Source organism: Takifugu rubripes, chromosome 14, assembly GCF_901000725.2.
Source record: "Takifugu rubripes chromosome 14, fTakRub1.2, whole genome shotgun sequence".
NCBI lineage: Eukaryota > Metazoa > Chordata > Actinopteri > Tetraodontiformes > Tetraodontidae > Takifugu > Takifugu rubripes.
The window spans coordinates 4,151,280-4,293,180 of record NC_042298.1 but is presented as its reverse complement, the minus strand read 5'-3'; the positions used below and the strand labels follow the sequence as shown (position 1 = coordinate 4,293,180).

Genomic DNA, 141,901 nt, shown 5'->3' with positions numbered 1-141,901 from the left:
GGCCGATGGATGAGAGCAGCAGAGGAACCGCAGCATATCTCATTACACAGGCTGCTCCCACTGGCCAAGACGGCCGAAGGGAAAACGCAATCGGGACAAACTGTTTTTCTTTTCCTCTCGCACAGTCGGCCTTCTCTCTCTTGGCAACCAGCTAGGAGCGCTTGACTAGCAGTTGCTGTTGTTGACCCCAAGGATGAACGTTTTGACTGCGGTTTAAAGAGAATTCCTTTGATGCTTTTACTCTGAAAGTCCCGACTTTCCCTTCTGAGACAAAACCTCCAATTGTCCTCCCATTTTATCAGCGTTCTCCTGACCCGAGTTCTAATAAATCTCCGCTTTAAATGCGCAATTTCAGCTTCACAAAAACAAAAACACTCTGATTAACCCTAATCTGGGCAGCAAACCAGCCCTTTGATTTAACAGTCATGAAAGAAGCGATTTAGCTCTACGAGGGCGTCACGCCCGACGCTCCGTCCTGGATCAAACACAAGCGTCTAACGCACGAAACACACGCAGGCAGCATCGTTTCATGTAAACAAAAGGTTTATTGCAAAATGTGCATTTGTATCCAAACGTTTCCAGGACACTTGACAGCAACAAAACCTTTAGCATTACAAAAGAAATGAGCAGAAATCACACGTTTAGCATTAGCTTCTCCCTGTGAAATTTTTTTACACATGGTCCTGTTTGTATAGCTTCCGTTGCTGTGTGAAGTAAAAAAAAAAAAAAAAAGACTGAAAATAGGCAAAGTCTTTGGTAGCTGGACAACAACAACGGCATCAGAGGAGCTCCTCTCTACAGACAGGCACTGTTGTCATGCCATCGTTTCGTTTTGCTGGGTTTTCTTTTTTCCTTCAAGTCGGAAAAGGGAGCAACAAATGGACCAAATCATGGACGCTGCTGCAAAATTCAGGAGTGCACTTGCTTCCAGGAAATGTGCTGGCACCATCCCCGCGACATTTATGTACATCCTACGAGGAGAGTTGGGCAAACGGGGGCAGCGGAGGTGCCTGCCAACCCCCCCCCCCACTCACAACTCTTAAGTTTCTTAAGACTGCTGTACAAACCTTTAACTACACAACCGATTTCTGATCAGAATCACAAATATAAACAGGAGATATAGCAGGATTAGCATCCCCCATAAGCAGCAAGCCCCATCAGACAGTACAAGATTACATTTTGGATTATTGCGGTCGACCGCAGCGGCCCGCTAGCTCTAGGGCCCAGTCCTGTGTGGACCCCCACGGCTCTGACCTCGCCTCCCAGGATTATTCTCGTTATGGTTACAGATACACCAAAATAAGAGCAACACGATGTCGGCGTAGGAAAAGTCCTAGTGTGGTTTGAAAGTCCTTGGAACTTGGATCAAGACTCTGGACGGTTGTTCACCCGATGGGGTTCAACTCTGAGACATGGAGGACTGGCCCAGACGGGTGTCCGCACCTTCCCAACCAGTGCCTGCGGGCCCAGTCCGAGTTACGCCTCCGTGCGGTCCGACTCAGGAGCGGAGGGGGTTTCGGGTCACCCCACCGGCCTGACAGCAGACGCTCCTGGGTGCCTGGGTCGACCGTCTAGCTATTCTCTCGCGACCTTGTCTACGAGGAGACTACGACAGAGAGTTGGACGGCATCGCGGCACGGGCCTGACGCCGCACCGGTCAGAGCGTCTCAAGATCTAGTTTGTGCTTATCAGAGTCAACTGTTCTTTTGGGTCCCATCAATCATTTACAGACCCCAAGCTGGATCCTCCGTGGACTCGAAGGGTTCGCAGCAACGGCCGTGTTCCACTGTATTCAAATGGAGGTCTATTGTGGTTGAGAGGCAGTGGCTCTGCCCGCCCCAAGGCAGAGCCACTTACACAGCAGAGCCAGTGCTGATGCAGGTCTGCTGCTGCTGCTGCTGCTGTTCTGTGCTCCCCTGGCTGCTCTGATTGTCCAGCAGCACATCGGTTGGGATGCGGGACTGGAACTTCTCCAGCTGTTCAGGACTGGCCAGGTTCTTCAGAAGGTAGTTCTCCCTCTCCAGCTGGTTGTTCTTCTCCGCCAGCTCTTTGATCTGCTCCTTGAGGATCTCCACCTCCTCGCGCACGGCGTACATCAAGTGGTTCTTGACGAGATCCTGTCGCCAGAGAGAACATAAGTTTAAAACCGGGCCTGATCCGACTGGCTGGGCAGCTGATGCATGAGCTGAGAGAACAGGGACGTGTTTGCTAGCGTGTTAGCTCTCAGACACATCTGGTCCATTATGGACACAGACCTATTTTGCATTTTTGCAGCAACTGACACATTTATTCTCCGACCTCCTGCACTCCTCACTCTGACCCACATGAAGAAAGCCAGCTGAACATATGGGTCTTAGAGAACATGTGCAAAAAGGTAAATACAGTGATCAATGGAGATAAGTGCAAGAAAAATAACTAAAACTACTGTCAGCTGTTATCTTATGGTGTATTTTACATGGGGAGCTCTTTGGTGTGTGGTTTGAATGTGTTTGTTGTTATTTTTATTGTCATTTTGCTTACCATTGCCTGTTCAATCTTGTTGTCAATGGCCACCACGCTAGCACCAGAGGCGCTGCAGAAACAGGAAGGAAAGGTCATAAATCAAACAGTTCCACGCACAAATGCTGCCAACTTAATCCCTGCGACTAGCTAATCAAATGGCGCTTCCTGCATGGTGAAAGCAAAAGCTCTCAAAAGAGAAAGGAAAACTGCTGCATGGTCATCATCATCATCATCATCATCATCATCATCATGACGCCCTGACACAAGGCCAGAGGGCCGAATAAACACCTGCAGCACATACAAAACAACCACGTCCATTCTGAACCTGTATGTGTATGCGTGTGTGTGTGTGTGTGTGCGTGTGTGTGTGTGTGTGTGTGTGTGTGCGTGTGTGGACAATGGAGCAGCCCGCACGCACACCCAAACGTTCCGAAAGCTCGATCCACAACGGATGTTTACCTGTTGTCAAGTTTGACCGAAACCACGTCCCCTCCGAGGAGAGACGAGAAGAAAGAGATGGAGAAGTTATGCAACTGGTAGACGGCCACTTCCATGGGTGTTTTGGCGAACATCTCTGTGCTCATGTCGAACGTCAAGCTCGCTTGGATTAAAGTTCTCGCCACGTTTGCGACGGGTTGTTAACAGTTGAGGGTAAATCCGAATCGGTTCGGTCTCTCTGCGTCGATGCACTCGCTCCGGGAGCCGAGGTGCTGTGTCAGGGTCTGAAGACGGTCGGTGTCTGGAGCGACTGTCGGTCTGTTGCTATTTCTGCCACCAGCGCCTATTTAAATCAAGTGCTTCTGACGTCACATGACGCGTGCACGCACCCAACCAATGGGAAGCCGACCCATATTTTATGGTGCCTTCTTGGACAGTGGGAAATTACTGCGTTTGAACTGAACCCTGGACGCTTCTTCACGTGCCCTACATACGTAGATTTATGACAATTTACTACTTAAGTAGAAAGTTTTTACGTAAATGGACAGAGCACAGCAACTCATAAAAACAACATGCAGTACACGCTGTGCACGTACGGTTGTGCAAATGGCGTAATTGAACATTAGGTCAAGGTTAGAATTGGACTTGAATTTAAATGAATGGTGCATTAAAGGTATGGTATGGAGCTGATTTGATTTAAAGACGTGTATTAAACCGTCCAGTTAGGTTGCGCGGGGTTCCCTTTGGATGCACAAGATTTACAAACCAAAAGCACAATAATATTCACTGTCTAAACCACAACTTTACGAGCCACGTGAATGCAGCACAAGCTTCTGATCTTCTCCTTTGTTTGCTGTTTTGCACTTTGGGCTACAGACCAAAATATGCAGCCTGTCCGTTCAAAACAACGTAGGCCAGAATATTATATCTTTTAAAAAATGAAATGAAATGAAAACAATACTAAAAGATAGTAAAATAACGTATATTTGATTTGTAATTGAGCATCAGATGACTACTGGGATTTTAGGCATTTTGGTTCTCTAAAAATAGGATTTCAAGTTCCATGAGAAGATATTTAATCACCCGTAGCATGTTTCAGCGAACACAGTGTTATGACCCTGGCGTGTTTACTTAGGGAAAACTGCATATCGGAATGTTCTGTACATAGGTGCAGAGGCATAGGTACTTTTCCATCCCGTCTCCTGGTAAATTTCCCCTCATTCTGGCTCTGATCTCCAGCTCCCTCTAGCGGGTTAAATGTGTAAGACACTGCAATTATAATGGCCTTTATCGGCATATTGACCGTGGAAAATTCTGTGCACGTTTTCTACTCCATTCTATCTATCTATCTATCTATCTATCTATCTATCTATCTATCTATCTATCTATCTATCTATCTATCTATCTATCTATCTATCTATCTATCTATCTATCTATCTATCTATCTATCTATCTATCTAAACTAATTGATGAAGACTAAAGAGAACAATATGTGCTGCAGTGTTGTTTTCCCCCAGTTGTTTAGTTATTGGGCAATACAGCTTGTTCGTACACGGATGTCCTGGGATGATAAGACAACAATAAAGTCTGACAGTAAAGTCTTCGACTCCCCATCAAGCGTTCGTCAGATTAGCTCCTGACGGCTCATCGGGCCTCCGGAGCGACGGCCCAGCCTCTGTCGCCTCCTCGCCCGTGCGCAGGAGACAAACGATGTGTATTTTGGGCAACACTCTGGTTATGTAACCAATAATGAGATGGGAAAGATGACTTTTTTGGGCTTTGCGAGGCTGAGTAGAAAACCCACGATGGGCATTAATGCCTGTCGTTTCGGATTTCATGCTGCGACAGCGCAGCTGCCAGGCTTAATACCAGGTCCTGTTCTGGCAGCATGGGCCCGCTGAATTATCCCGGCCCGCTGCGCTGGGTCCATTTAGAAGGGGGAGCGTCACAGAGATTCCTCTTGGCTTCAGCTGAGATGTGCAGGATTAAAAACAGAAAAATCCACACCGTGGGGGGGGTCTTTTCCACCCTGCCTAAGTCAAATATAACTAATGAGTCCAACCCGGTGCTATGAGGACGGTACTGAAGGAAGCCCCGGACCTTCCTGCAGTACCGCCCACTTCCACTCGCACATAGTTTGAAAACGCCGCCTGCGAGCTCCATTCAAACCCGTTTCTGTGGAACGTTTCTGAGGATTTGTAACGATGTGTTTGGATAAAACCCACTGAGTCACCCCAAGGCCCAGCGATGCTCCGCATGTTCCATCAGATGACCCGCTGCAGGAGCCAGCCGCCTTACGTAACGGCGTGATTCACCAGCACGGCCGGCTGGAGGCCCACGGTGAGAAAACCATTCGCCATTTTCCTAAACGGTTGCCTGTTTCCTGCCACCCCCCACCCACGCCTCTAAAGTGCAAACTGCCTCCCATGCTTGAGTGAGAGGACATGCAAATCTGCCACCAGAGGCAACGCCAAGCAACGCAGAGACTAGCGCGTCCTGCCCCCCCCCCCCCCCCCCCCCCCTGCTGCGCCACCGGTGAGTCTCCTCAGCCATGAACACAGGCGAGCCGCGTGGTCGCTCCAATAAATCCATCAGGATTTAAATCTTCTGCCTGGTTTATGAATGGGGGGGGGGGGGTCATCATCAGCAGGGGGACAGAGACATCTCTCTCTGTCCACCGTCCACACATCAGCCGGGGAAAATGGCAGCGGGAATTCACAACAACAGGGTGGTTGCTGTTCGGGGATGGAGGAAAAGTCTAAAATCAGTCACCTCCCCCCCCCCCCACAACTTACCGCCGATCTGGCCTCTTGAACAGGCTCGGGGAGTAAGGGGGCAAGTAGTTCACGGCTCTCTCGGGGTAGCTGAAGTGGTGGTAGGGGCAGCCGAACCTGTGGGGCGGCTCACCCAGGAGAAAGGTGCACACCGTCCTGGGAGGAGCAGGAATGGTCCCGGCTGGGAGGACGTCGGCGGGACGCCTCTGAGACTGTCCCATCTCCGCTTCTAGATGAAGACGCTTGGAGGACCGGGGGCCCCTGTGACTGGTTCACGCCTCTTACGTTTCGTCTTCAACAAAGAGCCGATTCAGCTCTGCTGGCGGAGCTGGACGGAGGACCACGCTCAGACTGGTACTGGCCTGGCGCGTCTCCATGGAGACAGCCGCTCCAGAGTCACAATGGAAATGATGGCTCCCTGAAACGGTGCCAACTGCTTAGCAGCGGCATCTGTTTCAGACCGGTTCTCAGGGAGTACCTGGAGGGAACGGTCGACACGTTCGTCCCTGCTGCTCCACCATTTAGTGCTAATCTGTGCTGGAACCGTCGGCCAACTCCAGCTTTTCCCTACGGAGCTCGACATAAACGTCGCTGGTTAGGAAACTGAGCTCGACTCTCTTGTACATAAGAGGTCGGCGCAGAAGACAAAGGGAAGCATCACGATGCTTTTAAGTCTTGATGATGTATTTAAGTTAAAACAGACAAATCTATGAAAGTAGGCCTAGCTATGTATCATGTGCGCATCAGTTAAATTTTACCGATTTTAAAGTGCGAGCTAATTGCGCTCTGATGTTCTAGTAGCGTCTCTTGTCTTTGACACATTAGAGCTAGCGCACTCTTTGCTGCTGGCTAAGGTGTAGCGGCAATTCCAGTCCCAAACCTCGTATCAGGGTCACGTTTACAGGCTCTATTTGGATCTCGGGTGTTGCAGGTGATGCGTGTGGCCCTTTATCACAAGATGTTGAGGGATATTTGGCTAATTAGCGCAAAATCCCATGGACGACATTAAATGACGGGTTATAACAACGGATCATCTTCCCAGTTCTGTTCATTTTATGTCCTCCATTACAGTTACAACGTTCTTCAAGTCAGCCAGTAAAACCAGCAAAGAGGTCATACAAACACGTAATAAAACCGCGGCGTGTTAAGTTTATGACACGAGTTTAGACGTGAGCTACATTATGAAGCCAGGAATCTTTAAAGTCTGATATTAAACAGATTAAAAGCATTATTTGATTAATGTGTGCGTGTTTTTACTGTATCTTCATCTATTTGTTCTCCGTCGCCGTCTGTTGCAAATTAACAGGAGCTTCTTGTTTATGTTTCGCTCCACAAGTGGTGCCGCATAATTACATGCCCACAGAAAACTGCCTCCTCCTCCAACATGGCAGAAATGCTCACATTTTTTTGATGTTTGCGTGTAATCTCTGACCGACACGAAGAGAAACGCAAGCTTTTGCTGCTTCACAGTTTGAGGAAATTTACAATTTAACGCATCGGCAAATTGTTATTAGTGTGTGAAGCTGTTTTGTGTTTCGCTAGAAAGAAGGTTTAAATGAGGATTTCCATGGTGGCTAATTTCTTGCCCCACATCGGCAGCAGCAGCTGGTATAAATTATGAATAATTATGGTTTCACCTCCTTTGTCAATTAAAAAAAAAAGCTTTTCCAAAGGTGCTTGAATTAAAGCGCTTCGCTTCAAATACTAGCCTGGACCTGAATGGATCAAAGTAGAAAAAGTAAAAGAAACACTCCGTTAGCATTAGCATTAGCATCTGCTGGGACACTGCAGCGAAGGCTGGGATCCAGCTTCAGGCCAAAGTCTGCAGATTTCACTTGCGCAGCTAAATTTACAGTGAAAAATGCCAAAACGGTGCCGGGAGCAGAGAGTGCGTTATAGAAACAGCCCGACATGATGACCCCCCCCCCCACCAATAACCCGACAGAAAAAGGAAAGGCCGTGTTTTCCAGCCTGCAGCCTGGAGGATTGTTGCACTGAAAGCGTAAAAACACACCAACGATCAGGAATGCCAGGGATCAGGCTCCTCCGGTGCGACTCCAGTCAAGCAGGCTCACTAATGGCTGCATGGATGCTCTGCAAAAGGTCAAAGTTCACGGATCCAATTGGCCGTGCAGCATTAAATAGCAGTGAACTTTGTCATTAGACGTGTCGGAGCCCTTTGACTGGTTACGGGTCGCCTAGTTAGACCTGCGTGTGGAAGCCGGCGGGTCACTCATTAGCTGTTCTGTCTGGATCATGCCCCTCCCTCCTTCCCTCCCCATGGAAAAAAACAATTTAGCTTTCTGCATTTTAATGGGTCTTCAAGACGAACGTAAAAACAGCGCCCAAGCACAGACAAAGATCCTCAAATGTGACTTCGGAAGCCTCCAGTTCCCGCACAGAAGGTGACCCAGTTCAGCGGCGGGTCTCTGCTTGCATAGCTCAGCTGTTGCCGTTGCTGCGGTTGCTTGTGTTTACAGTATCTTCAGTCCGATCTGCATTGCTTTCACTGGCGGAACGCTGACATTATCCCATGAGTACATACTGCACTGAAATCCATCAAGACTGTCAGGATGCCAGCAACTGGAAATGTACCGTGAAGCTGGTGTGCAGCGTACCGTGTGGCAGCAGTGCACGCTTACGTGCACCAAAGGCCAAGGGGTTGTGGAGAAGAGACGCTGTGGAGAAGGTGTTTCTATAAATGTGGGAATGGACGAACTGGCCGGTGTGTTTGACGATGAAATCCTTCTGCCTCACACTCTCCCAGGACTCAAATCTCCCTTCATCTATTTCCATCTGTGTCTCACTGAGTTCACAGCTGTGTGACCTGAGTCAACAACAACTGGGACACCCCCCCCCCCCCTTCCACACACACACACACACACACACACACACACACACACACACACAGACGAGTCTCTGTCTGTCTCTCACACAAGCACAGACGTCTGCACTTGCGCATGTTTTCTTGTTTGCTCTTGCTTACGTGCCCCCCTCCCTTCTCTCCCCCATGCTCTTGGACGGCCACGCGCTCACAAACAAACCCCCACGCACACGCACGGCCTTGTCAGCACGGTGCAGATTTAACTGGATGACTGGTGTCCCGCTGACTGCCGCTGTTGGCGTCGTCCAAACACTGAGATGTTCCCACAGACTCCAGCAGGTTCCTCCGCTGAGCACTAAAGCTAATCCTCTGTCACCTGCGCGATGACGGCGGGACACTGACTACGTTCCCATGGTGTCATTGGCGGTCAGCGCTAGCGCGTCAAAGACGGATCCAAGTGTTTACGGGAAGCATTTTCTTCAGACGGAGACTTTACAGCGCGTGATGGTGTTATAATAAACAGTTACCAATATGAATATTTTAAACCTAAATTTAATGGGAGTAATGTCAGATCAGAAGGATAACATGCTAACATGCTACACAGGTTCTGGCATCAATGTGCAATCACTATTCAACCCAACTGCTGCTAAACAAGCTCAGCTTGTTAAGTGTCCAAGAAAGTTCAAAACTTTGATATTGTATGTGTATTTTTCTTTATGTCAGACCATGACCCAGGAATTCATGCTAACTCCCAGCAACAGGAATGCCCATTCAGCTATCTCACCAGAAATAAGAAAGTGTGCTAACAGTCCAATAATCTATGGATTTTTGGCTGTAATGCCTGACGCACACCTCCCCGACAGCACAGGGAGGAAAAGTACTGTCCTGCAGCCAAAATCCATATTCCATGTCTCTAAACCCGGACTAGCTTGTTTGGTTAGCTGCAGGAGGGTGGCCAGAAGCGGACTAATGAACTTTTTCATTGATTAAAGTGGAACCTTCTTCCGAGGAACGTGTCAGCCTTATTAATGTTAGAATGAAAATACATTCGTTTTACTGGGAAAGGGTCAGTGCACAGCTATGGGGTGGGTTGGTGCAAATATCTGAGGTGTATAGCTAACTCACAGCAACACTTTAACCTCCTCAGACCGCTATAAGTTAAAGTGCAGCAGGAGAGCAGCAGGTCTGAGCCGTGACCGTGGTTCCTCAGCCTGCAGTGGCGGAGGGGATCCCCTACCGTCAGAGGACAGGCGAAGACGGGACCAGATGTGCGGGCCTCTGTTCACCGAGTCTTAAACTGAAAAACCGTGCATTTTAATAGACTGCTTTAAGAAGCCTCGCAAAAAAAAGAACAATTAGAGAAACCACATTCTCCTAAAGCAGAGGAACTCCATACATGCAGATGTCGGCCACCCACGTGAGGAAAACACAGACGGTTCATCGTCATCGTCACTGCTAGACGGGCCTGTTAACGAGAGTGTTGCTGTGTTAATTATTCAGTGCCTCAAAAAGGAAAAAAGGTGAAGTAAGAAGGTATCGGTGAGAGGAGCCGGCCTCGGAAACGCTCGCTGTCGGGTTTACCAGTTACACAACAGTATCCAACTCTTGTTTTTGCTTTTGTCAGGTCAGCAATAATTAGGGAGGAACACAAATGCACTTTTTTCAGGATGTGACTCAGCCGCAGGAAAGATCAACATCAAACGCTCGCCTGAGATCCAGATAAACACGCTGATATCTAGCAGAGCCTCGCTCAGGGATTGTTGAGGAATGCACAGGAACCCCAGCCTATCCTGCCTTCAGAAGGCGATTGTGCGGAATCGAGAAGCCCCGATGAGACTCCAACGCTGCCAAAATCCGTTTGGAAGGTGTTGTGAGGTTACGGGTCACCTCAAGTACCAAATCCAGGCGAGCAAAAAGGGTAACAAGGTGAAGGAGCGGCAATTGTTGCCACCAGCGACAACGAATAATTGTTCATAAATGACGGCAGAGATATTTGAACCAGCCTGAGATCAGACGCCTGGAATCAGCATCGTTGGGGTCACGGATTCCCCAAACAGATCAGATCTTAATAAAACACACACGTCTCGGCGTATCGCACAGGCGGCGCCGAGCAGCAAATGTTCCCGTGACAAAACAAACGAGCCGATCTGTTCTAATGGGACCCAACTCGAAAACCTCCTCAGCTCATTAGGCGGGCCGCCGAGTAACGAATGCAAATGTCGCCGTTTAGCAGCCGCGTCGCGCCGCGTTCCCCGAGAAATCACACCGAGGATGTCGCCAATTTGCCAAAGCAAAAACTCTTTAGCGCAATCGCGGCGCGGCTGCGACGTGGGAACGCGTTTCAGCGGGAGCCCGACATTCGCCCACGCAAACAAATTAGCCGGCGCGGCGACGCGGACGTCACCCTGCGCACCAGTCACGCTCGTCTCCTTATTCTGGTGCCACAGCTCCTCGGAGGAGCAGGTAAACACGATCTCCACAGACGGCACACAAAAGCTCAGGTGAACAATAGCTCTGCCTCCGGCATGTACCCACGAGGTCCAAAGTTCACGCTAACGAACAAGAACGACCTGCTGCCAGCGCTCCCGCGTCACAGCAATTATGTGTGTGCAGCCGAGCGCGTCTGCCAGGTTCACGTGCACGGGCCGTAACACGTGCATGTGAAGAGATGCACGCAGGTATCAATTTAAGGCCGGCGGTGCGTGCAAACAGAGGCCAGCAGGGCGGCGGCGTCTGGACCTGCTGCGGCGCTACAGGGGAGCAAGTGAACAAAACAAAAAGTCGGAGAAATCAGAGAAACGAGTCCTGGGTCGGGTTTGGATGACGTAAGACTTCTAATCAGATCTGGCCCGAGGGCAGAGCTGCGTCAGGCCTCTGTTGTTCGACGGACGTTATCTCGCAGGTGACATGTAAATGACTGAGTTCAGGTGCTCGCTATCAGGATCCCCCCAGCCGGGGCTAACTGGGGCCCCGCGGTGCACAAAACACCCCTTCTTTTGGAAGCTCGCGCCATAAGTGCACGTGAAATAGGTGCATTTTTCCTTCTCTCTGGATGCTGGTTGTGGATTCACAGTTTAAACAAGCTGCAAGTTTAGCGATAAGAGAGGAGGGAGGGAGGGAGGGAGGGTCGGGGAGGGAGGGAGGGAGGGAGGGACGGGGAGATCTGCCAGCTTTGGTGAATCCAGGGAGCAGGTATGTGTGAGTCAGTGACAGCTGCAGCCCTTTCTCAATACGAGCCGCAGCTATTATTTAATCCATCACCGCCCCCGGTCGGAGCCGGTGAAAGTAAACAGCAATCATGGGAATCTCCTGAGCTCCTGGTCTGAGGGTGGACCTTTATCCTCTGTATTAGGCGTCGGATGGTAAATGAAAGTGATATCAGCCGTTTATGAGAAGCGATCACATCAGCTGGAGAAGTGAAAGAGAATTTGCCGTTTCCGCGCCCCTCCCACGCAGCACCTGACCTGCTTCACCCCCAATGAAGGGAAATGAGCGATTAAATCCTCAGGTTCTCCAGCTCTCGTGCTCGCCCAGCGTCTCCCTGCTGATCTGAGCACCTCTGACTGACGTAGGAGGAAACACGGCCGCTTTTTCAACAAAAGCTGACGAAAACACAAACTTCAGGAACTTCAAATTAGGGATTTTTGTTTTCTGCACTAGCTGACGCTCCTCGCCTGCCATCTGCTGCACACTCATTTGTTCTGCCGTCTGTGTCTCCTGGCTCTCATTTCCAGTCGCTCCCCAGTGTCTCGGCCCAGCAGCATTTCCCCGGGACGTCTCGTGTCTCTCAGACGTCTCGTACGCTTGTCTGTTTGGAACCCATGTCTGGAAGCTTAACTGTGAACTTTAGGCCTCTGAAACCATATCTGCAGCCTGTTTTTACAGCTAAAAATAGATACTTCCACATTCACTTCACATTCTTATTAGAGTTATGGAGGGAAATAGGGGGGAATTTCCTGGTTTTCTGGGGTGAAAACACAAACATTCACCCTATTATTGGCATCGTTATGCCATGTTTATAACTCCACCTATTGTAAAAAGGATGTTTGGAGTAGTAAATGCACAGAGATTTTTTTATTATTACATACAAAATGTTGGGCAATGGAACCGTGAGAATAAACCTGCTGAATTATGGTGCACGCACATCCTCAAAGGCCTGCAACAGAAACATCCCACGGTGTCGAATTCACCACTTTACCAAACTCCAGCAGTTACTCGCCCCGCCTGAAGACTGCGCCGCCAAACGCCACAACAGGAAAACGCCAAAAAAAAATGACGGAAGAGAGAGAAAGAGTGCAGGAGAAAGGGAGGAGAAGGTTTTCACAGCTGTTGTTAGGCAGCGTTTCCTCTGATAGCTGGTCTTGGCTGCACTCCCAGTTCTTTCCACTCAGTGACAGAAATCATGGCCGCCTTGTAACGCGAAGAGGACATTTGCGGTGCGTTCGTGTCAAATCAAAGACGCGGAAAGTAAATCTGACAGAGACAAAAAATGCTACATTACGAAGAAGAATTAGCCAATCTTCTATTTAAGTCTTTAAGGGACCGAAACTCATCCTCCATTTATGAAGGACAGAAACGATCATATCAACTACTGATTAATGTCTGTATAATAAGACGTTTTATACAAACTCAGACTTATGAACAAAGTTTAAATCCCATAGGTCTCCATGTCATGTATTTAAAGAATAATAACAGTGCTTATAATGAGTATTATTATAGTTTGGAACAATACAAGTTGCCAACCACACAAAATAAGTGACGCAACCATGGCGTCACCTCCACACACACAAGGAACGTCAGCAGAACATTTCAGGGTCAGATTAGAAGGAGTTCGCTGCTCTTGTTTGACCATTAAACTGAATCTGATTCTTTCTGTTTTGACAAATGAAACATGCAAATACAAGTCGGCAGAAAACAAGAGCCAAAAGGGGGGGGGGGGGGGGGGGGGTGTCGGAGCCCGGATCCAGAGAATTAACAACAGTTAGAATGTGAGGAAGTATCACGCTTGTGTTTTATATACAGTACTCGCTGGCTGTCATAAAATAACAGCAAGGGTGTAAACTTCCTACTGATATAAACCACAATAGTTCTCTCTCCCTCCAGACAGGCTGGGAAGTGGGCTCGCAGACAAACGAAGCCCGAGGAAAACCGCCAAATTTGCCCGGGCCGGCCAAGGAACAGCTCGCATAACAACACGAGCTGATAAATAAGCCGCGGCTCCAAAACAGAGGATGGCCGGTGTTTTCGCCAGCATTTCCACACGTTGTGTCTGTTGTGTAACCGCCGGTGAGAACAGGCGTCTGTCTTCGGGGCTTCGCACCATTACGGCACGTCTGCAGGTTATTTGTGGTTGGAGCGTCGACCACGACAGACCTTCATCAGCTAGACGGGATGTCAGGAACACATGGGTGCTGCTAGATAGCACGACAAATATAGAGCGTGACTGGATCCTGGGGCTTTGCACAAGCTGGACTTATCTTGTTGGTGATGTGCTGTATAACTCAGTAACGTTGTTTTTTACCGCTACCTTCTGCTTCACAAGTATTGCAGAACCTAGCTGAACCTTAAGGTTGCACGACACCTAATGCTAATGAGTGATTACACTAAACAAACCAGAGGGCGATGTTTTATGTAAACACTGAGACCAGAATAGGAACTTTTGGAGGACTCACAGCTAAAAATCTGCTGCACGGGAATACGCTGCTGATTGATTTTTGGATGGAAAGTGTCAAGATTGACTTCAATCATGACTCATCATCCTTGTTTTAAGTCAAAGGTCAAGATCAAGAGTTTGAGGAAAAGGGCGTGGTGCCAGAGAGATTCCTTTAATGACTTGCATTTCAAACGTATTTCAGCAAGTCTACATAGCTTGAAGCGGTAATGATAGCAAATTTAGACAGTAGGAATAAAAAAACTAGTTTCCAGCGAACTCAGTGAACCTGAAAAGCCCTGACAAGTCCTGACCCGGAGTGTTACCTCAGCTTTTTCCCTCCTCACTGGCCCTATTGTGAGACACCTGTACTCCTCATCATCACTACGTCTTTGTGTACATTAGAGGCCCCAGAACGAGCGGCCTCAGAAATTGGAGGGCAGCCTGCATGGGTGTGTGCACAGGGAGAGACAGGATGGGGTTCGTCACTGAAGGAAGGACTGAGAACGTCCCTGCCAGAGTCCTACACTTTCCTTTACCCAGCAGTTTGAAGCTCTTGGTCTTCTTCGTGATAACGACCATGTGGAGGGTTCTGGAAACAGCGTGACGTACGCATAAAGAGTGAACACAACATTTTCGTCACAACCCGCGCAGAAAACCCACAATGGGAGCAGGATTTTGGCGGTGGTTGCTGTGCAGCCACTCCTGCAGAGCACCGATGGATTAGCGAGGTACACTTGGATCAGCGGGTTAATGCAGGGTACAGACAGACGGACACGATGAGGCGCTGACTCATTCCATGACAAAAGGCCAAAACAGGAAATAGATCGTGACTGGCTGATCCAGGTGAAAACACGGTCATTGGAGACGCCCTGTTTGTCTTTTAACCACAATCACAGGATCAGCCTGGGACAGGACACCTCTGGCTTTGCTCCCTTTTGAGTGAACTTTGCCTCCTTCTCCTTCACTCCGCTGGCTAAACCCAGAAAACTACGTTCCAGACGCAGCGCAGCTTGGCTCACAGCCGTACATTCATTTTTCTCTCTTCCTTCTTTCAGGTTCTTCTCTGCCAGAGAGCAGGGTGGAAATAAGAGCTTGGCAGGAGTCGAGTCCTGCTTTCTGCCAGTGGAACCAAATTGCTCCCGGCGCAGCAAATCCCTCCTTTCTTCTGAAGTTTTAGCAGAAGAATGAACTCTTGTTTAAGGTCTGCGCTTCATTCTCACACACTCGCCACTTAAGAAAAACATGTAAATTTGGACCAGTAACGGTGACCTGGGTTTGATTATGGTTCATGAGGACTTGCCAAACGTCTGGTCTCTTTCTTTTTTTTTTATTTGGGCCTTGTATAACACAAACTAAGTCACAGAGGCGTTTTGTTTTTTTTTCTTTCATCCTGCATCACGCAAGAAACACATTGAGAAAAAAAAAGGGCATTGCTTAATGATACACCGATGCTGAAATTACCTCACGAAGGTGGAACCAGGTTGCACCACATGTTCTTAAATCATTTTGACAGTGGGAAGATTCCTGTTTGTTTGCAAAGGTCAGGTTCCACATCACGCTCTTAGACAGGAGGGATAGGTTGGGCTGAGGTGACGCGAATCACTTCTGAGGGTTTTAATTGTGGTTAACATGAAGACGCCGTCCTGCCGCTGCAACGTGAGCGCCAGACGTCCTTCGGTGGAACATTTGCTTTACAAAACCGATTGATGTTAAATTTTCACTCATTTCGACACACAGACTGACCCAAACTGTGTTCCCCTGAGCAAACAGGTGACAAATGTTAGGTAAAATAACACTTCTTTGATGGCACCTCCACACTGAAAAAAACAACCCATAAATTCTTTGCAGGAGAAACACACGAGGAAAGAATAACACAAACGAGAGAGTGTTGCTAGCTTAGCAGGACAGGCCGCAGGCTGAAATGTGGCTAAAGCTACGAGCTCAGGAACACTGTCGATTAAGATGCCCCCTTGAGGCCGTGCGCTTCTTTATTTATTTTGACCTGAGAAAAGATGAGCTGAGAGGATCCTCATCCTCATCCTCATCCTCGTCCATCAGCATTTAAACGTGCTTGTCTTGGTTTGGGTTCGCGTGTGTGGATGGTGTGAAAAGGTACCTGACCTGTGTAATTGCACCCCACTGGGGAATTGAGGCTAATGACAGGCCCACCCCAAGCACCCAACATCTGGCTGCTGGTGAAAAAAACAATGTCTCAGTCAGACGTTTCCGCGCGAGCTTAGTTGAGGCTTATTTTTAATGGACCCATTACATGACTTCTTAGATCTTTCTTTGTAAATCCACACACTCATAAGGAGAGTGTGGAGGTGTCCTACAGAATGGCCTCAGGGTGGAACTCCTCTTGCGGTGCGACACAAATCACCGGGCCAGGTTAGCACCCAAAATAAGTCTTAAGCAATCGGAAAAATTACCTTTAAACTATTCAACTCCAGATCTTATTGAATGAGTCAACACACCGGCTGCTTTCAAACGCAACATAATGATAGATTTCTAGTTTATTTCTCTTAGGTAATTACTATTCTTTTCAGTCAAAGCATAAAAATATCTCTGCAGAAACGCCAATGTGGGAACCTTCGTCTTCAGTTTCCCAGCAGACTCTGCTGAGGCTCTGCTTTTGTGGTGGTACCTACAGATTTGTAATCTCCTCCCCGGTACATACTGTACCTTCACCGCTGTCACTCAGGACAAAAGAGCTTAGCTGGATTCTGCCATGGTGACGTGTCTAATACTGGGTCACCTTTGAGAATTGCACCAGGTGCCTTCGTGATGCAGCACATGTGGGATTTTGTGTCTGGCAGAACACGTCAATCACTTTGGTTGACCCTCGTTGCCATAGAACAAGTGTATGGATGCAGGCGGCAAATGACACATCTGCTGTTAGGGTCTGGTGTTGGTGAATTAAGCTCCATCACAGCAGCTCCTGTTAAAATATCTCAATAAGATGAAGCATAACCAGTTTCAAGTTTCAAGTTAAAAACTGAAACTGAAACTCCGAAATAGATACTGTGACAGCCATCCGATGGGCATGCTGTGTTTATCATGTTGCCTGGCAACAGAACAGAGAAGCACAGAAGGATTACATCAGCCTTCAGTGAAAGGAGTGTCTGTGACTGTCAGAGCAAATACACATTGATCCCCCCTCTATACAAATGGATTTCAGGTGTGTGTTAATGTCTGTGTGTGTGTGTGTGCGTGTGTGTGTGTGTGTGGGTGTGTGATCAGATCACTCTTTCAGAAGATCACCTGTGGCGTTCCTGTAAAAACAAGTGTTGCTGTAAATAATAGTTCCAAGGAACATGTTGGTGGGCATGAGTCCAAACCAGGAAATGAGAACTATAATTGGACTTTAGTCGTCGCTATTCTTTAAAGGAACCTCTCAATTATTTTCTATTCTCAAGGAACCTTAGAGGGAACTCAGAATAACGCCTATAAAATACATGGCCTGTTGTGACTTTTACCTCTAACAAATTACTTCCTCACTCTATAGGAAAATAGCTGATTCCCAGATGTCCTGAGCCGATCTTTGTCCCGGAGCTTTACTGTCAACAACACATTATTTTTAGCTAAACCTGTCTAGGTTTTGTCCTTGCCCCTCTGTTTGTCTAGATCTCTAACTTATGTTCCTCAGGTGTTAAATTCGTAACCTTTGATCGACTGGCCGGAGATCCGGTGTTCCACCTCAACATCCTTCCCACTGACCTCTTTCCCCATAGCCCCTGTTTCTTGTTGACACTGGCCTACCAGTAAGTCCTGGAATGCTGTAACTCTCTTGAACCCAAACAGGGAGCCGCGGCTCACCTTCACTAGTCTTACAGAGGTTCTGTGGTCTTGCAGGGGTGTGAAATCTGAATTGCAACTATTGCGGCAGCGACTTTCAGTCTGAGGAAGTTGCATGTAAAGAGTCAAAGGTGATGGTGCTGTGACAGAGCTGCCTGGTTCTCTAGAGGCCCAAGATGCTGGCAGAAAAAAAAGGCTCGACTGTCGTCTTTGCCCTGTAAATAAGCCGCAGAATGACCTGGGTGAGGGTCACTTCCTGTTAGAAAGGAAAGGAGCCAACTAAGGTGGTTTAGTCATCCTGGTGGACATCTACCCTCCTGGACATCTAGTTGAGAGATATTGCAACTGGAAAGAACCCCTTTGGTGGGTGCTGATTCCTTAAATCCTAACCCACTGGGCATGTTTGGAATACCCACCTCGGTCATTCTGGGATGGATGGATGGATGGATGGATGGACGGACGGACGGACGGACGGACGGACGGACGGACGGACGGACGGACGGATGGATATGCCCTTTGAGCTATGTAGTCTGGCCCTATCTGTCTAGAACTCCCATGTTTTCCATGAGTCTATACAACAACAAGCCTTCATTGTTTTCAGTTCTGGATCCAGCCCACCACCTCTCCATTGCTGCACATTCCTCAGTTTCTCCAGTCTCATGCCAGCCAGCACAAGAGCCTGAACCCATGTAAGGAGTCATGTTCATGGACACACCTTGATTACAAAACCGCTCTGTTGCAGCAGAGGCTCTGCCATCAGTGATGCATATCATCTGTCATAGTTAGCAATTATCTCCTTTCACAGATCTCTCCTCAGTGAACCGCTCTCCAGACGGCACTTAGTGTTACACTTGTGACCTGCAAGCAAGCTAGCTCAACAAGCCAGTTTAGGGAGATATGCAAAATAATGATGACATTATGCAATGTTCAACTGTTCAAATATGGAACCAGTTTGCCAGAGGAATCCGTACTTCTGCCGTACTTTTGAACATGAATGTGAGAAATTGCTGTTGAATCCGATGTTTTAGTGATGTGTCGTAAATCTGTTACTGCTGTGCGTGCGTCAACGGGGGCGATCCTCATCTCAAAATTCTTGCTAACCATTCCAGAGCAGACATGGAGCTTTGACGCTTCTGAAAGGTGTAAAAATCAGCTCCGCCTTGTCTGCCTGTCACATCTGTTGTACAGAACATTCAGAACTAACGTAGCTGAGCTGTGTTTTGACTGAGCTGCAGCCCCGTGAAAGTGCTTGTATCAACACGACAGTCTGCTTCACCCTTTGTCTGAAGGTGTCGGGCGTCTGCCTCGGACCGTCTGATCGCCTGGGGCTGAAGGTGTGAGGCTGTTTTATTTATTCAGCGCATATTATTTCAGTTTGAAAAATCACAGGGTCTGTCCACCTGAGTCACGCTAGCCCCGCCTCCTGCGCCACACGAGAGTCAGGCGAAGCTCCCTGCACATTCCAGCGACTCTTGAAACATTTACATAACACGTTAGTTGGCCACTGTGTCACACAGTCAATCCAGGGGAAAAAAAGTCCTGGCATACCTCCACAGGTCACGCTGGAGATTTGATGTCTTAAAAAGCTGCAAATGTGAAGTGAACACGGCCCCGCCGGGTTGACCACCCAGGGGGAGCATAAACCCCCGGCCAGACTTTCATCAGAATCCAGGCACTCCCAAAGTAAGCTACTTAGAAACAGTTTGAATTTCTGTAAACCTCCACCTCGCTTCGAAAGGATTAAACCAGTGTGTACATGCGTGAATGAATGAGCGTGTTTGTGTTTCTGCCCTCATAAGTGTGGAAAAAACAGACCAGATCCGTGAACGCCACATGATCCAAGTCCCTCCCGAGACAAAACAGGTTCGGGGGACAGAGTGTTCTATTTGTCAGATAAACAGTGGAGCTGGACCAGGGTCCACACTGGCCACTGACACGGCAGAGCACACTGTCAAATATTTAAAAAAGAGAGATTTGATTCTATCCGTAATTTAATGACCCACACTATCGATCCAAATCAACATGTCTGAGGGTTTGACCTTGACAATAATAGTAACTAATAAAAGCATTACGTTTTATCACTTATACACAACATGACCCATTGTGAAAATTTACAACTTGTGACTGGATAAAAGTATTTAATTTTCCAGCAGCTGCGTCAGCTTTTGACAATGCTCAGCATGTCCAGGCCGAGGCAGCGTCCTGTCTGAGAGGAGTAAATGGTGCGACTTCGTTTGAGGACCGTTTGTACTCAGACGGTATTGATCCACGAGGAGGGAGATAAGGGCCGATTTTAACAGCTGTAGCACATAGCGCAGTTAAGGCGGGTTAAAGTTTAACTTCTGTGGCACGGTTAACCTGCACGCTGCAGCAGCCGGGCTCCTGGAGGAGGTGGAAGGAGTAGCGATAATCCAAGGGAACATTCCAGATAACATCCCAGTACAATGATACAACATGGAGTGTTATTGCTGCGTTTATTAAACTTTTATATAATAATGGGCAGCGTAGTCTAATAAAACTAGCCAAGCATTGAATGCAAGGCTTTGAGCATGTTGTGAAAGAAGGAACGACATTAAAATCCAACAAAACCTCAGAACATTAACAATCCAGACAGACAGACAGACAGACAGAAGCCCTTTTGCATTGTGCTAATATTAGCAGATACCCTTAAGTCACCTTTGCCTCAGGTGATACCCAGTCAGGTCGTATATGATTACAGCTTAAGCAGACGTTGAACACTGTCTGCTGGCTCACCTCCAGGACTTTAACTATGATCAAAACAGAACAACGTAAAGATTTTCATTTACACTGAGGTCATCTGACAGGTGGCTGCTTAACAAACCATCCAATTACCAGCGACCGTGTGGAAGAACATTCTCCCTGGCAGAGCCGGCACGACGTCGGCCGTCAAAGGTTATTTTCTCAGTTTTGACAGCAACAGGAAAAAAGTGTCAGGCTAATTTTAACCAGGTTTGAGCAACTGCAGCGCTGCATGACAATTCTCTTGGAACAAAGTGAAATGAAAGACTTTTTTGTTCCTTTGAGCTTTGATTGTTGTTTGAAGTTTGGGGATTTAGCGCCACAGGTATTCCTTATTTCTTATTTTCATTATAAATGTTTACAAAGGTGTTGCTGGTAAACAGTGCTAGAATAGTATGTAATATAAGGCTACGGGCAAGCCTTTTATGTTGTACGTAGAAACTGTGCAGCAGGAGGTTCGAGATATTCAACATTTCAGAGTTCATTTATGATGTAATGCCCTTTTTCAGAATACACCAACACTGATGACACACACAAACCACCTTGTCTGTCCAGCTTTAATGAGCTTGCCAAAGTGTTATGACACTCTTCTTGGAAGTTTAAGTGAACCTGGCTGTAACTACTTTAATCAGCCTTTTTAAAAGATGGCAAAACCTGCTGATCCAAAACTCCTCATTAGTCTACATCAACAATCTGGTTCATTTGAATCAATGACAATTTCTCCAGTCGGACAGCTAAAGAGTAACTTTAGAGCACGCCTCTGGGTTAATGAAAGACTCTTTTATGTTCAGTTGTCACTGATAGGAGGACACCAACATACCTGTGGAAGAAGAGCAGAATTGACAGCATGGTCTGGTCAATGTTGCTGTTGCAGATGCCCTCGTTGAGGAGGAAGCAGGGGTCCCTCACCACCGATTCCAGGGAGTCCTGCCTCATGATGTTGTTCAGCTTGTCCGTGTTCAGGTTCTGGTACATCAGCTGGTTGCGCAGCTGACGGAAGTGGTTGACGCTGGGGCTGGAGGGGCTTGCTGGAAGACCTTCTGTAGTGCCCAGGCCTTGGGTTGGGCTGGTGGACATGGCGTCAACACAGCCGTTGGCCAAGTCCAAGCAGCAGTTGCAACAGTCCAGGCCGATGGGCGAGAGGCAGTCATCGTCTGACATCTCGTCTGACAGGTGGAGGACGAGGAAAGACGTCCAGACGCTGAAGGAGGGGTGCTGAATGTGATGGATGTGTGAGAATGAATGGAGAATTGAATGACAAGGCAGGTATCAGGGTTTGTTTCTTAGCTGAGGGAGTCCTGTCGTCACGCAGGATGGTGGGATGCCAGTGTAAATTCCTCCCTGAGAAGTGCAGTCACACCAGGCCGCTCGGCCCGCTCCTGTCCCTGAGTTTCTCTGCCTCTGCCGCCTGTAGCCTTTTGTTCAGGGCCGACGCTGGTGCAGCAGCGCGTCGCTAATGTGGCAGCAGAGTGAACGCCCCACACACACACTGACACCGTTTCAGCAGGAGTGCGACTGAAAGCAAAACCCAGAAGCTGCTTTTGGTGCACTTTTTTTTCCCTTTGCTTGGTGTGTCTAGAGGTGGTGGGAGGGGGCTACAAAGCTGAGAGGGAAACAGGCAGGGTGTGGAAACTCCCCTGATTGGCCAAAAGCATAGCCGGTGCGCACAGTGGCCCCTCCCCTTTCATTTTCAGCGTAGCCATGCACATGTCAAGTGGAAGGGAAATGGAGGGAGGGAAGCCTGAGAGCATGCTCGAAACATGTGCAGTTGTACCAGACCCGCCCTGCTGCCGCTACGCTGACAGCACAGGGAGTGTCTGGTTGAGGGAGGCTGCGGGGACAACACAACTGATGACTTGTTCACTAATCTTTCACAGGAATTCAACTTGTGTGCCACTGAAACAGGATTGCATCTACCTTGTATTTAAATATTATCAATAATTTCCTTACCACTTCCCTGCTATTGATAGCATTTATAAGGTCTTTCTTTGGAACCATGCTTCACAATATATGTGTATTAAATGTGAAGGTAACCAACCTCACACTCTCCAAAACTTCAGCAAGGAAGACTTAATCATAGTGCAAACTGCGCTTGCAGCTGTATTTTTTCCAATCTTTGTATTGAGCCCCCCTAGTGGGCAACTGCGGTACTGACGCACCCATGTCTCTGTTCACCGTGCTTATCAGGGCCACACCTGGGGCCAATTACACATCAACATGTTTTTCTACAGTGAGATTACTTGAAGAAACATGGTTAGAACACACAGCCTTTGCATGAACCATAAACTAATAAGCTTTTTCCAGCGAGGACACTGTGCTAACCACCATCGTTCCAGCCTGCTGACTTTTAAAGCGGCTGAAGATTGTGCAATGTTCAAGTCTCATGCATATGGGTTGGTTAACAAAGATAAAGATCCAACTACAAGTTCATGAGCTACACTACAGAGACCAAAAGTCCAGATTAGCTTAAATAAAGACAGTTAAATGGAGGGTGGTTGATTATTTACCTTAAATAATTTTTGTACTTTCAGGATCTCCAAACTTGGGGGCCTATCTTGGAAAATTCACTGTCAAGTGAGAAGTGGCCTGTTAGGTTCCTGTCAGGTTTAGGTTAGTGGTTTGTGTTTTGCTGGGCTGGAAATCAAGATAAGTAGGTTGATTTAAAGCCTGCAATGATACTGTGCGCGAGAGAGGAATGTTTTTGCTAAGCTTGCAAATAAACGCCACCTTATCAGCCCTCCCTGTGGTCTTTTACAATTTTGTCAATTTCCATATCTGTTCCCAAGCAGCTTTGGATTAGGTAAGAGAATTCCGTGTTCTTGTCCTGCAGTGTTTCACAAGCCTCAGCACATACCGGGACGGTGTTATTCTGTCCATGCAGATGGTGGCAGGACGAATGCACCAATGACCTCCTGACCTTATTGACTAGCAAGTGTACTGCCTGCTGTCTACAGATGGCTGGCAAACAGGAACAGCACAACAGCATAATTATGAACAGCATCTCACAGATGCATTTACCTGTAATGTGTAGAAAATGGTGTACCGCTGAGTAGCAGCAGGGATCGAGACAGCAGAGAAAATGACTACCTGTGGCTTTATGGAGTGTGTAATATCGTTTGGCTGCCTGATGACGCGTGCAGCATGGCGGAGTCAGTCGAGGGCTGCCCTCTAGCGGGGAGATTTAAGCATTGTCTCTTATTGAAAACAAAACAAACCCATTGAAGAAGAACCTCAGCTGGGAGATTAATGCTGACATGAAACAATGACGCGAATAAAGACTGATAACAGGTTGCAACTTCCTCTTATTGGGGACAAAATTAAGCCAGATGCAGGTTCTAAAACAGAAGTTATAATGGGTTGTACTAAACATCAAGTGTGTGACCCACTTGGGGCACCTGGGAATAAGATTTCACAACTAAAAATATTATGGTATGTGTCCCACAGGTAGGACCTTTCACCCATTATAGTCATTATCATCCAAAGGGAGGATGGGAGGATTGTACAGAGGAATTTGCTTCTGAAACACCAAACTGTGAGCGCAGCACTTCAGCCTCGCCTCTGGTTATCACCACACGTCTCAGAGACCTGCGGATGAGAGGCCGGAGCTGGCAGGGATGCATAAAATCCGGGATCGCTGATGAGACTTCGGAGATTGTTACCGTTTGTCCTCCGAGGCACTAAAACACTCTGCAGCTCATTCTGCTTTTCTTTCTAGCGTGTGAAAGCCTTGGTGCTGATTTGGTTTCTTTGGCCGCTTGTTTTGCACAACCCCTTTTGTCTCCAGAAATGCAGCCTTGCGTCGAGCTGAACGACGTGAACAGAAGACATGAATTATTAATTTAGTGAGGGAGGGGGGAAAAGAGCTTTAAAGCTGTCAGAACTAGGTCAGAGAAACTGGGCTAGTGGAAAGCTTCAGCTATCAGTAACACGTTCCTAAAATCTGTCCAAATAAGGCTGATAAGATCTGTCAAGTCACGAGAAGCGTTGCCCTCGTGCGCAAATTGTGAACAAATAAGTGATAAGTACAAGAAATGATGACCCAGTCTCACAAAATTTAGATTGCTCTAATTTAATTTCAAAACAATAAACAAAATATTTAGTTTACTATATAGATGTAACACTGACACTACTAGTGACACATGTTTGGGATAATGTTTATTTAGTTTAATAAACTTGATTAAATTCAAGGTTTTTTTTTTTGCTATTTTTGACTGTTAAAAATCATTTTCATTGGCGTGACCCAGATTGTGGATAGCTGTGTTTCCGTGGTTACAGGAAGCAACAGGGCAACATGGTTGTGTGTGTTGGCATTAAGAAAGTTCAGAAGCCATTTCTGCTGAATGCAGGACTGGAACAAAGTCACTTTTGGTTCTTTCCCCACTTAACTGTACGACAAATGGAATTACTGAGGCCTGGCTGGTGGACGGGGCCCACTTCTGTCTGCCAAATACCAATGATGGCATCAGACCCGATTCTTCCTATAATTATCATCCTAAATAGGTTTTCATATTCCAAATAGAGCAGTGTTTGATGGGAAACTTTCCTTTTCCTTGTGCATCAGTTGGTTCCGTCAGATTTGTCACACAGAACTTTTCCAAAGGCAAACGTTGACCTTCAATCACTCACCTCCCAAACATGTTCTCACTGTGCAGCATGTATAAGACTCACCCCCCCCACACACACACACACACACCCACACAGGTTTGGACTCACAATGGGGACCTTTAAGAACTGCATTCCACAGACTCTGACTCTGCTTCTAGCAATCCTGACCAGAACCCAAACCCAGACTTAACCTGAAATTTAAAGCCAAGTCAGAACCCTTAATAGAACGTTGAAGTTGTGAGGATGACAAGATGACCTCAGTTCTCAGAACGTTCTCCCTTTGTAGAAAAAGCTTACGCCCTGGTCCTCATTATGTAGCCTGCACAAGAACACACACACACACACACACACACACACATAATTCTGCGTAGAATACTCAAAATTACAAATTTACTTTTCAGTTGGTCAATAGCGTGATGTGTGTCAACCAGACTGATGACTGATGTCTAGTTTCAGTCTATTATCAGCTTAACCGACAATAAAAGATAAAATCAGTTCGAATTATTTACATTTTCTGACGTCATAGTTTCTGACATCAGAGCACAAAATGACAGGTTTGCATTAAATCATTCAGTACTTTTGTATTTTAGAACCAAAGTGGGGACAGTTGTTACGTACAAAGGGTGGACAGCCGTCCTGCTGCGTGCACAGGTTGGGTCCTACTTCTCTAAAGGTTAAAAGACATCAGAAAGAGACTAAACTGGAAATGTACTAGTTCAGACTGACGCTTGGAAAATAGTGTAATTTTGATTATAGAATAGTTGATTTCATCATCCTAGAAGCAAAATTATATTATGAGCTGTTTCAAGGACAATGTTGTTATTTAATATCCATCAAATTTGCTCTACAAACACCACAGGAGTCCAAGAAATATCACATCCCTGACTGATTAAAGGACAAATGTTATTAATGATGCAGTTATTTCTTAAAGATATTTATGCACTTGACTGTGATCTGTAATAATCAGGTTTCAGTCAGGTCATTTTTAAGGTGACACCCTGAAAGTTTGTTTTTGGACAAATGTAAAGGACAGAGTGGACTGAAAATTATCAGCCCATCTGAACTTTGACTTGTTTGCATCAGTATTATCTTATCAACGGCTGTTAACCTATTTTTCCTGTCTTTATAAAGCTGTGAAATAGTTTAATTCTTAAAAAGTATCTGTTTTACAAAATGAATTACTTATTTTATTAAACATTATCGAGGAAAAGAATCATTCTTTTACAATATTTATTATGTTTAATTGGACACATTATATATTGGCGAGATGCGCACTGCTATTGAAAAATAGACTTTAAGTAGTATTTCTTTAGTAAATAAATGTATTTTATTTGAGTAGAGGGATTGATCATACACCGTGATACATGCTGTAGGTGTATATATTACTATATAAATGATACACAGAGGTTTAGGTAACATCGATGAAATGCAACCTGTTGCCACTAGAGGGCAGAAACACCACACAGACGCGCCAGCGAGCTCCTACATCAATATTTTTACTTCAATTGCTTGTGTTGATTTGATATGCAGCTTTTTCTGTGAGTGTAAACAGTTAAAACAGTTTAGGGTCACAGGAAAGAACATCATTTTCAACCATTTCTTCAGTTTGATGAGTCTTTGCCACCGACTGCATTTTTAATACGTTTTTAAAAATATTTAATTATATTTTCTTCAGTTACAATTAGGATTTTCCTCTTATTCAGAACCCAATGCCAACCGCAGTGCAATATTTCCTCACTTCTACGCTGTCGCTTGTTCATTTGATCCTCTGCCTCAGGCTGCCATTGGCTAATGCATCAAGGCCAAAAAGCCTCAAATCCTCCCATTGGGTAGGGGAGATATGGCACATAATCCTAACACTCTCTTACCCTCTGAGGATTATTTTCTTTTTTTCTGTCCAGTCATCTTTAAGAACTTTGTCCCCACTGGTTAGGAAAGTAAAGTCCCAATTCTTTGAGCCCATTTCTCATGACAAGAGGCGACTCGATGGCTGCGGAGGAGATTCAGGTTAGGAGTTGAGCCCAGGAAGTAATTACCGTTGTTGAATAACAGAAGCAAAACCTGTCAGGGTTCAGTCTAATGAACTGAATTCTTTTCCACACACTTAGTCCAGCTGACTTTACTTATGAGCTTTCCTGTATTTTTTCTTTAACATATCTCAGAGGGCTTCCTGGTTGAGGAAACCTTTATTGACACAGTGTGAGTGTTTGCTCTTTACATTGTTTTGGCTTTCCTTCTATCAGAATGTCAAAGCTTTTAAACATAAAGACTTAAAGTGTTGTTTGAGTTGAAGCATTTGACACCTACAAATATTTATCCTGTCTTCTTAATGCCAGGCAGGACACCCCATAAGAACCCTTCAAACCTGAGTTCGCACAGCTCTGAGTGTGACTGAAAATGACATTAGAGGTGTTGATTCATGTGACATTGCTTTAACTTGCTTCACACCACATATAGACGTAATAACCTGCAGCCTGCAGATTATGCACAAGCCCGTGTGCAGCGGGGCCACAGTGGAAAGAGCAATCAATTGAATATGGATTATCTTTAATGGAAGTAAAACGGATGAAGCAGCTGCAGCCAAAAGCATGCACCGAAAGATCTTTGTCATTCAGTAGTAACAATTGTTGGAGGGTTGTGATACGTCTGAGGTTGTCAGGACCACCCAAAAGGTCCTCATTTCTGAAGACGTCCTCACCATGCTAGTGAAATACGCGTTCTGGTCCTCAATACATAACATATACAAGCACACGGACACACACTCACTCCTGTTTTGATGCTGACCCAGGCACACTCACATCATATAAAGACAGTAAGAAAGACAATAACAGTAGTAAATGTTGGAACTGGGAGTCAGAGTGAATGTTATGAACAAACAGGGCAGATTTGAACGTGCGTGCTTGGCTGCTCAGCGTGCAGCGAATGAGAAGGAGCACTCTCGCTGATTGACCATCTGTCAGCAGTGAGGCCAGTGGTTTTAACCACGCACATCGGCACTGATTGATTCTCTCAGGCGTCCCCCCGCTGTCCTGATTGATCACACCTTATTATGCAGGTTCGGAGCAATACATGTGATTAAAGATAAATGTGTGTCGAGCGTAAAGCCGCCCATTGCAATGGGGCCACGTCTGCTGCGTTGTGACGGTTTAATTTGATACTGCTGAGGAATGAACGTTGGTCGGGTCGGCCTCTGAAGGCAGTCGGGGCCTTATATTTTATATATATTTGTCTTGTCAGAGAAGAAACCAGGAACCGTATTATTAGATCCTTGACCTTTCACAGGTCCCGGTAGAGAAACACCAATTCCAGATGAAACACAAAGAGGACACTGCCGGGTCTCTTCTTCAGCTTTTCCCAGGAACAGTCCACAGTTAGCCGAAGCAGCCACACCTATATATTATTGCAGTGAGTCTCCAGCACAAACCTCAAATCCAGACACAGCCTGAGTTCCTTATTGTTTATAGAAAGCAGGGAATTTACTGATGAGAAGAAAGCAAAGCAGGAGCCATGGTTAGGTCCCAGAAAAGCAAGGTTTGCAGTCACTGTGGGGACATTGAACAATTCTATGCCACTAACACTAGCAGCACATCCATGTACCCACAGTTCTGTGCATTTACTTAACTTCTTATTTTCACATTGTCTACAAGAGCAGATCCCTGAAGCCTCTAGCTCAAACAGCAGCAGCAGCAGTAGCATCTGCCAGTCGGGACCAGCGCTCCCAGTTAATTAAATCCCACCAATGAGAGGTCTTGAACGCAACACAAACACCAAAGCAATAGCCTCTGTTCATCTGCAGCATCTTCAGTTGGTCTTCACAATAAAACTGTCATGTTTTTAAAATCTCTCCCAGCCGTCGCTGTTTGACAGAAAAACTGTTTGACTTCTGTCTCTTTTCCATGCAAACATTCGGCCGTTTCTCCACTTTATATTTCTGTCACGTTTGTAAATATCATCTACTCTTTTAGCATTCTGGACTATTGCCTGCGTCTTTTTCTGGATTGGCTGTGATTGCTTTGGAAAAGAGCTGCTTTTCTGAACCCCGCACACCCGCCTTGTTGGTTATCTCATACATCCGACTGCCTCTAATTAAATCTCTGGTCACTTAGCTTCAGTCCTGTAATTTAGTAAGTGAATTTGGGGCGGATGTTTCTGTGCAGAGAGCTAGATTTAACACAAGATAAATAATTCTAATTGTCAGTTTTCTCTGCTTCCTGTTTTTTTTAGGGTGATATAGGTTAAAATGTCGAATATTTAAAGGGTTAAACATCCTCTGGCATGTACTGCATGACCTTACAGAGAGTTTAACAGCATGAACACCTCCTCCCCACCTCTCTGTGTGTGGCGTGAATTCTACCCTAACTAACTTTAGCATCAAAACACGCCGGTGTACGTTTCGACAACTGCCACCTCAGGAGGGGCTGCAGAGGTCGTGTTAGTGCAGTTATGCTGCACAGTGGCTGGCAGGTCAAAGGTCAAGGCAACTGTGATGGATTCCTAGGCCATGTCTGGGTGTTGCTTTGATCTACCGAAGGAGCCAATAAAATGTTGCTTCCTTGAAAAATGTATGAATTTATGAAGGTGGGTGCAGAAGCACCGTGCACGTCTAATGTGCAAGCTGTTAGATGCGAGCATGGGCGGGTGGGTTTTTATGGGTTTGTCTGAGTGCAAACAAGCGTTGTCGGGTCACCCAGCAGGACAGAGGAACTATTTAGAGGCTTGTGCCTTTGATGTCTGTCCAACATCACAGCGTGGTCTGTGTCTGCGGGCCAGCCAGGCTGTTTGCTAGCAAACATCCCCGTTCAGTTCCCTCACTTCCCTTTGTTTTCAATCTGCTTACGCAGAATTTCCACTTTTTCCACACATTCTGCCAACAACTCACGAAGCCTTAAGACCAGCACGCTGCGCCTCTCTTAGTCTGGAAGGGAAACAAGAGGTGAAGGTTGTTTTTGCTTCTTTGGTTTATTATTGTGGTTAATCTCTTGTCTTTGTAATGTGAGTTGGCGTTGACGTAGACAAATTTTTATAAAATCCCCTTTTTTTGATGTTTTACGTCATGGAAAAAAGTCGGAATGTGACGGAAAATGTCTTGGATTTAATTCTGCATATTTGCCTGAGCTACTGGAGTCCTGCCCCCAGCCTGGATGGATCTGTTTGATGCAGACACGCAAGCCTTGATGATTTTTCTCGTAGTTACTACTCCTACTTCCCAGAAAGCCTGAACATCTTGTGTGTGCTAATACTGCACATGGGACAGCACGTGGACACGATAAGGTCAAAAGACATTTGTTAAGGCCCAAAGAGGAAACAGAAACAGAGGAAGGATCTGACAGGAAGGATTAAACCATCATTTAGAGGTTTCCAGGCACTCCTTGGGCTTGCTTGTTTACCACTGCAGCGAAACAGCTTCATCACTGTAGAGATGTACTTCCATCTTCCCTCTTCTCTTTACAGCTCCCTTTGATCCTTTCCTGTCTTCCAGCCATGCCCCGGACCAGCTGATACCGCAGCCAGACAGGACCGCCACAGTTTGGGGGAATTGATTGGGAGCCAGTGTGAGACATCCTCCTCTGGAAGGCATCATTAACCACTCGGGGTTCTGCAGAGCCGGAGCTGCCAGGCAGCTGCACGCTCTCCGTTTTTTACCTGCAGCCCCAGAAACCAAACCGCTAACGAGCAGGGCTCCGACATAAACATCCCCGGCAGCAGCGGCCGCACGCATGTCACCCTTCCCCGTGTCCCCGGGTTTATTGATATCCTGTAAATCAGAGCGGACACGCAGAGCATTTTTCCCACCCGGGCGTCTGTTCTGATGCGCAGCATCCACAGCGCTGCTGTTCTCACAGTGACACGTGCATGAAATGAGATTTTTGCCAAAAAACAGAGGCTGTGCATCATTTCAAACAAGCCTGTGGTTTTTTTGTAGGGGAGATTGGGGGCTGTGAGAGAACAGGGGGGGGGGGTCAAAGAGACACATGCAGATAGATCTGCAGCACAATACTGCAAAGCATGCTTTTCTCTCAAGATTAGGCTGCAGGAACTGGCAGGTATTATGGTCTGTGTCACGTGGAGCTCAGTATGACTCTTCCTTTACTTCTTTTTTCGCGATGATTTCTTTCAACTCGTTTGTTTTCACTGTTTGGCCTTCGAGTTCAGCTCTTAAGATGAATTTGTTGCACTCATTTCAAAGGACTGGCGTCGTCGACGGCGATAATGAAATATCTGTTTTTTTACCGTGCACAATAGCTACGGGCCTTCGTGTTTGACAAGAGCATTCTGCTCCTGTCAGCACATGATGCGCTCTTCTTCTGCTTCATTCTCAGGCATTAAAAGCGGACACAAACAAACCTCGAACCACCTACTGGCCATCTGTGGTTTTGCAGACCATCAGTTGCAGATCAGTTTAAAAAAAACTCTCAACGCAATTTCCATTTGGCTCCGTATGCAGAATATCCTGAGCATGGCTCCTGTGTATAAATCATGCTCATATCTTTGTGGACAGAAACCTGAAAAGGACCTCCCCTTATCTAGAAACCCACATTTTGGTTGGAGTCAGACTTGAAGGTGTCTACTCCTTCTCAGATTGGCCTTTCTCCTGTCAGTGTCACCCAGTCCAGGGGTGAGAGCCAAAGCTCTACACCTCCCCGCCAAACATTTTCCATTTCAGGATGGCAGCGATGATGCTGTCTGGGGCCTCCTTTGTAGGCGAGGCTGCAGAATAATCGCAGAGCTCTGCAGGTTTCCTTATCAGCCGTGGCTCCTTGTAGGCAGGCAGGAGCAGCTTGACATGAGGACACCTCATCCCTGCAGCAGGGAAAAGTTTTATCTCACCCAAGACCTCTGACAGGAGCCTTCCTGATGGAGATGGAGACATCTCATTGTCACAAGAATTACAGTAAATGTGATGTGCCTCTTCCTGTCTTTGGAAGTAGCTTCATATTGCTCACACTTTAGCATTTCCTTTCTCGGCGATATCAACTGTTCCATTGATTCCTCAGCGGTAGACGCCTTTAGTTCTGCAGCTACTGGAAACAATCTTTAGAAACACAGAGTGGGTTTTCTGACCCGAGGCTTCAGCTAATGCCTGAAGCTGAACCTGCCTAACGACTGCTATCTTGGTATGCAATCGCACAAGTAGTTGCTAATGCTATAAATCTGTCTTGGTTTTTATAATAGAGCCACAAGCACGATGCGTAACACTTGACTTCTCACGACATCTTTAAAGTAGCGAGTCTGCATAATTAAAAAAACTATTCAAAACCTGTAACACAAGCCAAGACATCATGAAGACTAAAATTAAAGGGTGTAAATCAAAGTAAAAGCAACACAGCTGCAGCTATAGGACGGCTAGTTTGGGGCTATAATTATTGTTATTTTAGCATTTTAATGCTAGCCTTTATTGGCAGCATTAGTCTGATTGATTGCTGAAAAGGCTTTAATTTCCACATAAAATGACAATGAAGCATCAGAAGGATCTCCGAAGTGAAGCATCTCACCAATAAACAACCTATAAAGAGATGTTTTCCTTCTTCTAGCGCTGATTTGGTTGGAGGCTTTATGATTTGTGTCGGTTTTAGTTGATGAAGTAACCAGTAAGCCCAGCAAACAGGTTCATGTTCAAAATTCCTTCCTTTGAAATGTGGCAAACTGTGACAGCAGAGATTCTGCAAATGCCTCGTATAATTGATGCGCTAATGTGCATTCCCTCGAAGTCTCCTGTGTGCCTGCCACTGCTGCTTTAGCCTCCGGGTGTGGAGCGCGGCGCTACGTGGAAAGTTTTTTTCTTTTTATCTCTTGTTACTGCTTTGAAAAGTGGAGCGCACAATGCAAACATGCTAAGAACATCAAAGACGAAGAAGCGAACAAAGGGAAATATTAAACTTGCATTTGAATATTGCATTACAATGTTACATATGTTTATTGTTAAACACACGCGGTGGCTGTGCAGCGTCACAGAGTAAATCAGATTTTTTTCTAGTTTGGGTCCATTTGGATCATTCAAATTTGGGCCATTTTCAGCACAGAATTGTCATTAAATACCCCATACTGGTCCATCTGCATCCAGCCTCATTAATTATTACTTCCGCCAGCCTCATTTATCCCTCTGCAATTAACTATTAATAATTCTTAAAATGGAGAACAATATGTTTAAACCACCGGCTCACTGTCAAGGTTTTCTGCACCTTCTTTTACGGCCACATGAGCAACATTTCCTTCTCTATTTACATTTACAAATGGTTGATTGTAAATCAGAACCTGTTTTCAGTGGCTATCGACCCTCTAACTGGCAAGATGTGTGTGGGCAAACACAGAGAAGAAGAAGAAATGGCGACTGGCAACAAACGTGGGACAGAGACGGAGACAGAGACGGAGTAAAGCACAAGGACCAGGGCTCAGTCCCTCCTCTGGCACCAGGCGCTCCTCTGCTAAACGAGATCCTCACCTCCGAGGAGCTAATTAAGACTACAAGTTGCACAACAGAACCACTTTGCTGCTGTTTAGCATCTGTCACATTAGCATCTGAGAGCTTGAAGGTGCCGGTTCTGCGGGCAAATCCTCCTTCTTCAGCAAAGTTAGCTGAGGCCAGATTGATCTTCATCTCCAGGACAACTTGGCTCCCTCTGTTACACACAGACGCCATGAATTCTAGTGATAAGTAGATTTAAGGTGCTGCTCCGGCACACTTGGCTTCATCTGCATCGTCTCTGATAGACTTGGCGAGTGTGTGACTTTATTTCTCCATCATGTCTAGAACATAAACTCCAGCCTCCATCTTTCATCAACTCTGTGGAGCTCTGTGGGCCACCGTAGATTTGGCACGTCACGTGGTCCAAACAACCTCCGGAGAAACTCAAGAGACACGCAGAGACAGAGGAAAAGAAGGAATTAAGAGCATCTTTGTGCTGTGCGGATGCAGCTGTGCTGGTATTTGTTCTTGCATTTGTTTGATGTGCAGGACCACAGAGAGTTGCCTCCCGCTCTGGAAATGTGCCGTCCTGGCTGAGAAACGCTTCATCTCCTCTCTGGGGTGTTCACACATTTTTCTCTTCCTACACTATCTTCACGATTCTGCACGCTTGCCACCGCATCACCATTATCAGATAGAGCCGGAGACCGTGCACGCAGACTGACTGTAGATAACACTGGCAGCTGCCGGGTACGGTCCGGCCCAAGATGTTTCAGGTTCTGCTGAAACTCGTTCCACTGACGCCTCACACACAGAAAAACATCAGCGTGTTTTTTTTCTCCATGAGCTGATCCTCCTCCGGTTACCGAGGGCAGAGAGGAGTTAAAAATGACCTCATCCCTCCAAAATAACGGTCAGAGTTCTATTTTGCTTCCAGTTTGATGCATCAAAATTGAACTCTACCATTTTGACCAAAATCTTGACAGATCTCATTTATTTTTTGATAATATTAAAACGATGCGTCGTCTGTTGCCTCGTGTTCTTTATCACCCCAGCTGATTCTCCATGTGATGTCTTATCTCAGAGTTGTTTAGTCAGGCTACGTATGTGTGGAAACAAATTCTCTTTTTCTTTCACGCTCGGTGTTCTTGGTGTTCACACGAGCCACAAATGATGGTCAAAATCCATCAAATGACTCCCGTAGAACCCAGTCGTCTTCGGTAAAGAATGCTGGTGAAGGCGTTTCAGAGTTCCACACTTTAATTTGGGGCTAATAACCTCAGACAGCGACCCCCCCGAGGCCACGGGGGTCGACTCGGTTGAGGGGGGGAGTTTGTGCGCGCCGCTCCGGTTTATTGAGATTGGAATACAGCTGGGAGCGATGGTGTAACTGATCCCAGTTGCTGCTGTTACTCCTTCTGCTGGGAGTCTGAGAGCTATTCCAGTGCTCCCCCCAACCCCCCCTCCACTGGTCACGTGTCCTCGGGGACCGTTTAGGCTCCGCGTCGGTGGAGAAAGAGAGAGCGCACCGTGGTGCGCGCAGCCGAGTCGGAGAGCCACATCTTCAGCGCGCCTTCACGATCCTGCGAGGGGGAGATCAGACGTCAGTTTTTGTTGTGGGGCGTTGCCATGTACACGGCGCGTGACGCGGGGATCCACCAAACACCCTCGCTGCGTGTGTGATCACTTCGGTCCAAACTTCTGTTTGACTGCGAGCGTCACGGTGCTGTCAGCCCGGCTGCGAGTCGACACGGAGCGCTGTCAGCGCGCACTGAGGTAGGCTCGCTTCTTTGTGCTTCTCCGGGGGGGCTGGGGGGGGGGGGGGACAAACAGACGCGCGTTGGCGCCGAGCAGCTTTTAAGCGCTGGGTTTGAGGGTTTTCAAGACATGGCCAGATCAGCTGTTCAGAAGGTGATCTTCTTGCGCAGGAGATGAAAACAAAGAGTCATGGGGGGGGGGTTACGAAAAGCGAAGGGGGAGATGCGCCCTGTCAAAGCTGGCATGCGGTGCGTCACGGACTTCATATTTATGTAATAATGTGACCTTTTCAAACCGAAAGAAGAGCAGAAATTGCGCTCAGGTCTGAAGGCAGCGGGTTGGTGGCGGAGACATCGTTCAGAAGCCTCGTGTTGTTGATAGTTGCAGAAAAAAGAAAACACCACCAACTTCCCTCATGGTTTAGCATCAAAGCTGATCAAAGCCCAGGGCCCAAGTGCAGGACAGCCAGGAGGGCGGCGTGGTTTTGGATAGGGGCACTTAAACAGCCGCCGTGCTGTTGCCAAAGCTCCCAACCATGTTGGTGCTCCACACAGGTGTTGGGCCGGTGCCACTGCGGTGTGACATCATTCTGAGACCCCCGGGGAAACTGGAGAGCGAGCGGCAGGTGACTGGGGCCACCGGGTGCAATGTGTCGCCGCACATCAATAATTCACCTCGCCAACACAGCGGAGGGCGGGGAGGCAGAGTTCAGAGTTGGGCCGTGGTGACGCCAGCGCCACAGAATCACTGATAATTGCTGTCGTGTGTCATCGCCGTCCGCGTCGATCGGGGCCTGAAACCTTGTTTGATGATCTTCCAGGCGTCAGAGCGAGATGATGTATGGCCCCCAGTCTCTTCCGGGGGTCTCTCTGGTTAATGATGATGGCTGCGGTTAATGAGACAGGACCTGACCTGCTCCATGTCAGTCTGGCGGTTCGGCTCGTCCATCATCGACCCGCAGGGCGGCTCGGCCTCTCGCACGCTCTCTCTCCTTATCACCCCCCCCCCCCCAGTTGCCCACATACTGGGAGAGTTACTGGTGACCCGGGCTCGGCACCCCGGCGTTTCTGCTGAAGCTACTTGGATTAGCGAGAATAGCTGATGAGGTGGTGTTTGCGTGGCACTTCCAGAAGGCCCATGAGCGGGACGGCTTCGTTCTGGTTCTTGGCGTCCGAGCGAGGCTTCCCTCTCGGAGTCAGCTGCCCGGCATCACAGGGAACTCCTTGATAAACCCGGAGAGCCCAACCATCGAGCGGCTCGGCATTAGATCAGCATCGCACAAACGCGCTCTGTTGGCGGCTATTTGGATCTCCGGCGGTCGGCTGTGGCAAATCAATAAGACACAGTTGCATCTCTGGGGCCTGTTTTTCTAATCTTTTAAAGATTCCAGTGTGTTTCCAGCTGCACAAAAGCCGTCTCTGAACCTGGGTCACGCCTGATGTGGAGCAGAGTTACTGAAAGAACACCGTGTCCTCTTGGATCACATTTTCTCCCTCTTTTGCCGCGTGCTCCTCAATCTTTGGCCCGATCGTGTCCTCTGAGCGTTGAACCTTTGTTTTTCCGATGCCAAGTATGTTAAACCACAGCCTGCATCCGCAGCAGATCGACAGAAAGCGCGGCGGCGCGGCAGGAAAACCTCAGGTAGGCGGCAGCATTCCGGGGTCAGAAGCCAATTCCGTGGGCAGAACCGGGCGGTTTGTGGAACAGCCTCAGCTGATGTGTGAGGGTCTGAACGAGCTGCTCACAGTTTGACCTTGAAGGAGGAGCCAGTCAGGTGGTCCGGGGCCGCCCAGGAGCTCCCGGCACGTCACTTATTTTGGCTATCGAAGAAAGGATCCTAGCAGATACACTGACGTCCTTCACAAGGGTCGTTCCTTAGTTAGAACATTTCGAACTTTACTCTTCCTGATTGCTTCTTTGCCTAATTAAGATTTGAAGTCCTTGATGGTCAATGGTCATCTGTCCTGCTGGGATTTTTTTTAATGTGAGCGGACAGAATTCACGCATGAGCTCCTCCTGCAGGCTCTCCCTGACTTGTTCCACGTTTAGTGGTAACCTCCTCCCGAGCGTTAAGGTCCCTCTGCACACTGTGGTTGTGTCCGACGTAGTTGTGTCCGACGTGGTTGTGTCCGACGTGGTTGTGTCCAACGTGGTTTTGTCCAACGTAATGCCGTGGCTACAGTCAAATGTCTAAAACTGATTTACAACGCTACATGAAGGTGCCCGCTTCCTCCGATTATGAGGCTCGACTCATCATGTGACGACCCGACAACTGTCAAACTGTCAACGTCCAGCTGAGGCCACGGAAGCTGCTGGCAAACTGGCACACTGTAGCAGATTGGGGGGGACAGCGCGCTCAAAGTTTGCTTGGGGCGAGCGGCGTGGGGAGAGATGCCCCTCCCCCATCCTCTCTCAGCAGATAAGATTCCTCAGAAGGTATCGGGACCTTGCCGGGGGGCTGGTTGTCGGCTGAATGCCGGGGCCGCATTTTGTCAGTCAAACCAGCGCTCTGAGGCATGTGCGTGCGGGTAAGATGGGTGTGTGTGTGTGTATATGTGTGTGTGTGTGGGGGGGGGGATCACCCATACACACAACCCCTGTGGAGGCCTGAAGAGGAGAGATCAGGCTGGGTCATGGGAGGCTCTTTCCAAATAAATTCCTCCTTTGGGAAACTGCTGCCTCCTCCGTGCCCTTCATGCACATGTGCATGCATTTATCCTGGGACCCACCCACACACATGCACACACACACAAACACACACACACAGAGTACTCAGATATCCCCCGCTGTTTTGTGGAGGCAAAGACACGGACAAATTGGTGCCTGTCAGCGTTTGTGGGTTGGAGATTGCGTGGCATTAACAGCTCAATGTTAGGCGTGCTTGTAGTCCATCCTTATCTCAGGCTTTAACCTCCATCCCATCATTCAAAGGCATAATTGGCCCCCGATATCGGCCATTGATACCGTAACGAATGCAGTCCTGGGCGATTCAGCCAATCTGCTAATTAGCCCGTTAGAAAAGTCCGGTCACGGTGGTAACTCGCCGTTTTAGTTTTACTGTCATTGAATCTGAGGAATCATTAGCGAGCGATCACATTAACGAGGGGATTCAAACGGGCTTTGTTTATTTTTACGAGGGTACCAGAAAGGCTGTATTCAAACTAAGAATGAGGAGATGGCGCCACTGCGATGGCGTGCGAGAGATGCTCACTGGCGCTTAGTCGGGCGTGCTCAAATCGCTCCTGAACCGACCTGAATCGTGTTTACCCGAGAGATGCTGAAGGCTCGGAGGGGCGATGAGCACGGCGAGATCTTTATCCGCACGCTAAAGAAGATGAAAAGGATGAAGCGTAAGTGGAACCGATGCTTCAGCATTCAGGGGTTTCACTTCAAAAAGACCGCTCAGCCCGTTCACAGGCTGCTTTGTCTCCTTCCCGAGCCTCTTTCCAACCATTTTTCTGTGTCTCTGAACAGATTTCTCTGTGTTGGCTTAACCTTTGACCTTCGTGGCCTGTTCCTTTGCAGCGTTGATGGTTGGTGATTAAAACCGGCGTCCTCGTTACCGGGGGCCTCTTGGCTCTCACCTGTTCTGCCTGTGAAACCACTGAAATCTCTCACAAATGTGAAGTTCACTGGCGTTTATTTGCAAGTTCGTCTTGAAATGATTCATGAGCACCTGGAGATTCCCCCCCAGAGTCGGAGCTGAATCGAAGTCTGCGACCTCCTCACGTCCTCTGTCAACCCCGCTTGCTCCCGCAGGGAAGGGGTGGGGGGGGGGCTGCTTTTCTTAATGCGCTGTGATAAATTGCGTCTCACCTCTCAGTGCCTGGGTGACCTCTGCTGCCAAAGCGCACTGTAAAACTTTCCACTTACATGCATAAGCATGTTCAATTCCCCCTCCTGATCCACTCCTCCCTCCTCCCTCCCTCCTTGCTGCTTGTTTTCTGTCTTCCTCCCATTCATTTGACATGCGGATGCAAGCGCGATCTAAATCTCTCCTCCTCGCCTCCCGAACATCCATAAACGGCTTATAAACAGCAAATCCTCAGCGCGGCTCTCAGATTATCTAAGCGTAATGTTGATCAGAATCTTAATTAGTCACTGGCACAGAGAGGAGACGGCACCAGTCAGGTGCTTTCACCTGTTCGCGCTCCGAACCAGCCTCAGAATTCCTCATCTAAACATGTCAGAACTGAAGCAGAGACCATTTTGCTGGAGTCCCTCGCTGGTTCCGCAGGACTGGACTGGTCATCCCTACATCATCCATCCCGTCTTAACCACGCCCACCTGGAGCTTCCGATCAGCGGGTCCGAGCTTTGTGGCTGCATGATGAATTGTTACAGCATATAATTTCTTTTTTAAAATCTTTTGAAGCTTGATTGCGGTTTGACGCCGGACCTCAAGTTAGCTTCACATCAGGCAAACCCACAGCCACAGCAACAGGCTGAGCATCATGGGAAAAAAAGGCCTTGCCCGGTGACCTCATCGTCACCTCTGGGATTCTGTGGTTCCAGTTGTAGGATGTGATCTCAGATAAGAGCTGCAGAGCGTCTTTGTGCGTTGGCTTATCAGGGAAACGCCGCGCGCCAGCGTCGGTGTGGGCAGATTTTTCTCTCCAATGTGCTGAAATCCAAATCTATGGCGATGCTGATTTGGTTTGAAAGGGGCTGAGATAATGAAGTGGAGCCGTTGTGTTGGAGTTTTATCAGAGCGCCAGTCTGACTGTTTAATCTCAGCCGGAACCCAGAGCGTCACGTCTGCTCTCTGATATTCATGTGGATGTCGCCCCTTCCCGTTGTTCCCGTTAATTCGTATTTCCCTGCTGGTTGTTTTCTTCAGCTTCTTCAGATTTTCCTTTCCGCTAACTAGACGACCGCGGCTTCGCTAATTTAGCATCCCCGTTGTTCCCGTGATTGACTTTGCGCTTTCATTGGTCAGCTGCCCCGGGGCGAGTGTGGGAAAGGCCACGCCCCCGCTCGTAACCCGGACAGCTGGGAGAAGCTGTGGCTCCACTGGGACTCTGCCCTTCCAGTGAGAGACGCAACATTCCCCCAAAATACCCACAACCGGCTCAGCGAGTGTTTCAGGTCCGGCCTGTGTGTCGCTGTCATATTCTCGCTAAAACGGCATTTTAATCCACTTACGCTCGCTTCGATTGTGTTTTTCAGTTTTCTGTCATTCTCTTGCATCTGGCGAACGACACCTTTGAGATCATTGATGTTCCATCGTAACCCAGGAAACAATCCCGTGTTCTTCCGACAGCTGCAAGTCTTTGGAATTTGATCCTTCCTGCTTCAGACGTGCCAGCCCTTCAAGTGGTGCACCGGTTTCAGGCTGCTGCAGAACACCCCTTTAAATACCCCTAAAGCCCTGGAACAAGGCGTGTTTGTGGCGTTATTTTGGGTCGCAGCTCTTCAGAGGAGGGGACGCGGTTCTACCTGTGTCCGTTACAGCGTCTGGATGGGCTGCATCGCTTCCACTGGCAGCTCTGTGGGAGCCTGTGCGCGCGTGTGCACGTGTCATCCACTGTGACGGGTGGTCGGCCTGGATGGTTCGGCTCAAACGGCGCGAAGGCCAAAGTTCTGTTAGATCCCGACACGATCCGCGTTATTCTGTCAGAGGGTTTGTAAGACACGACGCTCTCATTAGCATGTGATTCATGCAATATTTACATCATGTTTCCCAGCGTGCTTCCGCTCCAGCCTCTCGGTGAAGCCAAACTCAAATGTCCTCTGGGATGCTGCGTTGCTTTCTGAAGTTTGCAGCTTTTTCCATATTTAGCGTTTAATGAAATATCCAATAAGATGCTCAAAATTAATGACACGCTTTTAAAGAAAAACAATAAAACAACCCAGAGCTTGGAGGAAAATACTGCAATCGGCCAAAGAAAAGCCTTGGAAAAAGTCTTTATTCCACTGTGGACTATTTTGGTTCAGACACATCCGAGGAAAGACGAGTCCTCAATTACATCAAACAGTCCAACAATTATAGTTCACACCAATCAATTAAAATAAAGCTAATGTGCATGATTACTGGAATGGGAGAGGTCAGTAGGCTACAGCAGAGGAAGGTGGAGGGAAACAAAGATTGCTTTAATTGAGCTGATAACAGGCAGCCATCAAAGTTCTGGAAAGCTGGAGGGAGCAGACGTGGGGAGGGATGGAAGCCTGGAGGGGCCCACAGATGGAAAAGATGAAGAGAAAAGGAGCAGAGGAGAACAAATGGCTATGATTGGAAGATGAAGGGAGTCGCCCCGTGGCCTCACACACACACATGCACACACACACACAACTCCGGCCTTGAAGAGACTTTCATTATGAATGCAGAGTTACTGCAGGGAGACAGGACCATCACTACTCCCTTTAGTCTAATCAGTAGTTTTCTGTAAATCTGCTCACTGCACAAATCAGCACCATCACAGTTTTCATTATGTCTTTTTTTTTCACTCAATCCGTTTATGACTCAACATCCTTAATTAAAAAAAATCCGATCAACGCTGTTCGGTTCTCTGTGGTTTTATCTTTAAGCGTTATTACATGAATCAATCCCACACTGCCAGAAATCTCCAGATGGGTTCAGATGTAAAGAAAAATCTAATTAAATAATAAAGAAGAATAAATCAAAGAGAGACAAGACGTTGACAGACACGTCAGGTTTCAGCTCAGCAATGACAGCAAGTCAGCTTGTGTTTTCTAATGTCAGACACTAGATGGCAGTATAGATACGTAATCAGCCCCACGACTCTAAAGCCTTTGGACAGTGAAGGCTCTGTGTGTGTGTGTGTGTGCGTGTGTGTGTGTGTGCGCGCGCGCGATCATTCTCTGCCTTATAAACATGCAGTTATTGTCATCTTCCCTCCGTGTTTGGGATTAGCCCTCTTGTTCGCTTCCCTCTTTCTCCCCGTCTCCTTCCTCTCCCCCTTCAGGCTCCATCCTGGTGTCTCCCCAGTTACAGTCAAGCAGCTCTGATGCAGCAAAAAGAATTCCGAGCTGCGTTTAAGCCCCTGAAAATGATAAATCCCAAACAATCACGATGGAATATGGCAAAAAAAAGAGGGAAGTAAATGTATAAAACAGGCTCAGAGTACTTGAACTGTAGTTTGATTGCCTGAAGACGTGAACACCCACTGCGTGCGCGCTCCTGGGCGTATATAATCAAACTCACGCAGAGTATTTTAAGCCACTCATCAGCGTGATGAGCTGCCTCTTCCACAGCTCGTGGTTGACGGCAGTCCTGCCTCTCACCCTTCTGTGGGGTGTGTTTTTATTGACAAGGTGCAGCCGTGGGTAGTGGAGCGCTCGAAGCGCGTGAGGTCAGCCTCCATAATAAATATGTTATGCTCATAAATACGGATGAGTCCGACGCAGATGTGCAAAGCAAATCAACGAATCCAGCAAACGGGGACCTTGTTGTCTGTCCAGGTGGCGTTTCGAAGCATGTGATGCAGATCAGGAGTCAGCGTTGATGGAGTAATAGCAGCGGAGGTCACGTCTTCACATTAGGGTTCCATCTCTGCCTGGAGTTCTGCTGGTAGCTCGAGGTCAAAGCTAGCCGCTCAGCCACAGCTGTAGCTATCCGTAGGGAGCCTGTGCACCACGCCAGTGTTCACCCCACTAATGAGAGCACTGCGTAGTGGCGGGAGCTGTCTGGCCGTGTTGTGATGCTCCGTCTAAACCCACAACAAGGCCATAGAGCCTCAGAGGGACGGCCGCTGCACAGGAGGGAGAAAGATCTCTAACTATTTGATTTCAGTTGCTGGTGAGGAGGCAGAGATTGATATTCACCTCTCTATTAGAGGGGCTACCCCCCCTTCCCCCCCATTCTGGCCTGGAGTGACACCATCCAAGGAAACAAGGCCGTCCTCCTGTCTTTGCTCTTTTTCACATGTTCTAACGGTTGCCGTGGCAATGGCAGCCCTTATTCTGAGCGTTCCTGTCGTTGTGTGTGACATCTGTCGACTTTGACTCCAGCGATTGTGGTTGAAAATCCGTATTGTGCCGTTAGTTTAGAACCTGTTCTGGTGTCGCTCCGCAGTCCCACATTTATCTTCGAATAAAAGTCGTCCTAAATAGCTTCTCGTTTCCCAGAGACCAGCCGAGCCCTCGGAACATACGGACGGCGCTCGGCGATGGTGTAATGGTGGCAGGCCTTCAAAGGCCCTTTTGATGAAGGGTGGAAGGGCTCGTGCGTGGACGCTCTCCTCATGCATCCACCAAGGACAGTCCATTTATTCATGTCCAACATTCCTTCGTGTGGCCCTGAACAGAGGGGACATTCTGTCGCAGCAGCACACAGAGCCGAGTGTCGCAGCGCCCAACTTCAAGACTGAGCTGCAGTCACGTGCACGACTCGAGGGGGGGAAAACCCGCTTCTGTGTCAAACTTTGTTCCGCACAAAGGGCCCGTCTCTTTAGAAACATCAAAACTCCGTCTTTACGGTCAGCGCGGCCACGGATCTGCTGAAATCCTTGTGTCCTTGCTCTGACTCATGGGACCGAGGGTCCGCGTCCACGATCGGCTCTCCCTATCAACAGTCGCTGTCTGTGCTTTCGCTGTCAGTCATCAGCAAAGTGTCCCAAAGGGAGGTTTTTTGGGTCGTGAGTCATGGTGGGTGTTTGTGACGGATGCTTTAGCTCGTTAGCTAGTAGCTCCAACAATCAGATCTTTGGTTTGAGCCTCATTCATCAATAACAACGGGGGGGGGGGGGAGCAAACCCTGTCAAAATACCATTCTGATAGCAGTTCCTACTGTCCTGAGGGCACGTGCGCCTGTGCACGCAGCACGAATCCTCTGTCAGATCTTAAAACGGCTTCATAAAAACGGCAGCGCTCTTTGGATCCTTTTAATATGTGTCACCCTCACTTAAATAGGTGCTCCCTGGTGAAGGAGCCGAGCTTCTCTTCAACATTCCCATCAACTTTCAAAACATTATCAGCTGTATTGTTGAAGAGACACACACACACACACACACACACCCTCACCGAGGCTTCATGCCTATTGATAAAAGGGGCAAATTACAGTGAAATGAGCCTGAAATCAGGCTGCAGCACCCTCACACAAAAGACAACCATTTGTAATCTCCCACTTGGTATCGCCCCCCCCCCCCCCCCCCCCGCCTTCATTTCTTTTCATCCTTCCCCTCACGCGCTTGTTTCGCAACCGTCGCCGGTCGCCTGTGCCGGGGATCGACATCCTTTTGAATAAGCGGAGTAGTTTCAGTAGAGGGGCGGAAAATGCTCGCCGCCGCCCCTCCGCCGGAGCGGGAGCCTGCTGTAAATTGGGGGGATTTTTCAAGGACAGGCAGAGCAGCTTTGGTATTCACGCGCGGCGATCACATGTAAACGATTACCCACAGGATTACTGTGGCAGCAACACCCAGATTCTGGGCCCCTGTTTTTAGAACGCTCGCTTTGGTCCACGCAGGAAGACCAAAGCTTAGACATCAAAGCCGGAGCGGCAGCAAGTTTTTGGCTTAGCGAAGCAGAGGGAGCTGATATGATTAGCAGCGCAGAGCTCATCCTTTCCTGCCTCAGAAATCTGTCCTTCTGACATGTCTGCTGCACTTACTCTCTGATTTCTGTTGTCATACACCTTAAGAGTACTTTAATGGCACCCAGGGAGGTGGAGCGTCACCCTCAAAGCAACTATTATGCACGTATGCAATACGCACGTAAGGCATTTGTCAGGCTAGCATAGCGCGGGAGCAGCAGTTACAGTAGCATGGGCGCTAAGTTACTGGTGGTGAGAGTGTGTAACAGTGTATCACATCCTTAATGACTGATAAAACAGATAAAGACAAGCTGACGATGCATTATTAATGGGTTTGTCTGCGCTCCGTATGGCCGTCCTCCTCCTCCTCCTCCTCCTCCTCTTCCTCCTCCTCCCCTGTGATGAAGCAGTCAATGCCGTACGGCGCACCAGCAGCAAATCAATGGCAGCCCGCTGATCAAAGACAGCTACTCTTTCCCCCCAACACAACACCAGGCTACATATGAAATATTGAGGAGACGCAGAGGAAGACAGTGGAGTTAGAACTGCAGGAAGCGATACAGAGGAAGATAAAGGCAGAGGAATGTGATGACTCCCACTCAGCAGCCTTCCAGCTCCACGTGGGTTAATATATGCCCTTTAAATGGCTTTATTTGGCTCTCTGTGATGTTCCACTTTCTTCCCGCCTTTTCTCTCTGTTTTGCACGTGTTTTCATCCTCTGACGCTCTCCCCTCGTCTCCCTCACTGATGTCCGGCGTCTGTCTGTTCCATAAGTCATCTTGGCCCAAATATGACTGTGGCGTTTAAAGTGATGGCTCCCGTCCACGTCATTTCTCTGTCCGCCTTTATTTAGGTCTCGTCTCAGGAAAGAGCAGCACGCTCGCGCTGGAGTTTTCCAGAGAATTAATTAATCTCTTTTGCGTCAGAAAGGAGAGCGATCGTGCTTTTAACAATAATAAATGCTTATTAATGCGGACGTGAGCCAGTGATGAAGCTGCACCGAGGCTCCGCTTACATCGACGACCTGGTTTCTGTGAACACGTTGGGCTTGGAACCAAACTTGGTAATGGCACAGACCTGACATCAACATTTGCATCGCTGCTTTTAGAAAACAGTTGCCAATAATGGCAATATGACAGAGGAATACCATCAATCCGTGTTGTGTCGACTCAACATCAAACACACAGCCTATTATCTCAGGAATTCCTCCCAGCCTACAGACTTCAGCTCCGCATGATGCTCACACATCCTTTGTTGGTCCTCCCAGAGAGCAAAGCCATCGTGCACATGTTTATTGATTGTTAACAGCAATAAAATAAACCCTTTTTTGTGCTAGGTTGCTTCCCCGAGGCTGCGCCACATGCTGTGGTAAGGTTTGAGGATATGAGCTCGTTAGATCCCAGTTAACCCATCAGATTTCACCTGCTCCCTGGTAGCATGAACGCCTGGTCAGGTCACAGACGCCAGGTCTGTGAACCTGCCACACGAGGTAAATGAACCAGAAAGCAGCTTTTATGGCAGTTTGAGAGCAGCCACGTTTGAGTCTGCAGCCGCTTTAGCAGCTCTGATTAGACCTGCTGTGTCTGTCTTGAGGCCTCCGTGTGACTGACGCGTCACCTTCTGATTAGGATCCATCACACAGATCCCGCCGCTGTCACAGCCTTGTCAGTGTCTCTCTCTTCCCCGGCGCGTGGGAGAGGTTTGCATCCCATCTGCGCCCCCGCGTGACCCTCAAGGTCGTGCTGCAGCGGGACAGCAAGACTAACGTGCCTTCCTGAGTGGAGCTGCTACATAGTGCCGATAATTAAAAGTCAATCCTCTGGTGGAGAAGCCGAGGGATTAAGGTGAGACTAAGAGTCCATCCAGAGCTAAACACACAGGAGCTGGGATGGCAGCCACAAGCGCACCTCCCCGTCCAAGTCGCCTCAGCTCCCGACTCCCCCTCATTAATCTGACAATGCTCAATGTGCGGAGTACCATAATTGAGTTAAAATGTCAGGCTGGATTCAGCGTGAGCTCATGCATTTATACATTTATATGCAAAAACCAGCCGATCACTCTGTCCTGCAGGCTCTGGAAATCTTTAAAGAAAACCTCTCAGAAAAAGGACCCTTCAACGAGCCAAATTAAAATGAGCGAAATGTGATACAGACATCTAACATAGACGGTTCAGGACAGCGTCTCCATTTAAGCACAGCACAACGAAAGCAGCTAATATGGGGTTATTTTTAATCCGGTTTAGTAAAACACCTGCAAGGATGATGATATTTATGGGTTCCCACTTTTCCCAATTGGTCACAATTCAGTTACCAAATTCCACAAACACGTCGAACAAAATGAAGCAAAGTGAACAATAAATGAATCACTTTCATCAATCATGTGGTTTTTTTCCACATGTGAGTGACCTGTTGAGCACTTTCTCTATGTTTGGGTGGGGGTGTTGGGGGGGGGGGGGGCTGATGGCTGACGCACAATGTTTGTGTGTTGTTGCCATTGAGGTCATGCAGGAAATGCGGTCAGGATGTGTGTTTCCCTGGCAGCAGGTACAAAGTCACTGTTGTGTGTTGGGGCATAGCTGATAATTGCGCAGTTCTGGGTGTGTGTGTGTGTGTGTGTGTGTGTGTGTGTGTGTGTGTGTGTGCGTGTGTGTGTGTGTGTGTTGGGCTATATCGGGACGAGGCGACCAACGCCCTCGCTCATGAAAAGGCTGTCCCGAGACTCCCAAAGTTTCCCCAAAGGTTCCCACCAAAACTATTTCTAGATTCACTCCATTGTGTTAGCCAAAACAAAGCTGCTGCTAGCTGCTTCTTTCATTAGCATCACGCTAACACCCAAAAACCCACTTACTTTAAACCGGATCCTTAAATCTTTAAAGTGTAGCTTAAGTAGATGGTATTAATCATGGGGTCCTTTTAAGACCATTCACATTAACAGCGATGTCAAAGTGCAACCACAGAGGAGCCACCAGTTGAGGGCTGTGGTTGTACTGGGTGGATCCCAATGTTCCCGTGCAGGAAACAGTGGTTTGGCGCGCTGGAAAAATGAATCTACTTGGTTGAGACAGTCATGCGTGTGGTTTGGTTTGCTGATGGGGCATGACAGGAAGCACATCAGCATGCTAACACAAAGAAAGAAAAACAGGCTGTAGAGACGGCTGAACGGCTCTGGGTTCGGGAGAAACATCAAACTGGAAGTCCTGATGGGTTTGATTGGCTTTACAAATCAAAATTATGGCCAATTATGATAAGAAAAATGCTGAAAATGCATTAAGTGGTGATCAGGTATCCTACTGGTTCCTCTGCAACATCCTCCCATGATGAGAGGACGGCGTCACAGTCGTTGACGGCACATCTGGGAGGCAGATGATGGGTCCAGGTCGTCCCAAAGCTCTTTCAGACTGATGCATGGTGACTGTGTCTGAGGGCAACAAGCTCTCTGCCATGTTCAGGAGCCATCTGTGAATGATCCCAGCTCCGCTCATCATGGAAGCAGCCATCAGCAGAAGAGTTCAGGGTGTTCTCAGAGGGACGGTTCTGGTGCTCGGTGCATCCGGGGAGGTTTCATCAGAACTGTCTCCTGGAGAGGCTTCATTCTTACACAATTTTCAAGCTGGACTACAAGAAAACCCTCTTTTAAAACCAGCGTCAAGCGGTTGTAGCTGTCTAACACATTTTGTTCAAACACATGTGGGATTGAAATTCTCCTTTTGAAGTCGAGATCCTGGCGAGTTCTGGTGCTGTATTGTGCTACATGTTCATTTTTAAGCACCTCAATCTTTTTTTGCTTTTCTCAGCAGGAAAAATCAGTAATGGCAACAAAAACGGCAGCCCGGATGCGTGGATTGAAATCGGAGGTGATCGGGGGTCATCTCTGTCTTCCTTATGGCCTTATTGACATTCATAGCTTGTAGACGTTTCTCTGGTGCCCTCCGACTCCGCTGGGGAGGGAACTACAGACTGACAGCATAATTTTTGCAGCAGCTTCAAAAAGGGATGACGAAAAGATAAACAAGGCATTGTGGGGGCTGAGGGGGGAGGAGGGGGAAGCAATTATGTTCTTTTGGCAGGTTTATTACAAATCTGTTTCCAGCCAGTATTTTCATAACAGGAACCTTTGATCGGCAGCTCTCTGATGCCTGAATGTGGGTAGAACAGAGCCCCACCTGTGTCTATTCATAGTTAGCTAATTTTCCACTTGGAGCAAAGTTTTTTTTAATTAAAACACTATTGTTACACTCGTACCACAGCAGCAAACACCGTAACGGCAGCCGCTTTTAATGAAGGTGTTGGAGTTTCTCAATGCCATGGCAACGAGGGTGACATCCCACTATCTGCCTGTCGCTACCAATGATTCCTTATTCCACCTCAGACCAGCACATATCCAGCACCATAAGTATCTTCTCTCTCACCGCTGCACTGATTAGAAGATCTGATAAGTGTGTTCCCACCTCTGCACCTTCAGGCATCTCAACCTACACTCACCACATGAGCTCACAACAGGAAGTAGTGAGCTCACAACAGGAAGTATTTGTTGTGAGCTCTAAACTCTGAGGTTTCAAGGCTCTTTGCAGATGACATGATGTTATTTTCCATTAGAGCCAAAGGTGGTGCCTGACTAAATAAATTCTCTCCCTAACTGGTGACCACCTCATCCCACCCCTTTTCCTTAATGACCTTCAACCCTCCACACACACACACACACACACACACACACACACTCACACACTCTCCAGCTTTAACATTCACGACACATCCTGATGTAGCGTGTTCACAAGGGCCCCCTAATAACCAGCAAAGGAAGAAAGCAGGTAAAATCCAGGCAGTTAAGGGGCGAGCGGTTCGGCCGTCCACCGGGAGCCGTGAAGTTGCTGCTCCTTTGCATCAGAATGAGTCGGTGGAGGTGGCTCAGGTCTCTGAGACAGATGCCTCCTGGGCGTCCTGCGGTGGCTGAGCTGGGTAAGGACACAGGTAGACACCAGGACTGAGAGTGATGACTTCATTTCTATTTGCTGTGTGATCTGGATGCAGGGGGTGGAAGGCATTGCGGAGTTTTGTTGTATTTGTTTGTTTTGTTTTTTTTACTGTGTATCCTGGGAATTCAACTCTGAAAACAGCCCAGCAGAAGCTCAGTAGAGCCTATTGTTTGAGAGCAGGACTGGAAGAAACTGCAGCATAAACGGACTGGAGTGATATAAATTAATCTCCCCATTTTGTGGTTAAATCACAGCTTTCGGCCTCTGATTACGCAACCACAACAGTGGGACGCTGATGTCCACCGACGACGAGACAAGCACCGTGTCCTCGTTTATCTGGGCTTCGGTGAACACTAAATAAGAGTTCATTAGTCACTATTCAGCACATAAAATGCAGTGAGAAGTATGAATTAAATGACTACATGACAAGGATGCACAATTCTCATCATTAAAGCATGAAAGACCATAAAAGAAGAAAGAGAACCCAGCAGGGGACCATGAGGGTCTCAGATATCTCAGGTCACAACAATGATACAAGCTGGACCTGTATCCTAATAAGACCCTTTAAAATGGGAGGGGCCTAAAGGATGGAAGGTCAGGGCCCCTGAGCAGCTTCTTCCATATAGGCCCATGAGCAAATCCTTTAACTCCCAATGCTCCTTGTGAAGTGGGTGGGGGTGGGGGGGGGGGTGTCAGTACATTTACACCATTTGTTTGGTTTTTGCTTCCCTTCTTCATCATCATCACCATCATCATTGTTTTGCTATTTTGTATCCTCTCCCTCTCTCTCTCTCTCTCTCTCTCTCTCTCTCTCTCTCTCTCTCTCTCTCTCTCTCTCTGCTGGCTCTTAACTAGGCTGGCTCCAAGCCCACAGGTAGGACCCCCCCCCCTCCTCGTTCTCTATTTTTAACTCCACTCTGCAGGAGCCCTCCCTTTTTTTGTCGCTCTCTCCAGCTCGCGTCTCCTCTACCAGACACATCGGATCAATGCCTCCAGACCACTCAAGCATATTCAATAAAAATGCCGGTCGTGATTGTTGTTCACACCCACGGCAGCGAACCCCCGCTGTGAGCGGCGCCAACACTGGTGCGTTACCAGCGCATATGTGCAGAACCTGGCAGCCCTCCCAGGCCCCGGCTGAGGGGACACATTAAGCACTTATAAGCTCAGGTCATCGTCCTGAGAACCTGTCCTCTCCACTGGCAATTCCAGGTGCGTAACCTCTTCATAATGAGGACCGTACATTTAATTCTTCACGCCTCTGTGATGGAAATCAAGGGTTTCAGATGGACTCTCCCGATAATGGCCCCTTCCGTGTGAGGTTGACTGGTTTGAGGCCGTAGTTTCACGGTGACACGCCGACATGTTACCATGGCTACCTATCTGGGATTTCCCAGGAAATCTGATGTTTTATTGGTGTCTCAGGTGGTTGAGCTTGTTTAATCCTAGTGGGGGGGTCATTTAGGCTACATTTCCACTCAGATATCTTTAAAGTAGTTGGCTAAAATTGGATAAAGCTGTTAGAGGAGCTGCAGACAAACAGATCGATGCTTCCAATAAACCTGCATTTTGTGTCGTTTGTTTATATTGAAGCATTTAATCCGAACTTCATGGTCGACTTCGATGCAAAGTTAGGGAGAGACAGAAAGAGAAATTGAGCATTAAAAATGGCTAAAGAGCCTTCCAAAGTTATTAAAGACCTGATTTCACCTGGCTGCAAACATTTGTTGGAGTTACCAACAGTTTCTAAGGAGCATTTTAAAGATCCGATGGCTGAAACTGAGGAAGACAATAGAGAAGGAAGCCCTGACTGAGATAAGAAACCTTTCATCAGCTTTAACTGAAGGCTCCGACTCAGTAATAGGCCTCATCTGGGTTCCCAGACCTGGCATTTAGAGGGACGGGCTCATTGTGCAGCCGTCCTCCTGATGCTGAACTGATACTGCTCGACAGAGAATTCATTCCAAGTGCCAGCAGCACACGCTTCCCCAGGCAGAGATGCATCCAGACACTCACACAGTCTCAAGGATCAACTTTTCTGTCTGTGTTTTGTCTGTACTGGATTCAACCCCCCCTGAGATCTCTTCTGTCTTCTTTTTCCAACTCTTTTCACCAATGAATTTCACTTTTTATCCCCCTGCTCTTGTCTCTTCTCTTCTCATTTTGATGCCTGAGAATCCTCAGCAGCCCAGTTTGGTCAGGTAAAAGATGACATGAAAGGTTCGCCTTCAGAATTCTCTTTCGGCGATGCCTCCCGCTGCATCCTGCTCTGCAGGAGAAACGGGGTCTCCTTGCTCGGCAAACGCTGTGAAAGAGCCTTGATGGTGAAATCCTGTCTGAAAGGAAACATGATGTGCAAAAGAACAGAGCCGCGTCGACTTCCCGCTGCAGAGGTCGTGCCTGATCGTTGGGGATGATTGAAGCACCCCGGCGTCCAGGCGGAACGGCTGCTCTGCTTTCACTTCTTGCTCAGTCTGGAGTCCATCACGGGAGGTGGGGGTGCTTTTCAAAGTGTTCCTCACGTGCTTTCATCACTCCGTGTCTCGGAGCCACGCTGATATCTGAGTTTCGCTGGAGCAGGAGCTCCGAATGTACCCACCTTCACTGGCTCAGGGAGGAAATTGAACAGCTTGTTCCACCTCAGAAACATCCCATGTCCTGTAGTTTGATCCTCGTTGCTTTTGGAAACCAGCACACCTACTTCAGTTAAGCCACTTATTGCCATTTAACGGAACAAGGCAGCAGCAATCGCAGGTTTGATTCTTGGGTCTTGAACCCATTTCTGCTTCAACAGAGCCCATATCTGCTTTTCTTCATGTACTCCAGTTCCTTGCCTGCTAAAGCACCTTGCTCAGACTTAAATTGACCCATAGCAGTTGTCAGATGCTGTTGTTCTGCTTTGAAAATGTCTTCTTCACCAGCTCTGGTTATTATTTCATTTCTCACGAAGCAGTTGCCTGTCTCAGACTGGCACCAATTAGGACTGGATCAAACCAATAGACAGAATCAGCCTTTGTGAAAGTAAATATTCTAGCTGCAATCAGAAAAGTCATTTTTGTGGGGCCATAATGGAAAACTGGAGATGCAGCAGATGTGCTGTGTTCGCTCTCAGGACTCGATCGATCATTTAGAACAAGCGCTCTTCTCCGTTATTAGCGGGGGATGGGCGAGACCCTGCAACATGTGGAGGCCTTATTTGAACCCAAGGCAGATAATCAGGTCTGAGGTGACAGATTTATCCTCTGAATGTGTGTGTGTGTGTGTGTGTGTGTGTGTGTGTGTGTGTGTGTGTGTGTGTGTGTGTGTGTGTGTGTGTGTGTGTGTGAGAGTGTGGGGGGGGTGACAGCGAACCAACTGACAGCTGCTCATTGCGAAAGTCACAGGTAGACAAAGAAATCAATCAGGGTGGGACCGACCTCTACAGATGGCTGACATTTGGTCGATGAGGCGCACTGTTGTTCCTCAGAGATCCAAAAGAGGAGCTGTAGGAAGCCATGAGCTGCGGGGGAGGAAAAAAGTGTCGCGCGGCCCTGCTGAATCAGAACCTCAGCAGGAAGCAACTGTAAGGTTTGAGGTGGTGTTCTTGCTAACCTGGGGAAAACAGGCAAAGTGGACCGCCCTGGTAAACCAGGCTGGAGATGTTGGTGGCAAACCCCAGTGTCAACTGTCATTAGATGTGCTTAGATTTACCCGAGCAGCTTCTCGATGGCGCTGGAGACAACATGGCCAACACACTGTGTTTTAACAACAGCTCATTTGGGCAACAAATCTCAGGTGTGAAATGCCTCATCATTCCTGGAACACACTCGAAAATGTTATGCCTCTATTTATTCCTTAAAAGTCACCTTATGACCAGGATCCACATGAGGAGCACATCTGTGCAGCAGGACAACTGGCACACGGCTGAAGTGGCAACTGAAGAAGCCCGGTGTTGTTATTGCCCACCTGCCTCCCCAGCCTCTCTTTCATTTCCGCCTTATCAGAGCATCTCAGTTGTGCCACACAAAACATCTCTCCCCCAATATCTCCGCTCTCCATCTGCCTCGGCAGGCAGGAGGAACTTTCCGTCCTAACGCACCGTCGCGCTCTCGTATGCATGAGGCCGCCCCGCGCTCGTGTTCCACCGGGAGCTGCAGCAAATGAAGCAACAACCCCGTCGCATGTTTACAGAGCATTAGGGCTGCTTATCCGCGGCATCAGAGGAGTGAACCTGAGGATTTCGCAGCCAGGCCGGCGCTCAACACGAGCAAACGTGTTTCGGGTGCAGGTTTGGCACCGCGGTTGACGAGACCCACTTAAGCCCTCTGAGTTTTTTATGAATCTCCAGCAGCACCTTAAACATGAGCGATTTTGTTGTGTTTAAGCAGTCGAGAAGAGAGATGAGCAGAATTCCCATTGGATAATTACACGCTGCACTGCTGCAGGCATTGCCCTTCAAATAAATGATAAATACCTGCTTGGCCCGAGTGAACGGCGCCCCCCTGGTAATGTTTGTATCCATGCGCTGCATCCTAAAGTCTTTGTGTTTGTCTTAGAGTCCATGATCTGCCCAGGTTTAGGCTGCTTGTATCTCATATCCTGCATCTGTGTCTCCCACCTCCCTCTGTTTTATCTGCTGCTTTAATCAGGCGTCTGATCACAGGCCCAGGAGGATGAGGGATAATTAGATTAGGCCCGTACACGTTTGCACATTCTGATCATTCCCTGTCTGACCCATATCTTCTCCGAACGCCTCCTCTCTCTCTCTTTTTCTGTTTTCCTGAGTAATCTCTTCCGCTTTCCTCGCCTATTTCCGTGGCACAGCAGCAAAAATGGGATGTTTGCATTTTAGTTTGCCAACCACCACTGATGCCAGCGTCAGGAGGCCTCATCTGAGTTCGTTATTTCAGTCGCTTTACCTTTGGCACGGGGCAGCACTTTGATCCGGGGTTACGTAATAATCGCCTCCTCCCCCGCCGCAGAGCCCTTCTCTGTGCAGCTTCTCTTGTGGCTTTTCCATTTTTATACTGGTGACTTGTTCAAACAGGACAAATGTCACTTGAATATTGTTTTGCTTTCCAGGGTTGGAGTGAGTTAAAGAGAGAACCTCAACAGGAGGTTCCTCTTTATCTGCTGGGACAGAGCTGAAGGGAGGGAGCCAGTTCTACATGACTTTAAACCCCGCTCACCTCTGCATTTCACAGGAATTATGGGATATTTGTTTTACATGAAAGACCAGATTTGTATAAATGACCAGCACCTGTTTGCTTCGAATGTCCTCTGATCAGGTTCTTACTATTTGATGAGGCATTTATGAAATTAGAGTTTCGTAATATAACTTTTTCACTCTCCCGGACTTCAAAATCAAATCTGGAGGCACCTGTTGTCTGGGTCCTAACCAAAACTTCCTGCTATCAGGTTTTACCAAAATTTACCTAAAAGTTTGAAAGAAATGAGAACCATAACCAGGACGTCTGTGTAGATCCTCATTCATCCAGGTCAGTTATCCAAAGGCAGTTTTCTGTGTCAACTGGACTGTTTTTCTCCTCTTTTGAAGTTCTTCAGAACTGAAGAAGCCTTCTGGACAGAAGGCGAAACGTCTTCAAAAGAGAAGAAAAACAGTCCAGTTGACACAGAAAACTTGCATAACCAGGACAAAACATACAAATGATTAGGTACATTATATAAATCCTTTTTATATAATTGAGGAAAATGAAGGGAAATTCCATCCAATATAGCCAACCCTGCACGATGAACCTGTCTCTTTATACCCGCTGCTTTCACGGGTCATAAATGTCCCCTCTCCTCAATAAACATCTCCTTTCTAAAACAAACCCACTTCTGTCCTCAAGGCTGTAAAAAAAATTCCAAAATTACAGTCAGAAAGGTGCAGCGTTCCACCATAGCTGCTCTGGAAAGGAGGAGCGAAATGAGAAGTGAATCACCACAGGCAACTCCAGGTGGATGCATTGGAGGGGAACAAATAATGCAGGATCATAAGATGTGTCAGAATAAAAGTGTTGCTTCACAAAACTTTGTGGGTGTTTTACAGGCGCCCATTTACCTCCCACCTGCTTTTTGTCTGGATTAGAAAGCACAAACTGCTGGTCGTCTATCTACGTAGCCTCTTATTATGCCACAGTTTCAGCATATTAAGTCCACCTCTGCAGTTCAGCCTGTCAGGAGAAAGGAAATGAAAGCTCAGGCCCACAAACACCGATGCGACACACCGTTGACGTGCTGCTGAAACTGACCAGATATCAAACCACAGTGTAACTGTGATCATCTCTGTTTGGGGGAAATCATCGTCATATTTCAGCCTTGGATTTCTGTCTAAATTTCCCAGCTACCAAACCAGACCAACCCACCATCTTAACCCTTAAACAGTCCTTGGGAGGTCTGGGGACCAGCCAAAATGGCCACAAACTGTCCTCACTTTACTAGTGATTTTGTAGTAAGGAGAAAGTGCACACACACACACACACACACAGAGAAAGCCACACACGTTGCTATTCAAAGACACATGGTGTCACATAGCCACCATTATGTGATCGCTGTGGTTTACACTGTCAGCTTCAATCTACTGTTTTCACCCTGACCTCGCATCTGACCCTCTGCCCAGCGTGATGGGGTCCTGACCTCCTCGCCATCTAGGTGTGAGCCCCACCGCTTTAATTTGGCCTCCGCGTGGGCGCAGCAGGAAGCAGGTGTTTGTGGATCCAATCACTACACCAGTGTCAGTTTTCTGCAGGTCTTATGGACCCGAAGCCATTTTAGTCGGACGAAACAGGTCAGCCTTCAATGACCCCACCTTTAATTCTCCATTGCAGCGCCCCCTAGTGGCTACTCCGATTATGATCACCTATTTGGGGTTTATAACATACTTTGAGAAACAGGCGTTAGTGGGGTTACGATATTATGATTTTCTGCGCCATTATCGCTCGTTTGTTGCAAATTAGGGTGGGTCAGATTGTGTTTGGCAGCTGTTTAGCTGGGCTAACAGTTGGTGAGGGCAATCGACTGGAGATCAGTCTTTATTAACGCAGCAGCAGGAAACGTGTGCAGGCACAGAATATTAATAACACCCTTTTCTACACTCTCCAGAATCTTCTTGTACTCTGAAGGGGTTGGGGGGGGGGGGGGGGAAGTCTTCCTTTTTATCCCTGTGCAGGGTTGTTTTTCTTTTCCAAATCCGCCATGTTGTGACTGTACACAGACAGACAATAAGTCCCAGATGAGCTGTGAGCTGAAGGCTGCAGAGGAGAGAGGAAGGGAAGAGCTGATGCATTTCCTCTGGCTACGCGCTGCTTTCTGCATTGGTGATTCTTCACGCAAGTGCGCTTCATGCACATCATTTTTAAGTATCGGGGCTGATGGTAATTTGATAGCTGATGCGCCGCATCAGTGGGTCAGAAGAGCAGAACAGCGATGCGGCGGGACAAATCCCCCCAACTTCATACTCATCAGCATGTTCAGTGTGTTTTGGGTGGTTTTATCATTGCTCATCATCAGTGATGCTGGGCTTCTTGCGGTGGAGGAGTTTAAGCTAAGGTCGTCCAAAGCAGTTGAAAGGTGACAGTTTGGAAGCTCATTTTCTCACTGGCTGACCATCACAGTGCCTCCTGACCCTGGATCATTAGCATCATAACTGAGAAGACAGTAAATCAGATCTGATGAATCACAGCAAATAAAAAAAACTGCATGTTAGAGTTCAGGTGTGGATCATCCAGAGACTTAAACTAAACATTGCAAGTGAAATAATCTACCCCCCTTTTTACCTTGACTGATGCCCTGCGTCCTAGAATGGGGCCTGTCCATATTGTCAGACTGGTATGGAATGAAAACAAAGGTTAGCTTAGCTGCCCCCGACTGTAGCGCATCTTCAGCCCCAGCACTCAGAGCGGTTGCTCGTATTCATTCGGTGATGATTGAGCACAGAATCCCAAATTATTCCCACAGCTCTTCTCTCAAAATAAAATAGGCCTGGCACAATCCCAGCTCAATAAAAAGTTGGGCGCACTGCTAAACTTACTTAAAATGAGTTACTTTGCTACTTAAAATGAGGGTTGTTTTTTTTTTTAAATCAGACAATACTTCAAAGTAAAACAATGAGTAAATGAAATAACAGACAGGGAATTTAGAACTACATAGATGATGTGATGTTATTTATCTGATAGATTCTGACCTCACGAGCACCCTCCCCCTCCAAAAAAGAACTTCTAAAATTGGCACAGTGTTAAGTACTGGTAGAGATAACAGCTCCCCCGTCCCCCAACATGAAAACAGCTCAGGCAGCAGCAGTAAAAGGCAGCTTGGCTTCCAGGTGAGCGGCGTGCAGCGACAGCTCAAGCGCTGCGTCGCAATCACAAGTGGGCGCTGAATACATGCATGCGGCGAGACGTGTGTCGTGTTAGCGAAGCCGCAAATTAGAGTCGACTTCGTGCACAGTTTGCGAGCTTTCATTTATTGATGAAATGCTACGATTCAGTTTCCTTCAGCAGCGTGTTAGCTTTGGTCTGTGGGTCCACGTGGCAGCAGTGCCGTAGCCGGGCGTCTGCACTGGCGTCTGGTAACTGTGGAAATAATTGTTTGTGCTCTTTCTGACTTTCAAACTCCAAACTCCCCGAGAGGCAGGGATGCTTAAAGAACTTTTAAAGCCCGCGCCAGCAACCCATAATTCTCTTCTCCTGCTGGCCAGTAATCAATAAGACTATCACTGATGTTGTATTCACCACTCTGGAAGGGAAAGTGAACATCATAGCATGTAGCCAAATGCTATTTCACTCTCTGCAGCTTCGTAATAAATCAGTGAAAGCCATTTTACAGTGAATATAGACAAAAATGGAAGAGATTTACTCACTATAATTCACCTGACGGTTAAATATTGTGCATCCAAATCGATAAGACTACATAACTCACGCTGTTGCTGGTTCCACCAAATATGCAAGATGACCTTATTTCTACCATCTCGTCTTGATCGATCCTGCATGTTTGCAGCTCACAGTCCGATTTCAAAAGACCAGAAAATAGCTTTTAGAGCTAAACACACAGAGACAATGAGCTCAGAGAAGCTGTTTGTGGTCTCACACCTGCAGCTCACACCTCACCTGGTAATATTTACCCATAAGCAACAGGCCGAGGGATCTGTGCCTGGTAAAAAAAAAAAGGGAATTTTCACAGCTTTGCAACACAACTGAATCCTGGCAGATTTCTTCCATAAAAGTGTTTTTTAAATCAAAGTTGGTTTATTGGAGAAAAAAAGAGACTCAATAAAATATGGATTCTAGAAAAGAAGCATAACAACAACTTAAAAAGTTTGATATTAAAAGGTGCAAAATTTCGAAAGTTGTGCAGGAAGCTGTAGCTCTGTGGTCCGCTTGGGCTTTACCTTTATAGATTCAACAATAGAATTTAATTTGCAATCATCAAGCAAAAAGAAAAACACATTTTGTCAGAGTAACTCCCTCTTCTCTCATCATTTTGAGCCTGCGTGATGTCTTTTCCCTGCAGACACCCTCATAAGAAAGCTATTCAGAAATATTAAGTCTGTTAATTGACCTTCATTTAGTCGGTTTATTTCTTGGATATTTTCTACCTTTTGGGCACTATTTCACATATTAATGCCAAAGAGCGAAGCAGCACACTGGAGAGGTGACGCATCATTACCAACAGTTGCATCATTATTGTTCAGGACATAAAAATGAAACGAAGCTGCATGTTGACTCCTGCCACCCAGACGTGCTCACACTCCCTCTGTCTCCCAGATGTGAACCCCCATATTTGACCCTACAACCCCCCCCCCCCCACACACGCCATCACCCCTACCCCCAGGCTTAAGTACCATATTTAGCCATAATGTCAGTGTGTCATGTGACGTCAGGTAACCCTGATGAACCTGGTTGGCGCACCAAACTGAACCCGCCGGAGCTCCTGTCGCTTTAGTTTTGTCCGGGGGTGGGAGGAGCCGCTTTCCTGTGTGTGTGCGTGTGTGTGTGCGCGTCTCTCTCTCTCTCTCTCTCCCTCAAACTTGTCTGGTCCTCCCTCCTGACAGCAGCAGCGGCGCAGCGCAGCGTTGCCCCTGCGCCGTGCGGATCGGACTGCGCGCTCTCCCGGCTCGCTTCAGCCACTCCGCCTTTACTCCCGCGCTTCTTTCCAAGTTCATTTCGGCCGACCTTCAAGATGACAGGAAAAAAGAGGGTTCGGCGCGTAAAGCTGGTAGGTGTCTGAGACCCGCTCCGAGGTGTCCGGTCCGTGTGTGCGCGCTTCAGGGTTGACGCGGCGTGAGGCGAAGGAACCCGGGGAGACATTTGGAAAGGGGAACCAGCGTTACAGTCACGGTCCGTGTGTTGCTTAAACTTGGTGGGTTTTGTTCAGACTGCTGTTGTCAGGTCTTAAAAACGGTGTGTGGGTAAAAGAGACACCAACTGATGGGGTGGCGGGGAGAGTTGGCCGCCAATTTGATAGTTGATAATTACATAAATAATTCACCATCATCTCAGTGCAGCAGAATATTTGATCTAGTTTAGTTGTCTCTCCGCTATGAAACGGCTGTGGACCCAGTTCTGTCCCCTCATGCATGTGTTTTTACTAATGATCCAGGGAATCTTTCCTGTTTTCCACCAGGCAAACACGGTAATTCAGCACTTTAAATGTTTTTACGGGTCCTGACCTGGAAATGTGGAGGTTTTCTAAAATCCTCTGCCCTGAACAGTACCAACCCTTCTGTTGTACAGTTTGAACCGTGTAAATCTGTTTTCATCTTTCCGGGTTTGGAAATATGCCTGTTGACGTGTTGAGCAATGCGATTGTATCACTGACGGCTAAAATGTTGAGTCTCATTTAATGGCCGAATTCAAAAATGAGATTTCCCTAAGTGGCAGAGGAATGATGGAATGTGGGTGAGTCGTGAAGAGTCACAGCAAATAATTCAGCCTGCTGGATGCCAAAGACCAAATTCCCGCATCCTGATCCTGCTGAGCTCAGCTGACAGTAGGCAGGAATGTTGCTCGTAGTTGGGCTGCTTTAAATGCCTCTGACACGTTGATCAGCATTAACAGGGAAGGTCACCGCTCCTGTTAGGAGATAAATGTCCTGGTTTAGTAGATCGCTGCCTCGCAGGTGCCTGTGTAGCCATTTTCAAACCAGCAGCAGCTTTGCAAATTCTCAAATCATATTTCCAGTGTGGGTGTGTGTGGATGTGTGTGTGTGTGTGTGTGAAGCAGACACAGAGGGCAGAGTCTCTCTCTTAAGTGCTCTGTGGTTTACCAAGCGGTGGGTTGAGCTTCGTTCCATTGCACAACACGGCTCATCGGACCGATGACTCCAGTTCGCTCTCGTCTACGTTCTTCTTTCAGTCCTGCACTCACGGACAGTGATGCCATGTTCCTGTTAACTGCCTTCACGTCTCGCGGTTCACGTCTCTGTTCCTCATTCAGCTGAGTCCTCCGGTTGCTGTTCTGTCTCGGCCCGTCATTGAGCCGTTCTTTTGGTGTCTTGTGTGGAAAGTTCAAATAAAAGACCCCCAGTGGATGAAGCGAAAGTGGATGTGAGCGTATATGACGCCAGACTGGGTGGGTGTGTGAAGAGAGAGGCATGTAGTTTAAGTTTTAATGCTCTAGATGGAGAATATAGAGGCCCGGCCTGCACGGTTCTTTCCATTTTTAATCATTAGATGTCCACTGATGCACCGGGTGCATCAGCAGGTCCATTTAAACGGCCATAAAATCAAATTTTATCCAATTTCTGGAGTTAAGAGATTACTCGAGTGACCATGTAAAGACTATAATGGGGTATTGGATTAGCCCACCTAGATTTCTCCCCATTGCTTCGGCCTCTCTGCACATTTAGACCCATTAATCCAAGTGATTTTGTTCTTTGACATCTGCGCGTGTGAAAATCAACTCGTCGAAATCGGAAGTGACGTAGTCTGCTTTCAGTAGGCGTCACCAAGTTCAAGAAGACTTGATATTTTAAAAACGGCAGGGATTTGGGTCTCCCATCACTTTCTATATACTCTTAATGAAATCTGAAAAAAGGACCGAAGCATGTAAGCGACTTTTGTTTTGTTTTTCGTCCAGTTTCTGACGGCGTGTTGTGTTGTTAAAGCTGTTAAAATGACGCTGTGTTGGTGAGATTTGACATTTTAGCTGTGTTCACTTCTACTCGACTCATAAATTATATTGTGTTCCTCACCTTCATGAAGTCCACATGAGTCTTTGAAGATATTAAAATAAGGGCGAGTTTTCGGCGGCTTATAGCTTAGCCCAGTTGGCAGACCTGGACTCCGAGAAGGACTTTTTTCTATCCATTTTTCAGAGGTGACATAAGTCCTAATTTAAAGTCCAACCAATTTTTAAGTGGCAGAAAGGGTCTTGAAAGTCTTCCTTGTTTGATCAAAGTTTAAAAACGTCTGTACCGGTTGGTCATGGTGCCAGTAAATGAGTGTCTGTGTTCGTTATTCTTTGGTTTATATAACAGCATTTAAAAAGAGATTCGAAGTTAAAAAAAAAAAAGGGAACGTTTCGGGAGCCCTGAATTATGGATTAAAATTTGTCGTCACGCTTTTCTCAGCTGTACCGGCTCCATTTCCAAAAGGTAATCTTGACCAGGAGGCACAGCGTGGAACAGAACGCACAGTGGTTCTGTTAAGTGGAAAGTGTGGAGGCAGGTGAAACGTTCCAGGATGCAGACACATCCTGTCAAAACCCTCTCTAATATCAGCACCTGGCAGGCTCAGATTTACAGTGGAACTTTAATTTTATGGGCCAGGTTATAATTAGTGCCATGGAGGTGACATTGGGAATGAAAAGCATTATTGTGGGATGTGATTAGAGGGACTCCTGCAATTCAAGAACAGAGGAGACGGCGTCTTTGATGGCATGTGGGAGTCCAGGCGGACCCAGCGCGGACGTCGGTCCAATTAGGGCTCACCTGACAGGAAAATGCTTCTTTGTAGCTGAGGATGATGGTGTAGGTAGAATGGAAAAACAAGAAGGTCCCCAGCGATGATTTGTAGTTCAACAAATTGGGTTCAAGTGTTGGAAACTAGTGAAGGAAAACACACAAAGAAGAGAGTGTTTTCCTACATGATCTGCTGGTCACCTTCTTGTTTGATGTTAATGAGTGTCAAGCACACACACTCGTGTGTGTCTGCAATGGATGAAATATCACACACATCAATAGAACAGATGTATCTGTTACTCCGGAACAAAGACCTGGAATCATCCGTTTACAAGGACAACATTAGCAAGATAAAGAAGCAGCCGATGCTAACGGCGGTTGACAGCCGGCTGCTTGTATACATGTTTCCCATGATCTCACCTACTGGCACCAGTGGTTTGGGACCAGGCCCAGTTGAGCTGTCACACTGCCCACCCCAGGAGCTGCAGAGCTGGCCTGAACTCCCCTCACGCCCTCTCTCTCTGGGAGGAGCAGCAGGGGGCCGTGTAGGAAGGGAACCCCTGCTGGCGTGGCTCCGGGGTGTTGGGTTCACCCCAGACGGTTTGGAACAACTAACCATAAAAGCCGCTTATGACAGTAAAATAAAGTAGCCGTTTGATTGAAAAAAGCCCATTTTCGTGTTTCTACTGCAGGAACTCGTTACTAAGATGTTCTATTTTATCGGTGCCGCGAGGCCCGCTTTATCAGGCTGGGAGGCAGTCGTGCTGAAAACAAGTCGGGATTGAACACTGGAGGAGGGAGGCAGAGCTGATAAAATAAGGAGAGGGCCGATAGCGAGGGTAGGTGTAAACCGAAGGAGGCTTGAAAGGCGATGTTTGAGCTTCAAAGGTGTTCTGAGGAGAGCTAATAGCCACGCGGAGCAGAGGGCAAAGACAAAATGTCGCCGGGACGGAGGAAAAAGAAATAAAACCTGGCCGATACCTCAGTTTACTCATGTGCGCGCACACATTTATCATGAACCCCTCACCCACCCACCAGGCTTTCTGAAGTGATACTCACCCGTAAAAGCATCTGCTCCTCTGATGTTGGGCTCCAAGAAACGCCGTTGTGCTGCGTAGGATGCTCTGCTGAACATCCAGCAGGTGGGAGAATGTGTGTGTGTGTGTGTGACTGGTAAATTTCATCCAACCTGACAGGATTATGACTAAGAACCTTTTTGGTACCTGGTCCTCCGGGCTGTTCACTATTGATATATCAGTGGGCATTGTTAACCTCTGCAATTATTCTCCTCTCTGGGCCTTCGGGGAGCGGCTATTTTTAAAATGTCGGCCGTGCCGGCCAGCTATTGTTGCAGTAACAACCTATTGATTTGTGTTGGCTTCGGTTGCAGGGTTTAAGGTGTAAATACAGGCTCTTGTTTCCTCAATTTGAAAGCTTGTGATTTACAGTGTGCGAGGCCGAAAGCACCGATTCCCTCACCGCAGATGTGACATGTAGATTTGATTGATGTATTGAGGGCTGTGATGGATACACATGGGTTTTAGTTCATATTTGGTGTCCAGATATCAAATCATCTTTGACAAATGTTTGCTGCTTTGGTGAAAATCCCCCCGCCGAGCGTGCAAGTGGCTTTCGAGGGGCACTGTGTTGCTGTCTGTCTTGGCTGAGTTTGGGTCCTTGTTGGGGCACCGGTCCTCTCCAGTGACAGGAGCCGTGTGCGCCCTGCGCACGAGTTAATCGCATTAAAGAATATTAATGAAATGATCATGCAAATTAATTAATCTGGATTTATGCTCTAATTTTTACAGTCCCAATTATTGTTATTTTATTATATTAGAAGCGCAGAATTTGTTCTTTAGTCAGGTTCCACTGAGGTTAATTAGGCTGTAATTGATGGTTTATAATATCATGTCTTTTCATCAGTGCATAAAGCTGAAGTTACCTTCTTTACGTTGACGTGCACATTTTAGTAGTTAGTATTGGGCCATTTCCTGGTGACCTACGACCTCACACATCACCCGATAGTCACTAGCGAGCTAGCAAGTTAGCAACCCAGAGCTAAATGACGTCACCGTGGACCCCGTTGTGAATTTGAACGTAGCCCTGTAGAGTTGTTGGAGAGGTTTGAAGCAGTATCACTCTGTTCCTCTAATATTCACCTGAAACTGCAGCTCTGTAAGGGCTGACCAGAGCTCCGAGATTAGAACCCAGGAACATGTGACGATGGAGAGGAGGCCATGAAAAGGTCGGTGCTGCTGACGGTTGAATCTGAGCCAGTGACACAGCAGCTCGGAGAAACAATGGATCAGGTTCCCCCCCGGAAGGAAATGCCGAACATTACTGCGCTGTATAAATAGAAGACCCTGACTCTGTGGGAGTGAGAGGATGAGATAGAGGACAGGAACCCCCTCCCTGGGGTCACACCGGCTGACATGGTTTCCCACCTCTCTCCACTTGATCGCCCTTTTTTGTTTCTTACTCCAGCTGTGATCTATTTTTGATCTATTTTCTTCACATCTCTTAGTTTGTCTGTTTTCTACACCACCGACCTCGACGAATAAAAAGGCGACCACCTCCTGCTTTGCTAATCACAGCAGCTGAGAAGCTAATTGGCCCTCTTAGATGTATTGTTTGGTGGCAAGTGTAGATGTATTTATGCATAGTAAATCCCATATTTGGAGGAGGGAAGCTTGGTTTAATGTTGCTTTTTCGGTCCAGCTGCCCTCGTTTATCCTGCCTGTTCGGTTTAATTCAGCAACTTTCGCACATCCAGTCATACACGGCGCCACAACACGCAGTGAGCCTTTGTCTGCTGAGGACGGGCGGCATCCGAACAGAACATCTGCGCTGGGTTTCAGGATTGTCCGTTCCATTTCGGCATTTCACGGCTATCAGCCTTTCCATGCAACGCCAGAGAAAAGGGGGGGAAACAGAAAGAAGCTCCTTTTCTCTGACTATCATTTATATCAGACATATGCAAAAATAATAAATGTGTTTTTCTCGGGGGGGGTGGGGGGGGGGACTGAACCTCAGCTGCCAGCCAGTTTAAGAAACAGCATGCGCACAACGTCGTGCAGCATCTGTAGCATCACAGCAGCTCGCCTCGGACCTTCTGCTAGTGCAGTTTGAAGTTCGAATGCTAAATCGGCTCTTATCTCGCGGATCAGCTGTTCCGCTCATTTGGAGCAGAACCTCCCTGGAGTCGAAGCTGTCAACTCCAGTTTGTGCCGGAAAAACTTTGAAGGAATCGGTCGTCAATCATCATCGAGGCGGTTATTGTTTCCCTGATGCTGTAGGTGCGCGCAGGCCAAGAATCCAATTTCTTACCGAGAGGAACCTCTTTAGGAGGCTGAAAAAGCTGTTTATGTGACACGTAGATTGAAATTCCAAATTTGCATATATATGGAAAATAGCTGTAAAAAGTGAGTCAGGAACTCAATGCCTTCAATACAGTACACACACACACACACACACAGCATCACATGGAAATAGTCAAAATAAGGAATCGGTGAATCTGGGTTTGTTGTCACTTAAAATAAGTTTATTTTTTGCGAGGCGCTTACGTGGTTTGCTCCAGAAAAGTCAATGGCTTCAGCTAAGGAAAAACCTTTTTGGATAGATGTACAGGAGGTGTGTGCTAATGTGATTACAGCCAGACCTGTCGGGGCTGGAAGAGCCAAAAAAGTGACTGAACGTGGCCCTCATTAGTCAACCTGAGCCTCCTGCCCCGACTCGCACGGTTCAAAAACCAGCGTGTGAAAAGGAAAATGGCCGTTTGTTTGTTCCAGTTCTTTCAATACCGCCAGTCACACCACGTCCCTGACACCAGTCTGTCCCCATCCACGTCCTCGGCCCCGTCTAAATATCTAATAAGCTGTTCTGTCTGCCTCTGATCCTCAGTTTGTTCTCACCTGAGCAAATGCACAGAAATAATGGAAGCGTGGCGCAGCAGAGGCACGGCTGTGCGGGGGTCTGATAAGGCTCGCAGGTCCTTGGAGAGCCGACAGGAGGACGTCTGACGGTATTAACATGGTTGTGCTGGCAGGCGCCCAGCTCCGAGTGAAGGACAGAGGGGAAGAGTCGCTGTCACGACCCTGAGAAAATCTCATTTCAAGTCGCCTTCGTGTGCAAATCTGCTAAACTAATTAGGAGAAAGTCTCGCTTTTCTTGGCAGGGATTGATTGTTTATTTTACTTGCAGCTTCTTACATCAGCGAACATCGTTTGTACGACACGAGCCTCATCGCTGAGGACAAGCTGTGAATGGAACCTGAGGGACCAATAAGGAAGAGGCCCCTGAAAAACACCATGAAAGTGTGTGTAGAGTTCTTGTGTGATAAAGGAACTAAATGGCGCTTCGACATCCACGCCAAATTTGATTGATTTTATTTTCTTATGTTTTTGCTCAAATCCCTCAGTAGGTTGACTTATTTAGACTAACCCGAAGCCAAACCCTTCTTTATCTAATTTTATCCCAGGGTTTAATCAAATGAACTGCTCTTTAAAAAACTCTGTTGTGGTCTAATATATCAACCTCCTACTTTACCAAGTAATTTATTTATTTGAAAGGAACTGTTTGATTACTCCTGATACTCTGCCTGCCCAGGCCTGGTCTGGTCTTGAACCCAGATCCTTAGAGACTGCAGCCTTCCCACTCACCCACTCCTGCAGGTGACCCTAACTAACCCCTGACCCTCACCAACCCCTGACCCTCACCAAACCCTGAACCTAACTAACCCCTGACCCTCCCCAACCCCTGACCCTAACTAACCCCTGACCCTCACCAACCCCTGACCCTCACCAAACCCTGAACCTAACTAACCCCTGACCCTCCCCAACCCCTGACCCTAACTAACCCCTGACCGTAACTAACCCCTGACCCTCACCAACCCTGACCCTCACCAACCCTGACCCTAACTAACCCCTGACCCTCACCAACCCTGACCCTCACCAACCCCTGACCCTCACCAACCCTGACCCTAACTAACCCCTGACCCTCACCAACCCTGACCCTCACCAACCCTGACCCTAACCAACCCCTGACCCTCACCAACCCTGACCCTAACTAACCCCTGACCCTAACCAACCCCTGACCCTCACCAACCCTGACCCTAACTAACCCCTGACCCTCACCAACCCTGACCCTCACCAACCTTGACCCTAACTAACCCCTGACAACTAACCAACCCCTGACTCTAAACACCCAACCTTATACTTTGGCGTTGTTTTAATGCAGAAAATATTCTTCAACCTTTGACTTGAACATAGCTGATTGATTGATCTCTAATATTTATAATTATAATATCTAATTTAATATTATAATAAGACCACAGATTGTCAGACTCAACACAGTTCTGTCATTTCTGACCTTCTCATTTACCACTGGGATCATTCTGGATCCTCCACTGCTGTTGTGGGGGGGGGGGGCAGGATGACCTTGGAGGGCGTCAGATCCAAATGCAGATAAAACCTGACAGTTGCGTCCCTCAGAAGGACAATCAGCTGATCGTAGAGATTGTTCAGCTGTTTCTAAACGAGCAGCGAGCTGAGGGTTAACTCTGAGCCGGCCTGCACTGGCTCTGGGATGGAAACACCGGCTTGGCTGCATTACTGTTTACATTCTATGAATAGAGATTACATGTTTAGTGAAACCAGTCCACACTAACGGCTGCCGGACGGAGGGAGAGAGTTAGGAGGGAGGAAAGGAGCACGGAAAGGAAGAATGGCTGAGCAAGAGAAGACAAAGGGTGTCTCAAGGAAACTGGAGTTTTAATGAATCCAAAGATGGATGAGGTTGGGATCAGAAACTGCATCCATTCATGCTCCTTTTAGGTTTTGACCTCCATAAAATAACCTTTGAAGCCAAAAACCCGGCAGATTCTGGTTCTGGCATTTAGACGTGCGTCTGAATGCACGTCTGAGGGTATTTTATCCCCATTTGTCGCAGGAAAAAAACAGCTGTTCAAGCTGATTCATCCACAAAAGTGTCCCGAATCTTTTTAAACAATGTTCCGCTTCTCTCCGGGTTGAAACGCTCGGCTGCGGTTGTTGGGCTGAGAAGCGCGTTCTGAAATGATGTTTGTTAATCCAGCTCAGGAAAGCGTCCACACAGCAGCGCTCTTGTATGGTGTTTACATGAGTCATTTTAATGTGTGCACCATTCATCGGAATCCACCGTTCCCCCCCGAAAAGTGTTAAATGCTTGTTTCTTTCCAGCACAGACCTGCTATTCTCACCTCGTATACATGTTTTTCCATCAGCTATGCTAATTGCTTACCTCATTATGTGCTGAATGGCAACTCCTTGTGGAAATAAATTGCAGGACAAAGCACAAAAACTGGCAAATATTTATGCCAAGTGGAAGGTTTTGTTTTGTTTATTCATACTTTTTACTTTGGCGCATGTTGCTTGTCTGGGAAAGTGAACTTTATTTTAAAAAAAGAGCCTCTTTTATATGATTCCATGTGGTCTTTTATACTGTAATAAACATCTGTTTGAGAGTTCTTTTAAAAGTAGCGTTTTCTGCACGCATGCCTCATCTGCTCAGTTTACCTTAGCTTAGCTTAGCGTTGTTTATATTCAGATAAAGGCTGGAAAAACAGGAAAGTAATCAAATCAACACAAGATTTCCCCCCTGGAACACCCCGTTGTTCAGTAATTAACCTGCTGATTTGCTCAGTTTTGCTTAAGGGGCAGTGTTGTCATTTCTTTCGGTCATCAAAACCCCAAAGTCGTATTTGGTTTGCTGTGCATAGTCTCGGTGTTCCCACATTCTGCATATCAGCACTGATTTGAATTCCTACCACCTGCAATCCGCACACCGTTTCTACACTCAACTACGCATCATTTGGAGACGTTCTTTTTTTTTAAATGAGGAATTTAAATCCCGATTACCACAAAGTGGCTGACGGCCTGCTGCAGTTGTCGCCTCCCTGCTCTCTGGCGCCTTTAAAGCTTATCTTTGTGATGTTCTGCTCCTCTCCCTTCGCCGTGATAAGCCTGTGATTGACAGCTTCCACCGAGAGGGACGAGATGGGGGAGATCTGCCGTCAATATGACAATAAAATCTGGCGATCCGCTCCAGCTCCTTATAGTCGTCACATTGCTCCAGTTGCCACTATTGGCTGAATATTGACTCAAATATCCATGCTACAAGGCTAAAAGCCGTCCGTATGAGCTGAAGCTGCCGCTCTAGCTGCTGGAGGATGAGGGTCGTCGATGCAGAGGTGATTTGTTTCTCCACCATTGTGACTCCATCTCAGTTTCATCAAATGCTCATTAAGAGTCCCATTTTCGCCCCGCAGCTGTCCCGACACTGTTCTGGAGTGAGCAATTTGGTTACGAGTGGTTTGTTTATTCCCGGCTAATTGTCTTTCTGACCGATGCATGCGTCAACAAAGAGCATTACACGTTTACACCCGGGGGACCGCGTCTGTGATCTTTTACTAAATGGTCCATTTCATTAAGAGGAAGTGTCATGAGGTCGTCTTTTAAATCTGGGAAGAGCAACAAGGTCACATCTCCTCTACTGCTGGAATTCATTATGAGCAAATCTATCAGATTTAGGCAGACGCGTAAAAGTGCATCTGTGGAAATATCAGCCAGATGTTGTGAAGTCACAGTGCTGCTCTGTTGCAGCAGACATGAAAAAGACAAAACCCATCAGAGAGTGTGCCTAAATAATTACTGTGTCTAAGTAGCAACACTGCTCAAGTAGAAGTGGGCTATTTCTGGTGGCACTAGATGATGTCATTGGCAATCCTGTTCCCATTTACCTCATGTGATCTCTTAAACTAAACCTAAACGCTGCTCTGAACGCGCACGGTGTGTGTGAGTGTGTGTTTTTACATTTAGCACCAGCTGTTCTCCTCTGGGATGCTTCACCTCTGCACAATAGCAAATGAAGAGAGACAGCCAGACAGGAAGTGCTTGTGTTTTGGGAATGTGCATCTCTGCCTGTGCACATGTGCGTGTGTGTGTGCGTGTGTGTGTGGTTTGTGAATGTCTGCCTGCCCTTCTTTAGTGTCTCCTGTCGTAGCCGCTAGCGTTTCCCCTGAGTGACAGGGCAAAAGCCTAATGAGTGTGGCGATGGTGGCACTAAAGCTAAGTGTTAATTACAACAGTGCGCTTCATTTAGCACGACGATATGATCAGTGCGGCGCGTTTGATCTCTGGCTGCTCACTCTGAACTTGGATAGTTGCATAGATGTGGGATGTGGATCACAGACTCAATGATATTCAAATTAACCCTTTGATTGAGTTGTGGCGCTGCTGTTATGGCAGGTGTTGGCACAGGCACCCTGTAATTAATTACACATCTATGATGTTGTGAAGAACAAAAGAAATCAGGGATCTGTGTCGTGTTTCTGGCTTTATTCACTAAAAGTAATTAAATTTGAGAGAATCGAGAGGGAAACTTTGCTTTGTAAGCTTCCTGGATTAGCTTGCATCCCATAATGAAACCCTTATATTGTTTACCAAAAAAGAGTATTATAAATTTTCATCAAAAAATGTGTGTGTGTGTGTGTGTGTGTGTGTGTGCGTGTGTGCGTGTGTGCGTGTGTGTGTGTGTTTATAGAGTTGCAATTTCCTTCTCTAATGCGCATCATAAAGCCGGGGACAATAAATTCAGCTTATGTTTCTTTGTCAACTTCCCCATCTTGGAAACTTTTTATGACTAAACATTTCGAAGATTGCATCATAATGTGCTACAGTGCGATCACAACACCTGGATCGACTCAGGAAATGAATTGCCGCCTCTGTGGGGACGCCCGCTGTGATGGCGTCGTCTCCCAGAGCTCGGCGTCGTTTCTCCTCCAGCAGCCGGAGACGAGACGTGAGCGGAGGCCGAATCGTTGCCGTTACCGGGGTGTTGTCACTGATTTCCTGTCTTCCATCGGAAGGCCACTCAGAGGAGGTGGCGCTGATGGCAGAGAAGCAGGAGGAGGAGCTCTACCCGTCGGACTAAAAGTCTAGTTTGGATCCCGTTTTGAAGGCTAAAGTGCCCTTGTTCATTTTTCATGGCTTGATTTAAAATGGTCTTTAAAGTGAACGGGGGAAAAAAAAGGGGGAATCGCATGAATCAGGATTATTGTTAAACGCTCAGCCTGTTAAACCAGAGCCGTCCTCCTTCGCTTCCGTCCACCTCCGTCCTCAACACCTCGTCGGCTGTCACCATGCGTCTCCATTAACCCCCCCTGTGGGCAGTTCTCCCGGTTAAACGCACAAACCTGCGCACCGTTGATTTTTCCGATATTCATTAATTAGAAGCCTCTGCCGGACTGTAATTGCTCTCCTCCCCCCCTGCAGGTAATCGGCCGGCTTCTGTGGGATTTGATGTCATCTTTAGATCGGTTCAACTGAAGATGGAAACACTGGAGTCTGAGCTGACCTGCCCGATCTGCCTGGAGTTGTTTGAAGACCCGCTGCTCTTGCCCTGCGCCCACAGCCTGTGTTTCAACTGCGCCCACCGCATCCTGGTGTCCCACTGCTCCTCCAGCAAGCCTCTCGAGTCCATCTCGGCCTTTCAGTGCCCCACCTGTCGCTACGTCATCACGCTGAATCACCGCGGGCTGGAGGGCCTGAAGCGCAATGTGACGCTGCAGAACATTATTGACCGCTTTCAGAAGGCCTCCCTCAGCGGCCCCAATTCCCCCACCGAGAGCCGCCGCCTGCAGCCGCAGCGGCCCTACACCGCCACCATTAGCGGCACAATAGCCGGAACGCTCGGCGGCGGCGGCGGGAGTGGGACGAGTGGAAGCAGCGCCCGCGGCAGCCCGGCCGCTTCCACCCACTCCCACCCGCACGCCAACCACACCAATCACATCAACCACACCAACGCCAACCACAGCCCGGCGGTGGTGGCCAAAATGGACCCGCGCATCAGCTGCCAGTTCTGCGAGCAGGACCCGCCGCGCGAGGCCGTGAAGACGTGCGTCACGTGCGAGGTGTCGTACTGCGACCGCTGCCTGCGCGCCACGCACCCGAACAAGAAGCCGTTCACCAGCCACCGCCTGGTGGAGCCGGTGCCGGACACCCACATCCGAGGCCTGACCTGCCTGGAGCACGAGAACGAGAAGGTCAACATGTACTGCCTGGTGGACGACCAGCTCATCTGCGCCCTCTGCAAGCTGGTGGGGCGCCACCGGGAGCACCAGGTGTCCTCGCTCACCGAGCGGTTCGACAAACTCAAGGTGAGTGTTTCCTAGCAAAACGCCGACTTTGCGCCGTTTGACTGACGGAGGTAAGTCGCCATTTTGAAGATGCGTTTCAGCGTGTTAGCGGCTCAGCTTTTAATCCATTCCGACCTTTGGGATCTTCAACCCGCCTCTTTCTGTTGACTGTGAACTTTTCGGAAATGCCAGTTGCATCACCGAGTAGCGTCGGCCTTTGTTCGGCCAGAAGGACAGAAAGTCAGATGACAAACAGAAAGACGGAGGGGAAACAATCGGGATTGTGTGGCGGGGAGCCGCAGGAAGGTCGTCATTATAATAGTCGATGAGCTGGCATTCCCGCGGCTCTGCCTAAAGTCCTCGGCTGCTGAATCAGGCCGACGCACAACAAAGAGCAGCGCTGTCTTTTTTTATTCCAGCCCCCTTTTATGGGTGTCCTCTGACACAGTAGTATGCTAATGAAACAATACCAGCGACAAGCGTAAATAAAATTTATAGGATACTTAAGCCGAACGTCAGCCCCTGAAATGATCTGTGGGGGTTTTTCTGGGCCACGTTTCCGACTCCGCCCGGGCTGCTTAGATTTATCCTTCCATTACCAGTTTAGCCAGACCCATCTGCCCTGGAAGTGGAGCCGCAGCCTGAAGTAACGCCTCTGACTCCGACCCGTCAGCGGACTGGTTTTAAAGCGTTTTCACAACTGGAGGCTGAATTAATACATGATGAAGTGAGATAAATCAGACCTTTACGCCTCTGCGGCCCTCATTCTTCATCAAGCAAAGACACTAAAAACACACGGTGCCACCGAGAGTGATGACAGTTTACAGCATAGACTGATCTGTCAGCTCCCCCCCCCCCCCCATTTCTCCCTGTTAGAGAGGAGTTTTTCTTGCCACTGTTGCCTGTAGGGGGTCTGTAGCAGACGATACATAAAGATGAATTGAATTTAATGTGAAACAGGATAATTGTGGTTTGGGCTTCTTCTTTGGCACCTTTAAATGTGCTAATTTGTGATTCATCAGCGGCTAATCATTTTATTGAACCTGCCGCGTCGCGCGACCGCCTGATCGCTCACAGCACAAATGAATGAAGGCTTAATTCGGGAAAATGAAGTGTCAGCTCCCGTCACTTAGCCGCTCTGTCACCTGACAGCCCTGCTCATCTCGCTACATCTGCACATCGCACTAGTAACACTAGCAATTCATTAATGCGGGGATGGAAGCGGCGCCTCTGGTGGATCGCAGGGTTGATCCCGCCACATCTGCTGAACCCATCTGCCGTTAAAAGTGCAGAATGATGACAGACTTGTGTTTAAATTAAAGCTGGCAGGCTATTCTAGCTAAAAAATGAAAGGAATAACAGTGTATAAGGAATAAGGTGAGGTTTCTCCACTGCTTGACATGCTTAGCATTGAGGCGCCACTTCAGGGTCACGGTGAAACGAAATCTCTTGTCTGCATCTAAATGGCGTCACCTGTATCTGTGGTGCTCTCTTTTGTTTCTCTTGTTCTCAAACTCATCAGGTGAGCGAGCAGGTTCTTCCTGTTTCCATCCGTATCGTTTTTTTCTCCGCGCTCTGCTGCCTGTTAGCTGCAGCTTTAGTGCAACGCTTCGCTCAACTGCGCTTAAAAAAAAAAAGGGAATCCTGAAATTGGACATTTAAGAACATCTAAAGTTGAAGCACATCCATCCTGCCAGTGCTGTTCTATCTTCTAGGCTGTGATAGCTGGGTTTATTTTGCTGTTGTTTTCCCCGTCGTGGCTGCTGACGCTAAACCCTGGGCTGCTCTGACTCTTCACCGCTCATCTGTCATCACCTGTCAAGTGTTGTCATCCTCGCAGCCGCTGCAAATCACCTCCGCCCCATCCGCAGTTGTCGGCGCGAGTGTTTACGGCTCTGGTTGATCCGCTGATGCAAGGTCATCCAAGCAGCCCGCTTTATTAGCTTTGCGGCTACAAACAGCTGTAGTGCTATTCAAAGGCAGCTGCCATATTTCACATGTTTCACCATTAGGACCTTACAACAGGCTAAATAATCGTCTTTGGGCAGGAGGCCCATCAATAACAGAGTTGTCGTCTCTGTACTGACACACTGTTCCTACAAAAACACACAACCGTGGAAACGGCTGGTTCCTTTGTTTTCCGTAATGACGTGCAAACATCACACAGGGCGTGAAATCAAAGTTAAAGCAGAACATTTTAATTTGTGGTCATTAGGACGCATCAACGTGGATCGCTGCATGCGCTCTCTGCATGAATCCATAATTAGGATTGTTTAATTAACGCCAAATGAACGTCCCGGCTGCAGACGTTCCTGTCTTGGGTAACACGGCCTTGCTTCAGTAATGATGAACATTATCTGGTTTGTATTCAGCAGATCTCGCTCTTGAACCCATGATTGTCACAACGTTAGGCTGAAGCGTTTGGCTGCTCCTCAACACAACAGCCTTATTTCAGCAAGACTTTGTGTTTTTGGTATCGTTTTTGTCAGTCTCTCCCTCCGCGTTACCTCAGCGTGGGCGATAGCCGTGTTTTCTGGAGACATTATCTTCCAGGTGCAACAAGAACCCATCTCATTAGGTCACGAGGTGAACCTGGCAACAGGGTTCCTGGCAGCGTAGAACAGCGCTTTTATTTTAGCTCTAAATTCCCTTCTCTATTATTGATGCTTCGCACTACCAGAACTTCTGCTCTTTGGATGTTGAACCCACCTGCTCAGCGCCTCATCGCCCCGGTGTCGGCTTTGCTGTGTGGTGGCTCCTCACCCGCCCTCTCTGGTTCCGTACAGAATGTAGGACAGTTCTCTATAAGAAGCTTGCGTTCCTCCTGACTTGAGTGAGGTCTTTTGAACAGTCCCCAGTTAATAGCTTTGAACTTTCTCCACTTTGAAATCCCCAATCTGCGCCGAATCTGGGTGGAGACCAACCCTGGACCAGGTTCCAGCTCGGCTCATCGGTGGCAGCTACTTTATAATCCTTCTCTTGTGAGTAGGAAGTGCGGTTTGTGCATAACTAATCATGAAAGTTCAAACCGTAGGGGTGTGTGTGTGTGTGTCTGTGTGTGTCCTTTCTGCATCCACGCTCATGTTATTTGCTTTCATGCTACCAGGCTTCGATTTTGGCGTTCTCGGAGCGGTGCATCGGTGCTGCAGCTGGTGCTATTGATCTCAGTTTGGTGCCCTTCTGTGTGGACTTTGCATGATCCCCCGTGTCCTGTTTTCCATCTCTGTGTTCTCCACGCCCCCCCACTGTTATTGCCCCCTGCTTGTGTGCCGCCTAGATGGATTGAGGACCTGTCCAGGACGTCTCTGGAGTTTTGCCTCCTGCTTAACGACGGCCATGTGCAGCCCTTCACGCCCCAACGCACATGTGATGTACGTTTTCAGGCCGTGTGACGGCCGGGAAGTTTTCAATCTCATGTTAGCGGCGTTGCTATCGACTGTTCCATCCCGCGCTCTAATAGAGCCATCCGACTGACCGCAGATCAATGCACCTCCATAATTAGCTCGTGCTGCTTTGTTGTCTGCAGCCTCGCCGAGTTTGACCTCAGCCGGGTTCTCCGTGTTTTTCTACGCGTTTGCTGAGTCAGCGCGGAGATGCTTACTGTCACTGAAAGATTCCCCATGCCGAGAGCGAGAGGTAAGCAGGCTCACAGCCGCTAAAGGCCAAATCCTTTAACTCCCCGACGGAGAGCTGAGCAGCAAAGGTTCCTGGAACAGCGGAGGAACGTATGAGAAAGGACGCTGCAGAAACAAACGGTGTGTGTAATGGCAGGCATCTCTGTGCTGCCTGGCCAGCTGAGGAATTAGTATTCTGGATAGTGGCTCTCTCTTCTGCTGCAGCTGTATTGTTAAGCATCTTCAACGGTGCCAGTGGTTACTGTTTATTCAACGCCTGGATGTTGCTCTCCAGTATTAGCTCTTAGCTTTGGACAATCCCATCCCCGTCCCTGTCGTTATTTTTACACATCATGGGTAAACATGAGAGCTGTGGTAACCCTCTTATGCTAGATAACCAATTTGCTCACAAAAACCTTTTGAAAAATGTTTTATTTAGAACATTACAGCCACTCGACTGATCCCGCTAGTGTAATGTTGTTTGTTCTATGAACATTTGCCAGAACTGCTTCAGTGAGTTAGTTTTATGGTTAAAATAACACATTTTTATTGCTGCAAAATCTGCACAATCATTGTTCATTTCATAATTTTACCCTCCAATTAACTATTCATTCCTGGACTTGGCTAGAAAGCGAAGGCAGACTCCTGAATGTGTTGGGAAATCTTAAGTGATGTGTGTTTTCCTCTACATTTGGGAAATTGGAGGCTACATTTGAAAAATCGATTCTATAGTTCGTCATATATAGCAGAGACTTATATCCATAAACTACTTGTTTATAGAAAAAGCCCATTAACTCATATTTAACTACTACAGGATGAAGACTCACGGCCCTGATGACCTTTTCAGCTTGAATCTCTGTCTGTGTGGATGGATGCTATAAATGTGATGTACCTTAAAGCAGAGCTCAGCTCTAATCTAAAGCGGTGCCTTTTTTATAGTGAACACGGTGAAAGCTTCCAATCGTTTCCTCCTTGTAATCGTGACGGACTCCCACCGTCCTCCTCTGCAGCCTCGCTCCCATCAGCTCTGCTCCCAGAGTCGTGAACATTATCCTTCCCACCTGCTTCCCGTCGCTCTCTCCTTTGTTTCACCCAGACTCGCCCCCCGACCCCGCTCTTCTTTTCCAGGTAATAGCGCTCTCCTCCTCCCGCGCTCGCCCCGAGAACCTGCAGCGGCCTGCGTGAGCGGAGATGCGCGGCATTTCCAGGTGTGCGTTGATGCTATTAGGTTTGACATGTGTGGAGCGACTGGGAGCTGAGTGTGACATCGGGGGCCATCGTGCCTCCGTCTCCCCCACAGTGTGAGGGGGGCACACTTAGCTGTGCTGACAGCACCATCATGCTTGTAGAAAGCTTTTAGCGTCTGCGTACGCCGCGCGAGCGGTAATGCGCCCAACAGGAAGCCCGTTTGAAAGCGCGCGTTCCAGCGCGCACGCCAGCGCCGACGGTGCATCATTCATAGGTCGTGAAAATATGTCACCGCAGCCTGTCGTAACACTTAGTGGGTCATGGAGGAAAATGGCTTATCGAGTTCCTCGAAGCCTCCCGCATCGTCCAATTTTTGCGAGAGAGGGGTTTAAAAAAAAAAAAAAAAAGCTTTTAGGAGCATGAGGACTCACCAGATGCTGAGAACTGTGGGAGATTTGTTCATTTAGCGCCCGTTCCTGAACGTCCTTACTTTCCTGATGTCGAGTCAAAAAAAAAATCTGGTATACACACTCTATGAAAGTCATTATTTATGGACTTTGATCTGGAGGCGCGGCCCAGAATAAGAGGATTTCCATCGCAATCAGCAAAACCATCATTCGGATGCTGTTTTTCCACGGGTGGTGTTGGTAAATATCTGATGAATAAGCGCATCCATGCACAAATCCACGACACTGATTACACTCAGAGGCACACGCACGCTCCTCCCCACCACGCTTCCTACTTCCTACATCACGCTGTGGCGTTGGGAAGAAGTCGGGAATGCAAATAAATATTTGGATGGCAGCTGGGGGATTAAACGTTACGCAAGCGTGCAGAAAGGGAGCATTTACAGCGGGTCTGCGTTCATCTCTCAGGTTCTGTGGTCAGAATGAGCCCGGGATGGAAACCGATGTGGGACAAAAACAGCCGCTGCTGTCCTGTCTCAGCCTTTTGTCTTTGCCGTGTTTGTGCTCCTGTTTGGCGTCTTCGGAACGGGAGGGACGACCCGTGTCCTGCTCTGAGGCCACCAAACAGGAACAGGAACAATATGAACGACTGACAGCAGCGTGCACGGAACGGCACGTCTTCGCTGACCCCAGGAGGCCCCTCGGAGTCACTTTAATAGCAGTTAGTGGAGTAACAGCTCATTTAAACGGAGAACTTCTTGGTAAGGACGTTACAAATGCGGCTGCGTCCACTCCGGTCTTGGCTCTGAGGCCGTCAGCTTCCCAGCTTTTTCCCTGCGTTGCTGTTGCAACTGCTTGAAATGTAAAATGCATTATCTCCATCTCTGCACGGAGCAGAAGACGCCACTGTCACTGAGCATTAAGTGCAGGGAAACCGGATGTATGCCACAGCGCACGGCGGCTAAGCTAAGCACAGCTATGCTTTCAGCCACACTCAGTTAGCGCTTTGATTTTTTTTTTAAACTTTTTTTTGTGCCATTTACATCTGTGAGCCGCTGTTCCTTCCACACCACAAGAGACAGCACATGTCTTCCAGCAGTAGCAACATCGTCACGGTAACAACAGACGCTACATTTTCCATCAGGGCAATCAGGAAATCACTGGGCTCGGTTCGCAATCAAAGGAGCTGATCAAAGAGGAATATTAGCAGGCGTTGGGGCGAATTCCTTCACAGCTGTACTGATGTCAGATCTTTCCTCAAGCAGCCCTCGAGAAGCTCTCAGTTTGAAGAAAGAGTCAGATTGTATTTTTGTTTAGCTCAGGAAGAGGAGAATGCTGTAGATGAAGGACAACGTCTGGCTGCGGGCATCATTCCTGGTCTGGTCCCAGTAAAAGAGACAATCCTCACATTCCTCACATTGGATTTCTCTGCATGTCAGTTGTTTAGTCTCCTGGGAAGCATTTCAGGCTCCCACACGCCTCTTTTCCCAACACAGCTGCCTCGAACAGAAGCGTTTTCAGGGCTTTTCCATTCCGATGAATCCGTTTCCACCGCTCCGAGAACGCCAAAATCGAAGCCTGGTAGCATGAAAGCAAATAACATGAGCGTGGATGCAGAAAGGACACACACAGACACACACACACACACACACGCATCCCTGTCTAGCTCAGTGACAGAAACAGTGCAGATCAGGTGATTTATGAACATACAACTGAGGTCGGAGTTCATGTTCCAGTGACCTGATCCTGGGCCTGTCCTGGTGAGGGTCAATCATTACCTTCCATCAGCCTCCCAGAGGTTAGCATGTAGCTTTCCTTCTCTGTGGCCAACCCAAAACTTCGGATTTGTTTCTGAATTTCTACCTTCATGTCCTTGAACACCGGAGCCACAGCCGCTCTTCCAGCCTCTCCAGTCAGCTGTTGGAGAAGTTATTCAAGTTCACCATGTTTTAATTAGCCCTCCAAAATAGAGGTGAGCAACAGCAACCGAGCGTGGGAATTGAATTTGGGGACTTTACTCTTTGAAAACACAGGTTAATGGCGCCGTGCTCCAGCGTCTGCCTTTTAAAGCCGACAAGAAAAGGCTGCACCGATGCATGCGTAATGCCACGCGGAGCTTCTTTTATGGGCTCTAAAAAAAGGGGACACGTGGCCTGTTCTCCACAGGCAGCGCGGGAGCCGTGGGGACAGTTGCTGATCACCCAGCCCAGTAAAGCTTTATGGATAAAACACTCACACACATTAGCGTGTGACAGCATGCAAACACACGCGTGGAGACGGCAACGCTGTCTGTGCTGGCAGAGCTGGTTTTACTGCGTTCACAGTGAGGGCGTCGTTTTTCTTTTCACCTCTGCGCACAGTGCTCAGAGCCATCGGCGCTCGTAAAAGCTATCAAGCTAATTAAATTACTGAGAAGAAGACTGGCCCACCACCCCACCTCCTATATATCAGGGAGAACTTCCAGCCTGGGTGGTCCCATTCGTTCCTGGCTGGCATGGGGGTCACTTGAATGAATTGTTTTCTGTAATTTACTCTCTTTGGGGCATTTCAGATTGGAATCGGTTGAGGAGTCGCTGTAATATGTCATCCTTCCAGTCCTGCTAACCCCTGGCCGGGAAAGTTCTTCTTTGGCTCGGCGTACTCAGAGGAAGTTCAACACCCCGACTATGTCATACTCTGCGGAATGCGAGCGTTCCCGCATCGTGATGGCAGGCAGCCTATCAGGCCGTGAACGCGCCTCCCCTCAGTGTGGCGAGCTTTGTTAGCATCCCAGCAGCAGCGCCGGGCGGGTTCCTGCACGGTTCCCCGGAGAAGCACAGCAGTGTTCTGTCTCTTATCTTATAGCTTATCCGTGTCTCCACTTCCTGTGCCCTCCTGTCACTGGTTGTCACAGAAACAGTCGCCCCCATAGATTATCACGCAGTTACGCAGCCGCCATCGGCGTTGGTGAAACGCGACCTCGTTTTTTAAATACATGACAGCGACGTGATTTACTGGCTGGCTTCCTCAGCCGGCCCAATTAGAGCCGGCCGAGCTCAGCAGAGATAGAGTAGAAGCCGGCAGGCTCGTTTGTTAAAGTGGACAGATCCACTTTGGTGCTAATAGAGACACTTTGTCTTGTCACTGACCACCGTCAACACATGCGAAAGGGCGACTGGGAGTGTTAATTATGTGCTTTCTGTAAACTGATACGCTTTTAAATACCTAAATAGAGACGTCAGCTTGGAACAGCAGCCGGGGAAGGCTGAAAATCAATTATACAAACGCAAATTAAGTAAAAGGCCTAAAATATGTCCTGATTCTTGATTATGCTTGAAATGACTATTGGAATGGATTGCCGTGGCAGTCATTTACTCTTGTGGCTGTTTGTGTAGAGGAAATGTCTTGGATTTTCCCTTTTTCGGTGGCTCGGGATCACAGTGACGCCGCGTCAGCGTCTTCACAAACGATGCCCCGAGGCAAACGCCCGCAGGTCAGATACTGACACGCGTCACGGCATCCGCCACTCTGCCGCATTTGAGTGTGTTTACAGTAACACCGGCGGCACCAATCACGCACGCTCGCAGAAGCTGTCTGTCCCCCCCCCACCACCACCTTCGGCGGCTAGGATGGGGGGGCTACGTTAGCGTAGAGCATCGGCGTCGATGGGGGTTTTACAAGAAGCAGAGATTGAACCCAGATGTGTCAGTTGCACCTATTTTGCGTCAGGTTTTTTCCTCCGTTCCCCCGCGTGGCCTCGTTCCCCAGTGGTCAGTGGCATTTCCTCTTGGTCACCTCTGGACTGGGCGGTGTTACTGGGAGCAGGACTTAATCCACTGTAGTATCACCATGCGTTGACCACTTTGCCTCTTGCTCGCGTTTGGCGGTGCTTAAGGGATTACACGACGGTTTTGTGAGGGCCCAGCTGGTTCAGCTCTGTTTAGCTTTGGGCCAACGTATTCTGTGTTATTCCAGAATGTAGCGCTTGTGCACATACCAAGCTGCACGTTAAAGATATCAGCCTGAGATCCATCAGACATCTGGAATCTCTGGAATCTCCGCTGGACGTAAACCCACATGTCATACGTCGGCAGTGTTTACAACAGCGTAGCCCTTCATCCTGGGACTCGCTGCTCTCTATACACACATTTCCGTGTGTGTGTGTGTGTGTGTGTGTGTGTGTGTGTGTGCTCGCCTCTGCGTCCGCTGGGCTTCTCCTTATGCTGCCTGTGAGCTCCTGTGGGAGCAGCTCCGCTCAGCAAAATACACAGCTTCTCCTCACACTCAGATGCTCTTATCTCCTCTCGTCCATTTCATGTGTGGTGCATAGAAGCGCCTTTGAATGACTGACGTCCTTCTGCGCAGCAGGGGCGCGTTCCCTCTCCTCTGAAAAAAAGGAACCTTATAGGGATACTTAAGGGGAAATATTTCCACTTAGCATTTTTAATGCAGCAGCTTAAAGCCAGAGCAGGATGGCAGCTCCTGGGTCTCCATCCCCCAGCGTGGCTCTGGCCCACCCCACAGTTTCCCCAGTTATTACAGGAAAGAAAATAAGACAAAATGAATAAAGGTGTGAATATGTCGATGAGCTGCTGCTGCTGCACGCTGCCCCCCCCCCCCCCTTATTTGCTTCCTGCAAGTCTGTTTTTTCAGTTTCTTTTGGTACCTGAGTGGGCATTCAGCCAAATACATTTATGACTGTATTTGCAGCAGAAACCAATCTGGCCTCAAGTGCCAATGTGCTAGAACCTGCCAAGGAAGCGAACACAGAGGACATGATGTTATTAACATCTTTAGGATTTACTTTCAGGGGGTAGAGAAACAAGACTAATACAAATAACTGAAAATGGCTTTTTAACGGTTAAACAGCGTTATAGGACCGTTTAACTTAACTTTAGGAGAGAAGACCGTAACGACACATCTCCACCGCAAGACTCGGTTACTTTTGATATAAATGAAGAAAAGAAGGAAGAAATGACTCATGATTCTGTTCTAGTCCAGTGGAAAAGGTCAGTTGAGCATTTAAAGATATTGAAAAGGACATTTGACTTGAGACTGAAGAGAATTAGCCTAGATTACCGGACCTGATGACAGCTGCAGCAGCAAGGAGGCCGTTAATCACTGTGAACGGGTTTGGACGGGAAACTGTTGAGATCACTTATCGGACATTTTCCAAACCAGTATTAACGTACAAATGAATACAGAGCTGGTTGTTCTCAGAGAGCGAATGGCTCTATCATTGCATTAGCTTTAACTGGTTGTTTAAACCATCATATTGTGTTTCACCTGTGGCCCGTGGGTGTGGCCCGCACCTGTAGGTCCCTAGACCGACAAAACTTTCTCATCCTGGAGAGAGTCCGGTATTAATAAGCCAACACATCACATTCCGACGTCTATATTTTTCCAGCATTGTTCGGCTCCACCAGGCAGCCACGTTGACTCACCGTGATGCTAACATGTTACGTCGGCAGTCACTGTTAATCTGCTATAGCTAGAGACACAAATGCTCCTTATGTAGCCTCCAGCTAGCAACAGTGACCTAATGGTATTATCATCTATTTATATGTACGGACATGGATAGCATGGACGTGTCGGCGGATACACCCGCGGGTGTCTGTCTGTTGGGTGGAAGCGGCAAAATAGACGTTGAGTCATCTCCAAACATATTAAAGTGACAGCTGAAGCATTTAACACGCTTGGAAATGATCATTGCTGACAGTTTCTATATGAATCCATTGTGACATTACCAGCCGTTGACCCTGATGAGGATGCGACTGTAGGCTGGTTTAATCCTATAGCTTATTTGTCTCTACACAACAGTGATAAAAGTGACGCCTCAACGCACAAAATCAGGTAAATAATTTGGTCTCTCTCTCTCGTAAAATATTGATCACTCCGCCCGGCTGCCTCTCATGTGTGAATCACTGGAAATCCAGCGTAGGCCGATTGAAATGAAACACAAAGATCCTTTAAGCCCAAATAGACATTTCAATGTTTTTTTCTCGAAGCGCCCTCCGCCTCTCTCCGATCCCCTAATCCTCTGTATTAAATTCCCATTTCTTGTCATGCAGATATCATAGTAGTCTCCATCTGTAATCTGATATGAAATTGTCAAACAAAAGCCCTCTAGAAAGTGGAGGAGAGGCCTGTGGCGAGTTCTCTCTTTGTTCTTAGACTCTTTGTGCGTCTTTCTTTAGTCGCAGATCTCGGCCACACTCTTCCCGACCCAAACAAATAATTGGGAAGATCAAAGTGCGCTGAGGCTCATGGGAAAGCTGTGTCTTTTATCTACAATATCATGTATCAGCTCGCATCCTGCCACTCTCCTGTTCAGTTTTCAAACTATCGGAGAAATGTTCTCAACCTGCCGCGTTGATCTAATGATGAGGCGTCTACGTTGAAGCACAAGCAGTCATTTCCTCTCCTTAGCGGGTGTCCAGCTCATGTCATACTAAGGTAAAGCTCCAGCTGCAGGTGGACGGCAGAACAGACTTAACTACAGAACTGAAGGCGGGCTGGAATTGATCCAGGGAGAATAAATCAAACAATATGCAAAAGCTGCGCAGGTCACATAAATTAGCCCCATGATAGTGAATAGCTGCAAGAAAAAGACTTGCTAAAACCCACCAGTCTTTGACCTCAGAAGCTCTGACTCATGGAATTTTACCCTCACCAATAGGAGAGTCTGGTTCCCAGAAGGCTCGGGTTACTGGCACTTCCTGCCACTGGACGAGCTCTCAGCAGCTGTACAGGGCGCTCCTTCCATTGTCTCGCCGACTCTCATCCGGCCCTCTTTTCATTTCTCTTTCTCTCACCGTCCCCCGTATGCATAAGAGATGATCTAGAATTAATTAAAAGCGTAAGCCTTTGAAGTGGCTTTGTTGGCCTCGCGGCGTTCCATTTTGTTAAGGGAGGGGTGGCTGGGTGATATATTTGGATACTTTATGACATTGTGTAACATCTGGAGATTGGGAGCTGGAAAATGTCACCTGAGTAACCGACTCACGTCACTCTTGCATACGTTTCCCTGCCGTTATTGTTTGTGGAGACATCCTCGTGTCTTCTCCCGAGTCTAAAAAGGATTAAACTGTGTTTTGAACTTGAACTTGACGTCTGATGAAAGTGCAACTTTTGCTTCATGCTGAAAGCACACGTGCTAACGTGAGTGATTAGCAACGCAGTTCTGTCATATTTTATTCTTTCATGATGTAATTGGGTGAAACTCACTCTGAAATGTCCTCATGGGTATAAACTGATGGCTGGAGATTAAATCCCGACGTCTGCCTCAAACGTCCGTCCGACGTGTTCGGTTAAGCCGTAATCACACGCACGTCTCCTGTCACACATTTGTTTCCTTTGTGCCTGATTCTTTCTTTCCAATCCCTGTAGCAACCATGATAGAAAGACAGATCTGTCCAAATACAAATAGAATCATCTGTACAGCAACGATACCGAGTAGCTCCTCTCTGGAAAAAAAGGGGGGGGGGGTGATCTAACCGAAGATGAAGGACTGTCAGGGGCTGCTGTTTTAACTGTGCCAAAATGGGCAGAATACGGACCGAAGGAGTAAGGAACAGAGCGAGAGGAGACGGAACAAAGGGGAAGGGAGATTTAATATTACTCCTAGAGAAAAGCAGACGGTGGGAGAGACAAAGCAGTGAAAGTGGGAGCCTAGTTTGTCCCCCCCATCCCCTCCTTTCAGCATGGGTCTCCAACCTATTTCTTTCCCATCAACCCTCTTTCCATCTCTGTAGCTCATTGCTTTCTGCTTCCGACGCTGAATTGGTGAATAAATTGCCTCATGCTAACAGGCTGGGCCACCACAGCAACACCAATTACGCCTCCGGCAGGTAAATTTGTGTTTTTTGCTTTTGTGTCCACTCATCTTTATCTGTATCTGAGGATCCTTCTTTCTGTGAGGAAGACTCTGCTCAGCACCTGCAGTTGCCACTAGAAATCCAGTGGCAACAGGTCAGACACAACCATTACCAAGAGTTTTGTCCTCATTTGCAGCAGCAAAAATGCCACAATCTTCTTGAATTGTGTTGCTGTGAGCCACATTCGCCGGACGTTACTCACCAGGTGCTGAAAATAACCCCTCCTTGGTCTCGCATTTCTAACATATCATATGTTATTTAAGTCGTCTTCGCTTTAATTTGGTCTGTCACCAGTGCTTTCTCTCGCTCTCCCGTCGCCTCGCTCCTCCACTCCTCTTCTCCTCCGTGTTCTTCCTCCGCTCGTCGTCTTTGATGTCTGTTGTGTGTTTTAATGAGTTTGTTGTTGACACTTCCCCCGCGCCCAGCTCTGTCTGCCATTCATCCACGCTGCCTGCTGGGCTGAAGCCTGAGGAGCGCAAACACACACAAAAAACAAGGCGCAGCAGCACAAACACACCACCAGTGCAACAGAGGGTTTTTTATCTATACATACGGAGGGGACAGAAAAAGAACAGGCAGATGTCATCTGCATAGAGGGAGAGGCGGCATTAATGCCAGAAGACATGTGGACAACAACAAAGACTACACCGCTCCACACGCGCTCGTGTACATCTATGTACACTGAGGCCAGTTTATTTTGCGGCGCTCTCGTGGGATGCAGCTGCCCTAATGCATTAATCATCCCCATCTCCAGCTTGCTAATTAATGACCCATCTGTCCCCCCTGACTGATGTTCCACTTCAAACCCCTTCGTATGAGAACGCATTTAACCAGGGCTCTGACACAACAGCAAATGCCCATTCTGGTGATTTAACTCCCAACGTTGGATTGCTAAATGTTAACAGACGTCGGGGGCCGAGCTGTCTGACAGGCGGCCGGCCCACGCGTTGAGCGCGAGTCGATGCTAGATGTACGTGGAAGCGTACACACGCATACGCCACTATAGCCTCGATGGACGCTGCGCGTTCAGGTTGTCTGTGTGTGCATTTACGTGTGCACTTATGCGGGTGTGTGTGTGTGTGTGTTCGTAGGCTTATCAGGTGAGCCCGGGCAGAGTGTCAGATGCAGTAATGGAGGCTACAAAGACAAGCGCTGCGGTGAGTTTCCTGGCTGCCTTTTACCAACTTCCCAACCCTACTCACCCAATCCCCCCACAGACTAAATAGCAGACAGGTACACAGGCAGAGCCCTGGATAGATAAGGACAGGTTGTTGCCCCACATGATGTCAGAGCAGAGCAACGGCCAGGTGCTCGTCTAGCTACCCGCCTTTCACTTGCATGAGCAGAGACACTTCACACACCCGCCGCTTGTCTGCCGCTTTGTTCTTTTCTCAGCTGTGGCTGCTGTTGTTGTTTTGATGCGTACACTCGCCGCTGCCGCCATCATTGATTCACTTCCTTTGAGCAGCTGTTCTATTCGTGACTCACTATTTGCTTGTTTTCATTTGCATCCTTTGTGGTGTATATGCTTATCCACGCTCCCTTTGTACGCGCACACGTGCCCACGTTTGCCAGTCGTAATCAAAGAACAGTAATGGAGGCTTTGATCTTTTAAACAGCCATTTTGATCTTGAACTCAGAGTCAGTTGTGTTTGGCAGGTATACGCTGATTGTTTTGAACTTTAGCTATTAAATGCTTTCGTTTTAGTCATTTCAAAGACAACATGATTTTTCTCTTGATTATTCACTGTTTACTCACATCTAAAACTGCTGCGCTGAATTCTGATTTACAAATTACAACTGAGCTGAATGTTATTTTCTACACTGAATATTATCTGCTCTGTATGTGGATGTCTTTTAACGAACAGATGTCCAAAAAAAAACCTCTTTGCGTGATTGAAATATCCTTTAAATCTGCCGTTTCCTGGTGTAATTGAGAATATTGCCGTAATTGGTCTAATGAAATGAAACAACTGTACACAAATTAAAGCCTAGATTAGCCGAACGCATACCATTCGACTCTTGCCCTGGGTTCTTCCCGCTCTGAATGCTCACCGTCTGTTCGCTTGTCTTCTTCCTCCTGACAGCAAACACTGGAGAACAACCTGACCAACCTCGTGAAGCGAAACAGCGAGCTGGAGAACCAAATGGCCAAACTGATCCAGATCTGTCAACAGGTAGAGGTACGTCTGAGTATTAGCCTTCAAGCTAATGCCAATTTGCATTACAGCGAACAGCCGCAGGTGGTTTATTGCAACTTGGGCTCCACTCAAACCACTGACAAGTGCCAGCATGCTTCAACATCCAGTCCAATCAATGCATGAAACATCAGGAGATCCAGCTGCCTGTTTTATTACAGGCTTATAAATACATAAAACCAACCTCCAGACCCAGCCAGACTCTGTTATCGACTGTGCGCCTTTCCTTTTGGTGGCTGCTCTGTTGCCAGGCTTTTAGTTCTTTGTCTCTCTCTCGGCAACACTCAGAAGCGACGTAGATTAAGCCCTCAGCGCTTTTTTCCCTTCTTTTCATTTCATTTAAACTCTCTTGCTCGCACCGGATCATCGCTGTTGTGTCAGAAATAGTCAGCTCTCTGTTCCTTTAGTTCCACTCGCTACCTGTGCCCTATATTAAAATTAAAAATCAATCCCATTCCCGAAGCGGCGGGTTCGGATGGGGTCCACATTTGGTCCCAGTTAATAAAAGGCGTAATTTTCATTGGTGAAAGACAGGTGAGAAATCACAGGGAGCTTTAAAACGTGATTAATCTGAGCCGAGTTTGCAAAGAATGACCCTGTTTGTCATTTTCGCTCCAGTAACTGGTGAAAAACACGGGCCTTGAAATGAAAACACCAGATGTAATCTAGGGTCCCAGTGGCCTCCTGTTCTTAGCAGCTCTCCAGATGTGACTCAGACGCTGACTCAAGAACCAAATATCAGCCTGAGGAGCATCAGCCACCATCACCATAAAAGCACTGTTGCGTAATTGAGACCATTTTGAAAATTAGAGTGATTAGCGCACAACAGGCGATGCTACTACGGCAGGATTCCTTCTGACAAACCCCCCCTGCGTCGATTCGGCTTATGTGCAACGAGGACCTCTGTGTTTCTGAAAATCACATCAATAGTTCGATTTTCATCATGGAAAAGAGACTTGAGGTGAGACGCGCCGCCTACGGGAATAAGCCACGTTTGCCGTCTCCTAGCTTAGGTTTGTGAGCCTCCCCTGAAGTTAATTTAGCTCCTCCTGTGTTCAACGCTGAGTTGAGCTCAACAGTTAAATTCCCCCGTCTGCCGTACAAGAAAGGTGTCGCCGTAAATCAACACGGACGAGATCATCTGTGCACGGGCTCATCTCCGCCAGATGGAAAACTTTATTTGCATTGTCGCAGGTTGACGATGTTTGATATATTTGAAGGAGTGGAGGTTGTCCTTCTACGAACCCCCCCCCCCCAAGCCTGCAGATTAGACGTCGGTTGGTTCTGTCGCCGCTGACCTTTTCTATATTGACTCACGCTGTCATTTAATAAATGTAGTGAGTCCATCCAGAGATTACAGAGATTATTCCTGCTTAGTGTTGCCTACGATGCCGTGTCAACACACGGAGGCAAACGCACGCACAGCCACGTCTGCCGGGGCGTCACCCGCCTTGGTTTGATGGATGATGGATGGCAAGGCACCACATGTACCAAAGCACACACACACACACACACTCACACAGTCGGTCTTAATAGACTACATCAGCGCTCTGTGAAATTTGCGAATAATGGCCACGGAGGACAAACACACCCTAGTGTTTCAGTCCTTATTAGCCGGCGCTGAGTCAATTTTCTATAACTCACTCCCAGCTTCAGGAAAAACATCCTCGCGCAGCCGCTCAATCAAAATAAAATGGCGCCCGCGTCCATGCGTGTGATTCGTTAATATTACCGTTCAGCGGGAGAAAGGGCTCTTTGCTGTCAGGACGTCCTGCGGACGCTCGCCGTTTGTTTAAGCCGGAGACGCGTGGAGCAGGAGCAGGAGGATGTGCTCTGCTCCAGGGCCCATTCAGAGCTTCTCATCTTCAGAAGGAGGTTTGAATTATTAACACCAGTCGTGCTGCAAGATAATGCATGTAAGTGAGGATATAATGATATGATCTTTCCTCTGGAGGGCGCGAGGGGGAGAAAACCACGACCCACAATCCTCTGCAGCTACTCCATGAAATATACAGCAGAGAGGTTTGGCAGAGAGGAAGATTTGTGCAGAGTAAGAATTGTCTGTAGGGCTCTGAGCATGACCTGGATTTCTCCTCCTGCTCGTTTGCATCATATTGTGTTGGTGCCAAAAAAAAAACCTGATCAAACGCAGAGTGAATCAGCTCTCAGAGCAGAGATGGAGCTTCGTCCTCCTGAGGTTCCCTTCAGGGAGTTGTCTTCTTTTCAGCCTTGGAAAAGATGGATAGGCTCCATCTTATTCTGTTTTAAGAATGTTTGCTGTCAGTTTGCTAAATTGTGCTCAATGCCCTCACCCTGAGCTCACGTGTTTATATGTTATGGATATCGCAGGTGTTATGTAGCAAGTCCCTGAATAGCAACTGTCGCGTCGCTTTAGCGAGGCGGCGTATTTTTGGCAGATATCTTTTCCTGCTTATATCTTGGATAAATGCTGACGGAACCGCGACTGATGCTAAGTGCTAAGCCGGACCAGAAGCTTGGATGCTTAGTGTTTGTTTGTATCTCCAAAAATATGGGTGTCTGTTTATGGAAAAAAGTAGCACGACCGTGTTTCTCAAAGAGCGTTAATGTGTTCCTGCCAGTTAGCATTTAGAGCCTCGGGAGTTTTTCCCCTCCCGGACATCTCCAAGGACGCTCGCTGCTTTGTTTATCATCAGTCGTGGCTTTTGAGTAGATTTCCATGTATTTCCTTTGGAAATTTCACAGTCGCTTTCCCTCACATTCGTGCACAACCCCGGCACACCGCTGACTTGGGAGATGTGAACTTTCGCCACTCTTTGGCTGCTCCGGATGTGCCGATTTCATTGTTTCCACCGAGATTCTCCATCTTGGTCTTTTGCTCTGCCTGATCATTATATCAGAGCCTTAACGTTATTATATCAGCCCAGGAACAGAGTGAGAAAAGAATCATGAGAAAAGAATCATGTGTTTTAATTGAAAACTGGGATTACACAGCCGGGCTTAAACTCATTAACCCTGGACCGTCTTTCTGAATTTGATGGCGCTGTTAGCTGGATGTAAATGGTGGCTGTGCAAACGACGGCGGTGTAATCCCGCAGGTCTCTTCATCCCCTCTTTACCTACCGTAGCGTCAAACACGCCGCCGCCGTTTCCAGTGTGTTTTAATTAGTGTGAAACCTCAAATGTTTTCCTTGATTCTGTCTTTTTATGGATAAAATTTGGAGCATCGTGTTCAGCAGATTAAGTCAATTATGCAAACTTCTGGCAGCACATCAGTGGTGCGTTGATTCCATTCTTGCTTTTGACTTTTGGTCCCCCGCTGAAGTTGAGTCGAAGTTGTTGTTCCTCCCAACTGTCCCGAGTTACAGCTGCTGACAACAACTCGCCTCCTCAACATAACCTTCCATGAGTCTTTGCTGTCAGGTGTCCTGAAAATCCTTATTTTTTAGGGAATTTCAAACCCCGAAAAAGCAGTTTTTGAAAGGCTTTAACGTGATCAAAGTTCAGAGTGTCAAGCTAACTTACATCGGTAAAGAGAGTGGCGTTCCAGCTCCAGTATCACAGTGGATATCAGAGATGGGGCTGTCAGGCAGAGTCATTTCTGCTGTTTGAAAAGATCATCCCTGAGAGATGAACGGGGGGGGGGGTGGGTGGCGGTGGCGGGGGCCTCTGTCAGACAGGTCGATGAGACGCAGCCAAACTGGGGCAGGTGAGATGGAGGCAGAGCCGAGATAGACGGTGAAAAGAAGACAGGAGGGAGGAGAGCAGGCGCTCGTTTGCATACTGTAGGTGTGTGTGGAGGCCATTTATTCTCCTGTCATCATTCGTATTGCACCAACACTGTCTGCCTGAGGCATAAAACACACTCATATCAGCTGATTGGTTGCTCGGTGACATATCTGCTGTGTATGTTTCGACCTCTCACGCTAAAACAAATGAGTCAAGCGTTCGGCCGCCATTATGTCCAATTTGCATCAGCGTGTAACAGCACAGTTGCTATTTGGTGTGTTTGAGGATTAAATATTTTTTTTAAAAATTGCGTGTGCGCGTGTTTGAACACTGCAACTGTAGCGCAGCTTATGACGAGAGATGAATAATTCATGAATATTAGCGACGCCACTGATTTTGTTAGCTATTTATGGGGGCGAGTCAAGCGATCCATGTGAAATCGTCGTATCAACAGAGCCGTTTGGGTTCAGGGTGGTTGTCCGCTCGCACCAGTGTTTACGTTCTGAAATAGTCCAGAGTGGGTGGAGATTAGCAGCTCTCGATTAAAGTGTAGCTGTGTAGTTTAAGACCGCTTCAGTTCCACAATCTAATAATGCAGACTGATTTATTCTTGTCTTAATCGAGCCGTTTCCAGGCAAACTGCACATAAACATAAAAGTACGTAAGAGCAACTTTTCCAGCAGTAACATATGTCACTTATGGCTACAGATTTGTGCTAATGTACATTCCAATTTATGTCAATGCAGCTAAATGAGTTGTGGGAACAACCGTGTGAAGTACGACGATCCTGAGGCGTCGATTCAATCAGCTAACGTCATATTTCAGGATTCTTTCATTTCCCTTCATAACTGGCTGCTTTTCACCTGATAACTCCCATAATCAGTTCATCATTCATAGAAATGTAATTTCACGCACTGTTTGTCTCGCAGTTGTCATGGTGTTAAAAGCACAGTGAGGTGAGGGCGAGATCTGATTACCTGATTATGACTTCAACGTTTGTGATAATTGATCGCTGCCCCCCATGGAGAGGAGCGGGGGGGTTACTGCCACGGGGGGCATTTTCATCACAAGCATCCACCCTTTAGTGGAATACTTTTCACTTGCTGATTAGCTTTTCATGTCAGTGAGAGCAATTCTGACGTGCGGTCGTGATACTGAATGTAGGTTAATGGGGTCGTCTGCTTTAATAGCCATGTGAAACCTACTAAATAATTAACAGAATGCTCATAATTAATTTCCATCCCATCTATGAGTTTCTTGAGCACAAATCTAATAAATTTGCCGTTTCCAAAAATAAGTCTTTGCTAAACGCCCCCTGCAGGTGAATAGCGTCACTACACCTGCAGTGGCAGAACTGTGTGGGAGGTTTGGGTGAGGCGACAGGAGCAGAACAGAAGGATGTGGGTCATGCAGATCTGCTGCTAGGCTGTGTTTTTACTGTCATCCCCCCCCCCCCATTATTGTGCTTGACAACCAGTCAGGCTGTTGGAAGTGATTCAGTAAACCAGTTCAAGATACACTCGGAGTTTTTGTCCACCCACACGAGTGGAAACTTGGCTGGTTTCATGTGTTTGGAGACGTGAGCTGGTTATGGGATGCCTGGGCGGCTCGGAGCCTAGAGCCACAACGTGGGGAGAGGCGTTTTTTTGCTAGCTAGGTTCGTCTTTTTTCAGTTTCGATGCAACTTCAGCGTCATTTAGAGCGTGTGCCTGCTCGTCTGTCCAGGTCAACACAGCCATGCACGAAGCCAAGCTGGTGGAGGAGTGTGACGAGCTCGTGGAGATCATCCGCCAGAGGAAACAGGTCATCGCCGTCAAGATCAAAGAATCAAAGGTAGGTACATGTTCCCGCACCAGTAAAACAGGAACGAGCCTTTGCTTCTTCCTGTCGCGCTGGCTCCCTGTTCACCTCAAACACGCCGCATCCAGTCGGCTCGCTTGAGGATCTGGAGTCTGTTTGAGCTGATTCACGTTCCCCGTGTTTGCGCAGTTGCTCAACTAAACTTGAGAGCCCAGAATTACGCCAGCCAACTGCTGGCACTTCCTGTAGTGACACGTCAACTACATGTTCCCCAGTATTCTGAAGATGCTCACGTCAGGCCGACGGGCGCTCTGCTCGTTTATTCTGCCAAAACCGAAGCAAAAGAGTCGACATTTCAATCAAAGTATGAACTGAACGCACGACAGGAGCGATCCCCAAGCATTCAACATCAACCCTGGTTACACTTAACCTGAACATTGTGAACCCATCAGGACGGCTGAAGCTCTCCTGTTTAAAGCAGCTTATGTTTGAAGGGAACCACGCAGGTAAACTCAGGTAAACTCTGAAATAGTGTCCTGAATATGTGAGAGGTGCGCGTCGTCGTCGCTACGGCGATTGTTTGCTGCGCCGATCCCCGTCGATTGACTTGTGTCATCAACAACCTTCTCAAATGTCGTTTAAGTGACAACAGATTAGGGGCGATTTACCAGAGACGGAGCGATGACTTCTATTTATAATTCCATTAAATCTCCCCATGGAGAGGCCTTAGCAGCGTTCCCAGGCGCAGGAATTAAGTGCAGGGTCGTTTTTGTGTTTATTTATTTATTTTCGAAACAAGCTTTCAGAGCATCTCCACTGTATCTGTTTTTTCCCCTCCTAAATCTTCCTCAGTTGCATAATTAAAGGCCTGAAAGCAACCATGCCTCGCTATAAATACAATATGACTAATCCTTCGCTGGCATTCGCCACTTCAGCCCCTGCGTATTGACTGCAAAAAACAAAAAAAACATCGGCGAGATGTCGCGTTTGAAGGTTTAAAATGACGGTAAATTGACAGCTCTCGAGGCAGCTTGACGAGCGGCGCGGGCCCACGAGCGCGGGGCGAGCTCCAGCATGGCCACGGAGAAGGAATATGCAATCAGAGGTGAAGGGAGAAGTAATTTGGTCGGCTCCCGTTTCAAAAGGATGCCGACATTTAGATTCAAAACACACCGGGGCCTGTGAACTTCACCGAGGTCACCTGTAATCGCCGATCTCAGACGCCGCAGCTAAAGCTAATCTGCTATAGTCTGCAGCAGCCCGCGCACCCTTGCCTGAAATCTAGAGGCTCCCATTTCCTGCGGACGGCTTCGCCTAATTAATTTCATTTGGGGAACTCGGGACATGAGCAGCCATGAACGGGAATGTATTGCTTTCATTTCAAGTTAGCATTAAATGGCTTCCTTGTTGGTCGGTCGGATATTAGATTACGCAACATCCAGGGACAAATGACAGTCAACACAAACAGCATTAGGCAGGCTGGCGGGCTCCTGATGTGAGGGACCGGCCTCCTCAATTTAGCTGCCTGGGATGAAGGAGTGAGATCTTCTCAGGGTCCTCAGGACTAGCATAACTTTGTACTTCCTGTGTGGGGGGGTCACGCAAGCGTGCCAGACTAGAACAATGCCTGACGCCGTTTGTCTCTTCCCTGCTGTTATATTTAATGCTCACAATGTTGTTGTGACAATAACGAGTCTGTGGGGTCAGTTTAACCGCGAACCCATAACCAGGGCGAACTTCCTGTCTCGGTCATTTCCCGTCTGCCTCCATATTTGTCCTGGTCCTCTGCATAAAAGGTGGACATTAACCTGAAAGTTAGAAACATTCATGTTTAGATTCGTGGAGCAAATTGAACAAATGTTGGTCTATTTTCCACACCCCCCCTCCCCGTTGCTAAGGGACGTGTGGGGTGTCCCGTCACACTCTGGACCTTTAATTTGAAAGATGAACACCAAATGTGTGCGTGTTTAGTCTAATTACTTTCTGAATTGTGGTTTAAGTCTCCTAAGAGTCAGTTTCTCTGTCACTTTATAGAACTGGACTATAACAATTTTATAAAAACTAAATAAATCAGGTTTACACGGCGGGACGAGGGTTTAGCTGCGGCGTTTACGAGCTAATCATGTTTGGCCGGCGGGTCGTCTGTCGGTGATTATTGTGGTGGTGTTCACAGCTCAGTCATACGTGCTCCACACACAGGCGACTGTGAGTTCGGGGGGGGGGGGGGGGGGGGGGGGGGGGGGGGGGGGGGGTTATTCCCTCTGTTCTCTGCTTCTGAAACATAATTAATTTCACATACTTTCACAGGATTTCTCTGGCAGGCGGCTCTTTTGATCGGAATCCAAAGCATTCTGTCCAAGATTCCCGTTGAGTCACGGTGTTTGTTTTCGTGTTGTTGTTCTCGGGAATAAAGCGAGACACGCAGTGTTGGCCGAGCGCCAGCCAATCTTAGATTTGCAGCTTTAAGAGATAAGCACAAAAGAGCAAACGGAGGGGAAAACAGCCTTCGCATCGCTTCCTGACCTGCGCTTCTGCGTTTGCAGGTGATGAAGCTACGCAAGCTGGCGCAGCAGATCGCCAACTGCCGCCAGTGTCTGGAGCGCTCCAGCACCCTCATCACACAGGCGGAGCAGAGTCTGAAGGAGAACGACCACGCCCGCTTCCTCCAGACCGCCCGAAACGTAGCAGAAAGGTGGGAGATGCTGAAGGTCGGGCCGCTTCTCCGGGCTCCATCGACTCACACTCACAAGCAAGGAGACAGATATTGGAGATTAACAGTGATTTACAGTCAGAGGTATTTTCTGGATCGATTGGTCTTCCCAGTGTCGATGGGATGTGAGATAACAACTCCTGGCGTGGTTAAAAGCTCTCTGAACGCCTAAAGAGTTCTGGTTTCAGAGATGCTGGCTGTTCCGCATCACCTCCACAGAATAACCCTCTTTAGGCAGCGTTTGACAGTGAAAACAGCCCGTTAGTGGCTGCAGCCGATTGGTTCGTTCAAACCCTGGTTTGTCCTACATCTACCAGTACAGTTCAATTCTTAAAAACTCTGGGGTCTCTGTGCTTAATTTTGACTGATTTCATCTCCTCGACACCGGTGCATCTGTTAAATTCCTCCCTTGCATCTTCTCCCCCTTGCTGCCTGGGTAGCAGCTCCTGTATTTTAAGCTAACCCTGCGCAGCATCGCTGGAGAATGTTCTTATTTTTTGGGAATCTGTAAGGACAAATTGTTTTCCCCCCACTGAAGAGAGGCTCTGCAGCTATTGGTCGCTGCGACTTGTTTTTTTAAATTTACTTTTCTATTCTCTCTGCTCACTTTTTCTTTCTCTTCCATCTTTCTCTTCTCTTTCTCCACCCTTCCATCCCCCTCTTCCATCTTCCCTGACATCCTTTCATTTCCTCGCCGTGTCACGATCGCCCTCTGAAAGGGTTGCCATGGCGACGGCCTCCTCCCAGGTACTCATCCCGGACGTCAACCTGAATGAGGCGTTTGACAACTTTGCGCTGGACTTCTCCCGGGAAAAGAAGATTTTGGAAGGACTGGACTACTTGACAGGTGCGTGTTCGTCTGGTCCGAGCGGCGCCGACTCTGAGAGAAAATCGCTTGTGGGTTTTTGTTTTTTGTTTTTTTGTTGTTTGTTTTTTGTGAGGGGGGGTTCAAATCGAGTCAGAGTTTCCGGCTGCTTTAACCCTGATTCGCCCCATTTGATATCTTCAAGTGAAATCTGCGGTGGGACCCTGGGCGGCACCAGTGCTCCGCTCCGATTAGCTTTTAATGTGGGATGTTTACAAATCCAGCCTTCGACCTTGATCTGCAAATTATCAGCAGTGTCCCTCGAAAGCACCAGCCGACTGCATCTCAGCAGCTTCTGTTTTCATTTCCTGGTCGTTCTGCATTCGATCAGGCCACAACACTGGGGCGGAGGGCTGATGCATGACGCGTGCACGTCTTCTGTGCACGTTATGTTTGCCACAAAAGGGAAAGGTGGATCCACACCTGATTGGTTCTTAGCTGTGGCATGATGAGACGTGCAGCTTCATTTTATTTTAATTGTGTTATTGTTCCCTCCTCCCGGCGCAGCGCCCAACCCGCCATCGATAAGAGAAGAGCTGTGCACCGCCTCCCACGACACCATCACTGTCCACTGGACGTCGGAGGATGAGTTCAGCGTCACCTCCTATGAGCTGCAGTACACCATCTACACGGGCCAGACCAACTTCATCAGTGAGTCACGCCTCCGTGCACAAACTGATGTGTGTTTTAGCCAGTTAAAGTGAGTCATTTCTCTTCCACCAAACTGGCTATTTGAAGCATTTAGAGAAGATCAGATTTCAGTGGCACTGAGTCCTGGTTATTTGGGTATGGGGGGGGGGGGGGTTGGTGTTTAATTGACACAGCTGAGTCTGTGTTCTGGCAGACGGAACGATCCATATTTAAGTTGGTGTCATGCAGCATCTTGTGTCGGTGCAGATACACACGTATGTGCAGGATCCAGGGTCCCTGAACGCACCATTTGAAAGAACAAAACTGGAGCGTGATACTTTCAACATCGCTCAGTCTTCACATTTTCACGTCTTCAATATTTCATGCACATCCTGTTGCGTAACCCAGATTTTCAGGGCTTCGGATTCTGGGCTTCTTGTATTTAAATACAACAGAAGAGTTAGACAGAGTGGGATTTCACCACAAAAACCTCCAGAATCGCAACCGAAAAGGTGCCAGCCAACGCCACAGCAGCACTCCCAGGTGGAAGAAGAGGAGCTGAAGAGGGTCGGTCATCTTCTTCTGTGGTTGGATGTTCGTGCACAGGCAGGGCCTCCTCTTTCACCTCCTCACTGGGTAAGCCAAAGCTCAGGATCAGGCCAGGCGAAAGGAAAGGAGCAGCACAAGTGGGAGCGTTTAGCCACTCGTAAACTCAGAGAGTAAAATGCTGCAGTAAAAAAAAAGAAGAAAAAACTGGAGTGGTGTGGCAGACGAAGCTCCATTTCTCGACTTCTCCTGTAAATCTCAGAGGACTCTTGCGGCGCACCGCTGAATGTCTGATTCACTCGGTCTATTTCAGCTGAAATGGATCCCCGTGTTTCAAACGGCTGTGACACTCGAGCTGCAGAGGGAGGAAGAGTGGAGGAAGAGGACGCACCATAATGTGCATCAATCATGTCCTAATGTGACAAAGTGCTCATTTTCACCTCCACTAAGTCGCCATTATCCACTCACGGTGGTCCACCTGCCACTGCTCCACTTCCCGCTTCATTCCTGTATTATTTTTCTAATGCCTCACACATGAGTTCCTCCAGAAGCAGCCTGATGTGACCTCACCTCGCACGCAACATCTGTCTGTCCCTTCTCCGTTTCACGCGGTGCCTTCAGGTGCTGTTCTGTACTCTGAAGCGGCGGCGTTTGCCAAGGCGCTTCCGCCGGAGAGCCCGGTGCTCGTGGAGCCAAATCAGCAACAGAGCATCGCTGTGTACTGACCCAGTTTGGCTCTGTGAGAAAGGAGAGGTGCTGCGGAGATCAAAAGCTTCCAAAATGGAAAGAGACGTGACGTCCTACTTCCTCATCTCCAGTTTTAAATGAGACGGAGCCTCCCCGACGAACCCGAACGCAGGAACGAGTGTGCTTGGTCCCGTTTCGTCTAGAACCCGCTGAAGTGAACGCAGATGAAGCCAGTGGTCGCTTGTGTCTGCATTTGGCACCTGAGGTGTAATGTGTGTAATCCCTCCGCCCTCTGTGTTCTTATTTGTCTGAGAAAAGCTCCTGGACACCTGCAGATATGTAAAAATGTCACGTCAGCTGGTCGTTTGAGAGTCCTTCCCTCATTCATACTTCATGGCGTCTCTTCTTAAGGCGTTGTTTGCGTCCTGTGAGGTATTTATTTTTACAAGCAGAGTCCCAGTTATGACTTATAAATGCTGCTGCCATCTTGTTCAATTATTCACACAGTGTCCCCACCGGGGGGGGGGGCAGCAGCCGTGGCCCTGAGAGCTCCGCTGTTACTGCTTTGCTGCTGCCGTCCTGAAGAGGAAGACGAGAAAATGACATTTAATCCGCGTTCAGTCCCGCTCGTGCCGACCTGTGGTGCGATACCGCGGCCGTGCGGTCAGGATGGCGCCGTGAACATGGGGGTTGCCCCCCCCCCCCCCCCCACTGTTGTGGTCTTAACTGTGCTGGTATCTCTGTTAACAGCACCGGAGCCTAAGCCAGAACCCCACCGTTACAAACTGTTTCCTAAACTGGGATTTCCTGTTAAAGCTGAACAGTGGGATGCAGCCTAGATGCCGGCAGCTGATGTGAATCAAAGCTCACCTGTCAGGGCGGCGTGGTAATACGCAACCTTCCACAGGCCATTACCGCCATTAAAGGCCGTCGCTCTCTTTGGCACTCAGGCGTTCGCTCGTCAGACTGTGCGAAGGCCTTTTATTTTCTTAATGGGGTAAAAATTCAGTTTTGCGAACGCATCCTGTCACCCGGGGGAAGCGCCCCTCATTAAACCTCGGGGGAGGTAATGGGATGGCGTGCTAGCAACGCACGCCGACTGTGCAGTTGCAGCTCACCCGGGCTGAGTCGGGTCAGGGCTCCGGTGGGGGCTGTTTCGGGTTCTTGGCTCAGGCTCATACGTGTCTTCTGTGTGTCTTCTGCCAGGTTTGTACAACTCGGCGGACAGCTGGATGATCGTCCCAAACATCAAGCAGAACCACTACACGGTTCACGGCCTGCAGAGCGGCACCCGTTACATCTTCTTTGTCAAGGCTATCAACCAGGCAGGCAGCCGCAACAGTGAGCCGGCCCGCCTCAAAACCAACAGTAAGTGGATGTGAATATTTCAGGCTGTTTGTAATGAGCTTTGATATGTGGAATATGTGGGGGAAAAAACCAATTTAAAAGCTGTTTTTAACTTCAATAAAGAGATTTAAAGATTCATCAGATTAGGTTTTCAAATTCAGAACAGGGGAGCAGTTCTGAACCGGATTTTAATTCCCACAATTTGATTTACTGGTGTCACTTTGAAGATGTCAAGAAAGGCGGCGGGGGGGAAAGGGCCCCCCCCAGTGTTGCTGCTGCTGGGCAAAACCATTCCTCCATCCTTCAGGAAACACGTGCAGCACTGGTCCGTTGCAGCAGCTCCAGACGTCAGTAAAATAAGAGGAACGAACATCGAAGTGGTTTCTGCTTGTAGCTGCGAAGCACCTGCCTGTCTGACGCTGTGTCTGTGGAACAACGTTACTGATCTGGAAGCAGGAGCGTGTGGTGGGGGGGGCGACGTGCCTGCGGATTCCCTCGTTCTAAAGTCCCCGCAGGCATGGCGTCTTAAACGAAGCAGTCAAACGCGCATACAGTGATGTCGTCTGACATTGCATCATATTGCTAAAAGCAAGCGTCAATATTTGAAACGCTTCTTTACAGTTTGCGCTTCAATTGCCTTCACACTTCATTCAAATGCACAATCTATCTAAATTTAGACTAAATCTCATGTTTGACCCGTTCTTTTTGCTCATAGTTCATAATCAGGACATGTTTGTCATTATAATTCCATGAGAGACGATGTTTAATTCATACAATCTCTACGCCGTTTCCATCCCTGTGTTTGTTTCTTTCCGTTTCCTTGGCTTATTTTAATTTTTTATGCCTCCTGGTTTCCTGTGTCGACGCAGTAAATAGAAGCAGGGATCAAATTGAAGAAGAGGTATCTGAATATTCTGCATCTGACTCGGCCGTGGTTTAGGAAGTGCGAAAACCTCAGCGACACGGCTAATTTAGGTTATGTGCCTCAATGGTGCCTAATAAAAATTCAACCCTCGCATTAAACGGCGGCGCCAGTGAAGTGGAGCTAAAGTGGAGTGGATATGCCAACAGGCTGCTCTCAGGAATCTGGCTGTGGCATTTAGGATTAGCTGTAATCTGGATACACTCTGCTGTGTGAAATATTGTGTGGGAAACTGCTCGTCTCCAGAGATGAGCGCCACTTCTCCCAGACACTGAAGCAAATATCAACACTCTCCCCCTTTTTCTCGCTCCTCCTCAGTGTTGCACACTTCAGACGCTCACGAAACACAGCAAATCTGATGAGGATATCAAGGTTTCGGGGGGAAAAAGGAGGATTAAAAAGCCCTAACTTCCCTGTGTGGCAGTGTCAACGCTCTGTTTGTCAGCCTAAAGCTCTTTTGGAGCACCTTTGATTCTCATCAGCAGCGTGTTTTAATCCCAGGCTTTTTAGGTTGATGGAACCCTTATTCAAGTGGTTCCTCCCCCAGCAGTAGCTTTAAAATCAGAACCAAGCAGCTGTACACATTTTAACAGAAAAAGCCGAATGTCTACTCATCGGCCCGCCATGCCAGCACCAAACACGCCATGCGGGTATTTGCAAAACAACCCTGAAAGATGAGGAGGTTCTGTTCTTAAATGATCCTTTACTAGACCCTGCACCCATTTCGCAGTTTATGGTCACCTGCCGTTTAAGATCCGTCCTGGTAAAGGGTGTCAAAGGTCCCTCCGTCCGCGTGCTTAGGTAGCACCCTCCGGTACTTTAAAACCAACTTCTAAGCCCCTCTTGCATTTAACACAACCGCCCAGGAGTCAAACTCTCACAGCCGTACGCTGCCCGTGGGCCTCGGAGCCTGCCAGTGCTTTAATTTATTTCTGGTGGCATTAGAGTGGATTACTGCCTCGGTGGGATGTGGGCATGACATGCACCCAGGGAGCGTTTAGAGGTGAAGAGCAGGGTATCAGGGCCTGGCAGTCAGACCTCTTATGGGCGCCGAATAAATAACACTCAGTAGCACTTCAATTTGTAATGCCCTGCTCTGACACATAGAAATGAGATGAGTGTGGTCCTCTCTCTCTCTCCCTCTCTTTCTCCCTCTCTCTCTCCCTCCATCCTGGCCTTCATTTCAGCTTTATTGTAAAACCTTTATAGGAACTGTGTTGCTCGAGTTCTAGCGGAGGCATAACCGTAAGCTCAAGGACAGCAAATCAGGTTAGCGTTGATTTTTTGGGTTCTCCCAGACAGCGATGAGACTTCCCACACTTCCACTCAAGCTTCCTCGCATTTCCCTCTCTCCTCTGTTAGCCAAGAGACGTTTGGGATTCCGAGCTCCTGATTGGCAACCGGTGTTTCTCTCTGCTCCAGCAGATTGGAAAGGCTTTCATAAAAACAAAAACACTTGGGGTTTTAATCTTTTCTTCTATGCCTTGGCCCTCTCTCCTTTCCTTATCCCTCCCTCCTTCCTTCCGCCCTGATTTGATATTCCGATTAAAGATTCTCAGTTTTGGACTGTGTTGACGGATTAGATGTGGAAGTAGAACTCTTGTTAGCTTCCCTCTCTGGTAACAAGCTTCCGACCTGTGAACTAGCAGCACTATGCTTTTGCTTATACTCCCGCTCTCTCGTTCCCTCCTCTCGCTCCCTCTCTTTGCGGCGAGATTGGCGGGTTTAGCTGTCACATTTTCAAGATGAGAGACTGCGGGCTCTCGGCTTAAGATCATCATATTTGCGGCGGCTGCTTGCAAAGCGTAAAACGCAGCGACGCGTCACTCACAAACTGTGAGAGTTGCTCAGCTTATCCTCGTCTAGAAAAGCAAGCGGCTCCTTAATTCCGCACTATGAAATTGGCGTGAATGCTGCACGTTGCGTAACGAGGGCCTAATATAAAATCACAAAGGTGAGCGGAAACCACACGATCAGTTTAACGTCACTGGAAGTAGTTTGAGGATGTCGTAAAGCTCCATCCATGATATATGGACGCTGGATCATTTATTAACCGCCACTTCTGGGGCTTCTCCCAGCAGTCGCAAGTGTATCTTAGGACATGAGCATCATTCTGTCACACACGTGTCTCCGAATACTTTTCACACAGCCGTGGGGCCTCCACACAGAAAGACTCAAGCTGGACTCGAACCCAGAACCTTCTACTGGGAGGCAGCTACGCTAACCACCACCCTCAACGTCTCTTGTGTAATGCTACAATGACACACTCCAGCCCATTAGGTGGCAGCGTCTCACTTTCTAAACAGAGATAGAAAGTAATCCACATGTGAGGTGGGATCGTGCGTTTCCTTGGTGATTGTAGCATGAAACCAGTCAACCCTGATCTTAACACCATCAGAACATGACCTCCAGTTTGTAGGAAACAATGTTAAGTTTGACACAGGAGCTCCCAAAATAAGAGGAAAATTCTAGATTGGGGAAGAATTAAAAACCCCAGAGCTTCAGTTCCTCTTCACAGCTGCACAATTTAACTGTAAATGTCAGTAGAACAAGCAGTGCTTATGACCAGTTTTTAGGTTTATGATGGGATGAAGCAAGACGTATTTCATCCTCTTCACTGTAACAGCGGATGTTCTCGATCTCTGCGTTGTGCCTCCCTCTTTGTCCTTCTCTCACCCTCCTCTTGGCTCAGGGTCCCATGTTACCCCTGGCTATGGCATATGATCTGGTCTCCTGGTGCCCTCCCTTTGATCCTTACACCATCTGTCAGTTTTTCCCAGAGACGTTTTCCATGTTGAGATGCCACAACTTTAGGCCGAGCTGAGGAATTGTTGCCAAAATCCCACACAAAGAATGTCTGTTGCCACATTTTCCAGCTTTAGCCAACAAACTTGAGAAACAGTCGAAAAGCCAGAAACAAACTGACTTTCAAAAAACTATTACAGCGTAAATCAAGTTACAGAGTGTGTAAAATAAGTATAAGGCCAGCAAATATGTTGTGAATCTGGATTATTTTATAGGGCTTCTGTCACATTCCCAGCATGCATCTGTGCATGTCAGGATCCCTGTCCTCATATGTCCTACTGCAGAAATGTCACGAATAAAACTCATAGGATGATAATTACGGTAAACATCAGAAGATGGCGAGGCAGTGGCTTTTCTATTCTAAAGTTCACAGAATGACTAAAGTTCACATCATTTCCTGCTCCTGATCGCCTACTGGTTACCATGGACACACAATCATAGGCCATTTTGTACCCACCCTGATGTTAATGTTTCTGGACTTCAGGAGATAACAACCCGCTCAGAAAAGGAAGAACATGCAAACTCCAAAGAACCATGAAGCAGAACATTCTTGCTTCATGCTGACACACGGCCATCATCAGATGTTGAGTTTGACCCAACCGTGATGGTTCTGTTGATTGCATGTGAAGACTTCCTCTTTCAGCGGCTCAATCGTCACTGCAGACATGTGCACGTTGGCACTAATTCTGGTTTTACTCTAAACTGCACTCTTTTGTCTGCCCTCATGAAGTATGCATGTCTGAATGTGCCAAATCCGCGCTGCACTCCCAGCGGTTCCGCGGATTCTGTGCAACTTCAGACAATTGAGCTGAGAAGAAAACAGCATTCAAAATCACAATATGCAGCTTTAAAGCTCTCAAAGGCTTTTTGGGTGACGCTAAACTCGCCCCACTCACGAGCCATTCATCGGACCGTGAGCAGCGAGCAGCAGCACTCGTGCCGTAGTACGTCCTGCAGACGTATTATTGATAGGTTCTTGGAGACAACACGTGAAGTAACTCACTGGTTTTGAAAGAGCCATGAATTAAGGATGACAAAGAAGAGCGTGTGTGTGTGTGTGAGAGTGAGTGTGTGACTTTTATTACTATGACCATAACACTACATTAACCCTGGAGCGAACTATGGCCAGGTTTCTGCAGCGAACCAGAATAAGAAAGTAGATCAAAAGTGGCAGCCTGTGAGTGAGAAGGAGCGAGAGTGTTGAGTGGATAGAAGACACCAAATAGCTTTTTACAGGGATGAGTGTCTGCAGACATGAGTGCCCTCTAACACGCACCCCCACTGCCCGCTCCAGATGTAAACACATGGACGGCAGGCCAGGTACAGTCTGTCAACTGTAAACCACTTTTGACTTTTTTTGTAATTGAAACACTTTGAAATCTATTCTAAATTCAGCACAAGGCCTCTCTGATCAACCCGATCAATGGTTATAAGCCACACATTCTGCCCAGAGTCTATTTTTAAGCACGGGATTACAGTTGAATCTGGTCGCTCGTCAATAGAAGCTAATTTACCTGAGTTTTGTTGTGCTTCTAAGTTTTAATTGGCTCTCCTGGTGAGAGGAGCTCGCCTGAGCGGAGTCACCGTAGAGGAGCAGGAAAGCTGTGTGTTTATCCATGACAGAGGAAGAGGACGCTGCAGAAGCATCAGCATCGTATGTAGGTCACAGACTTTTAATGGTCTGCAGCCTCCTCACTCATCTGGTCATCAAGTCACCGGCGACTGAAACAGAGGCCAAATCTTCCTTTGGGTGATTTGGTTTTATCATTAGTATCACATTTTTAAAGGCTTTATTGAAGATAAGCTGATCAAAAGCCTTTATTAAAGCTGCGAAGGTAAAGGTAAGTAAAGTTCTAAATCTTTTTATACCTTTCTGCAATCTAGATTATAATATGACCTCTTCACGGTTGCGAAACCTGCAGTTGAGGATGTTTAATGCTGATTGGCTTCAGTGGTCGACCTCTGTTCACAAAGCACAGAGAAATATCGACGCTCTGAAAACGTCCTACGGTGACGTCCCTGGTATCTGACCATCTCCATCACAGTCCCCTTTACACTCACAAAGCTGCAGGAGGGTGAGAGGTCAGACTCCACCCTGCAGCACGCGGGGATGTTGCAGCCGGAGCTCTAATCTGAGCCAGCACGTTGTTTACGCAGGAACCAACAACTAATCTAAATTCATGCTCGCTTTCCTTCGGGCAGCTACTGTGCTGACAGTTAAACACTGGACTGTTGACTTAATGTCATTCATCACGCTGTCGGTCAACTATTCTGAGCATCCGCATTGTTTGCACAAAGCAACAAGTCTGCAAACAAACCAGAGTGTCTGTGTATGTGTGTGTGTGTGTGTGTGTGTGTGTGTGTGTGTGTGTGTGTGTCTGTGTGTGTGGATCTGAAGTGCCTGTGCTGGCAGCCAAACGCAGGCCGGCAGGAGTTCATGTCCAGGTGGTTGAGTGGTGCACGAACCTGCTTCTGTTCAAATGTTTCCACGGCTCGATGAAACATGAAGTACCAGAGAGGATTTAGATGAAAGAGGCCTTGTGTTCAACACTTGCGAGGGTAGGATAAGAAGGTACATGCATCTATGCACATGTCTTTACAACTTCTGAGTCCAGTGCAACAACAAGATCGACGGAACTCAGGGACAGACTAGACAGGAGGGCTATTTTTAGCTTTGCTGTTACTGTTGTGGCTGTTCGGCCTCCTGACAGCATAAAGCAAACCAGAGCTGATATTTAACAGGAAACCTCGATATTTCCCTGGGAAACTGCATGTGTTTCTCACCGCAACGTGCAAGTTTCTCCTGAAATGGTGCCCCTGCTCCGACAAATTCGCTGGAAATCAAAGTAACATAAAACGCTCCTCTCTGATGGCTGAGTTCATCTCCGGGCGACGTCAGCAACCACCTCTGGCCTCTGTTTGTTCCCACAAAAGGTTGTTTTTCTCGACACTGAGATGAAATAATCCCGTGGAGAAGAGATGCAATGTGAGCGTGAGTGAAATGCAGTATGCCAACATATAACATGCATTATTGATCCGGCTGGTGTGTAAATGTTTAAACCATGAAAGTGTCCGACTGCAAATCAACCATGAATTTCAATGACACGGACTTTTCTTTTTTAATACGTGGTCTTGTTGGATCTCTGGAGCGTCTAGAGGTCCCCAGTGCTTCCGTGTGTGCTGCAGAACTAGTTCAGTTGTGTATAAAAAAGATTTTTCTCTTTCAGTTTCCCTCATTACGGAGTCTGCTCACTGCCTCCCGCAGCAGAGGGGAGGCGCGCTGCGCGAGTTACACCGACTGCATTGAAATAAAGTCGATTATTACCCCAATGATATCCTTCCACAATTAGCCCCAACACGGCTCAGAGATGACGTGTCTGTTCTGAAAGTCCTCCCAACCCCAGCTCCTTTTATTCCTCTCCTCCTCTCTGTGTTTGACAAGTTTCCATTATGAGTTTAAGCCATTTACAGACTCCAGCCAGTTTTAGAAAGAGCACTTATCACCTCCACTGACAGTTAAAGCGTCTCTAATTACATCTTTATTACTCTTCATTAGAAACAGTCTAATCACTACCGAGAAATCCAGAGGGCTAGATTTCCTCCATTTCTTTGCTGACAATCAATATTCAAAACTGGAATTATGTCCCTTGAACAACATATTCTAAATTGCAGATTTTTGGGTTCAAATGTTCAATGCTAAGACTGTTGCAGTACAGTATTATAAGACAATGTTTTCTTTTTCCATTTTAACAGTAAACCAGTTTAGACAGCTTTTACACTTTAGAAAAGGTAAAACTTAATATATAACATATGAAAGCTCTTGGAACTGTCACGTGGTTTTAAATTTACCTTCAGTATTAGAAAAACAAGTTTTTAAAAATATATGTAACTGACACCATCATTGTGGAGCAGTCACTTCCTGTCTGAGTCACATGACTATCACCTGATCACACCAGGACACTAAGCACTTGATGAGTTAAGGTCAAACAGAAATGTCAGATTCAACTTTTTAAAGTGTTGTGACACTTGTGTTTGTTTGTTTTGGGGGGTTAATTTAAAAGTCTACTGAAAATAAGTGATTTGCAGCAGAAAATTCGCACCAGTTTGCCACTGTCATCTGTTAACGCTGTGCCAATTAAAACCAGTAGGTCTTCGGTGACACACCTGTCCTCCGCTTGTGAGAAATCCTCTCAAGTCAAGTCTTTACATGCATAATTTATCCAAACAGAGGAAGAATTCACCGGTTCCACTCGAGCTTATTATGCATGACTGTTCCTGTTTACTCGAATCCTTCTGGCTTTGTCTCGCAACATCTCCACTCGGCCACAGGCTCCGCTGTTCGCGTGGTTAACGCTGCGTGTGCACGGCTGCGTGTCCTCTGCCATCACGTGTGCCTCCCCGTCCCCCAAACCCCTCAGACCCAGCCCCGGCCCCCGGGAGTCATCCCCTGGAAAAGCATGACAGAGTCCCAGTGTTTGGAAATGGCTGCGCTGGCAGCGATAAGCAGTTCAAAGAAGAGAGCGCATTAATGTAATTGGCTGCCAGCAGCGCGTTGGCCTCATCATCTCATAACCACGCACGGCAACACACACTCACAGGGCGGATTATTGGAGGGGATGAGAGCCAGAGAATGAGGGAAGAGAGAGGGCACGTGGAGCGAGGGGCAGAGGAAGAGGGTCCTGATTGTGTGTCAGGAAGTCGTGGGGGGTTCAGGGAGGTGGAAATGAGATGAGAGGTGTCAGAGTTAAATGCTGGGCCTGCACACACACACACACACACACACACACACACACACACATGCAGAGGAGGGATTCCTATTATCCCCTCAACTCCTCTTCCTTGACCCTTAACTGCCCCTTCACCCACTTTTACCCTCTCCTTTTTCCACCCATTACACACAAATTACCGGTGTCAGTGCAAATTGAATGGCGGCCACCAGATTCCATCGATTGGCCCCGCCTTCTCCCGAAACACAGCCCGAGAAGGTTAGCTCCTTCAGATGATTTCCAAGTCTGTGTGATGGGCGGCAAAGAGGAGAACGCCGGCCGGCTTCCTCCGCCGCTCTGAAACGCTCTCACCAAAGGCTGAGAGAAGCTTTTGAAGTTCCGGATGCTCGTCCTCGTGTTTCAAACGTCCTCCCGTTTTTGTTTCTCTTGCCGAGTTCTCCGTGAGTGCCTCGCTACCCCAATTTTCTATTTGTTCTTTTGCTCTCACTCTAAATTTCATTCTGGCGAGGAGCTCCTTTACCTGCTCTTCATCAAACAATTTTATATTTAAAAACAGCCCCCGGTAGCGACTTGTCCAAGTTGAGTTTTGTTTGTTTAACAATGGAATATGATGAATATGACGCCCAGCCAAAACGTTCACCCAGTAAACACAGTCGTGCCTCTTCTCTTTTATCAGTTTAATTAATCAATTTTGGCTTCTCTGCCGTGACGCTTTTTTCCAGGCCAACCTTTCAAGTTGGACCCGAAGACGGCCCACAAAAAGCTGCGTCTGTCCAATGACTGTCTGACCATGGAGAAGGACGAGAGCTCGCTGAAGAAGAGCCACACCCCCGAGCGCTTCAGTGGAACGGGCTCGTACGGCGCCGCCGGGAACGTCTTCATCGACAGTGGTTGCCACTACTGGGAGGTCCTGCTGGGAGCGTCCACGTGGTAAGAGACGCACATGCGCCTCTTCTTTCTTCCTTTTTTCTACAGGAACATCTGAGATTGGGAAATTTAAATCTTGGCTGATGGGAAACTCGCACATGCACAAACGCTCTTATTCTTTTCGCTAATTGGCTCTGAAGTAGATCTCCTCGCTCAGGAAACACCCAAAGGGTCTGTTCGGTCTAATGTGTGCTCGGCATGAGGTAGCCTGACTGCGCGAGTCGAGTCATTAAAGAGGCAGTCTGGCATCATTAAAGCATTTCTTAAAGACTCTCTTCTCCCCGCAGGTACGCCGTCGGCGTGGCTTACAAATCAGCCCCCAAAAACGAATGGAGCGGCAAGAACTCGTCCTCGTGGGTGTTCTCGCGCTGCAACAACAACTTTCTGGTGCGACACGATGGCAAAGAGATGCTGGTGGAGGCGAGCCTGCAGCTGAGGCGGCTGGGCGTCCTGCTGGACTACGACAACAACTCCCTCTCCTTTCACGACGCCATGAACTCCCAGCACATCCACACCTTCGAAATCTCCTTCCTCCTGCCCGTCGTACCCACCTTCATGATCTGGAACAAGTCCATCATGATCCTTTCGGGGCTGCCCGTGCCCGACTTTGTGGACGGGGTGCCCTCGGATTTTCAGGAGCAGCAGCAGCAGCAGCAGATGGGTTTGTGCCGACAGGAGTCGCCCTATTTGACGGGAATGAAGACTTGCCACTGAGAGAGGGCCCACTTTTGGCCAAATCCGCTCAGGCCCCCATGGCTGTTAAGTCCAACTGGGGAACTGAAGGTCACCGACCACGCGGCCGAGTTCTGCTCCATCCTGACGAGAGGACCTTTCACTGTCTTATGGAAAAAGTCGAAATCTGTCCTTTTAGTTCGTAGCCACCCTGTAAGTCACGAATCCATCACTGAGTGGAAACGAGGTCTACTGACTGCTTCAGCTGCTCCCCAGAGCAGTGCCCAACATCTGATTTGGGCCATAAGGTCTCTATAAATTTATTTTCTCTTTGGTTTGTCCTGGTGTTGGACGTTACAACATATGAACAGAGAAATATCAATCAATTGAAACAACACTGGAAAACAACACTGTGGTTGTGGGCGATTAGACATATTGCGTTTTTGCCCGCGCTGTGTTTTGAGCTAAGCTAACGCCTGCTAGTAAGACATGTGTCAGTGGTTCTGATGGAACGGACCCTTTACGTGTGCTGCTTACTGGCAGGGTTGAACACCTGGCGCCAGCGCTGTTCATGTGTTGTAACCCCTCAGTGCTCCCTGACGCCGCGGTCCTTGCAAGTTTCAGGAAGTAAACGGGAAGTTCTCGGAAATACAGGCGGTAAATTCACATGACCAGACTACTCAACTTGTATCATAAGATGTTTATTGAATAATAGATGAGAGGGTGTTATTTATGACAAAAAGATGGTTTACTTTTAATATGATCTGAACATATTTATGATGCACTTTGTAATTAACGCTATTTCCCCTCTATGAAAGTGGGCGACGCAGGTTGGAAGGGGAGTAAAGAGGAGGGAAAGTGGCAACCGGCTACTAATTATACTTAAAATATGATTTATGAGTCCTGGTAGCTGATATAATACCTAGCAGAAACTGGTGTTTTGCAATAAAATGGGAAAATGTTGTTGTTTTGTTTTGCTAAGAGCGAGTCTGCATGTATTTTGTACCTTTTCGCAATAAGAGAAGCAAAGGAGCGACTTTCCCGCCGCACGACCCTCCGGCTTAGCAAAGGGACATGATTTCGGTGATATCCGTGCGGGATTTCACGGGGAAACACGGTGAACGTCTGTTCAGACGTCGCCAGTGATTCAGGGAAGATGGGGGGCGTTCGGGTGAAGGGGGGCGAACACTTTAACTTGCTGTTTGTCGCGGCGTCATGGCATGATTGTGTTTTTTCCTCTGTGATTTGTCAACACGTCCACGCGCGCGCGCGCACACTCGCACAACACGCACGTCAGGTTTTCTTTGGGTTGGCATACCGCGATGACTTGCATGAATTATTGTAGGATCCCACACGGCTTCACCGGGGGGGGGGGGGGGGGGGGGGGGTTAGCGGCCCACCAGATCTTGTGTTTTTCATCTCTGACTCACTTTTGCTCGACACCAAAAACACTTGTGTCACCCGTCTTTTGGGAGGAAAGCTGTGTTGTGTGGGTGACGTTCAGGTGGTGATGAAGACAATCAAACGTGTATCATAGTTTATGCAGCTCTCACAGGGGGCGTGGCAGGGAAATGTGGGGCGGAACGGTAGCTGACCTGACACCTCGTGGCCATTTTTTCATTTTTTATTAATTACTTCACACGTCACTGGATCGCGTTTGTACTGAATTGTGTGTACTTCTGAGCTGAAGCCACGACCCAGTGATGCATGGATCTGTGTGACACGGCTTCCCTGCACACTACTTAAGGTCCACAGGTCAATACTGACCCAGGAGGAGTGTCGGGAGTCCTGCTGGTTAAAGATTAGCGATCGTTAGCCGGGTTTCCAGACATGAAATGTCCATTCGCATATCGGCTAGTTTGCAGTGCTTTCTTTCTTTGTGTCACGAGTCACCCAGTAAAATATATACAGTGAATGATTTCCAATAGCTCCCCACCCCTCGTAGTGCAGTGTAATCCCCTAGAGACTATACGATACAGTAGGTTTTCCTTTCTGCTTTTCTGTTCGTGTTCCTGGGGGATTTCTTTTTTACAGTTCATGAGTAAAACACTCCTCTCCAGTTGGCATTTGGACCTTGATAAACAGCACAAGAAGAGCACCGTTGCAATTATGCAAGGCTTTCTGTTGCCAGAAGAAAATATAGAACAATTTAGCCTGAGAGGAATATAAGTCATAGGGGGAAATATATATGACAGTATATACAATTGTATAATGTACAATATATATATGAACCAATGTTATTTATGTGAACTGAAGTCCAATTAAAATCTGATCCCAAATGTGTTTGAGTCAAGTCTTTTTCCACCAGTGGCGCCTTGTTCCCCTTCTGCAGTCATGTAATAAAACCAGGGGAAAAATAAATGCACCACTTTTTTTGTGTCATATTAGTGGTTTTTTATGTTAACAAAATTTGTGTCGAGTCAAATTTAACACACATTTGTAACATAAAGGTGAATTGAGAGACTTTAAATTGTCATTACTATCAAGAATCAATATTATGAGATAGAACTCACGAATGTTTTGTATAGAAAATAAAAATCTTGATTTTAAAGTTAAGGTTTAAACACTGATATGAAGGTTTGGAATGTTTCTGGGTTTTAAAGCCACCTCAATTTACTCAACTGGCCCTAAATCTTCATATTTGAGGGTATTTTGACTTCCGATCGACACATAAATTGTAAAACAGTATGAGTAAATGGCTAAAAGACTACATAAATATAAAGGAGTCAATGTGAAGCGCCTTTCCAAAATGCTGCCCAGTGTCCCACTTTTATTTGTTTTGGACCAAGGCTGAACAGAAACTGATTAGTGCAGGGATCCGACTCCAGGACCTGCTGACCCGTGTGTTTTTGCAAATCTCCTGCTGCCTTTAGGAAGAGCTCAGAGTGGCTCACAGGACTGTCCCCTTTAAACCCTCATCCGTGACCATGACCTAATACGTAGTATAGCAATGTTTGGGTCCCAACCTCTCCTGGCACAAACTCTCATTTTGTTGTTTTCCTTCCTTTTAGGCCGACCTGATCTCATTATAGCTTAAGGCAGACTGGGCAAAATGTCACCAAAGACACTGACGTGACAGAGCTGCAGCTTCCTCCGCTGCAAAATATGAAATATTGCCCTCGGGGATCAATAGCAAGTCACGCACATACATCACACACCCAACGACCTTGGAGAGCTTTCGAATGTCTAACCTGAAGGTAAACAATGTTTGAAAGCCGGCTGCTTCTCCAGGACCCTGGAAAGGCCTTGAGCAAATTAGTCACCGCACAGCCAAATGAGCAGAACACGGATCTCAAGTTCTGTTTGGGTGAAGTTGTTCTCTTCCATAAAGATGTATAGAAGTCCATTCAGAGGCAGCGTGAAGCAGCACATGCTGTACACGTCCTGGTAGATTAGGTCACGGGAGATTTAAAACCAGGCGCCATCTAGAGGTGTGCGCAGTCACAATAATCACTAGCTTAGCGGGTGAAAATAGGCTTTGATGACAACATTCCAGCATCCCCAAATAAGTTACCATCAAACAAGTAATCAGGGTTTATTACATTGATTGGAAGGCAACTTTCTCTGCCCGTTGCTTGTATTTCTCCATCCGTTTTGTAGGCAGCAGGGGGGCTGCAGTTGCAGGTGTAGCTACTGATTAGCTGCTGCTTAAATGTGGCGTTCCACATCTTGGCTTTTTCCTTTAAAAGCAAGCTGTAATTACTCTTCTAATTGAGGAGTCATTTGGTCCCCCTCCCCTGTGTGGCTTGTTAAGTCATTTGTCACCCAAAGTTTCTCACGTTGGAACACAGTTTTCTCATTATAGCGAGGGAATGATCAATGTGGGGGGGGGGGGGGTTCTCCTAAACGCCCCCCACTAAACGACCACCGGCAGCATGTTTAATCCATTCAGGTCATGTGATCACAGACATTATTAAACATGCTGCCTTCTTACGCTTCATCCAAACCGTGAAAGGTCGGATGAAGATAAAGAGGCCGGTTTAAAAAAGGCTCATTGGGAAATGATAAACGGATTACTGTTTAAATCGCCCCCGCCGTGCTGGAAAAGACTTGTGATAAATTTGATATACTCGCAGCGACATTGTTTTGCTTTATATCGCAAAGTATAAATTCAACCAATTTCTCCAGTGTTCAAAGCACTAAAATTGTCTCAAATTTTATGAACTAGTTTCTCTTCCATGGAAAAATAAACTGTGCTGCCAAAATAAATGTGTTTAATTTTCAGAGATGCCGAATTTGCTTGTCAACGCTGTACTTGTCCTGTCCCAGAGGTCCTAACTTTGACAAATGAAAGAGGAAAAGGTGATTCAGGTCAAAAGGTGCTGCCTGTCAAACCTTCATCATATTTGTCCTAAAAATGTGTCTTTCTGAATATATTCAGGCTTCACGCTTTATTAAAACTGCTTTATCAAAACATTCCACCTTAAAACTCGGTTTATTAATCATGCACTAACCTCCGTTCACCAAAGCTCAACTATTCTGCAGGAGTCCTTTTATTCCCATCGGCTACATTACAGCTCGTATAACCTTTCATTAAAGAAATCATCCAAAGACCAAAGTTCTCGTTTTTTTTTCTTCTTTTGAACTGGAACGCAAAAGCAAGGAGAAAACGAGAAACGCAGCCTTTACCGAAGCTAATTGAGGGGAAAGGAAGCCGGTCTGGAAAGGAGAGCAGAGGCTTGGCGTCCTGCCTGCGGCTTGACAGACGAGAGCTATGAACTCTGGGAAATGAGGATCTAACCAGGCTGTGGATCACGGATCTGACTGGCTCTGTCTCGCTCTCCATCTGTCTGACTGAGACGCCCAGACGGACACCTACACGTACCGCACGCCGTCGATATCTTCACTCATCGGCGCCGCTGGGATCAATCATCCTGTCTGGCGGAGGTCCAGTGGTCTCGCCGTGAGACGACGATACTGTCCAGTCTCCCCAGAGAACATTTACAGAGACGTGGTCATTCCCCACCTGTGACAGACGAGGGACGAAACCCCAAAACAAGGAGGACTATTCGAGTTTAGTCTATTTAATACTGTGTGAAATGTTATTCTCCTACAGGTTCTTCCTGCTTTATTTTGTTGGCTCTTTGTTCTCTTTGATGCTGCTTCTCTTGTTTTTCTTTGATGTCTTGTCTGGATTCTCTTTGCAACCGCTGGACAGGAAGTGAGGCTTCACTTTCTATTCCGATTGCCCTTGACCTCAAAGCTGTCATGCTTTTTTTATTAAACAGGAAGAGGTGGTCGAACCCTCATGAGGGTGATCTGAGGACGGAAGCAGCGTGAATAATTCTGGCGGGAGATGCTGGTGGACACCAGCTCAGTAACGTTGGTGACGGATCCACGTGGAAGCTGATCCGTGCCCTGAAATAACAACACGCTCCATCGCAGCGACGCCCCGCACCATTAATATGGAGCCGTCTGCTCCTCGCCGCCTCCCCGTCTGATATTTATCAGCCCATCTCTCACGCTGATGGAAGCCCATTAGATGCAGATGATTTTCGAGCTGACATCTTGACTTAATTGGATACGGCTCACGGCCCACGTGTCTGCCTCGCCCCCGTTCAGCAGCGGGGGCAGAGGAATAATAAAACATCCCGGCCGCGCGGCGCTGCCACAACAATAACATCGTTCTGCGGTAACAAGCGCTTTCTTGTGGTTTTATTGGTGCCCGTGAAAAGGTTGCGTCAAGCGAGCAGACGTTGCCGTTGCTGACAGCTGATCATGAGGCAGCAGTTAGCTGCTTAAACAGCAGCAGACGATGCTACGGCTAACAGCCCGCTGCTGTGAATCACCTCCAGTCCTCTCTGTGCATAAAATGCCGATCGTTATCCCGTTTGTGGATCATTGGAGCGACCGTGTAAACAGCATGATGTGCATCATCAGGTGTAGGGATTTTCAGTTTCATACACCTGAAATTAGTTTCGGAGACCTAGATCAGCCCCCAACGCGCTGATGCGATCGCACAGGGATACCCGACAATCGGACTGATTCCACTCTTATAGTAAATCATCAGCGTAAATGGAAGTGATGTCACATTGTGAGTGGAAGACAAAAGACAACCAACATGGATTAGGAAAGGACAGCATTCAGCATATTTTCCAGGTCTATTAGCTCCCACGTGAGGACGGCTAACGCTAGCCCCTATCGCCATGTTGAACAAGACAAAATCGGATGTTCTGACCAAAACAGGAAGCTAAAAAACATTTTTTATGACTTTCATGATCATGTAAACGTCCAGTGCTGTATGACAGGTGTTTGTTTAACAGGCACATATACATACATATGTTCCTGTCCTCTGTGTGTGGAGGTTTGTTCACACACTTTCTGTATCTTTCAGTGCGACACGGTGATGATTCCTCACGGTGGTCCGCGGCTCCTTTGAGACCTATTTACAGCTGACAATGCAGAAACCCATTTGTCACTCCACCAGCACTAGTCTGTGCTGTCTATCCCAGGTTGTCCTGCTCCTTCCTGCCGTCCTGGAGACGAGGACCTCGGGGACTCGGCCTGCCTCCGGGTGTGAACGTGGCGGCTGGAACGTGGCGGCTCCTCAGCCGGTCCTGCGTGTATGAATCAAGGGTGATGGTTTGAGATCTGAAGAGCCGAACCAAGATTAGAGCAGCTGCTTCTTCCCTTCTACAGGATGGAAACAACAGTTTCTGAATCAATGATCACCCAAATGGACAAATCCACTTTATTTTAATAGGTCACTGTAAACACAGAGGTTGTTATCATGAAGCTGCAGATGCTCACACACATACACACACACACGCATGCATCCATCCCCTGCATCAGCCTTTGAAGCGCTATAAATAGCGCAACCTCTCGTTCTGATCACACTGAAGCCGGTCGTAGCGACTCCATCCCGCTGTGTCTCAGACTCCATCGACTCTGAGATAAATGGGGTCTGAATAGACTTCTCACAGCGGTGCGCAGTGGCGCCGCACTTCCATGATGTTGTGGAGGTAAAACGGTGTGTCTGGAGCATTAAGTGTGGATACAAGGGTAGCTGTATCTGTGCCTCCAGTTAAGGTATAAAGGGGGGGTTTAATCATTGTTTTAATTTAACTGAAATGTTTTTATTCATTTTCTGTTTACCCCTGCCCCAGTTGATGTGCAGGTTTATTGCATTTTTACGTTACGCACCTCATGGATGTTGATTTTCTCCTGTCAATTGTCTATTGTGACCCCCGAAAACTCTGAAATATATAGTTATGTGACCCTTCATTTGGTATCTGAATCAATCATTTGGTATCTGAAATCACACCTTAGACAGGTGTTAAGACGCCTTCTGTCATAACCAGACATTATTAAAGTTAAACCATATTAAAGTCAGGCCCTGACATGGGGGTGAAGTTCCAGCTGCAGTGCAGTGCAGCCCTCGGTATGCACAGCGGCTTCATCTCTTTCACATCCTGAAAGATTTATGCAATGAAAGCAGCGTGATTAGTGGGGATACGGGGACTCTGGAGGGCCGCTTCTTGTGTATTCCTCGAGAGGTGAATGACATTTCCACACCCATTTTATCACGCATTATGCAAGCTGTACACATCTTCATATCATTTCCAGACAGCTGAGCACTTTCCCTTAACATGCGCGCCCACGATTCCCAGGGGAGGCCGAAGGCCCTTTTCAAGACAGGAGCCGGATTAAACATGGACCCGGGGGTCACAGATTTCATGTCAGGTATTAAGAAATACATGAAGGCAGGTTGTTAGTGGCAGGAAGTATCCTTATCACAGTGATGGGGGGCAGTGGGGGGGTTAAATACATTATGCAGGATGGTATTTTCAGTTAGAAGCTTAATCAAACATTAAACTTGCTTTTTTTTTTAGTCTAACCTCATTTGATGCAGCATGCTGTCATCTAATTAGCTAGAACAGTTTTTACCTTTCTGTGATTGCATTAATAAGGGCAACGTGCGCTGTTAGCACTCCGGGGAGAATGACTGAGGTCATTCCGGAACATTCAGGGGCCAGATTAAAGAAAGTCAGTGTTATGGGGTTTACTGTGTTTTCACACGAGTGTAGAGATCCATTTGCATAACAAATGGTACAGGGTGGTACTAGGTTTTTAGCCTTTAAGCTAGCTGGAGGATAGAAAATTATTTTGAGTCAACCTGTTGCCTCAAGGTCACGATCCACCTGCACGCGCAGCTTTCCCAGTTTGGTTCCCACGTTTTCTGCAATGAGGTCAAGTGACTTTAGGGTTTGATGCCAGAACTGCAACATCTCTAATCACCACAACAGAAAAAATGAAAACCAGCTGAAGACAGTGATACACTAAAGATGTGCAGATGTGCAGCAAAGAGGAGATGGATTGAATATGAAAGCGAACTCGGCTGATCCTTTGATATTTCTGTATTGGCCGTCAAAGCTCAGTGTGGAATGAGAGATTTGAGGATCCAGAAAAAAAAAAAAAGTTCCCTTCTCATAAATCTTTCCAGGACTTTTTGGGATACACGAGAGGGAGCAATTCATCACGGTGGCAAGGTCATAATCAGTGAGCCCGCAGAACAATCAACACCGACAGTAACAGTAACAGATCAATCAAGGGCGGCAAAAGTGCAGCGTCGTGACTTCCAGAACGCATTTGCCACGTGAAAAAAACACAAAGCGGTCGCCACGGCGACCTAAACACATGCGAATGTTTTCAGATGAAATCAGTCAGGCCAGGAGGGGGTCAGTGACGGGCCGCTAGACCGACGCCGTAAATTCAAAGCTGATCTTCTACAACCCAAATCAAAGTGTCGTCCCTGCTTATAAACATTTTTATTTGTCATCATCGGCTGCGACGGCCTTCGCTAACGTGCGACTATAATAGGCTTTCAGAGTTATGGCTACTCCTGCTTGCTAAAATGGCGGTGCTAAAGGTCATGTAGTCTGTGGCGGTTTGCCTTCCCGATACCTACGGTTACGTTTTAACTGACTGGAGAGGTTAGCGTTCCGCGCGGTGACATGTTCCACCCATCTAGGGACACAATCTGAGACACGGGTGTCCTGAGAAAAATGTTAAAACGGGGAAAACGCCACAAACACTTTATCTAACTTTAACTTCTTGATTTGGTATTTTTTAAATTCCACCTGTTTGGAATGAGCTTCTCATCCACCAATGAGACGCCATTTTGTTGCCGCGTCACTGTTGCTGCAAGACGGCGGATCGACCAGCAGAAAGTGCCGTCAGCGTTGCTGAGTGCCAAGAGAAAGCGATGAGGTAGAAAAGAATAAGAAAATAAACAGGAAACTGTGAGAGCTAATTCATGCAAAGCCAACTTCACGTCTGCCAACCAAATGCCTCCATTAGTCAGGAACATTTTTAATAAAGTTCTAACAAGCGTGGCCCCGCAGGAAGTTCAGCCCCCCCAGTGTGGCCCCACAGGAAGCTCACCCCCCCCCCCCCCCCCCCCCCCCCCCCCCGCCTGATCCACAGATGCCATCAGCAGAAACAGCCCCAGAGCACCTGACTGGGTGAGTTTGCTGCCCCCGCTGGGCCGTCTGCTCCTCTGCTCCAAACTGCTGTGGTTTGGAGAACAAGATGGAGGGTTTGACCTGCCAATACAGGAGGTCAACGAGCTCAGGCAGATCCATCCTGGCAGAAGGTTCAGACATCAAGATCAGGTAATCCAACCTGTATGAGGACTAGAGCACATCCTACTGGGGGTGGAAGCACTGTGCTGTGTGCCCATGAAGGGGGCAGTTGTACCTGGGACACCCACATGTTTGATGATTCTCTTTAATTAATCATGGCCCGACAGCGCTGTCTGTGACAAGAAGAACCTTCTCCTGTCTTGTTTGTTCTAGGCTGGAACGCTCTGGGACCGGTAGACGTTTTCGTGGGGCTGAGCTGAAAAGATTAACGTCAGATTCTCACCAGAAGCATCATTCTCCTCTTTAATCGCCGGCGTGCAGGAGGCTTTATTAAGGCTGCGGAGGTTTTGATGTAGGTTTAAAAAAATGCGCCGCTGTCGGAAGGAAATCATTAAAAGCCCGCGATAAACACGTTGTTTGTGGGAAAGATTTGCGGCCTCTTCCAATTAAGATCCGGCTGAAAGGAGGCCAAGCTCATCTCCATAAAACAGCAGAAGCATCACAGTATGGAAAGTTTGGCTAGTAGTGAAACGGCCTCCCAGTCGAGCGCCTTTTTGTGCATCCTGCATGCTAAAATGCAGCTGAACGCAGCCAATGAGAACGTCCCTGGGACGACTCTGTGGGCGTGATCAAACTGCCTGAAGAGGCCTTCAAGGTCCAGCATCCAGCGCTGGTACACAACCATACAAATGTGTGAATATCTGCTCACACTACCGTCCCGCTGCTTTTAAGGCAAGTTTAGAGTGTCTGCCGCCAAAACCGCCCATTTATTTCCGTGAAAACATATATTATATTATATTATATTATATTATATTATATTATATTATATTATATTATATTATATTATTATATATGTATTCTGATTCATTTTGATATATTGCTTTATCTACCTCTGAGTCCACCTCTCAGCACCTGTTCTTGCTTTCTTTAAGCACACGTTAAGCTTCAAATTGGATTTCGCTTGGCTTCCGTCCAACCGGATCCCAAATCTCCCGCTGGGCCCACAAATACATCATATTATTTATGATGTCGATATAAATCACACACCCTCCAACGTGTCCCCAACCATCATGTTCATTCCAAAGTCTGGAGACAGAAACCCTGGATTTAAAACACCAACTGTAATAAAACTGTAATAAATCAGAGACAAAATGGCCGTTTTCTGGTAGATACGTTTCACCAGCAGCAGCAGAGATCCAGGTAATTAGCTGGGTTTACTTGTGACTCACCTGTACATGTCTTCTCCAGGCGTCAGTGCTCAGCCTCAGCCGCTCTTCAAACTCCAACCCTGAGCAGCTTTTTCACATTTTAGTCCAAAGCGAATCAGAGGAGGGTGACAGAAACCACACACAATCGTTCCGCCTGTCCTTCCGGGCACAGGTCGCTGCTTCTCTCTCAACTGTTTATTAATTAATTACTGGAACGTTCACTTTCAGTGGACATGCTGCCTGTTTAATCCGGGTTTAATGAAGTGTTGCGTTCCCTTTGCTCGGTGTTCTCTCCAGCTGCCGCTTCTGTTTCAGACTGTAATTACATTCTGGCCGGGTGATTCTATACCTAATAGCGCTTTAATTGCATTAACAGGATGCGTGCCAAGTATGCTGAAGATGAACCACGGAGACCACAGCAGGCCTGATTTTTAAAACCGCCGCTCACCAAACACGCCTTCAGAAACAGGCAACGGCGACGACTGTGCACTGAACCGCTTCCGCGCTGCAGGTGCGTCTTGTTCGACGATGAAATATAAATGAAGATGCCGCTGCTTCCTTTGTGCTGGGCTGCAGTTTTCTCTAGATGTTAGCTCGCTTGGTGGCGGAGACACTTGTCTTCAAAGCGGCCGAGCTCGGCTGCGTCGGGCTGTGGCGGCGGTTCTTGCGGCCGGCAGAGCTGCTCCCAGACGAGCAGCTGCATCCTCAGCCTGCAGAAATGGCCGACGTCGCCGTAAACCCAACAATATTCACAATACTGTCCCTCCTCAACGGTCCAGCGCTGCTCCATAGAGACTCATGGACCTCTGCCACTTATGTGCCACATCATATTTATTCCTCTTCACTTCATTGGAGGCAGGAATCCATCTCAGGCGACCCACATGGCCGTCCCTTTGTTCCTCTTCAACCCCCCCACCTCACGGACATCGTCTACTATGCAGGTGAGCGTCGGCTCTGTGTGCAAGGGCATCGGAATTCCCTGATTATTTATTGCAGCTGCAGCCCTGGACAGAGGCTCACCAGGCCCGACCGGAAGCACAGATGGGCTCGGTCCAAAAGCTCATAAACAAGCACCTCAAGGTCTCCATCACGTTGGAGTGAGCACGCGCATCGTGTGCCGATGACGCCTGGACAGATTGTGTCATTTGCTTCTGACCCTGCAGCAGGTCAAACGTGCCTGGTTGTTATCAAAGTCTTGCCGTGGATCCCTCCGACACTGAAGATCTGTGACAACCAGAGACACCGTCAGCCTGGTGGACGAGGTCTGGGGAGACAATACCGCACCTCCCACGCATGGTCAGGCTCCTTTTGATGCTTGTGAATCATCCGTCTCACAGCTGCACCGCTGCAGCGAGCGAAAGCAGTCAGAAAACCACATTGTTGGTGTATTTAATGCTGATTTGCCTCTGTTGTTACTGGGATTTGTAGTTTAGGACTTCAACTCAAGGCGTGTAGATTAATAATGCAGTTTAATCATTCAGTCCGTTGGGGGAGCAGAAAAAAAGGCGCGCACTTGCTCCCCCACAGAGGCTCAGGCTGCGTGTGATTTGTTAAAAACGTTAAACACCTTCTTAGCGCTCACCTTGCTGCCCGCCGGCGTGGCTGCATCTTTAGGGTAAATGCTGCCACCTAATGTGCAGCTTTATTAGACTCAAGCTGAGAAATTTTGCTGGAGCATAAAATAAAACCTCAGACAGACTCTTGTGTCATAAATGTGATGCCAGCCGTCGAGTAGACTTCAGGGTTTATCAATTCTGATGATACAATTGCTCAAAAAAAAGGAAAGATTCACGCTGTGTCCTGATATGTTTATTACTGTTTACTTAACGTATTATAACAGTGTGCTTTTGTACTGAGAGAAAGTTTGTAGCACTTTCAAAGTGACTTTGCCAGTTGTTAGGGGATGAATAAGAATTACCTGTTTGTCATCCCGCACCACTCTTCCTCATCGGTACCCTTGAAAGCGTTGCCGTCACAGCTCCACGCCGTCTGAGGTCCCTCGCTCCCTCAGCGGAGGATTAGCGCAGCACAACAGGGAGATTTCTGCTTCTCCAAGCTCGCCGCCACTGGGGGGAACGTTCCACGTCCCTGACGGTTTCCTCAGCGGGGAAACTCTCCCGTGTGTCTGCAGTTCCAGGCAGAGATCGCAGCGGGACAGCAGCTCGCTGGCGCTCTCGTCGAACTGTGGGAAAGTCCTCTGTTCTGGACAAACACGCTCCCACAAATTTAAGGGAAATAACCTGGAGGTAAAGACTCCCTCCATGTGCCTCAGAAGTGTCACTAAAGTCTGAATTGTGGTATATCTGAGCACACTTTCTCCTCATGAGTTTGTGCATGGATGCAGACTCACCCTGGAAAGAGCCCGGAGAGGTCAAAGGTGACAGAAGAAGTGTCTCCACCAGGCTGTAGGAACAGATGTCCAACCTCCCCCAGAAGACACAATAACAGTGTCCGCCAGTGATTCAGCCAAGGGTTCATTCTACACCATGAAAATGGCTCAATATGGATTATATACAATTAAATACTCAAAATACTGGATTGAAATAAATTCAAATTATTGAAATTAAAATGGAGGAAAATGGTTTTTCCTTTGCAGTTGGATGACAAGGACATTCACCTGGAAGCACTGCGCATCATGATTCTATCTTAATCAAGAAATGAAGGAGGTCAGATCAGAGGTCAGAGGTCAGATCAGAGGTCAGATCAGAGAACAGATCAGAGGTCAGTCGGCCTCAGAGGTGCTGCTTTAGCGTGATGACTCTTTTGCTGTTAAATTCATAAGAATATTCATATATGTTTAATCTACCATCAAAATCATCCAGACAAAAAGCCCACAAACAAGGTTTGGCGGTTTCTGTCGAGTCTCTCGTGTGGGAAAATGTGCTTTTCTCCTCCACTGACGACTCATCTGCCCTCAAGTTCAAGTCGAGTGCAATTACTTGATTTCCTCCAGGGATGGGGGAATTATTTAACGCGCCTTTGTTTATTTTCTCGATCTTATTGATGCGCGTGTGTTTTACTCGCTGTTTATACCTGCAGCAGCAGCTCTCCAGCAGATGTGGGTTATTCTGCCTGTGTCTCTCTAATGTGAACTCAGATTCTCTTCAGTCCCCTGAGAAGCAACTAATTCTGTTGCGTTGCACACAGAAACAAAACAAAACCATCTGCCCATGAAAAGCCTCATGAATATGTCCAAGTTGCACTCACTGTGGGCTATTAGCATCATCACACCTCTCCTCATGCAAGAAACCCAAAGCCTGCTCTGGGTACCAATGAAAGAGGGGATGGTCTTTAAACGTCTTTTGGGAACCGAAGCACAAAAATGGGCCTTTTGTGCAAAACATCCCCTCATTGTTTTAATGCTTTAGATACAATATAATGGCAATGCCCTGAAAGCTGAGTGATGTTTGTTAAAGAGCAGGAAATCTTGTGGTCATTGTTGCACCAGGATACATTCAAAAACATTAGAAAGGTTGTGTGTATAATTACAGGTTGTGACAGGATGAAGCTTCTTTGTCCTGCTAGTTTTGACATGTTCATTGCATCTATAAGGAGTTTTACATCTTTGGTAAAATTAAATTAAAAGAGTTTGACTGAAGTTCCTTGACATTCCAGATGTGCGTAGGTTTGAGCGTGTTGGCGACACCTAGCGGGCAATAAGTGAATGACACATATATGTAAATATTAGTAACGTATATATTAACCACATCAGAATTATTTGGTTTCATTTGTTTTGTTTGTTCTCTCTCTCTCTCTTTCTCTCTCTCTCTCATGCCCGTTGAAGATTTGACTGGTCTCTGTGGTTTAATGGTGCGCCTTATTAGTTACAGAGCATCTCCTACCTGGGTGCTGACACTTGGAAAACACACAAAAATGAATATGTTCATGCAGAAATACACCCTCAAAAAACCTACGTACACCCACACATGTGGGCAAATAGGATGCTCTGCGTTCCTCTCGCAAGCCAATTATTATCGTGGTCCAGTCAACCACCGACCCGACAAGCCCAGAAATCGATACTCATGTCACCCTGAGTCCAGTTAAAGTTACATTGTATTTTACAATCACCGTCACACAAATTAACACCAATGTTAGCAGCCTGAAACATGTGTGTCTGCAAAGTTTGCCACATGCTTCACAACTGCTGCCATTCACCTTTAACACAGATGAGTTGGTTTTAGACCTGCGGAATTCTTAATGGACACAGTAGAAATGAATTTGGTTTAATTAATGGAATAAAACTGATGAGAGCGAGATCACTTCTAAAGAACAAAGACGACGGAGGATTGACTGTTAGAACAAAAACGTGCACAAAGCCAGAGGGCGGGGATCTGCTTGGAGAGGCAGAGTTACAGAGCGCATCAAAGGTCAAAGGATCAAAGTCTCAACATTAAAGACAGGGTTTTTTAATTGAATTAAAGGCAAAAGACCTCACATAAAAGACCTAGAGTCTACATAGTTAAATCCCACTGAAAGTTTGTAAAGCTTAATCCAAACCAAAGTGCCTGCTAAAATATTAACAGTTAAAGTAAATCCTAACATTTAAAAAGGAAGAACCAGCAAAACTCCAGTCTGAATACTACCTTTCTACTACAAGTGAGTGAACTCTCCCCTTTCTGATAGTTTTAAGATAACTGCCACTGAGCTTTTACAAGGCTGCACTTTTAGTCATCTAGAAACTATGAACTTTTTTCTTTTCCTTAGCAATTTTACCAAATGTATTCATATTATAATGTATTCCTAAGGGGTCATGGGGAGGGCACCCATATATGCGACGGCAGGGTATACCCCTGGTTGAGTTCATCACAGGGCCCTATGTGAGCTATTGTGGGTTTGGTACCTTGCTCAAGGGTACCTCGGCAGTGCTCTGACTAGGCGGTGCTTCTTACACCTTCCCCTACTACCTACTGGGGTCTGAACTAAAAGCCCTCCACTCCTCAGCCCAGTCCCCAACAGATACCGCCACCCCCATTCAAATCCCCAAACAAAAAAAACAGGCCATTATGGAAACTTTAAGGTGAAATTTTCCCTCATTTTCCCTACTTGTAAAGTAAAAATGAAGTCGAAACCATTTAACACTTCAAAGAAACTGGTGTATTTGTATGTGACAGTATAAAATTACTTTTCGTTCTAAATCATAGCAAATGTTTGTTTTTTGTTTTTTCTTGTGGTTTCAGACTGCAGCTATGACCACTAACATTTACCAAGCAGGACAGGTTCCCTCCATCGGAAGCTCCCAGCGTGGTGGCGAGGGAGACGGACGGACAGAAGAGACTGAGAAGCTCATCAGAACTTTTCGGGGCATCCTGAACAAGCTCACCCCTGAGATGTTTGAGAGCCTCATGAAGCAGGTGGATGAGCTCAACATCGACACTGAGGAGACGCTGAACGCGGTCGTTGAGCTCATCGTTGACAAAGCTTTGTCTGAGCAGAGCTACAGCACAACCCACGCTAAGATGTGTCACCATCTGAAGGGGGTAAACTCTGCATTCTTTGTCTGTACGATTGGTTGAATTTGGACCAAATTATTGTTACTAATATGCCAAACCTTTCCCACATCAGCTGAGGGTCTCGTCCTCAAGCAGCAATGACTTTGTCCTCTTCCATAAACGTCTGCTCACGAGATGCCAGATGGAGTTCCAGAACAGAGGACTCCTGACAGAAAAGGAAAATGATGTGTCTGTTGCTCATGAGGTGAGTATCGGCACGCCTACAGCGGAACCAAATATGCCAGTGCAATTATTGGACTGAAGCTCAGCTTTATAAATGCACCTTTCGTGAGAACTTTTTTTTTCCTTCAAAATTGTGCTTGCTCCACTGGCAAGAACGGTAGAATAGTTAGATTTGGAACGCAAACTTAAATGTAACCTTTAGTGTTTCACCTAAATTCAATACATGCAAATATGCCCCCAAAGGAACTGGAGCAGACCAGACGCAAGACCCGTGTGCGTTTACTGGGGACCGTGAGGTTTATTGGTGAGCTTTTTAAGCTCAAGATGCTCTGGGAGCCCATCATACACACCTGCATAGCCAACCTCCTCCAGGACGAGTGCGAGGAGTCTCTGGAGTGTGTGTGCAAGCTCCTGTCCACAGTGGGGAAAGATCTGGACACTGGGACTGAGAGGGTAAGGAGAGCTGTGCGCTACACACACACACACACACACACACACACACACACACACACTGAATGAGCGGGACTCTTATTTTCTTCCTTTTCTTTTTTTCCTTTTAGCTAAAACTTGATAGCTACTGTAGTAACATAAGCCAACTAGTGAAGGAGCAGAAGATGTCCTCAAGAATCAAATTCATGTTGCAGGATTTTTTGGCCCTGAGAAAGGTGAGACTCTTTGATGGTTAAATCATGAATATAGTCTGCAAGTTGAATTCTCATCACATCTCATGTGTGGCCTTCAGAACAACTGGGTGCCCCGAAGACGAGATGAAGGGCCCAAAACCATTCAGCAGCTTCACCAAGAGGTGAAGCAGGCAGAAGAGAGGGAGATGCTCGAGTTGGAGAAAGCGATAACCACCATGCAACGGAGAGGTGGTGGCAGGCCGGCAGATCGCAGCCAAATCTTTAACGTAAAAAAGATTCCTGAAAAGTTCAATCAGGGCTCCTGTGATGGAGAAAGGAAGCAGCGATGCCATTTGGGCAGCAGCTCATATCAGGGTGTCAGCAAAATTCCAGGTAAATAATTGAAAAAGCCAAAAGATTGGGTGCATTTTTAAAGCTGGATGGGGTTTTAAACTACTTGTTGCTCTTTGCAGTTGAACACAAGACCACCCCAAAAGGTGGATCCTTATCAAAGCCCTCTTGGTTCTGTGACGAAGACGAAATGTACACAGCACTAAAAAGACTTCTGCAGGAGAAACCTGTCAATGATAAAATAGAGGAGTGGATCCAGGTAACTACCGATGAGAATGACCTTTAAACTGCATTTTTCTAGAGATTGTGACGGTAGGCATGAAACTAACAAATGTTCCTCTCCCCCCTCCCAGAACACCCTCAACAACAGGCAGAGGTCATCAGACGGGTTTGTGAGGGCCTTGATGAGAGCGGTCTGCCAGTCAGTTATTGTTGACTGTAAGTGTTCTATAATATCACATAGAGGCAGAAAACTCAGCCTGTTTCTGTCCAAAAACATTAATTAGTTTTACTCCACATAGACGTCTGTTTTACATGATGTGAGCACAAAACCAGTCTGGGACACTTTATGGCCCATGATTAGATGTGTTCAGGTTCTTTACAGTGGTGTGAAGAGAGTGTTTGTGTTGTCAGGTGGGGTTCATACACTGAGAACCTATGAGCTGCTCGACAGAGCGAGCCTCCTCAAGAGGTTCATCAAGGATGACCACAAGCAGTTGGTGGCCCTGAACGTTGTGCAGCAGCTGGTGGTCCACATAGACCAACCTGATGGTGAGTGTCCCATCTATCCACCTCAACAGTCACGGCTTTGTTCATTTTAACTTTGAACTACAAATTCAGAAGCCAGTGGTGTTTTTCCATTGACTTATTCCTGTGATTTTTGCCGGTGTGTGTCCGTGTAGGTCTGCTGCGGATGTTTTTTGATGTGCTGTGGGATGAAGAAGTCATCCAGGATGAGACCTTCTTTAAGTGGAGGTCATCCACAGTTAATGTGACATCCGTGACCAACTTCTTCACCTGGCTCGAAGAGGCGAACAGGCGGATAAAGTGACCTTGGAGAGCAAAAAATATATATTATTATTTTTTTCAAATCTGCATTATTTCATTGTCAGTAATATCATCTGTCTTTGAATAAAATTCAATTTATGTCCAAATTCAAGTCCTTGAATATCATTTATGTTTTCGTGAAGTTGGGTAATATACCGGTAGTCCCGACTGGCACCATTTATCCTGATGTGATCATCATGTTTTACTTTCTAAAGGAGTTTTGGTTTATTGAGGTTGAATGTTGAAGACAGTTCTAAACATTTACCCTAAAACTACCTAAAGAGCACAATTTCTAACAAGTATTAATCGTTTATAATGGTTAATGATAAAATACAGTGCTATACAAAGTAAAATAGATTCGGATATCTTGAGCGTATTTCTATATAATATATTTATTCTTTTAGTGATACTAGAACATTACATTCAAACTTGATGTAATGGGATGGAAGTGGGGGGGATTCAATTACAAATTTGTGCCACAATGTAGCATTGCAAACTCAAAACATGTAAAAAATAGTGTTTGTAGTAATCCATACAATTACAAGTGTAAGTGTGTGTGTGTGTGTGCGTGCGTGCGTGCGTGCGTGCGTGCGTGCGTGCGTGCGTGCGTGCGTGTGAGAGTTCGTGTGTGTGTGTGCTCAGGAGAGCACTGTGGCCTGCCGATATTTTCAAGTTCATTCTGGCTGCGGCGGACTTTGGCCACGATGTTGCAACTGTGTGAAAAGTCAAACTGTTATTAGATCGCAGAGGTTCTGTTGGAGAAGCGTTTATGTGAACATCTATACATTAGGGTTAGGCGATAACTATGCTTCATTGTTCACGTTTGTCCTTGTCACTGTATGCATAGTTCCATATACCAGTGCCAGACCGGTTAACCTGGTTCTAGATTGATCTTTAAAAGTCAGACGTGAGAATTCTGTCTCTTCTGTTATACAGGTTAATTTTTTTACTGAGCTTTTGCAAGAGGAGCTTGATGCTTCCCTCTTTCTTTGTCTTAATCAAAAACACATTATTGGTGATATGATGTGAGGACTACAGTCCTGTCAGTGGTCTGTAAAGGGCTTTGTCATTGTAACCTCATGTTACAGGGTATGTTTGGGTTGGCATTTTAGTATTTTAATTCTGCTGCTAATTATTATTGTAGAAAAGTCACAAAACATTTCATCTGTAAGCCTACAAACAACATTGTTAAGAGTAGCCACAATACTCAAGTAGGCTGTTCATATGCTGCCAGTCAGACGTCTCTCTCCACCTTTTCCAATGACAATTTATTTTTACTTCACTCTTCATTTCTAAATTATAATTGCAACCATAATGCCTGGTGGCTTATTAAAGTCTTTATAAAGCAAACTTAATGTTGTAAGACTGTTTCAACATTTAATTTCCTTTTTTTCTCTTTGGAGCTTTACACAATTACCAAATTAACTTGTTATGGGATTGTCTGGTTACATTGCTGTTTCAGTAGATTGCACAACCAGCTTGTTAATTATCCATCAGCCACTGGATTTGCACATCTGGTCCAGTTAAACCAGTTTACAGGACTACGGACGTTTTTCACTGTTTAAGAAAAAAATAGCAACTGTAGACACACACACACACCCACACACACACACACACACACACACACACACACACACACGCACACACAACTTTGAAACAGGTCTGGGTCAAGAGAGAGCGCGCGGTGCCATGGCCAACAGTCAGTGTTCCAGTACTGGTTTGCAGGTTAAAACTGAGCATTTCCAGCAGGAAAGTGCGCGCTGTCCGCGGCCATGTGCCGGTCCGCTCCGCAGCCGCTGCTCTCCACCTTAACTGAGCGGCATGAGGCAACATTACGCAATCGTGTCCCATTGGACGATCCTCGTCAGCAAGTCAAGCGAGGTGAGTCTGTGGTCATTTTCCTCCCTGTCCGACCTTCTTCTCCATGTGAGTCCAGCTATTTAAAGGGCTCCTGCACACGCTCAGACTCGCACACTGAGGTTCTGGGTCGCCCATGACCGTGACAGTACAATTAGGCCGATAATTGTTGTAACACATGCTGATTGTTTTAGACTTTACTGAATAGCAGAATAAACCCAGCAGAGATCACCATGGAAAAAGGTATGAATGGAGATTTTAAAAGATCTGCATAAGTGTCTACCAACTTGTGTTGCTCGCACACGCACTTTTGTTCTTCACTCTGGTGGAAGTAATCCTGCAGCATATCTCCGTGCTGGAATGCCAGTAATCCACTGAGCTGTCCCGCGGCGCTGCCGCTTTGTCTGTGGGAAGGTTTATCGCGCAGTTTAGACCCAGATGCTGGACTGTACAGACCAGAACTGCGGCTCGACTTTGACCCGGAGTTCAATTATTGAAGAACTTGCTTTGCAGCGCTGCTGCGGGCAGAAGGTCAGTGGCACGGATCTGCTGCAGGGAGATCAGGACAGAGTAAGAGTGAATGCCTTGCTTCGTTTTTGTTTTTTTCTTCTTTCTCATCCACGTCTGTGCGCGTTCCCCAACCTCTGGCTGATGGGCTATTGGACTTCACCAGATCGTTTTACTTTGCGTTCCATACAATTTCTGCTCCGTGCGGGAATTCTGAGGAAGGAGGAACAGAATGTGTTACATAACACAGTTGGGATAGACCACTGGGAGAAAGTGGAACGGCGCACTGATGTGACACTGTTTATTGATTTATGGGGTTGTTGCAGCCTGCTGGGTTAATCAGTCTGATTGTTTTCCAGGAAGGTTACAGATAACACCCGTGCAGAATATTTTATGGAGTCCAGCAGTCTGAGGCCTAAGTCATCAGTTACTTTGGAGCCTAATGGGTTTACACAGATTGTTAAGGCACATTTATTTGATCGGAATCACGTTATGTACTTAATGGTCACTTGGTTGCTTAATATGCACTTGAACTTTGTCATAAAAACGTTGCCTGAAAACAGACCCGGATACATTCCAGAATGTAGTTTGGGATTTAATGACAGTTATTGGGTGCTAAGTCCTTTTTTTCTTGCCTGTTTATTTCTTACAGCACGCACAAAGATGACAGAGTTTTGGAAAGAGCACTCCAAGGAGGCCACGGTGGAGGAAATGATGTTGGACTCTCAAGCCAACGAGCTGACGCAGTACGAGCTGCCCGAGATCCTCTCCATCCTGCCCTGCCTGAGGGAATCCAACGTGCTGGAACTGGGAGCTGGCATCGGGTGAGGTCTTTGGATGATCTGAGTTTCTCTTTGGTATTTCTGTAAACATCACACACACCCAGCACTTCTGGAACATTAGCCAATAATGTCCAGGTCCCGTTTTTTTAAATCATGGTTCTTTGATGATCCAAAGACAGCGAGATTCATGCATGTGTCTCTACAGTCGCTACACCAGCCACCTGCTGACCAAAGCCAAACATGTGACGGCTGTGGATTTCATGGAGAGCTTTGTGGAGAAGAACAGACGAAACAATGGTCACCATAGCAACGTGACATTCATTCGATCTGACGTCACAAAGCTGGAGATCCCCAAAAACAGGTGGGCCAACTACAAATTTGAGCTCACTTGCAGTTATACCGGTGCACTTGTTATCTTTCCTACTAAGTGACACAAACAGGCACCTTTGAGTCATCCCAAATAAATCATCCCATTTCAGGACAGGAAAGGTCCCTGAATTTGTGCAGGGGCCATAAGAAAAACAAATAAAACTCAAATAAATCCCTGCAACCAGACTACATTGAGCAAAATGTGTGACATCATCTCTGGGGGTGTAACTATTGTCCATTTGAATCTTGGCACACCCAAGAATGATTGCCTTTTTGGGCATGAGCAAAACATTTAAACTTTTGAGCCATCCAGGAACGCTGGGGGTTCAGCACCCCCGAAGCTCTGAACCTAGATTTGCCCCTGAAACATAGACGGCATCTCTTCAGACTTGATGTGGACAATAATGTCTCCCTCTGCTGCCCTCTAAAGAAGCAATGTGGAATTGATGTGAATTGCAGTTTGATGACTTAGCAATAGTCTCAACTGACATTGTTGCCAGAAATTTCCTGTTCATAATAATTTATTTAAAAGGTGGGTCCAAATGAATAGTTTAAAGGTGGTCAGCGCAGTCACAAAAGCTTTTGAGTAGTGAGTTTCAGCAGGTAGGGGCAAGAGAAAAGGCTCTTTCACCACCGGTTCCAAGCATAGTTGTGAGGGGTAGAGACAAGCGGTACAAGTGAGAGGAACAAAGCTGTGGATGCTCGTGCTGGTGGAGCAGTGGCTTGGTTATGGAGTTTTGTAGGTGAGAAGAAGGGTTTAAAACTGAACTTGTGGTACTGGGAGCCAGTGGAGGTTCTGGAGGATAGAGCTGGAGGTAATGTGTTTTAAATTCATGTTTTTATCTCTCTGATGCAGATGGGTAGAGAAGGTTGCTGGGATATTAGGTTTGCTTGAGATATACAGTAGACCTGAATGTCAGTGGCATAACAGCAGAATAGTGTTACCGAGGAGAGAGCCCCTCTAGCCCCCACTCCAGACATCGAACTCAGGGGGACACGTTACCGGAACAGTGCCAGTGGTGTTAAGGTCGGATTCTAGGCGGTAGAGGACAACGGAGTGGTTGCAGTGAGGTCAATCATGATGAATTGTCACGTGTAATCCCTATAATTAATATCCTGTATTTTAATCTTAATCTGTATTGTATAATTGTACTCCTCAGCATTGACTTCATCTTCTCTAACTGGCTGCTGATGTACCTGAGCGATGAGGAGCTCAAAACCTTCATAAAGAAGTCTTTACATTGGTTGCGGCCTGGTGGATTTCTTTTTTTCAGAGAGTCCTGTAACCACCGTTCAGGTAGAGGTGCAACATCCAAACTTTGACATCTGCAAACAGGAACGTGACTCAATAGCTGTCATTTCAATTCAAACTTTTCTATCAAGGTGACACAAAGAGGGAATTCAATCCCACATATTATCGCACTGATGCACAATACAGCCACCTGGTTTCATCAGTAGATGTAGAGGAACCGGAGGGGCCGAAGATCGGGTTCGACATTGTGCTGAAAAAGAAAGTTCAGGCTTATATCGAGGTAAAGTTTTCAGTAATGGGGACACTATTGTGTGATGAGTGTCTCTAAAATTAGCTTCCTTCTACTTTCCAAGATGAAAAACAACCCAAACCAGGTCTGCTGGTTGCTGGAGAAGGTTTCCCGCTCTTCAGACTCCCAGAATGGTTTCAGCACCTTCCAGCAGTTCCTGGATAACCAACAGTACACCAACCGTGGCATCCTGCGCTACGAGAAGATGTTCGGGGCGGGTTATGTCAGCACAGGAGGGCCCAGCACCACCAAGGTGGGAAGTTGGTGAAGCATCAAGGAATATTACTGATTAGCATCACTCTAGATACTAATCAATAGAAAATCATTTGAATAAATAGCCTTTCAACACCAACAGGAGTTTGTCGATATGCTCAACCTCAAGCCAGGACAGAAGGTTTTAGATGTTGGCTGTGGAATTGGTGGAGGAGACTTCTACATGGCAAAGGTAGGAGTAGGAGATGTTAATATATTTAGGTAATGTGATAAAAAAAAGACTAATAGAATAAAAATTCCAGACCTTTGGAGTAGAAGTTATTGGCCTGGATCTTTCAGAGAACATGGTGAACATTGCCATGGAGAGGGCCATCGCTGAGAAGCTGCCATCAGTACGTCTGAATTTCTCTTTAGCCTGATTGCTTGGGTTGTTGATCTCTCATTTATTCTTTAATTCAAACTCCACACAAACTCAGGTTCAGTTTGAGGTGGCTGATGCCACTAAGAGGATGTTCCCTGACTGTTCCTTTGACGTGATCTACAGCAGAGACACAATCCTGCACATAGACAACAAACCCGCTCTCTTTAAACGCTTCCATGTGAGTATTTCAGATATCTACGGCTCCGTCCTAGTAGTTTTTTGTGACATTTCCATTCTTTTTTCCCCAGTCATGGTTAAAACCAGGTGGCCAGTTACTCATCAGTGACTACTGCTGTGGGGAAAAACCCTGGACACCAGTTTTTGAGACCTATGTCAAACAGAGAGGCTATATTCTCTACACACCCCCACAGTATGGCAAGGTACTGCAATTACAGAAGAATCTGGTCTGATGCTAAACAGAACAATTTCTTTTTCACAACCATGTGAAAAAATACAAGTATATAAAGTAATGTTATCCATAAAATTTCATTAATTCAATCAAATACAGAGCAGGTCATATTGGTGTGTGATCACAAAGTTGTACATCCTAACCCAGCGGTCGGCAACCCGCGGCTCTGGAGCCGCATGTGGCTCTTTAGCGCCGCCCTAGTGGCTCCCTGGAGCTTTTTCAAAAATATGAAAATGGAAATTGTTTTAATATATTTTCTGTAGGAGGAAAAACGTGACAAACATTCTTAAAGTTTTCCAATGCTGTATAAATGTGTATAGTAAATATTTAATTTCAACATCTCATTATAATGGAAGTTAAACTTAAAGCACCATCGTGTAGCCACGTGGTGCGTCATTCTTCCCGGGATGAGCTGGAAATTAGCATTATAAGCCCTATATAAGGCTTTTAATTTTTTGCGGCTCCAGACAGATTTGTTTCTTGTTTTTTTGGTCCAATATGGCTCTAACCAATATTTTGGGTTGCTGACCCCTGTCCTAACCTGTCGTGGCCACCTGCAGAGGACGCCTTATGATGAAAGTGTTTTTGCTGGTTGTTCTCCCACAGTTCCTCACAGAAGCTGGTTTCTGCAACGTTCTGGCAGAAGATCGTACCGCCCAGTTCATCCAAGTAATCGAGACCGAGCTGGAGAGAGCAGAGGCCATCAGGAAGGAATTCATAGAGGTACAACTGCATCACAACAACAGTCTTCATTTATGATTAAGAATGTGCAGTTATATCAAAACCAAACGATTGGTGAACCATGCTAAAGGCTTCTTTGTTCCATGCAGGAATTCTCTGACGAGGACTATTTAGCAATTGTGAATGGATGGAAAGAAAAACTGGCACGCTCCAAGAGTGGAGACCAAAGATGGGGACTCTTTTATGCCACAAAAGATTGATTGTACTATGAATAAAGATGATAATATCGGTGAATTTGTGTCAGAGTTTCTGTGTTTATTTTTATAAAGGGTTATTTTGAACAAGGTTATGGGCTTAAGCTAGAAATGAGTGGATTTGTTAATCTTTTTGTCAGGAAAATGTTTTATGCAAATAAGTGTTGAAGTTTTGAAACTTGTTAAACTAGATCTGACATGAATGGTGGGAGAAGGTAACCCTGGTTCAATGAATGAAGGTCAACATGCCACAGTTTGGGTCTCTGTCTCTCATTTTCAGGACACATTTTGCAAATGAGCACCTCCAACCTCGGGCACAATCCGAGCTTGGCCACCAGGCCAAGCCAGCCTGTCATTGTCAACAGAAAATAAGATCAAACAGGAGATGTAGTGAAGTGAAAAACACTCAGGATGATCACAGATCCACAGCCTGCTGACCAGCCTGGCCCAGATCCTGGCCTTCCTGTGACATGACACCCCTTCCTCTTCACCAGGCCAACTCAAAACTGGGTCTCATACACAACAACACTGCACTCCGAATCAGTTTTCATAAGCTCACCTTTGTTGAATTACTGCTCCTTTTGCATAAATCATATTAAATTAATCTTTATTTATATAGCAATCAAAGGTGTCTCTATGCACTTTCCAGAATCCCAGCGCCTGACCCCCAACAAGCAACAGTGGCAAGGAAAAACTAACCTTTAACAGGAAGAAACCTTAAACAGGACCAGGCTTATGTAGTTGGGATCGTTCTGATGGCTGGCTGGGTAGTGGAAGTTTGCTCATTCAACTATATATTATGTGGTATTTGTATAGTGTTTTCGTATAGTTTTATTTATTGTTTCAATGTTTTTACTCTGTGAGGTCCGGAAGACTGAGACTCATGAAATTTTAAATTTTAATATGTCTTTTTATGATTGCAAATTAAGCTGAATTTTGACCTTTTTTTGGTCATTATACATGAATGCACAATGAAATTCTGAGGCCAGATGGAGGATCAATCTGTGGCAGCCGCGTCACCACTGTTGATCTTGCTATGAATTTCCACCGCTTCTCTATAAACTACTCAGTCGCAAAACATGGCATGGCATGGCAAACTCACAGGGAATGTGAACAACTGTGCATGTATCGCTCGCACTGTCTCAAACCACCCCTATACCATACATAGCCTACGCCATTTTGTAGTAGTGTCCGAATATTAAGTGAGCATTTCTGTACCCTATATAGTGCTCTCAATGTAACCCATAATGCATTGCAAAAAGTAACACAACTGATGTGCCCTAACAAATTAATGTATCCAATCATGCTTTGCGGTAGCACGTAACAAACTATTAAGATTGAGTGAACCGGAGCACGGAGGCCAGAAAATGTTATACAAATGCAAGTATTTTCCCTTATGTGTTAAAATGTTATACAAGCAGAAAATTGTCAACTATAATGCTTTCTTGATGCCTGCTGTAATATGTTTTTACTCTCAAAGACATGCAACTTTACACAATGATAAACATTGTCAGCTGTTTGGCAATTGCACTGCTTTATTAAAACACTCTACTATAATTGACACATTTTAAATGGAGATTCAGGATATTGTTGTAGAGCGTAAACATAAAACAAACTTAATTGATTGAATTCATTTCTTTAAGAAGTGACAATGACATCCACAATTTAATCCACTGCTGGATAAAGAAGGACCACCTTTCCTCTGGGAAGAGGTTTCCTGTTCAGACAGAATGGGAGTTAGTAGCAGGGAAAATAAATTTAAGAAGAGTTTTTTTGGTTTGTTTTTACTTATTTACCTATCAATTTAATGTCTATATAGTATTTAATGTCTATATAGTTATGATCCTCATCAGAAAATACACTGATAGACTTCTGTCTTATTTGTTCATGTCCTTCTGTCCCTCAGGATGCGATAGTCCTCAGGTGGGTACAGTCCCTGAAGATACAGACGGGTGGTTTTCAGGACCCTTGAGTCATGGACAGAGCCCTGGTATCCAGTGAATATGTCCATAGATATGATGGTCACACACAGCTAGAAGATGAATGGAGCATCTGGACCAGGGGGCTTGAGCCTAATGTGGAATTCATCTATGCTGCCCACAAGTTTGGGCAAAGGCTGGTGATCCAGCCAGGCATTGAAAGCCTGCAGCAGTTGCTGACACTGGAATATGTCTGTTCATCCCACAATAATGTAATGGGTGATTGTTCTGCAAATATATTTTTAAATGCAGTTGTCACTGTGCCATTCCACAGATTGTTAAGCGTATTTGTGAAATTTGAAATCAGCGTGTAGCAAACAATTTTCCAGGAGGGGGTGCAATGTGGTCATTTTCCCTAACCCAAGACAACGAGAGAGGGAGACAAACACACATACAAAGAGAGAGGACCCAAATCATGACAGGTATATGCACTTGTTATGAGCATTCGCCTTTCAATACTTTTTGTGAATGAATAAATGCGTCGAGAGAGGGAAAATGGGTATCTGTGGCTTTGTCCTCTTCATCCACCGTGTTTTAAAGTTGCATTTCATATCCGCTAACCTGTCATTCCCAGTTCCGTTTTACGCGATAAATGGAACGCGGAAACCATTCCCATTTAAAACACAGACGTTTCTACACAGGTGCCGCGTTGACTGCCACCGCCTTGTTGAGCAGTGTGTTGACGGAGCAGCCATCCAGGTACAGTGTCTCTAAATATCTTTACAATTTCACTCAAGTCTGAATAGTGCTTATCCAAAGTACTTTGGAGGTATAAGGACGCGGCTCGGTTGCCCTGATTTGGGTTCACAATGACTCGTGAAGAACGTGCCAAAAAAGAAAAAACGGAAAATAAACATTTACAGAGGGCAACACAAAGATTTTATAAAGGTTTAATTTTAAAAGTCCTTACTAGTATGTTTGTGTACAAAAAGAAGCATTTATTTGGTGAGTTATGCTGACGGCTCTGTCACTGGGCCCAATAGAAGCACGGCACCGACACCGTCTGTACATGTTTTGGTCAGCATAAACAATCTCAAGTTGTTTATTCAAAATAAAAGAATTGCACAATGGAGTTCCCCCAAAAACAAAAGAGAAACACAAAAATAAAAGACTACCTTATTGTTGCTTGTCAAAACTTTAGTTTTGACATTGTTCTTCTGTGAATTGTGCACCCACTAAAAATATTGGGGTGTCTGAGGAGGCCCCAGGAATAACTGGGGTGGAGACCAATGAAAGATTGAAAGCAATGAAGATGCTAGGTCCATGTATAGCCGAGTTGTAGTGTTCCTGACAGGATCATCTGAAGGAATGTCATCGAAATGCTGTTTAGCTATTGGCTTAACATCCACTGATACACTGTTATCCTCAAACAATCTGTAAAGCACTTAATTTCCATTTTCTCTGTTATTGTAAAGACCATCATTAAGGTTATCATCACGTAAGATAGGAGTTTGTCATTGCTCAGATGTGGAGTAATATCAGGATAAACTATATTGTCAATAAACAACATGAATTCACCTTTCTGTTTTCTAATTCACTATATAACAGCCTGCTCACGTTTTTGTATCCCATGCTGTCTCTTACCTGTGAAAAGGGACCTCACCACATTTGCTCTGTGTGTTTCACTCATTAGAGCATCGGTACTCAGCACAGAAGTCTGGCATATTTCAGTTTAGCTTGTCTGCTGATAACATTAAGTAAAATTTGTATTGGGCTGATAAAACCAGTATTTTTAAAGGGTCCAGAAATTATAGATATAATGATTTTAACAAATCAAATCGTTTGGAAATTTGTCCAAAATTCTGAGAATAATTCTAATTCATACTTCTCTACTCGAGTTAATGAAGTACTTCTTTCCTTCGTAATTGTACTTGCACCACTGCCTCTTGAAGCCCTGTACCAAGACGGTGGCGCTGCATGTCTCTTCACAGTCAATGCGTCATCTCTCAGTGGTCCAACTTCCACATGTAATGAATAGGGAACAAGTGGGTGGTTTCAAACATAGCATCTGTCTCCGTTGAACTTATTTCCCCTCTTTGTTTTAAGATGGACAGGACAAGCCATACTTTACCATTGAGTGCAGTTGGAGAGGTAGAAGGTAAGTGTGTGTTCTTGTACTTGCTACATACTGAATACTGACATCGGGTTTTAGGGTACGGGTTATATGGCTTTCACCCTGAAATTATCTGGGCATTTGGGCATTTTCACATTGCCAACAGTAGCAGGTTTGATTCTCAGTCCCACTGAGAGAGGCACGGCTGTGTTATTAATCAATGCTATAGACTAGTATTATTTCCATTATAACTGCAGTGGCCAAAATCTGCCGCCAAATCTCTTCTACCCAGAAGCTCACGATTCTCGTGATCTTGTCAGTGTGCTGCCATGATCAATCATCAAAGCTGTGTCATGCCGACACAACCTGTACATAAACAATCCCCGATCAGCAGGGTATCCCCAACATGACATACTTCACGTATGCACGTTCATTAAATTCTGGTGGTTGAATCATAGCAACTGGACTGTTTGAGTTCCATGAAGACATTTCACCTCATCCAAGAGGCTTCATTAGTTCTAACTGACTGCCACTTTCATTAAAGATTGTGTAGCTACACATTTGATTTGTTTGACAGAAAGAAAACGGGACAAAAATCTTGATCTACCCTTCAGGGATCAGTCTCTGTTGACAGGATGTCCAGTTACAAAATCAGAACTCAATAGGCAGGAGCATCAATGTCACCAGGTAATTTAGCAGAACATTGCACGATATCCCACAAGCTACAAAATGCCACAACAATCCTTTGACAGTGCTGAAGTGAGCCGTGTCGACCCGGGACCATGCGCTATTTTCGTGCAGTGTGAAAGGGGCTTTAGGGTCAGGGGGTGAGTTGCAATATATATCTATTTCATATCTATGAAAGTCCTGAATATCTGATGAGGAAGACCTGTTAGAGCTGTCATGGAAGACAAGCCCCTACATGGCATGTAACACTGCCAAATTGAGGAAGTGGCTGATTTTAGGAAATCCTACCAGTGGCTGGAATAGTCTGGACAGAAAGGCAGAACAGATTCATTGGTTTTGGCAGCAAAATGTCAAGCTCTGAGCACAGGAGCAACAGGATTTTTTTACGCATTTCAAGGTGTAGACTGCGCAAAGACGCCTCTGAGACAATCCATAACATCAGGCTATAAGCTGCTAACAAGTAAGCGTACAGGGACAATGTTATCAAGTCTGGAATGGAAAGCCCAAGGTCAAAGTGGAACACACTGCCAAAGTTGGTGGAGGAGGGCAGTGTTATGATCCAGATACATCCTGATACAGACTGACAAACAGGGTTACGGTTAGCTCTGTGGACCAGAGCTTGAAGGAAAGCCATATATAAAAATACACAAGTTTTGCCTATTTATTTTCTTACAGCACGCACAAAGATGAAAGAGTTTTGGAAAGAGCACTCCAAGGAGGCCACGATGGAGGAAATGATGTTGGACTCTCAAGCCAACGAGCTGACGCAGTACGAGCTGCCCGAGATCCTCTCCATCCTGCCCTGCCTGAGGGAATCCAACGTGCTGGAACTGGGAGCTGGCATCGGGTGAGGACACACTCAGCACTTTGGTATTTCTGTAAACATCATACACACCCAGAGCTTCTGAACGTTAGCCAATCATGGCCAGGTCCCGTTTTTTTAAATCATGGTTCTTTGATGATCCAAAGACAGCAAGATTCATGCGTGTGTCTCTACAGTCGCTACACCAGCCACCTGCTGACCAAAGC

The 141,901-nt window shown here is 47.1% G+C and overlaps 5 protein-coding genes and 1 long non-coding RNA gene across 13 annotated transcripts in view; 4 read left to right on the top strand and 2 right to left on the bottom strand.

Moving 5' to 3' along the window:
* Positions 1 to 525: 525 nt before the first annotated feature.
* Positions 526 to 22,273, bottom strand: tsc22d3 (TSC22 domain family, member 3). 2 transcript variants are annotated; one of them, XM_003970249.3, is made up of 3 exons: positions 21,567 to 22,273; positions 2,521 to 2,572; positions 526 to 2,117 (listed from the first exon to the last, which is right to left on the bottom strand). In XM_003970249.3, the coding sequence occupies exons 1-3, from the start codon at positions 21,905 to 21,907 to the stop codon at positions 1,854 to 1,856; spliced, it is 657 nt and encodes a 218-aa protein (XP_003970298.2). In that variant the 5' UTR covers positions 21,908 to 22,273; the 3' UTR covers positions 526 to 1,853. The 2 variants fall into 2 exon arrangements, with proteins under 2 accessions (XP_003970298.2, XP_029702867.1); XM_029847007.1 differs by lacking the exon at positions 21,567 to 22,273 and adding an exon at positions 2,962 to 3,288.
* Positions 22,274 to 35,409: 13,136 nt separating this feature from the next.
* Positions 35,410 to 112,913, top strand: mid2 (midline 2). 3 transcript variants are annotated; one of them, XM_029846854.1, is made up of 11 exons: positions 35,410 to 35,531; positions 72,163 to 73,046; positions 87,182 to 87,247; positions 88,178 to 88,273; positions 93,722 to 93,829; positions 96,340 to 96,488; positions 97,226 to 97,353; positions 97,879 to 98,022; positions 100,441 to 100,602; positions 109,758 to 109,965; positions 110,250 to 112,913. In XM_029846854.1, the coding sequence occupies exons 2-11, from the start codon at positions 72,219 to 72,221 to the stop codon at positions 110,674 to 110,676; spliced, it is 2,316 nt and encodes a 771-aa protein (XP_029702714.1). In that variant the 5' UTR covers positions 35,410 to 35,531; positions 72,163 to 72,218; the 3' UTR covers positions 110,677 to 112,913. The 3 variants fall into 3 exon arrangements, with proteins under 3 accessions (XP_029702714.1, XP_029702713.1, XP_029702715.1); XM_029846853.1 differs by lacking the exon at positions 35,410 to 35,531 and adding an exon at positions 59,986 to 60,169; XM_029846855.1 differs by lacking the exons at positions 35,410 to 35,531; positions 87,182 to 87,247 and adding an exon at positions 59,987 to 60,169.
* Positions 112,914 to 125,920: 13,007 nt separating this feature from the next.
* On the top strand, positions 125,921 to 130,248 carry LOC115252281 (eukaryotic translation initiation factor 4 gamma 1-like). 2 transcript variants are annotated; one of them, XM_029846852.1, is made up of 9 exons: positions 125,921 to 126,022; positions 126,604 to 126,903; positions 126,989 to 127,120; positions 127,342 to 127,551; positions 127,659 to 127,763; positions 127,841 to 128,114; positions 128,195 to 128,331; positions 128,426 to 128,843; positions 128,975 to 130,248. In XM_029846852.1, the coding sequence occupies exons 2-8, from the start codon at positions 126,613 to 126,615 to the stop codon at positions 128,576 to 128,578; spliced, it is 1,302 nt and encodes a 433-aa protein (XP_029702712.1). In that variant the 5' UTR covers positions 125,921 to 126,022; positions 126,604 to 126,612; the 3' UTR covers positions 128,579 to 128,843; positions 128,975 to 130,248. The 2 variants fall into 2 exon arrangements, with proteins under 2 accessions (XP_029702712.1, XP_029702711.1); XM_029846851.1 differs by lacking the exon at positions 125,921 to 126,022 and having other exon boundaries at positions 126,534 to 126,903.
* Positions 126,753 to 131,380, bottom strand: LOC115252282 (uncharacterized). Its single transcript, XR_003890688.1, has 3 exons — positions 131,264 to 131,380; positions 126,975 to 127,081; positions 126,753 to 126,894 (listed from the first exon to the last, which is right to left on the bottom strand). It is a non-coding gene; the product is annotated as an uncharacterized lncRNA (long non-coding RNA).
* LOC101075688 (phosphoethanolamine N-methyltransferase 3-like) lies at positions 130,755 to 136,193 on the top strand. Of its 3 annotated transcripts, none has more exons than XM_011610542.2 (12): positions 130,755 to 131,000; positions 132,136 to 132,307; positions 132,471 to 132,626; positions 133,795 to 133,931; positions 134,018 to 134,166; positions 134,240 to 134,428; positions 134,531 to 134,620; positions 134,691 to 134,780; positions 134,865 to 134,987; positions 135,058 to 135,189; positions 135,825 to 135,941; positions 136,049 to 136,193. In XM_011610542.2, the coding sequence occupies exons 1-12, from the start codon at positions 130,892 to 130,894 to the stop codon at positions 136,157 to 136,159; spliced, it is 1,575 nt and encodes a 524-aa protein (XP_011608844.2). In that variant the 5' UTR covers positions 130,755 to 130,891; the 3' UTR covers positions 136,160 to 136,193. The 3 variants fall into 3 exon arrangements, with proteins under 3 accessions (XP_011608844.2, XP_011608845.1, XP_029702710.1); XM_011610543.2 differs by lacking the exon at positions 130,755 to 131,000 and adding an exon at positions 131,061 to 131,219; XM_029846850.1 differs by lacking the exon at positions 130,755 to 131,000 and adding an exon at positions 131,073 to 131,546.
* Positions 136,194 to 138,535: 2,342 nt separating this feature from the next.
* The window catches only part of LOC105417331 (phosphoethanolamine N-methyltransferase-like), a 5,746-nt gene continuing 2,380 nt past the window's right edge, over positions 138,536 to 141,901 (top strand). The window contains exons 1-5 of one of the 2 annotated variants that reach the window (XM_011610544.2): positions 138,536 to 138,554; positions 138,774 to 138,831; positions 140,179 to 140,230; positions 141,548 to 141,719; positions 141,872 to 141,901. The exon at positions 141,872 to 141,901 is cut by the window's right edge and continues 126 nt beyond it. In XM_011610544.2, coding sequence (XP_011608846.1) covers positions 140,179 to 140,230; positions 141,548 to 141,719; positions 141,872 to 141,901 — 254 coding nt within the window. In that variant the 5' untranslated portion in view covers positions 138,536 to 138,554; positions 138,774 to 138,831. Of the gene's footprint in view, positions 138,555 to 138,767; positions 138,832 to 140,178; positions 140,231 to 140,762; positions 140,873 to 141,547; positions 141,720 to 141,871 lie in introns of those variants that run through there. The other variant, XM_029847077.1, reaches the window with a different exon arrangement.

Excerpts from the sequence above, each read along its gene's own strand:
- tsc22d3 (XM_003970249.3), bottom strand. The coding sequence starts at position 21,907 with ATGTCAGACGATGACTGCCTCTCGCCCATCGGCCTGGACTGTTGCAAC. Across the intron at positions 2,573-21,566 it reads ATTCTGCTCTTCTTCCACAG|CGCCTCTGGTGCTAGCGTGG; the intron begins GTATGTTGGTGT and ends CTGTTTCTGCAG. Across the intron at positions 2,118-2,520 it reads ACAAGATTGAACAGGCAATG|GATCTCGTCAAGAACCACTT; the intron begins GTAAGCAAAATG and ends CTCTGGCGACAG.
- mid2 (XM_029846854.1), top strand. The coding sequence starts at position 72,219 with ATGGAAACACTGGAGTCTGAGCTGACCTGCCCGATCTGCCTGGAGTTG. Across the intron at positions 73,047-87,181 it reads AGCGGTTCGACAAACTCAAG|GCTTATCAGGTGAGCCCGGG; the intron begins GTGAGTGTTTCC and ends GTGTGTTCGTAG. Across the intron at positions 98,023-100,440 it reads GGGCCAGACCAACTTCATCA|GTTTGTACAACTCGGCGGAC; the intron begins GTGAGTCACGCC and ends GTCTTCTGCCAG.
- LOC115252281 (XM_029846851.1), top strand. The coding sequence starts at position 126,571 with ATGTTTGTTTTTTGTTTTTTCTTGTGGTTTCAGACTGCAGCTATGACC. Across the intron at positions 126,904-126,988 it reads TGTGTCACCATCTGAAGGGG|CTGAGGGTCTCGTCCTCAAG; the intron begins GTAAACTCTGCA and ends TTCCCACATCAG. Across the intron at positions 128,115-128,194 it reads GGGTGTCAGCAAAATTCCAG|TTGAACACAAGACCACCCCA; the intron begins GTAAATAATTGA and ends TGCTCTTTGCAG.
- LOC101075688 (XM_011610542.2), top strand. The coding sequence starts at position 130,892 with ATGTGCCGGTCCGCTCCGCAGCCGCTGCTCTCCACCTTAACTGAGCGG. Across the intron at positions 134,621-134,690 it reads GAGACTTCTACATGGCAAAG|ACCTTTGGAGTAGAAGTTAT; the intron begins GTAGGAGTAGGA and ends TAAAAATTCCAG. Across the intron at positions 134,988-135,057 it reads CTCTCTTTAAACGCTTCCAT|TCATGGTTAAAACCAGGTGG; the intron begins GTGAGTATTTCA and ends TTTTTTCCCCAG.